At 47.6% G+C, this 144,179-nt stretch overlaps 4 protein-coding genes across 5 annotated transcripts; 1 reads left to right on the forward strand and 3 right to left on the reverse strand.

Moving 5' to 3' along the window:
• Positions 1 to 40,700: 40,700 nt before the first annotated feature.
• On the reverse strand, positions 40,701 to 61,109 carry GPNMB (glycoprotein nmb). Its single transcript, XM_078594054.1, has 11 exons — positions 60,981 to 61,109; positions 57,802 to 57,960; positions 56,818 to 56,949; positions 54,288 to 54,467; positions 52,545 to 52,709; positions 51,377 to 51,706; positions 50,447 to 50,584; positions 46,622 to 46,718; positions 43,073 to 43,284; positions 42,651 to 42,735; positions 40,701 to 42,163 (listed from the first exon to the last, which is right to left on the reverse strand). Exons 1-11 carry the CDS (start codon positions 61,051 to 61,053, stop codon positions 42,007 to 42,009), a joined length of 1,728 nt encoding a protein of 575 aa, XP_078450180.1. The 5' UTR covers positions 61,054 to 61,109; the 3' UTR covers positions 40,701 to 42,006.
• Positions 61,110 to 65,002: 3,893 nt separating this feature from the next.
• On the forward strand, positions 65,003 to 77,299 carry LOC144718670 (cyclin-dependent kinase 2-like). The gene is made up of 7 exons (XM_078594103.1): positions 65,003 to 65,485; positions 66,349 to 66,426; positions 68,019 to 68,139; positions 69,228 to 69,398; positions 74,632 to 74,733; positions 76,260 to 76,463; positions 76,590 to 77,299. Exons 1-7 carry the CDS (start codon positions 65,322 to 65,324, stop codon positions 76,698 to 76,700), a joined length of 951 nt encoding a protein of 316 aa, XP_078450229.1. The 5' UTR covers positions 65,003 to 65,321; the 3' UTR covers positions 76,701 to 77,299.
• Positions 77,300 to 77,867: 568 nt separating this feature from the next.
• On the reverse strand, positions 77,868 to 84,986 carry NUP42 (nucleoporin 42). Its single transcript, XM_078594067.1, has 8 exons — positions 84,829 to 84,986; positions 82,175 to 82,568; positions 81,768 to 81,862; positions 81,562 to 81,635; positions 81,342 to 81,422; positions 80,176 to 80,254; positions 79,869 to 79,940; positions 77,868 to 79,535 (listed from the first exon to the last, which is right to left on the reverse strand). The coding sequence occupies exons 1-8, from the start codon at positions 84,914 to 84,916 to the stop codon at positions 79,120 to 79,122; spliced, it is 1,299 nt and encodes a 432-aa protein (XP_078450193.1). The 5' UTR covers positions 84,917 to 84,986; the 3' UTR covers positions 77,868 to 79,119.
• Positions 84,987 to 87,637: 2,651 nt separating this feature from the next.
• Positions 87,638 to 98,767, reverse strand: LOC144718657 (phytanoyl-CoA dioxygenase, peroxisomal-like). 2 transcript variants are annotated; one of them, XM_078594081.1, is made up of 9 exons: positions 98,604 to 98,767; positions 96,751 to 96,812; positions 95,717 to 95,827; positions 94,892 to 95,060; positions 93,724 to 93,805; positions 92,156 to 92,337; positions 90,884 to 91,033; positions 89,183 to 89,317; positions 87,638 to 88,258 (listed from the first exon to the last, which is right to left on the reverse strand). In XM_078594081.1, the coding sequence occupies exons 1-9, from the start codon at positions 98,646 to 98,648 to the stop codon at positions 88,205 to 88,207; spliced, it is 990 nt and encodes a 329-aa protein (XP_078450207.1). In that variant the 5' UTR covers positions 98,649 to 98,767; the 3' UTR covers positions 87,638 to 88,204. The 2 variants fall into 2 exon arrangements, with proteins under 2 accessions (XP_078450207.1, XP_078450217.1); XM_078594091.1 differs by having other exon boundaries at positions 98,127 to 98,657.
• Positions 98,768 to 144,179: the final 45,412 nt, after the last annotated feature.

The raw sequence follows: 144,179 nt of genomic DNA on the forward strand, positions 1-144,179 counted from the left end.
CCTCTCGCCGAGATGCTGGTGCCAGTGGCAACCCTCTCCACCGACCCAACCCACCGACCATCGGGCGAGGTAATGCTGACTCCTCACCCGGAGTTGGCATCGCGATACGGGGTGGTAGGGTCAGCCACACTGGTAAACGCAGATGGGGGCCGGCTGTTTATACGTGTGTTTAACCCACACAGTACCCCGGCAATGATACGACGACGCACCTCGGTAGCCACCGTACACCCCCTGCACGCTCGCCACTCGAAGGACTCGGTGTTCGCACTCTGGGCGGAGGACCCTGGCCGCCCCGAGGACAGCCAGGATCTGGCCTGGCGGGTCGGCCCGACCCCCCGAGCCGAGATTGTTCCACTGCAGGATGCGTTACATGTGCCTTGGGCAGCCTTACCTAAGGGGGAGGCCGATCAGCTGCGCGGGTTATTGCGGGAGTACGCCGACGTGTTCAGTGAGCACGATTCGGACGTGGGCCGGACCGACCTGGTCAAGCACCAAATTGACACAGGTGCAACCCGACCCATCAAACTCCCCGCGTACCGAGTGGGCGCACCCGAACGCGCCCAAATCAAAGAGGCAGTTGGGGACATGCTTCGCGATAACATAATTCAGCCCTCGGCGAGCCCCTGGTCAGCCCCAGTGGTACTAGTAACGAAAAAGGATGGGTCAACCCGGTTCTGCGTCGATTACCGTAAACTAAATGCAGTCACGCTCGGCGATGCCTTCCCCATACCCCGCATCGACGACACCTTCGACAGTCTCGCAGGAGCGCGGTATTTTTCCACCCTCGATCTGGCGTCCGGTTACTGGCAGGTGGAGATGACGGAGGAGGATCGGCCAAAAACAGCATTCACCACCCCGATGGGCCTGTTTGAGTTTCGAGTGTTGCCGTTCGGACTCACTAACGCGCCCGCGACGTTCCAGCGGTTGATGGAGTTGGTGATGCGGGGCTTGCAGTGGGAACAGTGCCTGATTTACTTGGACGATGTGATAGTGTTCAGTAGATCTTTGTCTGAGCATTGGTCCAGGCTTCGAGAGGTGTTCCAGCGACTGCGAGCGGCTCATCTCAAGCTCAAGCCGCGTAAGTGTTACCTCGCACAACGCGAGGTGGAGTACCTCGGGCATCGCGTCAGCGAGGCAGGTGTGCACACCGATCCGGAGAAGGTACGCACCGTAGTGGAGTGGCCACGGCCAAGGAATCTGACGGAGATCAGATCATTTTTGGGGCTCGCCACCTATTATCGTCGATTTGTAAAGGGATTCAGCGAGATTGCACGCCCCCTCACCCAACTCACCTCCCCTAAGCACCCCTACCAGTGGACGGGGGCCTGCCAGATGGCCTTCACCACTCTCAAAGACCACCTCACCCACGCCCCCACCCTCGCTTTCCCCGATGTTACCACCGATTTTATTTTGGACACCGACGCCTGCAGCAGCGGGCTGGGCGCGGTGTTGTCACAGGTACAGGATGGGACGGAACGAGTCATCGCGTACGCCAGCCGGACCTTGAGTGGGGCCGAGCTTAACTATTGCGTGACCCGCCAAGAGTTGTACGCCGTGATTTTCGCATGTAAGCAGTTCCGGCCGTATTTGTACGGCAGGAAATGTCGCGTACGCACTGACCATTATGCTCTGCAGTTCCTTCTTACATTCAAGGAGCCGCGGGGGCAGATGGCCCGGTGGTTGGCGCAGTTGCAGGAGTACAACCTGCAAATCGAGTATCGGGCTGGCCGGACGCATGCAAACGCGGACGCCTTGTCGAGGCGACCCACGGTGGACGCCGAGACAAGGGCGGAGGAGGCCTGCCCGTGCTTCACGGGGGGACGCTGCCGGCAGGCAACGGACCCCCGAGCGGCCGCGGCCACTGACCCCCCCCCCAGCGAGAGAGAGTGCAGTGTGCGCCACAGAGGCCCTCACAGGTGGCACCGAGGATCCCGTCGACCGCACGGCAAGCGTGGGACCCGCGGCTCGGGACCCGATCGGACGGATCCAGGAGGACGTCGGCTGCGCCTTCCCGGGCCTGAACGACGAGCAGCTGAGACAGACCCAGCAGCGAGATCCCGATCTGGCGGCAGTGGAGGCGGCACTGCGGGAGGAAAAGAGCGCCCTACCAGGACCCTGGAGTGGTTTGTATGCCCGGTTGTGTGTGCAGAACGGAGTGGTACGGGAGTTAACCGAGGCCGGCCAGCCGGGGTGCATCTGTGTTCCTGCCCAGGTGCGACCCCAGCTGCTTCGGCTGGTGCATGACCACCCACTCGGGGGCCACGATGGGGAACGACGCACTCGAGAGACCCTGCGTCGCCAGTATCTCTGGCCCAAATTGGCACAAGACGTGGCGGCCTGAGTACAGGGCTGCCGCGCCTGTCAGCAGTGCGGGCCGAAACCGGCACGATACCAGGTACCCCTAAGGCCGTTCCGCGTCAGCCGCACGAATCAGCTGGTCGGGATTGACCTACAGGGGCCATTCCCGCGATCCCATCGAGGCAACCGATATATCCTAGTCGCAGTAGAGTATTTCACCCGCTACCCCGTGGCAGTGGCCATCCCTGATAAAACGGCCTTGGTGGTGGCCCGGGCATTCGTGGAACACTACGTACTTAAGCACGGGATCCCAGAACGAGTCCTCACCGACCAGGGTAGCGAGTTCGAGGCCGAGTTGTTCCAGGCACTGTGCCGAGAGTTCGAAATCCAGAAGGACCGAACCACAGCGTACCACCCCCAAGCGAACGGTATGGTGGAGCGCATGAATCAGACCCTAGCGGGGAAACTCAAACGTATGGCGGCCGCAAATCAACGGGATTGGGACGAACACCTCCCCTACGCCCTTTTCGCCTACGCCACCACCGTACACACGTCGACGGGACAAACCCCGTTTTTAATGATGTTCGGCCGTGAGTCTCGTTTACCCGCAAATCTGCTATTCGGCGTCCCTTCCCCCCAGCCGGAGGAGGGAAGCCGCCCCGTGGAACACCTGTTGGAGACCCTGCGAGAAGCCCGAGGCCGAGCATACCCGCAAGGGGAAGCCGCGCATCGGCGGCAGGAACAGGGCACCCGACCCCGCATGGAACCCCCCTTATTCCTGACAGGCGCTAAGGTGTGGCTACACACCCCTCGCGTCGGGGCCGGGCAGGTGGGGAAACTGACGACCTACTGGCGGGGACCCTGGACCGTGGTGCGACAGATCTCCCCCTGGACGGTACTAATTTATGGCGGGAAGAGGGATCGAGAGACGGTGGTCAACGTCCGCCGCTTAAAACCGTGGAAAGCGGCCCCGGCGAGAGAGAACCCCGTCACTCGAAGGCCCCGTAATCCCGGAGTACCCGCACCCCTCGTGTTGGGGGGCCTCGCACCCTACATGGGCCCCGCCGGGCCCCCGAGACGCCCCGACCCCGCCAGGGGACGGCGCGGACGACGGCCCCTAAACCCCTCCGCTTCTGAGTTTGTACCCCAGCCCGCAGGTACCGAGGTACAGGGAGAGCCGCTGGAGTGGAGGAGGAGGCCGCCGCAGGAGCTGCAGAGGACGGAGCCACCCACCCCGAGACCAGCCACGAGGGCAAGACGGACCCCCCGGACCCCGCAGCGTTTCCTCGTGGGCGCGGCTCAAGCAAGGTGCTCCAGTCAACCCGGGACGGAGACCAGCACCTCGGGGGGCTATGTCATGCCGCCGCCACGAAGCCGTTCAGCAGGCGCCCCATCTAAGACCTCGCCACCACCAAGCGACGGAGCCGACCCCGCGTCCCCCTCACCTCACCTCACACGAACACACCCGCACGCATTCCCCCCCCCCCCCCCATAGAGCTTTGTGGGGAGGTCACCTGGCCGACCGGTTTTTATCCGAGAAGCCCCTTTCGGGATTAAACTTTCACGGTTTCCGGCGACCAGGGAATTGGACGACCTCCCCCGACGCTACTTTGCACCGCGGCGCTGCGACCGGCCTTAAGGTTGCAAGGTCGCAGCGAGGGGCCACTCGGCCACCGCGGGGGAAACGCATCTCACACACCCCACACACGCAAGTATCGACGGGGCAGGCAGAGGGAATAAGCATTGTGATGGAGGAGCATCATTAGAAAACACGCAGGCACCATTGTTAGGGGAGTTAAAGGATAAGGCTGTTAGTATGAGTAATCGGGAGAGCGGGGTCACGCGGGGAGCCGTGCACAAATTCCCACGGCGCACCTTTGTGACGGACGCCGCCGCATAAACTGCGATAATGGGGGGGGGCCTGCGTGAGAAAGGGATTGATTGGAATTTGCGCCGCGCAGGTTGAGCATTAATTAGCATATCAAAAGCGGATTGATTGGAATTTGCGCCGCGCAGGTTGAGCATTAAGTAGCATATCAAAAGCGCCCGGAACGGCGGTGCGCATGCGAGAGGGTCGCGAGCCTATTGTCCAGAGTCGCATTCCCTTTGAGGTAGGGAGGATAAATGGGGAGCGCAAAGGGGAAATCGCGCTCTTGCTCCGAGAAGCCAACGTGCAGGACTGCCCCAGCTCTGCCCTCCGGACGTCCGTGCGACGTGTCGAGGCAAGCAGCGAGGAAAACCCACGGAACGTCGAGTGCCTCAAACCGTGAGTAAGGAGGTAAAAGTGTTTCGTGAACGATAAATAGGGAATAGGTTCCGGGTTAGTAGAGTAGGCAGCCTCGTCGATTCATACTGACTCAACAACTAGTCCCACGTAGCAGACAATAAATCATTAATAGCTGATCGTGGCCTCGTGTGATCTCGTGTTATAAGTGTGAACGCGTGTGGTACTGTGTATGCGTAAGCTCGCGGCGTGCGTAATCACCGTACCCCAGGTGCGCGATCATAACGTGAGCGGCGAGCGCGGCGCAGAGCGGCGCAAGAGTGGGTATCGCGTGTGGAGCTGTATGTGTGTGTGCGCGCACGTTCACGACGTGTATAATACAGGTGCGCGATCCTAGCGTGAGTGGTCAGGGTTGAGTGAGTGCCGCGCAGAGCTGTGTGTGGGTGTGCGCGTACGTAATTAACCATGCCTACTACGCGGACCCGCGGGGGAGGGGAATCCTGGAGCGACGGCTCTCACCCCATGGGTGAAGAACGCAGCAGCGGTTCGCCTAGCAGCGAGGGGGCGAGTAATGAGGTTAACCCGGCCGTTAGGGGTACCGAGGGAGGGATCTCGGGGGCTAGCGACCCTCACACATGCAAGGGCTTTGCAACGGTTGTGAAACGCGGAACGAACCGTCGGTAATAGGACACAAACCCGACAAAACTGCGCACTTCACCCACAGGCTTTGTCGTCGGCCAATCTCGCACACACATTGTTTTGTCGGGGTCCGTAGCTATCCCGGAAGCGCTCATAATGTGGCCCAAATACCGTACTGAGGTTTGTAATAAATAACACTTAGCGGGTTTCAATATCAAATTAGCAGAACGTACCCTGGATAACACTGCCTGCAACAGTTGCAAATGTTCCTTGAATGTACAACCACACACAATTACATCGTCCAAATAAATGAAGCATGAGTCCCAATTGCAATCCAGCTAGAACCAACTCCATAAGCCTCTGGAAAGTGGCGGGCACCAAATTGAACTGATACAGTCCATGAAGTGTACGAAATGCAGTTTTCGGTTTAGATAACTCATCTAAGGGTAATTGCCAAAACCCTGACAATAAGTCCAATGTTGAAATAAAATGAGCATCCGACAACGCATCCAATGAATTGTCTATACGCGGAGGGTATGCATCCACCACCGAGACCTTGTTTAGTTTATGGAAATCGACGCAGAACCTGACTCCCGTCCGATTTTTTTCATCAGTACTACAGGGGCTCCCCAAGTGTTGGTTAATGGTGAAATTATATCAGCCACCAACATCTCAACCACCGCCTGTTGTACATGCTCCTTCTCCACAGGACTCGTACGATATGAATTCTGGCGAATAGGGGCTGCATCTCCCGTATCAATATGGTGCTGCAACAGCGAAGTACGGCCAATATCAAACTTGCCCTTACTGAAAACGTCCGAAAACTGCAGTAGCAACGACCGCAATTCGCCCCGTTGCGCCTCAGACAAATCAGGATTCTCGTTACACAGTGTTTCTGCCCACATCCCATCCAACTCGGCCCTGCTCCCGCAATATCCACTGCCACCGTGTCACCCACCTCGCAAAACGCAGCCGTCGCATGAGCCAACACAGTTCCGACCTGGACCATAGCCGTCCTTGCACCCATGTACAACACCTGCAGGAATGGCTCCTGGCTCGCCCGCAACATCGTCTGCGCGCCCACCAGCGTAAGCCCACGGGTCGCTGTACTGGACGGCGTAAGGAGGACTCCTACACCGGGGTCGGCTGAATGTAATTGCTTGCGGTATTGCAAGGGAACCAACATCTGCATGCCAGACAGAATCTCAACCGATTCCCTAACCAAGACCTGGACCGCAACATTTGAATCCGACTCCTTTTGAATAGAGTCCAAAAAAACCAACCGCTGCCCCGACGGCATTTCTATACATTTTTGGTCCGTCAAAATATTAAGGGGCATTTTGCTCAAAAAGTCGGTGCCCAACAGGCAGGGAACAGCCAGCGTTTTTGAAATCAGAACGGGCCCCGACATTGCAATTCCCCCAATCCTTACACATGCTTCAACCTGCCCCACGATCCCAATGCTCCCTCCATTAGGCGCCACATACGCGTTCACCACCAGTGTTACATAGCAACCATTCGACGGCAACATATCATATATAATTTCCGAGATAATGGTGGCCGAGGCACCAGTGTCGATGAAGATGCGCACCTCTACCCCATCAATGGAGCCAGCCACTGCCGATGTGCCTGCAGTAGCCGCCACCACCTGACAAGCGAAACTCCTCCATTGAATGCCCTACTGGGGCCACCCGCCTGGAGTCAGAACTCGCCGATCGCGCATGACAAAAAAAGGATGCGAGGTGATAATGGAGCTCGGAAAACAAGACAACCTAGATGCGTGAGGTGGTGTTTCGGCCTGGGTGTCTGGTGTGTTGCGACTTGCCTGGTGTGTTGCGACTAGCTGTGGAGTGGTCGTTGGCGGAAAGGTGGGTGCTGGTGACGTCGTCATTGGTCGGGTATCGCTCCGGCATTCCCGCGTGATGTGTCCCGGCTGACAGCATCGGAAGCAGGCGATGGCGGGTCCCCACTGCGGAGAGGTCACCTCCCCCCTTGGCCCCCAACCTCGAGGCCGTCGCGAAGTCTCCCCTTGTTGCCGAGCCCATCCTTGCACTGCCGCTGCCACCTACTCCCCCAGCTCCGGATCCTCCTCTGTCGGTGTCCCCGCGCGCTCCCCACTGACTGGGGTGTCGAGGCATTGCCCGACACGGGTTCACCTGCCTATGCCACCACCCAAGGCCGCCAGTTCATCCCCTCATGTGCCTGCAGGCACCTGGCCATCCACAGAGAGGCTGCGCCTCCTCCACAATGGGCAGCGCGACCCCAATCTCCTGCACCAACACCAGCATTTTTCCATCGCCAGCGAGACCAATGCCATCTCGTCCATCCGGGGAAACGCTACCTGCCCGAGCGCCATCAATGCACTATGATAAGTGAGGGGTGTCTCAGCCTCCCCTTCCTTCGCTAAAGGAATTTTCCTCCGCGTATTTGATGGAGGGTCGAAAACGGCCGCCATCTCACCATACACCTGTCATGGTGTGGCCCTTCGCTCCTCTGGCACAGCTTGGAACACCGTGAGCGCATCGTCATTAAGGGCAGTAGGCAGGACTCTCAGCGCTTACTCCTCCGTCCATTTTATCGCTTGATACGCCGCCTCGAACCTCCTGGTGAAAGCACCCCAGTCACCTCCTGCTGCCACGAACTCCTTGATGGGAGTCATCCATCATGGACGGTCCGCTGCTCTCTCTCATGCTGCCGGAGCTGCAGTCGACTTGGCCGTTACCTGGCCCGCCTGCAAAATGGCAGCCGTCGATCGTGCGGTTTCCACCACGGGAACGATGGCGGCTGTCGATTGCGCAGCTCCCCCCGCGGAAATCCCCTCCGCGCTCTCCGTGGCTCCCCCTCTCGCCACAGCCATGCCCATCTGCAAGGTGAGCTGTGCGACTGCTGCCAATAGTCGATCCAGCCTTCCCATCTACCTCGCTCCACCCCTCCATAATTTGAAGTTCCTGTCAGTTGGCCCCCTCCCTCCTCATTTCCGCCACTGCTTCCTTTTCACCAACGGGGTTGTTGACCGGGTCCCCGCCTTCCAGGGTTTGCTGAATAGGGGTTTCCTCCTCGTCCTCTCCTTTGTCAGAAGTCATCTCGGGTGGGTTCTTTCTTCGGTTATACTGTGACATGATGGTACCCCACTTCTGACACCAGTTGTAACGACCACTGGAGACACGTTTCTTGCGATGGTCTTTTATTGAAGGCATGAACACTCAAATAGAGCTGGCCCTGCAGTACTCCCTGCAAGTAGACCAGCCTTCCGGCCAGCTCTTACACTGGCTGGAAATACTGCAAGAGTACTCCTTCCAGGTAGTTTATCGTAAGGGCGTGAGACACTGTAATGCGGTCATGTTATCTCAGCTGCCTCACGGAGAACTGTGTGCTCGTGCGTCAGGCGCTGGACGGTGTAAACCACCCGTGTATGTGTTGCTGGTGGTCGTGGCTTCACTGGGTGATGCAGAAACCGCAGGGTGGTTGTACATAGAGACAGCACTTTTGGGCTCACGCATGCGGAATGGGGGCAACTGCAGATGGATGACGGTTCGTTGTTGGCTACTATATAGCTCAGTGGGCATTACCCGGTAAAATAATATATGTAGTCTTAAAAAGGAAGCTCCCTTCCTTTCCCCCTCAACCTCCTCCTCCACCCATGATATTCTCTAGCAGCAGACCTGGTGGGCAGGGTCAATCACGGGGATGCGAGAAGTCACATGCCTATCGTTCTGTAATCTGCATTCCTATATCAGACAGTCAATAAGCCTCATTATAGCTTCCTAGAGTAGCCTATGGTTACCCACAAAATCATTTCGGTAGCACCCCAAGATCCTGCGAGAATAAATTATGTGTTCCAAGTATGATTTTGGTGTCCAAGCATTATATAACTCCACCCCAAGTTTCTTTCCTGCTGCCAATTCTATAAATTTAGAAGAGCGAGGTCTTCGATAAATACTCTAGAAAACAATGATCGTTAATTAACAACTACCTCCACTAAATAACACTCTGCGACCCTGCCTTTGAGTTAAAAGGCTTCATCTTACTTTAGAAGTGAATGCACACGAGATTAAGAATACATTGCTATGTGTTAAGGGTCAGATTTGTGAACATCTATAGAAAATAATGGTTACGTCGTGCACAAATACAGCACTGGGTGTGGGCTGTTAATTGGTCAGGGTGGATATGTGATGGTCAGATTTTCAATGTTGTACTGTAATAAAAAAGCACATTGACATCATCCCAAATCTTTGTCACTCCAAATATCAGCTTTGTACCAAGGGCACAGCCTCAGTGTTTAGAGAATGCAGATCTTCATAGTCCCGGCAAGTGGCTGCCCTCAAGGAAGATCCACACATTGGCCCCCGCAGTGCACACGAACAACCATTTATCCAACTCGATTAGGAGTGCGCCTTGGAAATTAATAAGCAACAAACGAGGGAGAAACCCCGTGTCACTTTTCTGTTTCGTGAACTTTATGGGCCCCCTGTGGATTCAGAGCAAATGATCTTTCATGATGCAGTTTCTGAGAAATGTGCTGACCCAGCAGGCGAGGTGCTGGCTACATTTCACCAAGCGTAAGGACATTTTCAGCTCAAAAATGATTATTTTTCCAAAAAGTTTTAAACAGAAAAAACAAATTTATGAAGTCCCCTTAGACAATTGATTTCAATAGAGAACTTACATATCAAACAAACATCACTGGAACACATTAGGTCATGGCCTTTATAAATGGTTACACAATGTTGTGAATTTGTTATGGCTTAAGCTGTTGATAACATTTTTTCATTTTGGCACACACTTAACCGAGTGGTGCACTTTCAGTGGCAGCGGTCTTGTGTAATTATGTGTAAATCTGGCAGCAGCAAGGATTGGTAAATATAATATTTAACATCGCTATTGACCATGTTTTCTTTATTATTACCTTTGCTGTTAACAATAACTTAGAAAGGGTCATCATCATTATTGGTCATTTTTAGTCATGTAGCTTCTATAATGGACAGACGTGCAAGTGTGAGGGCTGACAGCGATAGTACAACGGAGTCAGCCTCTGATGGTGCAATAATTATTAAACACAGCGGCCAAGCAAGTTAAATGCTCACATCAGGTCGTAATCAACCTCTATAAATAATAATACAGTAATAATAATTCACAGACTCTTTGTCAATCCACTGTTGGATGGAAGTCTTCTTAAGTCATGTCGGTAATGGGTCTCTATCCTAGTTGGTGTGGGTTGGCCCCGGACTCATTCAGATATTACTCGCCACTAATGGTAGCCACGGCCGGAAATCAAAGTCAGGTTATGGCGTTCATCGTGCAGTGCGCGAACAACTGAGTCACAGGTGGTGCATTGGTTAGCAATGGGAATTAATGGTGACGGTAAAGGTGCAGCCCTGCAATTTTTTTATCGCGCCACTTCTGGAGAAGGAGGTCTAATAGAGAGAGTTATAGTGCCCCTCTAGAGGGTAATTGGACTAATCGTCCATTATGACATGATGCCTTACAAGAGGTGGGCATAACCACTAATTACTCTACCAAATGCAATCTGCCGATCGACCAACTGTGGCCTACATTCATTTTTATAGATAGACTTTGACGACCAATATTATTGATAATTAGTTTATTTTAGGTTAGGTCATCCAAAACTGTGTGTTGTAAGCCCTCCTCCATCTGATACAGTCCATTTATAAAAGTGTCAAACGTGCCAAATGTGATACTGCTTCAGCAGCACCGCTGGTGTTATTGGAGAGTGATCTCACGATATTTAAATGGGTGCGACGTTCAGCTGGAGATTACATACAGCACCATCCATTTATATTGCTAGGTTGACAGGGCAGGGAAATTTAAGAAATTTGCTCATTTCTTCAACCGCCGTGCCGAGAGATGGAGTGGAACCGCCGACCTCTGCATTGCAAGTGCTGGTGTGCTAACTGTTACACCAGGGCAGCATTCCTCATGGCCATCATAAGCATTGCTAAAACTTGACGGGAAATGTTTTGACGTACGTGGGACGAGGCCAAACATGCTCTTACACGCGTTAGTCTTCTGTGCAATCGTTCTGATTAACGAGGAATGAGTGGAAGCTCCTCGAGGCGTCCTAGGAGGTCAGGGTTTGCTGGTTTAGCGCGTCCTTAGCGTCCAATGGAGGATCCCAAAAGGATGGAGCCGTCCACGAACCAGAATTCTGGCAACCACTTGCTGCTCATCCAGACACCCCCCCCCCTCTTTATCTTATTACTGCATCTCCTGCTCCACTCCATTTCCCAGGCAACATTTTTCAATGTTTTGCATGCTCTCTTGGTTTGCAATTATTTAATTAGGCCAGATGCTGAGCGCTGCGAGCACGCGGGCCGTGGCCAGGAGTTACCTCAACGGGGCCGTGGACTTTATTTTGGGGTAACAGACCACTCTGTGTGCCATTCCTGCGCAGACGTCACAGATAACTACATTAAGAGTAATCATGTGAAAAGAGCATTTGAGCAATATCATGCATTATTATTAAGTGTGGGAAGAGATGCATCAAAAGCTACTGAAAACAATGCAGCAGCCACGACAAAAACGGGGAATTTATCCCACGATTGTGCATACCTGTTTTGGCTGCACATAATACAAATCACTTGCATGATTGGCCAGATAAGAATATTTTTGATTAACATGCAACATTCTTGATGGCCATATTCTTGGTTCTTTCGGTGAAGTCACGTAGATCGAAAAATAATAATAAAAAATGAAGTGAATACAAATTATATAAATAAAAAATAAACCACTAATGTAGACTGTAGCCTGGTTCTTAATCGGAGTGAGTGTACTGGCAATCTATAATGTGGACTGTATCTTGGTTATTAAGTTTGGTGAGTGTACTGGCAGTCTATAATGTAGACTGTAGCAATGGTTATTAAACTGAGTGAGCGCACTGGCAGTCTATAATGTCTACAACCAGGTTACGAACCAGGCTACATTCTGCATTATAGACTGCTAGTACGCTCACTCGGTTCAATAACCATTGCTACAGTCTACATTATAGACTGCCAATACGCTCACCAACTTAAAACCAGGCTACAGTCTACATTACATACTGCCAGTCCACTAACCAAACTTAATAACCAGGCTACAGTCCACATTATAGATTGCCAGTACACTCACTCCGATTAAGACCCAGGCTACAGTCTTCATTAGTGTTTTTTTAATCTTAAAATTTGTATTCACTTTCTTTTTTATTATTATTTTTCTATCTACGTGACTTTACCGAAAAAACCAAATAATATGAATTCCTGCAGTCACGAAAGCTTTAAGTCAAAATTATTGATTGCAGTTTGTCAATCCACTGCTGGATGAAGGCCTCCCCACACTCACAGTTGTTGGTCATAAGAGTTATCTTAATCATACCTCACTACGGTGGTCAGTGCGGGTTGGTGAAGCGGGGTAATCCAGGACCGGTTCAGATCCCACATGCAATTGATGGTAGCCCTGGCTAAAAAGAGATATCATGTCCTTGCAAAAAGGTTGTACAGTTTGCCCATGATGAACAGAGATATGAGCACACTTGCAAAATTAATCGTGGTATCTGTGCAGATGAGAGCACAATTACTTACTTCACCATTCGAACATGCACGAACCATTTCATGTAAGTTTCATAACCGCCACCAATAACAACCATCACGTAGGCACTCAATCACAAAGGAATTTGCATCTACAGCATTTATCTCTCTTAACACAGATATTAATCTCACGAAAAACTCGTGAGATTAATATATTTTAGCGACTGCTAAGAGATTAATTGCTCCAGAGGCGAGCTGGAGAAGCCTTACAAATAACATTCATTTTGCCCACTCTAAAAGGTCGAGGGCAGGCTGGACTTCCTGCAATTACCAGGGGGAACCCTCAGTGGCTCCAACACAGGCCCCAACCAGTAACCCAAGCCCGCCTGGTCCTAATAGCCTCATGCCCTACTGAGCTCCTGCAATCAAGCCAGTGGCTGCAATTTATCAGAATTTGTCAGGGGTCAGAGGTGAGCAACTCCTGTGGCCTCACCTTTCTAGGTTATTTACGTTGTAAGACCAACCGCTGTCCGGATGAACAGAGAGAACGAAAGAAGGAGCTGGACTCTACAGCGTAAAGAGAAATGGTGATTCAAAGCAAGCACGCAAGCTCAAACTGGCAGGAGCAAGTGCGCCTATTTGAATACCCATTTCGTGAGTAGTTTCCTAAAATGGCAATTTGGACACGAATATAACTTCACTAATCTTACAAATGTTCACAGATGGAAATTTTATTTGTGCTTTGATGAACACGAAATCCTTAAACCAGTCTTTGGCTATGTTTATTGAGCTGGTGAAACTACTTTTTAAAGATGATTTACGTCTCGAGAAATACATATATTTTTTAAAGTGAATCAGACCCTTAAAATCTGCAAGCGCAGCCAGGAAGCCTTGCTTACAATGTTATATGTACCATTATAAACAACGTCGAGCATATAAGTGTCAGTGTGCATCATATATAAATGATGAATCCACTGGAAATTCAGTTTTAAGCCTACCAAATTGACTCGTCTACATCTGCAACTTAGCGAGCTCAACGACACAATTTCCCTCGCTCTCCAAGCCTCCACATACTGCTCCCTGCTTAGATTTACCACCTCACCTTAATATTTATATCTTGACGTTATTTCACCACACACGATCAATTAACTCTTGGTGTACCATGGGGTGAAGTGTGGGGACTCCAAGACGTCCACCTAGTGTGGAAGAGTCAGTCAAAATACCCTTGAGAGACTCTAGAGCTTCCTGTGTGATCAAAATTGACTGTAGAACTGCATTGTCAGGGAAAAGAAAAACTGATACACTACCTGTTGTAATTTTCAATGAGCAGTTTGAACACTTAATAGATCCCATCCAACGTCATTTAAGTGAACAAATTGTAATTATTCACAACCTACAGACAGATACATCAATGACAGCAGCTTGAGAAAATATTCTCATGTTTTATTTATCTATAATAAACAATATCCTAGGAGGGACGATTAGGTCGTAAAATGCTTAGTGTGCTTCGATCTGAATCTGACGACCTGTGTTCGATTCCTGGCCAAGGCTAACATCAGTGGGAAATAATATCAGAACCGGTCCTGCCCCCCCACCACCCAACCCCTTCACCAACCTGCTGACCAGCATGGTGAAGTAGGATAATAATAAAATCCTTCACCGACATGGCAAGGGGAGCCTTCATCCATTGGTGGATTGAGAATGGCTGGAAAAAGAATGTCTGTAACTGTTTATCTTGCCTCGGTGCTCAATGGTGAGAGTGTTGGAGACACTGACAATACGTAAATTTACAAACTCGGTGCATACCGATGCAAAGAGCTGTTTATGCCGCTAACATACGTGGCATGGAAACAATTTGCATTCTACCAGTTTGAAGCGAGCAAGCAAGGTTGGAAGGGCAAAGTTCAGGGGTCATGACCCTTTGGCTCCTCACTAATAAAGCGACCTGGTGAGTAATTTGTCACTGTTGTGCTGTCACTGCTGAGTGGGGGTCTGTGCTTCTTTGTGTAACCTTGACCCCAAGCTTCAAAATTGAGGTGTGCTGAGGGCATTTGAGGGAGAGAAACACATTTTTCATAATTGTGTAGAAACTGCTAGGACGCTGCTACTACAGTGGTGTGATGGTTAGTAGCCTGATCGCCGGTTTGATTCCATCTCCCGCTACAGCGGTTGTCACAATGGGCGAGTTTCTACCCAGCAGTATAATTGGGGATACCACAGTTCGTCGATTGTCAGGTTGTGTACGGTGGGGCAGAGTGTAGATACTCCCACTTCTTACAAGTCGAAGAGTAGGCAAAATACAGTACCATCTAAAGGGGCTCTTTAGAGTTCCCATTAGTTGAGGTATTTCTAAAAACAGTGGTGTGACCAAGCAATTGCAGGGCTGCACATTTACTCTCATAAAGACTGCTGGAACTTAAAATAAATTCGAGCCACGATGCAAACTATAACACGGCCAGTTTTGACGATGCTTTATTTAGGACGATCACCGCTGTAGGTATTAAAGACAGTCACTGTTCTAGGTATATGCTCCATGGAATAAAAAAGGCAAAAAATACAATAATGGATCAAATATGACCCCCTTTTTCTGGAAGTGAAAAACTGTTCCACATTACAGTGACAACTGATGTTACGATCACTTGAGCATCGAGGCTCTGCCATAATAATAATAACCGCTGCAATTCGAGGGCTTCTCTAATCTGGCACAGGTGGCTTCTGGCTACTCGCAGTTGTGTTCATGCGTCTTGCTGAAATTTTAAGGAAATTTTGAGCCATTCCTGATACGGGCAGTGTGGCGTGGTGATTTATGGTTAAAACGGACACGCACGTGCACACACGGGTAACCACGTGCGCTACTGCTGTTGGTTTATTGAAGTGATCTGTCCATCCCACGTACAACAATTCAGTGTTAAAAATCGTGTTAAACCAGCGCACTGCGGTATAAAATCTTTAAAGCAATAAGTCACAGATGCAATAAATTTCACTTAAAAAAAATTAAACGTGACCTTTGCTATTAACCAGCAAAAAAATGGAAGATGTGCGTTATTGAAACAAACTGTTTATGAAGGAACGAGTAATACTTGTTTAATTGGCTGTTACGTTTTCATTGACAGTTGTGCGGAGTTCTTATTGCTGTACATAAAATTATGGGAACGCTGAATAATCTGTAATTCGTATCTCTCCGGTGTGTTTCTGATTTAATCAGTTCATGAAGAGGCTCCACATACGGTGGAGCAAAACGTCGCACATTAACTTTACATTAACTTGATGACACATCGCAGAGCTGTACGGCACAACTGCAAAAAACCTCCCCAGTAAATTGTAATTTATACAAAAGCTACAAAATTACGCTTGATTGATACATTTATATGAAAGTCAGCTGCTTTTATTGTTTTCTTAGCATTGCCAAAACACATTTCTGCAATCAAAATACGGTCCGAGTTAGGGTAGCGCCGACATGCACCTCACTCGCAGTGATGGATGTGTATTTTTAAGAACTCATAACATAAGAAAATATGCAAGTGCCACGAGTGGAGAGAAAAAAAACACTTCGAGTGTCATGTCAGCCGAGCATTGATTGGACAAAAAAAATTAACGGGAATCACGACCGGACACGACAAATGAGGATTTGATAGCGAGCCAAGCCAAGCCTGCTGCCTCATCACAATCACTCACGCGGTGGGGCCCTGCACTGCCACACAGTGCACACACGGACGTTGGGCACACATTTATTGTCAGTGAATCGCACGTCCAGAGAACTACACGGTGCTTCCACAACACATCCGCTCGCTAAGTAGATATCTGTAAGTGAGACACAACACCTCTGGCAGTTATTGAAGATGGACTTCAATAACTACCCGAGGCAGACGAGAGCAGGTGGGAGTGCTTTTGGAAGGCTGAACTTGATCATGAAAAAGCAACATGTAAAATTGTGTTTGTATACATATGCGTGTGTCTGTGTAACAGTGCCGACACAATACGTGAATTGAAGGCTATAATATGACGACAACAGCCTGACTACACCCTGCACACAACCACCCTACACCCAACAACAGGGAGCAATGACATCAGCTCATGTGCCAGAGCTAGATGGATCATTGGATTGCGAGACTCACAGATGGAGATGGCTTGGGAAAGCCTTCATCCAGAATTGAATAGACCGTGGCTGATGATGACAGGAGCCATATCTCACAGCGTTAATGTTGTGAAAAAAATATCAATATACCTGCACGAAAATGGTTCATTTTAGGAGAGCAATAGGCAATGAAATGTGTGTTTACAGCACGTCTATAAATGCCAAAGTGTTTACTGGATAAACCAACGAGGTATACAAGGGCAAATATCAATGTCGTCATGTATGGCATGTTCAATCCACCCCAAAAGCAGTATTTCCTGCATGTGTGAATAGTAATAATACAATTGTCCATTATCCAGAAAAGCCACACTTTATTAGGAGGATCCTGCATTGCAATGTTTAGCCAAATTCCATAAATGGATGTTTAGCTTCTTGTGGAAAAAACAGAACTTGGACCTGGAGAAACCCACACAGATGGGTTCACAAACCCACTTGTTATACCTCCAAGTTGGTGGGCCGCTACTCAGATGGGCGTTTTGTGTGAGCTCATCATCAATTAAGATTAACTATGCACGGCACTTTCTGTCAATTCACTCCTGTAAGAGGGCCTCAGCCCTAAAAAGCATTCAGCGATCCTAGCCCATTGGCAGCGGAGTCCAGGAGGGCACCTCCTGGCAGGCACCGACAGAAACGAAGCCACGAACGCTGCGCACTGATAACAACGCCGCAACATGCTACCTACACGTCGGGAAGTAGGAAGCGATGTCTGGTTGGATTTTCTAATTGGAAGGTTGGCGAAGTTTAATTGCTGCCTTTTCGAATATTTTCTCTTTCACTCCATATATGGAATGTTTTTTGGTGTTTCAGGGATGAGGTACACATTATACACATACAGTATTACGCGTGTCCCATCTACATTTGTTGCAGTGATGCGTGATAGTTTGGGCGAATTGAAATAACCATGAGGAACATTTGCAGTAACAATTTCCTCTCCCACCCCACTCCATTGGATTTGTGCCCAAGATGTTTGGGTTAAAATAATTGTGTTCTCTTTGCTAGCATTAATAAAAGCAAATGTACTTGGGCAGGACACATCACTAGAAAGGTTGTTGGCCATTGGTTGAGAATGACGAGAGAGTGGCCACCAAGGAGATGGAATGATGGAATCAACCGGTGTGCAGATACTAGGTAGATTGTTACGTCTCAGAACCACGAGAGATGGCAACGTCCTGGGGAGACATTTTCATGTAGCAGTGGATTGATCATGGATAATGATGCTTAAGAATATTTCATAGAGTACTCTGCCCACACCATTCTGCCAGTAACATTCGCACCAGCAATGATTATTCAGCTAATTATTGGGTGCCAATATTTATTATAATACTTTAGCTTAACAAGGTGGAATGGTTATGAGGGGTCTAACTATTTGCAGATGAAAGGAATTTGGGCTGTGTTTAAACTAATTGTGCTAAATTACTTTAAATCAGACACTCGCGCATGTTGGGACAACAGACCTCTTACATTAGTTGGCACATTACGGCAATTTCAAAAATAAAGTCGATAAAAAGTGGCGATATCATTACCAAGTCCATTATAATCACCACATCTACATTTATCCCTACCTGGGAAAATAGCAGCAAGCTTTAAGGTGATATAATTAAAAATAAAAGTTGACCCAAAAGATAATGTTGTTTCTGAGATTTTTTTTGCTTTAGATTTGGCTGGCATGACATTACAAAAAAACATGTGCATATAAGGAAGATAAACTATGTCTGCAAAGGCTGATATTATATACAGAAGTACGTTTTTATTTTGGTAGGAATTTAAACTAATAGTTGCAAGTGCTGATAAAAAAGTAACACGTCATGAACCAATTTTTGCTCTCTGCAATATGAATTCCTTGCCTTTTTAGAAACATTAAAAATATATTAATTGGTTAGGTCAGCCCTATAATTTTTACTGAAGCCAAAAACCATATTGCCTTTAAAGAAACATTCATTTAAGTCTAAAATGTTAAATATTTACAGATATTTTCCATTCCAGTGGTCACCACCCCTTTAAACTTTTGCTTATGTCCACAAGCAAAAGTTATATGGTCAAAATAATAGTCCTTGTATTTGCTAACTAAAATGACCCATTCAACCTAACTGATGCAACTTTTAAAACTGCATGGTCCAATCACATTCACTAAAACTGTAACGATACACAAACTAAACAATGGTTGAAGAACGCCAAAGTACAAACACTGATATATTAAGTTTGAATAATCGTAATAATAATAATCCTTTAGCTGCAACCGTGCGTGGTGGTTATCAAACGGCGCCATTAACCCAGGAACCCGAGCTCACTGTGTGTATACAGTGAGGGGGAAAAAGTATTTGATCCCCTGCTGATTTTGTACGTTTGCCCACTGACAAAGAAATGATCAGTCTATAATTTTAATGGTAGGTTTATTTGAACAGTGAGAGACAGAATAACAACAACAAAATCCAGAAAAACGCATGTCAAAAATGTTATAAAATGATTTGCATTTTAATGAGGGAAATAAGTATTTGACCCCTCTGCAAAACATGACTTAGTACTTGGTGGCAATCACAGAGGTCAGACGTTTCTTGTAGTTGGCCACCAGGTTTGCACACATCTCAGGAGGGATTTTGTCCCACTCTTCTTTGCAGATCTTCTCCAAGTCATTAAGGTTTCGAGGCTGATGTTTGGCAACTCGAACCTTCAGCTCCCTCCACAGATTTTCTATGGGATAAAGGTCTGGAGACTGGCTCGGCGACTCCAGGACCTTAATGTGCTTCTTCTTGAGCCACTCCTTTGTTGCCTTGGCCGTGTGTTTTGGGTCATTGTCATGCCTGAATACCCATCCACGACCCATTTTCAATGCCCTGGCTGAGGGAAGGAGGTTCTCACCCAAGATTTGACGGTACATGGCCCCGTCCATCGTCCCTTTGATGCGGTGAAGTTGTCCTGTCCCCTTAGCAGAAAAACACCCCCAAAGCATAATGTTTCCACCTCCATGTTTGACGGTGGGGATGGTGTTCTTGGGGTCATAGGCAGTATTCCTCCTCCTCCAAGCACGGCGAGTTGAGTTGATGCCAAAAAGCTCCATTTTGGTCTCATCGGACCACAACACTTTCACCCAGTTGTCCTCTGAATCATTCAGATGTTCATTGGCAAACTTCAGACGGGTATGTATATGTGCTTTCTTGAGCAGGGGGACCTTGCGGTCGCTGCAGGATTTCAGCCCTTCACGGTGTAGTGTGTTACCAACTGTTTTCTTGGTGACTATGGTCCCAGCTGCCTTGAGATCATTGACAAGATCCTCCCGTGTAGTTCTGGGCTGATTCCTCACCATTCTCATGATCATTGCAACTCCACGAGGTGAGATCTTGCATGGAGCCCCAGGCCGAGGGAGATTGACAGTTCTTTTGTGTTTCTTCCGTTTGCGAATAATCGCACCAACTGTTGTCACCTTCTCACCAAGCTGCTTGGCGATGGTCTTGTAGCCCATTCCAGCCTTGTGTAGGTCTACATTATTGTCCCTGACATCCTTGGAGAGCTCTTTGGTCTTGGCCATGGTGGAGAGTTTGGAATCTGATTGATTGATTGCTTCTGTGAACAGGTGTCTTTTATACAGGTAACAAGCTGAGATTAGGAGCACTCCCTTTAAGAGTGTGCTCCTAATCTCAGCTCGTTTCTTGTATAAAAGACGCCTGGGAGCCAGAAATCTTTCTAATTGAGAGGGAGTCAAATACTTATTTTCCTCATTAAAATGCAAATAAATGTATAACATTTTTGACATGCGTTTTTCTGGATTTTGTTGTTATTCTGTCTCTCACTTTTCAAATAAACCTAACATTAAAATTATAGACTGATCGTTTCTTTGTCAGTGGGCAAACGTACAAAATCAGCAGGGGATCAAATACTTTTTCCCTCACTGTACACGCACGGACACAGCGCACAACGCAGATGTGTCTTGAAATGGCCCACTTTTAAATGCCCTGCTTTTATCTGCGGTGATTTCCAGAAAGGTTTACAGTATTACTCATCTTAGTACACCCTTTGGTTCTTTCAGTAAAGTCACGGAGATAGAAAATGAATAGATCACGATGTATCGATCGCAACACAAGCAACCGTCATCAAGTGAGACAAACAGAGCACGAGAACTGCTGACGCAGGAGAAAGAGCTGCTGCAGCACTTTTAAAACTGCATGGTCCAATCACATTCACTAAAACTGTAACGATACACAAACTAACCAATGGTTGAAGAACGCCAAAGTACAAACAGCAGCAGCTCTTTCTCCTGCATCAGCAGTTCACCTGCTGTGTTTGTCTCACCTGATGACGGTTGCTTGTGTTGCGATCGAAACGTCGTGATCTATTAATTTTCTATCAACGTGACTTTACCGAAAGAACCAAAGAGTATGGATTCCTGCAGTCACGAAAGCTTCAAATCATCTTAGTATGTTTTTATTATATTTTTGTATTATTATTAAACAGATTTGTATTGCCCTTGTATGCCTCACTGTAATAAAATATGCATTACAATTACTCTCACGCTTCCTCTGCACTTGCCACAAAATGTCCATTAGCTGTTCCAGTGTATTCCTCTGTAACGTTGCATTGTAATCCATGCTGCTGTACAAGGAATAATACGGGGTGATCCATTTGTAGTGACGCAGATCAGAAACAGTCATACTTGGAGGCACTTCTTTTATTTAACAAGCACCATCCGGATAATACACACCCTACGTGGGTGCACACTATTATTTTATTAAGACCGTCTATTGTCAGTGGGACGACATCGGAACACAATTGACATGACGGGAAGGGAGCGGTTCACCGGAAAGAAGCACTCTTGGAGCGAGTCCTCGAAGCCGGTCCTCCATCTCGGGCAGGAACTTGCGCGCTGGGAACCCCTGGGACATCACACAAAGGGCCTAAAGGGCGCGGCCCCTCCCTGGGAGAAGAAGATGGCGACTGGGCTTCCACACACGGTCCTTCACACGGAGGCACTGTTGGGGATCTCTGGACTTCAGGTGCTGAGATCCAGTGGGCGTCACAACGTAATCCTTCTGAAGCGCAACGTCCGGGCTCATTCTCCCCGGCTCATCGGACACATCAGACCCCAGCCGCTTGGGAGAGGGAGATGAGCTATATACACGGGGTTGAACAAATGGCTTCAACCGCGATGGGTGTACAAACCAGCGACGGCGACTGACATGAATGCGCGCACACACTGCGGCCTCTTAACCTCCACCATGTCAACAGGGCCCTGCCATGACTGGTATAATTTAGGGGTTATACCTAGGGATACCTGTGGACAGTGCAGCCATGCTCTGTCCCTAGATGTCCATGGGACCCCGAACACACGTTGCCCCACGAGTTTCTCATTCACGGCCTGCCATTTGGCCAAATTTCCCTTGGCCGCTTCCCGCGCCTCTGTCACTCACTTGAACGTGACTTACATGGGCGAGAGCATGACAGCTCTCTTTTTACCTGAGGCCAAGCGCAATGGAGCTTCCACAGGGGGATCACTCTGCCTCCCATACATGAGAAAAAATGGGAAAAAACCCCGTTGAGGCATGAGGGGCCATTCTATATGCAGCAAGAACACCGGGGATGTGCAAATCCCAATCCGACTGCACCTCATTGACCCCCTAGCACAGCATCGATGTTAGAGTCCTGTGCAGGCGTTCAACCATCCCGTCTGTCTGAGGATGGTAGGGCGAAGTCCGAATTTTTTTTTGTACCTAGGGAGTCCCACCCCTCCCGTAAAAATTTAGAAGAGAAATTCCGTCCCTGATCTGTGAGAATTTGTTCAAGGGCTCCCTTATCCCTGACATAGTCGTGCAAAAATGCGTCTGAAATGGATGCAGCCAACTGGTCAAGCAGAGGCCAAGCCATCGGCCACTGGGAAAGATATTCCACGCCGACCAAGATAAATTTATTTCCCCTCTGGGTAACCGGGAATGGCCCCAAAATATCCAGTATGACTAGCTCGTTAATTCGAGACACCGTGATAGACTGTAACGGAGGCTGAGCCTGCCTCGATGGTGTTTTGCGGCATGCGCAAGCAGTGCAACTTTTAACCAGGTGGTATACGCCGACCGTCATACCTGGCCAATAGAAGTCTCGCTTCAACTTTAACAAAGTTTTACGGACTCTGAGGTGCATTCGTTTTTTCGTGCACCACATATGTGACTTTGCCTGGTAGGGCAGTGGGCACCACCATACAATAGCGCCTCATTAAAAGACCTTTGTGAAGGACTATAAGGTACACCCCCACTGGGACAGTCTTACTGCCTCTAGTCCCAACACGGCGCCGCAAATTTAATAGTGAGACATCCTCTCTCTGCAGCCGTACCCACTCCGCGTGTGTAAGGCCCAACATGCCGACCCTAGGTGCAGCCACCCCGGCTGATGCTGCATCGCCTAATGCTGCCACCACCTGTGGCGATACAGCCGCAGATGGCTTACACCTGCCAGCACCTGTTGAACATGCACACTGCTCGCTCGGTGGCAGGCGGGACAGCGTATCTGCATTTCAGTGCCTCAAGCCCTTCCTGTAGGTTACTGTAAAGGAATGTGTGGAGGCTGACGCCCACCTCCTCATCTCCCCCAACCTCCTCCTCGGTCACTTCCAGCCGGGCCTCCGCCGATCGGATGATCGGACCCCCGCCCCGCACCAACGCCCTCTCTGGAGGGACATGGCTAAGTGGCTGGCTCACCACCGCCCGGAGTTATCCCACACTCTCCCCACGTACACCCCTAATGCGGAGGTGGCTGCGTGCACGCGCGTGCCCGTGCAGGAGCACGCCGCCCACCACGGCTAGCGCTAAAAATAGCTGTATGAATATACACACGCCCCTCCTGTGGGTCAGCCTTTTCCTCCCTTGTGCAAACACGCACGCGAGCACGAGCATGCATAAACAATGACGGCGAACGGGTTTTAACTCACTCCTCCCTCGCCCTATTAATAGCACGGCACCGCTGCACGGACGCAGGCGCAGTTAATGAGTTACTACCCGTGTGCCTCACACACACGCTCGAATTACACACCACGCCGACACTCTCCCCACACACACAGAAATCATGCTGCGCCAGTGCTCTGTGCTAAAGTTTATTAATGGCACGTCTATAGCAAGCCCTGTGCGGCCCGGAGTAAATACTCAATGAGCAGCGCCTAACCTATCCCTATTCAATCCCTGAGTGTACCCTCCCTCTACTTCTCACCTCGCAGACGCACTCACGGTGTCGCACGGACGCGGTGGGAGTCGGAGGGACGAGGGTACGAGAGGTCTCTGCCTGGGGTTGAGTCGTAGCAGCGGCTGGGAGTTGGACCGAGCAGCTGAACGGCTGGAGGAGGACTACTCAACGTTTTTCCGCTCCCTCCTTTTATGCCCTCAAAATCCAAAGATCCAGGATCACGTGGTGTTATCCTGCACGGCCAATCGGGTGCCTACCTTTCGATTTTAAACTGATGCCCCGCCCTTACCTGGAGCGGTCCCTCCGGAGCGCCTTCACCCATTGTTTACGCACCCGTCCTCCCCACCCCGGCCACAACCGGTTTGGTCGGGGTGGCCGTCCTGTGGAATACACAGCTGCAGTCGGTCCAGGAATTTCCCTATCACCTCCTCTTATGCGCTGCTCGCTGAGTGTTTGCCCTCGAGGCCCTATCACCCTGCGCTGTGAGTGTCCCATTGCGGTTAGCCCAGTGAGCTTCGTCGCGCCCATACAATTTTAAGCCAATTCACGGGGCTGCAATGCAATTTGGCCTGGGGGGGGGTCGGCCAATCTCCTGGCAATGAGAAACCATGGGACATCCCCGCTAGCGGCCCCTCGGGTAAAAACCCATGGTACCAGGTGATCCCCCCCCCCCCACGAGACCCTACGTCGGTGCGTGTGTGTGTTTAGTGGGGGTGTGCGTGTGTGTGTTTAGTGGGGGTGTGCGTGCGTTCGTGTGGAGGGGTGCAAGGGGATGGCAGCGCCGGCGGAGTTGCTCCGTTGCTGTGGCACCACAAATACTCCTGCAGTATTTCCAGCCAGCGAGAAAGATGGCCGGATGGCTAGTCAACACGCAAGGAGTATTTGAGGGCCACGTGGTCTGTGCACACAACAAAGTCCCTCCCATAAAGATATGGCCTATACAGTTGGATAAAATGGACCATGGCCAACATTTCTCTGCACGTCACACAGTAGCGCTGTTCCGCAGGGGATAAGATGTGGCTACCATACGCAACAACTCTTTCCACGCCGTTCACGAACTGGGACAGCACAGCTCCTATACCCCCGTGTCGCTGGCATCCGTGTCCACAATGAACGGCAGAGATTAATCCAGGTATAGAGGAGGCACATTAGCGAGGCCGTCATGCAACGCAACAAACGCAGCCTCCTCCCCCCACCGAAACCTCTGGCCGCAGTCAGTGCGTGGAGCGGCTTGGCGATCATGGCAAACCTCGGGACAAACCAGCGATAGTACGATGCGAACCCGACAAAGCTGCGCACCTCACCCACCGACTTGGGGGTTGCCCATTTGCGCACACACACAATTTTGTCGAGGTCCGTGGCTATCCTGGATGCACAAAAAATACGGCCCAAATTCCGCACAGATGTTTGCAAAAGGTGGCACTTTTAAGATTGGCCGCCTGCACTCTGATAAACACCGACCATAATCGCAGAAAGTGCCCTTTAGACGTGCGTCCAAACACGATGACATTGTACAGATAAATGAGACACGAATCCCATTGCAGACCTGCCAAGACCAATTCCATCAGCCGTTGAAACGTGGCTGGAGCCCAATGCAGCCCCATAGGGAGGCAGTAAGATTGAAACAACAAACCTTGGGGCGTCTGGAACGCGGTCTTAGGTTTGGATTCCTCGTCCAGGGGCAGCTGCCAGAACCCTGATAATAAATCGAGGGTCGAGAAGAACTGGGCACTAGACAACGCATCCAGGGAATTGTCCATCCAAGGGAGTGGATATGCGTCTGCCAAGGAAATTTGATTCAGTTTCCAGCAATCTACGCAAAAGCGCAGGCTCCCATCCCGCTTTTCAACCAATACAATGGGAGCCCCCCACGGGCTGGTAGAGATAATGTCCGCGGCCAACATCTCGTCAATTGCCTGCTGGACATGGTCCTTCTCCTTGGGGCTCATCCTATATGAATTCTGTCTTATTGGGGCTGCATCCCCCGTGTCGATGCGGTGCTGCAGTAACGAAGTGCGGCCAATGTCAAAATTTCTGTGGCTAAAAACATCCGCAAATCAGAATTTTTTGGAACATAATTTGTGAATCCATGTCTCGTCCGACTTGCCTCCCCCTTCCACCGCGCCGACGACTTCTGTTGCAGATGTGTCAGTCTCCTCACAATGTTCAGCAGATACATGGGCCAAAACTGTGCCGGCTTGGACCACAGCTACCCCCAGCCCAATATTTAGCACCTGTAAAAAGGGCTCTTGGTCTGCTCTGACAATGGTCTAAGAGCCCACCAACGCGAGACCCCGAGTCGCTGTATTCGACGGGGTTAAGAGGATCCCATCCTCGGAATTATCTAAATCCTGATGTTTGCGAAACCGCAAGTGCACCAGCATCTGTAACCGATTCCCTCGCCAAGCCTTGCACTGTAGCGTTAGCCGCTGCCAGCCGAGTAGGGGACGTCAAGAAGGCCAAACGATGCCCCAACGGCATTTTCACACACCCTTGATCGACAAGGATCTTGGGTGGCATCCTCACCATAAAACTGGTGCCCAGAAGACAGGGCACAGCCAACGTCTTGGAGAACAACACCGGCCCTGTTAACTCGATTTCCCCAATCTGAACCATCGCCACTATCTGTCCCACAATACCCAAACTCCCACCGTTCACGGCAACACAAGCACTCACAACTGGGCTAAGGCAACACGTCCTCGCCGGCAACAGATAAAAAATGAACTCGAAAATTATGGTGGCCGACGCTCCCGTGTCGACCAGAACCCCTACCCTATATCCCCGGATGACCCCGCCGCAGCTGCCACAAGACGATGTGCCAACTCACTCCACTGCTTTATGCAACGCGGCCACCCATCCGATGCCGGAGTCCGTTGCTCACACGCAGCAACAAGATGAGGGATGGCGACGTGCGAATCGGACTTGCTCAACAACCGAGATGCGTGAGGTGACATTTGCAGCCGAGTGTCTGATACGTCACAACTTGTTGCGAGGCCGGGGAAGTGGATGTCGGTGGGGCGGAGGATGTTGAAGGCGAGGTGGATGATCCGGCGCTGTTGCAGCATCCCCTGGCGATGTGGCCCAGCTAGCCACAATTGAAGCAGGCGGTCGCGGACTTCCATGCTGGAAGGGGGTCCCTCTCTCGCCACTCCGGCTGCCGCCCCTTGACTCCCCTCCCACGTGGGCCCCGGACGAAGGAAGCGCAGGCCCGCTCAAGTTCACGTGGCGCAGGACCCTCTGGATCCTCAGGCACCCCCATGCAAGCAGCCACCTTGGGCCACTGCCGCAGGTTGACATGCACCTGGATACAGCGGTTTTCCTTCAGGGACTTCAGGTCGTGTTCCGCCGTGATGGAGAAAGCGACGCCCAACTCCTGAGCCAGCAACAGCAACCTCTCCAGTGCCAGATAATCGAGCGCCGTCTGTTCCATGTGCGAATAAGCTGCGTGGCCCAAGGCCAGCAGCGCGCTGCGGAAGGCGAGAGGCATCTCGGCCTCCCCCCGCCTCCTCAGCAAAAACCTTCTGCGGGCATTGGACTGTGGGTCGAAGATGGCGGCCAATTGGGGGGCATGCAGAGTCGCTCAGTCCGCCTCTGGGATGGCCTCAAACGCCGCAAGGAGTCGTTATCTAGGGCCATCGGCAGAGCCCGCAGATCCTCCTCCTCCCACCACCCGATTGAAGTGCAGGCCGCTTTGAAGCGGCGTTGAAACACCGTCCAGTCGCCCCCCGCCGCTACAAACTCGCGGACGGGAGGCAGCCGCCCCCGTGAAAGCTGCCGATGGTGGCTGGAATTTGGCAGGAAACAGCTCCCGCTCCAGTGACAAGATGGTGGCGGGCAAAATGGCGGCTGGCTCTTGCACGGACGAGACGGCTGCCGGTTCCTGCATGGGCGTGACGGCGGGAGACGACCCGATCTCCTACGGCCCCTGTGTTGCGGCTCCTCCGGCGGGTGCAGCCGCCCCAAGTTGGACGACCAGCTGCGCAGCGGAGGAGAGCAGTTGTCCGAGGCGCCCGGTGAGTTGCCGCCATCCCTCCTCGACAGGCAGTTACGAGGAGCCAAAGCACTGCTCCCGCTGCTCCGAAGGCGCCGCTTAAGCGGGACACATGACCAGGGTCCCGGATCCCGGGGCTGTTGAGGGGATAACGTCCTCGCCATCCTCGTCCTCCAAGGACACTACAGGTGGGTTCTTCCTCTTCACTGTTTTCGACATGAAGAATTTTTCCTTGCCACTTATAGAACCAAATGTAGTGCCACAGATCGGAGACAGTAATACATGTGTAGTGGGTACAACTGAGTCGCAGACGTTGTTCCTTTTAGAGTTCCTATGATCACTGTTTCATTGCTTTCATGGCTTTATTTTGGTGATTTCGAAAAGTTTTTGGGTTGGGCCATGTTTGTTTGTTGTAGTACGGAGTAAGACTGATGGCCTGAATCTAAGTTGTGTTGTGGTTGTTGTTGTTTGACTTGCATCTCACTGGGATTTTTGCACACAGCGTTGGTGTACGGTGTTTTTTCTGCAATATTTTGCTGTCTTTTCTTGGATTTTCTGTTTGCACTTAGTCACATATTCACTTTAAGATGTTTTCTTGTTAATGTTTTTGTTTGTTTCGGTTGCACCAGATTCAAGAGCCGAATGGCTCACAGAACTATACCTAATAAATGACCTTGAACTTGTAACACTGTAACACTGTAACACAAAGGGGTAACTGCCCCTTTGTCAGACTACAGTGAGTTACTGCTACGAAGGGTCGATCCCTCACTCGGGTCTCTGACCACGTTGTTGCCTCGTAAGACGGAAAGCTTCAGCTTGAGACGTTCCCGCTTGTAGATGTTCCAGCTTGTAGAATGCAGCGAGCCCGGTCCCTCTCAGGGACCTGCCTTATATCCCTCTCTGGTCGGGGCCGCTCTGCCCTCGACCCCGCCCACCTTCCCGAACATTCTCGTTCCCTCTCGATCCTTCTCAAGAGCTCTCTCTGGATACGTGATCACCCCTGAGTCCCCCCACCTGGGGCCCCCTGCATGGACATTCCGGATCACGTGTCTACGGGGTCAACCAGAGTGCCATGTCCCGAGGCAACCCTACCCCTGGGCTGACACTCACCCCTTTCCCCTCGGGGGAGCCCCCACCACACGCTGTGCGTGGTGCCCGCACTATCCCAGTGCTCGCCAAGCCCTGCTAGGGCTGGTATCACACAGCCACCCACACGGTGCTGTCCACGATATAAGAACATCGAACGGCACGACCCTTCCCGGCCAGCACAATACAGTGACATCCCTGATGTCGCTACACATGGAGGCACTTATTTTATTTCACAAGCACCATTGGGATAATACACACCCTACATGGCTGCATACTATTATGATTAAGACCGTCTATTGCCGGCGGCATTACTTAGTTAGAACAGTTGGTAGGCTATCTGACTAACAGCACCCCGGGATGGTGAATACGGAGACGACGACAAGGAGATGGTGACGACGACGAGATGGTGATGACGACGATCTTGAACAGCACGACAGGGATCCCACTTCCAGCAAAAGCCACGAGCTCCCCCTCAGGGCCCCCTCTTATACTCCCAGCATGGCCTTGCTCCGCCTAGGCCATGCCCCCTTTCTGGAACCTACTAGTGGGTTCCCGGGGCTTCCCGATGGGCCTCTTCTGTGACCTTTTCCCTAGATGTCCCCCTCTCATATATATCGTGGCCTACTGACGCGAGTACTACCGTACACCGCAGTTACCCTTTTCCGCCAGCAGCCAGCGCTATACCACTACACATTTATAGATACAGCATTCATTTCTACTGGCCCTCGTACTTTCTTCTCAGCAGCTGATTGAATACAGTGCTGTGAAACTGATGGCTCTTACAGAAGAGATTGTTAAGATGTATAAGGTGCATTCCAATTTGTAGGAGATGCATTGAGGCTTTGAAATAACGTTGTTTTTTCTACAATTAGTCCATAATGATTTTAGTTTGGTACCTATAAACGGATCACCTTGTATTATCATTAATTTTAATGATCGTTAGATAATACAACAACACATCAGATAGAAGATAAATAAGTGCTGAACATATAGAAATATGGCCAAAGTGTAAGAGTGAAGCCATTAGTAAATAAGGTCAATAAGGCAACAGCTAATTTGATATTTTTTTTGTATTTGCACAAACTTGCACTTATGATGTATACAGAATTATAGTTGGCTATATTAATTCAAATATAATACAATTTGTCACTGCATTATAAATATTTATTTTAGTCCAACAGCCTCTGGGTTTTCAAAACTATATATATTTTTTATAACCTTTTGAATGTATGTTGAACTTATTTCGCCCTGTACATAGCCAACCGTGCTAATCAGAGGTGCAGATAGATTTCACCTTCTGGATCTCATCAGCAGTCAGGCCTATTTATATTTATTCCCCATATTGATCTGCAACAGCACATTGAGTATTTATCATAATTTATAGCCCCTTTATCAAACCATTGCAGGTTTATGGTCTCTGTATGAAGCTGGTGGCCCAGGGCCAATTCAGATATCCCTCGCGACCGATGTTAGTCATGGTCGGGAATTGAACTAGCGTCACCGGGTTCGTATCGCGGTGCGCTGACCATTATGCCACTTCTTCCCCGAGTTTTACATCATTTGTTATGAAGAAATGAACGTGAATTCCCCCAAAACCCAGACCTGTGTTACCTACATGCAGTTTCACAATACTCAGAAGATGTCGGCTTTCGAAGGTGCTCGCTAACAGCATTTGCACCAACAATATGTTAAGGCTATATGGGGGATCTTTGTTTTTGCCTTTGCACCCTTTATTAGGTGACTAGCGGTAAGTACCCGGTGTTGGCCGGGCGAAAAAGGCAGACACACACAGACATCTACCCACACACATAGAAACACATCAACTTACACGCACACACACACACATCCACTCACACACACAGACATCGACATTAGACACACACATATGTAGTTACACACACAAATGGACTCACACATACATAGACTCAACAACAACCGCTATTCGCCAGTAAGTGGCGGTGACGTAACCACAACGCTTGTGGCAGGTTATGTGCACCTTGAGGCCACGTGAAGTGTCGAACGCCCGCTGGCAGGAGGTCACGGGGCAGAGCCAGATGGCACAGGTCGACTGACTGAGACGACTGGCTGATGCAGCTCCTATGCCCCCTCCTGTGCCAACTTGCTGTGCTTTAGCCACCCACTCGTAGTTGTGAGCGTCGCGTGGAGTGTCCGATGGTACATAGACTCAAACACACATATGGACTTAGAAAGACACACACACAGGGACCCACGCACACACATCGACTTACAGACACACATCGACTCACACACACATACATAGACTGACACACACACATATGAACTTACACACACATATCGACGCACACACACATGGACTCTCACACACATACACACATTGCCGTACACACATCGACTGACACACATAGACTCCCACACAAACATACATATACTCACACACGCACATAGAGGCACACACACATGGACTGACACACACACATGGACTTACGCACACACATACACATGTACGTACAGACACACACACATGGATTCACACGCACACGTGGAGCAAAAACACACACAGAAAGAAATGGACTTACACTGACTCACATGGAGCGATGCACACACAGCGACTAACACACACGCACATCGACTGACACAAACACACAGACATATCGACTCGCACACACAAACACATCGACTCACACACAGACGCAGGCATTATTATTGTAAAAAGAAGTAACTGAATTCAAAAATAGTAGTTGTCTACACACGCACACCACACACACACATTGACTAACACACACACACATGGACTTACGCACACACACATCGACGGTATGCACTATCACTACAGCAGTGCATACTGTGGTGGTACCTGCTTTCCCTACAGCAGTGCATGCATACTGTGGTGTAAGCTGCTATGATTAGAGCGGGGCAAGCGACAGTGGTGGTACCTGCTATGATGACAGCAGTGTAAAGTGACTGTGGTGGTACTTGCTAGCACTACAGTAGTACATGCTGACTGTATAGCAGTATATATGGAATGTATAGCACAAAGTAGTAAGCAGACCGTGCCGTGGTGAGGCCTAGTTCCGTGCAGAGCCCCCGGGCTCGCCTAGATTTCCCAGCCCGCCGAGGTGTGACCTTGGCAGGCTGGGGGCTAGGCAGGTCCCCCCGGCAACGCGACAATAATGTGATGTAAGCGCTATAATAATGATATGTAGGGGTTCTATTGTAGTTGCAGGATGCATTGGGGTATAATTGGGGTGTGGTGAGGAGAAGAGGACATGGCACAGTGAAGAATGTACGTGTTTGGTGTGTTTTAGCTGCATGTGTAAGGCGAAATAAAATGTGTGGCGATCGTGTCTGCGTTGCTAGGGGAAACCCATGTGGGCAGTGCAAAGTGTAATGAGATAAAAGCTTATAATACAAAATTGTGCGACTTACCTTGAGCAATGGCGCGTGTGGATTGCTGGGGGTTACCTCGTGGGCGCTGTGCGCAAGTGCAGCTGGCTACGTTGTGACCCAGTGCGTGGCGAAGGGAAATAAAAAAAAATAGGCAAACGAACTTTCAAGTTTAATAAATATCTCCAAAAAAAACGCTATAAACAAATGTAAAGGTGACATACGTGAAAAGGGAATAGCCTATTCCCACCGCGGGGCTTAGGGCGTGCTGGCAGGCAATTTTATTTGGACGTTTAGGCCACCATTCGAGAGGCAAATATTTTGCAAGAGCACGCCCGCAGAGACTTTTATAGATAAGAGAAAGAAAGGGAAGAGACTGTAGGGGGCAAGTGCTGTTAGCGAGCACCTATGAAGGCCAGCACAGCACACGAGGGGGTGGGTGGCCAGCACCACGCCCGGCCACCTTTGTCTCCCCAGTGGTGATGTTCACACCACACCAGTTCATTGTTTGAGGCTGAGTAGAACTCGGGGAGGGTTTAAATAATCGTCACTGGTGGTGGCCGTGAGCGGGAATCGAACTCGGGTCGCCAGGTTCGTAGCGCAGCGCGCTAACCGCTACGCTACAATGCGTTACGCTTCCACGTGCGCGGGTCACGTGACAGATTTGACGTCACAACTCACTTGCCATGCAAAAAATATATGCATTATTGAGCTCCCCCCCCCCCCAAAAAGGGCATTTTTGCATGGTGCACAGTCTGGAAAGTACCCACATGGCAAATTTCCATTTTGTTGCATGTCGTGAAGTACGTTAAACATTTTGAACAGACACACATTCACAACTTTGCCTTTTATATATATGGACATATATATGGAGATGACCTAGATTTGAAGCTTTCGTGACTGCAAGGATTCATACTCTTAGGTTTTTTCGGTAAAGTCACGTAGGTAAAAAAATAATAAAATTAAAATTAATATAAAAATAAAATAAAAGTAATAATACAAATTAAATTTTTTTTATTTTTTTTATTACTTTTATTATTATTATTTTTCCTACGTGACTTTACCGAAAAAAAACCTAAGAGTATGGAGATGACCCCCAGGTGCTGTCATATCTACCAAGTGCCAGCATCTCCAATGTCCTGGCTTTATCTCATCACAACTATAAAATCACAAAAACATGACCTAATCATTTCGCCTCCAACCAACCAGCCTGCTATCAATCCAGTTACAGCGAATGCCAACGTAAGCATAGACTGAGCCCTGAATGACCTGAACTAAACCACTTTAACCACGGATAAGAACTGCGCAGGAAAAATGTAAGATCAGCACAAGTTTGGCTTCATAACGTGGAGTCTTCACCAACATTATCACCCCAGCCGATCTGAGTAAGTGTGCCTCGGGACATTGTTGTAAGGACATGTTTTGGCTCTATTCTGAGAATGTACAATTTCTCTGTGGAGCGCTGCAGTTAGTTCAACAGGAAATGCAAATCCGTGGTGCTTGAAACCCGACCGGTCCAAAAGAAAAAAACGCTGTCAAAACGATTAAGGCAGCGTAAGTAAATTCTAAACAAACATAAGATCCAAGTCCGATTCAGTACAGTGCATAAAATCCGTGATCTGATTCCATCAGTGAAGGATGTCGTTCCTGACTTACAGCATCCTGGAGTCTACAAATTGAGTTGCAGTTGTGGTGATTGCTACATTGGAGAAACGAAACGTCATGTTTCTGATCGTGTCCGCGAGCACAAGTCAGATCTGAAACACGGCAGAACTGATTCTTCGGCTGTTGCCGATCATTGCTACAACTCTGTGGGCTCTCATGAAATTGTATTTTCCGAGACCAAGGTGCTCTGCAAACCTACTGGCTACCATCAAAGGTTTGTACACGAAACCATACAAATATACAAACACAGACATAATTTCAACCGTGATGAGGGTTACAAACTGAGTAATCATTGGAAAGATGTGATTAACCATGCAAAAAAGATGTAACAACACTTATTTGGACCATCTTATTTGACAGACAACTATTACAGGTCATTGATAGACAGCCAGTTAGTTGTTTTACCAGTTTTAGTTTTTTTTACTTGCTTTTCTTTCTTAACTTTGGAGCTTTCGTGACTGCAGGAATTATTATTTGGTTCTTTCGGTAAAGTCACGTATAAAGAAGAAAATAATAAATTAAATAATAACATACGACGTTTCTATTGCAACACAAGCAATCATCATCAGGTATAATGAAATAGCGACATAAAATCTATCCAGAAAAAATTATAGACAGACATATAAGCAGACAGATATCACCAAGATACACACAGCGGGCAACACAAGTACAGAGAGGGGTGATAGTCTCTGTGGGGTGGCCTTAAATAGACAGAGGGGGGGGGGCGGAGGCAGCGAGAGGGAGGGGTTAGAGACAAAATTTACATGTCAATGAGTCTCCGTTCCTCTTGTTCCTCTTGTTTTTATGTTTTGTCTTTCTTTGAAATTTCACACTTAAATTCTAACTTAGCAATCTTTGAAATACGTAATCGACCAGGCTATGCGTTAATTGTGTGTTGACCGACTCTCTGTGTCGTTTTACATAACATTTCGATACTTTGCTGGGTTATTTAATTTTAGTGTGTCTCTTTCTCCCCCTTCTTATTTGTTGTACTCATTGACATGTAAATTTTGTCTCTAACCCCTCCCTCTCGCTGCCTCCGCCCCCCTTCTGTCTATTTAAGGCCACCCCACAGAGACGATCACCCCTCTCTGTACTTGTGTTGCCCGCTGTGTATCTTGGTGATATCTGTCTGCTTATATGTCTGTCTATAATTTTTTCTGGATAGATTTTATGTCGCTATTTCATTATACCTGATGATGATTGCTTGTGTTGCAATAGAAACGTCGTATGTTATTATTTAATTTATTATTTTCTTCTTTATACGTGACTTTAACGAAAGAACCAAATAATAATTCCTGCAGTCACGAAAGCTCCAAAGTTAAGATTGAACCACTTCTACGGGGAAGTTCCAAGTTTACTTTTTTCTCTCTCTCTGGGTTTTTTTTTATTCTCTCTCTCTGCCTGTTTATTTAGTGTAATTTTTTCTGTCCACTCGTTTTTTGTCGTTCTTAGGTTCTGCTTTGTCTCCGTTCCTCTTGTTTTTATGTTTTGTCTTTCTTTGAAATTTTCACACTTAAATTCTAACTTAGCAATCTTTGAAATACCTAATCGACCAGGCTATGCGTTAATTGTGTGTTGACCGACTCTCTGTGTCGTTTTACATAACATTTCGATACTTTGCTGGGTTATTTAATTTTAGTGTGTCTCTTTCTCCCCCTTCTTATTTGTTGTACTCATTGACATGTAAATTTGGTCTCTAACCCCTCCCTCTCGCTGCCTCCGCCCCCCCTCTGTCTATTTAAGGCCACCCCACAGAGACGATCACCCCTCTCTGTACTTGTGTTGCCCGCTGTGTGTATCTTGGTGATATCTGTCTGCTTATATGTCTGTCTATAATTTTTTCTGGATAGATTGTATGTCGCTATTTCATTATACCTGATGATGATTGCTTGTGTTGCAATAGAAACGTCGTATGTTATTATTTAATTTATTATTTTCTTCTTTATACGTGACTTTACCGAAAGAACCAAATAATAATTGCTTTTCTATTTTCACACTTTTGTCATGTTTGCCATGTGTTAGTTACAAACCGCACCTCTCCATAACAAAGGCTCAGTCCTTTGTTATGCAGTCTACTCTTGGTCTTAAGCCTCACCTTACCATATTAATAAAAAAGTGTGCCGTTCCTGGCCCTTCCCCCCTCAACCATTATATATACGGGGTAGTATTTCTTGTGATCTCTCATTTACTTGATACAGCTGTCGTGGCTGTGACGGTTCCACCTGAAGACGGAGGCTTGTGTTGCTTCCGAAACGTCGTGAATTTTTTCATTTGTTTTATTTTACTTTTATTAATTTAAAATTTTTACCTACGTGACTTTACCGAAAAAACCTAAGAGTATGAATCCTTGCAGTCACGAAAGCTTCAAATCTAGATTATAATGATGTTATAGAATGGATGGACATCTGGCATTTTGCCCGAATGTGGAATCTATTCTTCGAAATAGAAATCTGCTAAAATATATTGTTTTCAATTTGGGCTACCAAAAGTTACGGCCCAGTATAGTTGATTGGTTTAACTTACTGAGGGGAAGGTCAGCTTCAGGTTCCATCTTGCGTTAAGTCTGGCGCTTTGAGTGGCAGATTTGTGCCAGAAAGGCACCTTGTATTTATATTAAAATAAAATTGACTTTACTTTACTAAACACCTCAAATATATGATCCACATCACCAGTGAACCAAGTAATTTGCCTCATGTAGAGTATTGCACTTAACATCCATAGAAAGCAGCTAAAATTCGGTCACGATTATGAGTAAATGAACACAGTAATTTAAATATTGTATTTGTATTTCATGGGCGCTTAAATGCCTCAGCATCTCAAGTGCCTTAAAACAAATCTCATCTCAATGATTACAAAATGTATACATTGTAGCCCAGGGGACCCCCTGATGGCAACTGTCCCTGTGTGACACAAAGTGACGCAGCCTTGGCCTAAAATAAACCTCTCGACTACGCTGTGGAAAAGTATGCGTCCGGTTATTTCCAGTGCCATTGGCACATTGGAACCCGTGACCCGTAGCGACCTCTAGTGGCAGAAATGGCGCAATGTTCTTTAACATGGAGGGGCAGGGGTGAAGGTGCTGGAGTGGGAAGTTCAAGGCGAGCACCAGGCAGTGTTTTATGTGGTTGTTATAAAAGAGGCCTGTGCCCTCCCCCGTATGAACATCAGCGCCAACCATCTGTATGCCCCCCCCCCCAATCATAGACAGATCATCAAAACAACTTTCCAAGGATCTGGGTTTTGACGGACACAGCACGCGTTCTGGAAAAAACAAATAAGGCATTAATTGTGAAACCAAGTGGGCAGTATGGGCAGTGTTTCCTGTGTTAAACAAAACACTCCCAAAAGACCTGTAGATATCCCCATTGTTTAATACACAGGTGATCACACCACGGTGTCGCCCACGCGTGTGTGTGTGAAGCGATGAGTCATGTGCAAGGCAACAGTGACTATATACTCATAAATTTAAAGAAAAATAATTAGGAACGCCTGTGAATTGGTTGTGCAATTAATGTTTTGGCCAACCAACTTTACCCTATTATCTTCAATTATAGTACCGTATACAAATGAGCCGATCACTATTTACAGATCCTTAATCAATGCACAATCATGAACAGAGCCTAACTCTTCGAATGCAACCGAGCCATAAAAACGATGCTGATCTCCCGCCGGCGTGTGTATTTGTCGTTGTATTGTGAATGTGAGGTGGTGGCGCATTGCGTGGTTAATAGACTGCGTTAAAAATTCGGCCATCTGAGTTCAATTCCCAGCCACAGTTAACATCAATGGCGAGTGATATCTGAACCGGTCCTGGGCTTACACGTATAAGTCAATGCAGCTTCATTTGCATACCTGGCGTGGCGTGTAAATATCTGCACCGGAGAGACAAAGGCGGCCAGGAGCGGTTATGGGCGTACCACCTCTTCTTACACCGTGTTGGCCTTCATAGGTGCTCGCGAACAGAACTCACTCCGAGCAGCCAGCTGTGTTAGTGTGGGCTATGCGAGTGCTGCTGCTGTGAATGTGCAGAGCACGTGTCACTGCCGGGGATGATTTGAGTGTGGTGCGCGGGCTGTGTGCGTTTCAGCTCGCAAGTCAAAGCAGCTCGACTCTCATCACTCAGATTCAACGTTCTCGTTCCAAATTCTTCTCCATTGCGGCCCAGACCTCCACCTTGTGTCGCCACGGAGTCACATTTGTGATATTCAGCCCCATACACATGTCAGCCCCATACACACACGCACAGCTCCCTTCTTCGCTCTCTCCTTACCATTGGACTTCTAATGCGCCAACTTGAAATTCTGATGCAGCTCCCGTCTAACTATATTGATGTCTCCTATAATGACCCCGAACCAGTGAAACTAGTCTGACAGGGACTACACAAATGTTCAGCATTCACAACCGGTGATGTGCCAAGATAGTGTGTTTTATCAAATCCCGTGCTCGATGTTTCATTTCAACAATTAAACACTTGCATCGTCTATCTTTTTTATCCCTATTATTTCGTAACATATATTTCACACTTTCTACTATTTTATAATTTATCTTCAGTTAAGATTCATGTCATGGCCTTTTCTTAATAAATGTTTTGCTCACTTAACTTGTATTAAGTAAAACCGTTACAAAGTTTTCATATCGTCAGAGCTGCAAAAATATATATTTAATATTTAAATGTTTATTCATTCGTATGAGTGGAGTATCTTCGCTTACTTCTCAATGCAACCCCACTGTCATTTAAGGGACGCAAGAACACGTTGAGATGAGTGTTTTTTTTTGGGAAGTCAGACCTTGGTGAAGGAAACTGCATGGTGGATGATGTCTCAAACATTATCATGCAATATACATACTTTTTAAAAGTTATATAATTTACCAAAACAAAGATCCCCTGTGAAGCCATGCAAGCCGCTAGGGGACGTGCTGTTAAGCGAGCACCAATAAGGCTTGAACGGCGCGGTTAGGAACCACGCATGGCCGCCTTTGTCTCCACAACGCGTATGTTTACAAATCGCACCAGGTACTCATTTAAGACTGAGTCAACCTATATAGGAGACCCAAGACCGGTTCATATATTAGTCACTGCTGATGTTATCCGTGATCCGTGACTGGAAATCGAACTCTGGTGGTCACGTTCATAGCGCAGTCTGCTAACCACTGCGCCACCGCTGCTCATGTTAAGGCCACATACGTCACATGCTCAGGACCACTGCACAGCACTTGAATCTGTCACTGAGTACGTGACGAGTGACGACCCTGTAGGTCTACAGCACGTGCCTCGGCTGTAGTAACTATATAGCTTGCAGCTTTGGTTATCTGACCGACTGTTTTCCCATAGGTTACACGCGGAGACAGAGAAGACATTTACTCGTTTGGAGATGTTGGTTGGGTTGTTGCCTTGATGGACCGTTAAGGATGGTGACGGCTGAGGAATGTACTCATCCAGCAGTGAATCGATCATGGCTGATTGATGATGATGGTTGTTGGTGTTGTGACTGGCAGTCTGTTACAACTAAAAAAGTACTTTGAATGAAGAAAGAAAACGCACTCACATCACATGAGTCCGATCCAACCAGGGTTGATGAGTCACACTGTCTCACGGTCACGATGCTGGGCTCATGACCACGCTCGCGGTGAGCGCGGTCTGTCTCGCGGATTCTCACAGAGCAGCTCGGGCAAGCGAGACAAAAGCAAAACGCCGACGGCTCACACACATTCTGCTCCAAGGCCGTAGCCATGGAGTCAACATTGGGGGGAACCACATCTTCCAGGGGGTCTGGGGGTCCCCCTCCAGAAAAAATAAATCTCATTTTGAAAACGAATTTCCTGCCTAAAATATGAAAAAATTCACTAACACATAGGATGGACTTTTTATTTATTTTTTACAATAATGTCTAATAGTGTATTGTATTACATTGCTCTGTTTTTTCTTTGTTACCTTTTCTTGTTTCATTATATGTAATGGCAGAGATTATGGATTAATAAAGTACAACCATAACTACAATCATATAAACCGAAATCTATTTTATAGCAATATATTGTGCGGGGGGGGGGGGGGACATTTTGAGCATATTTGGATATTGGGGTGAATGTGTCCCCCCCAATATATATTATAATTATGGTCTTGTTCTGCTCACATCCTCTCGGACGCCTTTCATTCCTTGGCTGCCACCCTGTTATTTATTTTGACCAGCGGCCATCATCACTTTTAGCCATGACGTGTTCTGCCCGTGTTATTTAATCCATATCGCACTGCATAAATAGAAATGGCTTAAATAGTAACTGCAATGTGCATACTGGATGGATGCCTCCCAACGTGCTATCGGTCGTAGTGAGTGGTTGTTTAACCATGCTTCACCATGGTTAGACAACCACTCACTACGAATTGGGGAGGGGGGACTGGTCAGGTTAAGATATCACCACTGACATATTGTGCTTTAAGCACTGCGCCACTCAATTACGCTGCGTTAATATAACGTGGATCATATTGTTCTCAGTTTATATAAAACTACTTTTAGTGACTTTAAAGTCTGATGAAAACACAGTCATTCATTCAGAAGATGCAAATTAAGGCCCTTAATGGACTCACGTAGAGTTAAATTACGAAAGCAACTTGTTAAATATGTATGTATTCGCATCAATAGCTTTATTCTGAAATCATGCAAAATAATCATTAAGCTTACTTAATAGGCTTTACACCCAGCGGTAATTGATAATTACATAGATAACCTGCGCAAATGTGACGGCAAAACCACACGCATCCCACGTAATCACTATACAAGTTAACATAAGTGGATAATGAATTGAAAATGTATCTCAGATGTCCTCAACAAGCTAAATATAGGCATATGGAAAGCATGTTTAAATTGAAAACAGTGGGTGTGATTCATATGTTGGTGGAAAGCCAATTACAGTTGGCCAATTGCTGTCTGCACCTTTTTCACTCTTGGCTCCACCGAGGTGGAGCGATTATCCAGGGTTTAAACGGTCCCCACTGACAACATGACTTAAACCCGATTTGTGTAAATAATAAAAACTATACATTAAATTGAATACTAAATTCATTAATGGCGAATCATGCTAGTCTTGATCGACTGAATCATGTTTGTAATTTATAATTCAGTAACGGAAAATAGGATGAACCCTTTCCAAAATGCAAGTTCGCTTTGTGAGAGGGCGTGTCCTGTTCTGGAGAGCAAGCAAAACTAGTCAAGTGGAAGTGATTAGCTGGTTGTGATTGCTCGCTAGAGACACCTATTGATGAAAGACTAAATCATTTTTTGGAAATTACTATATTACTGAATAGATTTATCAAAATATTTTCATAATCATTCCAATATTTATGATGTACTATGAAGAGACATTACTCAAAACGTCATCTATTATATATTTAGTTAATGTAATGCAGGGTTATTGAATGTGTTAAGTTTTATGTACTTACATATTTATCGTTCCACTTTATTTGGGAAACAAAAGTAGCATGAAGACAAACCAATCGTACACAACGAACTCTAAGCAATGGCGAGACGATGGAAAAAGCTGCCAAAGCTAGCAGAGTATAGCACGCACCATCCGTGCACAGCAGGAGAAGGGAACGTTTTTTATCATGAGGGTCAAATAGCAGTTACAAATAGCTTTTGGCTGGCCACACATGACAACACACTGTCACGTTATCTGATAATAAAACAAAATATAATTGAGGATCACCTTTACAGGTGAATGTGTATTCTAAAATGATGAACAGAGTGTTGTTAGGTCAAACATATTCCTTTCTAGTACCGGATTAGTGTGGATATGATCCATGCAGTGATACATAATTATAATTCATGAAGTTGCAGGCTAAATAGTGTAGGTTCCCAAAGAGAGTTCGCCTAACTTGTGCAGGGGCTGGTGGCTGTGTGTATGTATGTGCCTTTGGTGCGGTGGCTCAGACCAGGTGAGCAGCAATTGGCTGCTTCTGAGCATCGAGCAAAGGGTTCTTCTCGCCAGACTTGTTCCTGATGAATTTCACCCAGTAGAGAGTCCATGGGCCGTGGCTTAGCTCCATTCCCGGTGGGGCCACGGGAGTGTACTGGCGATACTTCCTGTTTCCAGCAATAAAGGAGAGAGGGCCGACAATTGACGCAAAGGGAACAACCCTCGGAAATGGATATCAGAGAGCTACCTCTGAAATCCCTTGAAATACCCTCTTGTCCACACAGCAGGGGGCAGCCCTTTAATGTACCTCGCATGATAATCACACCGATTAGTTACATTTTCATGGCTGGAATTAACATTAAGCGCATAACCAAATTTGTAGAGAATTGTGTGCTGTCATTGGCGACTGAGCTGAGACCATCAACTCACTACATTTGAGAATCCAGTTAAATCACAGGCAGCTGCGTGTATTTGAAACCCACCAAGATCTCAGCGATGCCAGCGATGGGCTCTGACCTCTGAGCCATCTGATTCATTAAAAGTTGTATCTGTTACAAAAAATGGGGTTTTGACTCTATCTGTGTGTACCTTAAAAGTGTGTTTTTTAAAAACTTTTAATCTTTAGTAAATTATTGGAGGTGTAGAAGCACTTACTTGTGAAAGAGCAGTCCTAGGAGGATAAGAGGAACGATGCCTCCAAAAAAAATGGCTGGTCCCAAAAGCTTTGCTGATGTAGACTCTGAAAGCATCAGTAAATACGTTCAAGGTTAATTTAATTGTCTGCAACATGAGCTTCTGGTCACAATTATATGTTTAGTAAAGATGGCAAATTGCTTAATTTTATAGCTCGACATGCTATTTATATAATAAGACGTTTCATTTGTTTGTATGTATGTATGTGGGTCAATCTTTCAGTCACAGCACTTACTTGAGTGATTTACATTGTAGAGAGGCGAATAATGGATACGTTTTACCAAAAGGAACCAGGGACCCACGGTATTGATACTAAACTATGTATGAGGTATGACTTTTGACTTATTTAAATATATATATAAATCACGGCCGGATATGTTCACCTGCGTTGAAGTCCACGCGGGTACTAACGACGGCCAGGCTCACTGCATCAGCCAGTGAGACGTTGAGGCAGAAAATGCCCGACCCGTTGAACTGCTCGCGCAGGGTCAGGGAGCACGGGTCTCCTGCACCCAGCGCCAGTGGGCGGCACGACGCACTGACGGGCCCCACGCACGTCTCGTCCGATACCACGGTGCACACTTCGCTCGGCAAACTGCGTGCGTCACGACACAGGGGACATGGGCGAGGGTTACGATAACGAAATTAAATGGGGGTTACGTTAATGAGATGAGAATTATACACTTACGAGATGAGTCGTGGATTACGCAAACGAGGTGGGACGAGGGTTACCTCACTAGCAAGATGAGATGAGGATTACGTAAAAGAGACGAGTGTTATAGTAAAAGAGATTATTCATGGGTTATGCTAAGGAGATGAGACAAGGGTTGATGCTAATAACACAAGCTCAGGGTTACCCTAATGAGACAAGAGTTATTGCCAACAAGATGATCTTGTGATTGTCAACAGTTATAACAATTGGCAAAAAAGAACCATATATTATGGTATTTTTGTCGGCATACATCTCCATATATATAAAAGGCAAAGTTGTGATTATGTGTGTCTGTTCAAAATGTTTCGCGTACTTCCCGACATGCAACAAACTTGAAATTTGCCATGTGGGTACTTTCCAGACTGTACACCATGCAAAAATTATTAAAATATACTTTTGTGTTTTTTTTGGGGGGGGGTAGCTCAATAATGCATATATGTTTTGCACGGCAAGTGAGCTGTGACGTCAAATCTGTCACGTGACCCGCGCACGTGGTAGCGTAACGCATTGTAGTGTCGTGGTTAGCGCGCTGCGCGACGAACCCGGCGACCCGAGTTTGATTCCCGCTCACGGCCACCACCGATGACGATTATTTGAACCGCTCCTGGGCCTCCCTAGGTCGACTCAGCTTCAAACGAGTAACTGGTGTGGTGTGTGAACATCGGCCATAGGGAGACAAAGGCGTCGTGAATCCAAGTCCCGGGTGAAGCCGGATAGTAAAGCTAGTTTTTATATAAAAATGTTTTTTATCTGAAAAAAGCATGTATCAATTCGTGCGTGTGAGAATTGATTGTTTAAAATTTATGCAAATGGTATCCCAATGTTATTTTAGGCAAATTGAGAGAAAAAACGTATAAACGCGACAGAAGAAACAGAAAAACAATACCAAGAAGGTGGTAAAGCATGACATAAAACAAATTCGATTCTTCAATCGCATCGTGACCCTACCATTTTGACGATTCATTGAGTTATTCGTGTGGTGAATTGTTACAAGTTTAGTTTTTTCCTCCAATTTGCTTTCAAACAAAAAAAGATTGGAGGAAATTACCTTCTGCCAGCACATGACTCACGTCCCTGGTCGAACTAGCTGCATAAAACACTGCGCGCAAGATGCTCATGTCTAAGCGGCAATGATCTCTGATGATGAGGAGAATAAATCAATAAACAACTCCAGTAATTTCATTCAATATTTCAAAACAACAACAGTTATTTAATTCATATAAACACACACATAAGTATTACAAAGTATTTTCTGATGTGTTTTAACTGCGTGTCGGTGCTGCTATTTACTTAAGTAGAAATTAAGCGAATATATATGTAAACTAGCGGTAAGTACCCGGCGTTGCCTGGGCGAAGAAGGCAGACACACACATGGACTTGCACACAGCCATCGACCCACACACACAGAAACACATGGACTTACACGCACACACACAAATCGACTCACACACACATAGACTTACACACACATATCGACTCACACATATATACATAGACTGAACAACAACCGCCATTCGCCACTAAGTGATGGTGACGTCACGACAACGCTTGCGCCAGGCTATGTGCAACTTGAGGCCACGTGAAGTGTCGAACGCCCGCTGGCAGGAGGTCACGGGGCAGACCCAGATGGCACAGGTCGACTGACTGAGACGACTGGCTGATGCACCACCTGTGCCCCCTACTGTGGCAACTTGCTGTGCTTCAGCCACCCGGCTCTCCACTCGTTGTTGTGAGCGTCGCTCCTCCGCCCTCCGTTGTTGTTGGAGGGTGACTGCCTCCAACTGCCCAGTAGCGTCCTTTATGAGCCTCCTCCACTGAGGCCGATCTTGACATGGCTGGTACCAGTCGTCGGCAAGTCCACTCAGCTCCACGTCCTCCTGTACCACATCACTCCATCTCTTCTCTAGCTCGTGCCGCGCCCGTTTAGCCCCCTCGATCCAGCCGAACAAAAGCTGTTTAGGCATGCAGTGGCTGGGCATGCGGGCTACATGACTCAGCCAACGCACCCTTGCCTGCCGGAGAAGCTCACCGATGGGACTTTGTCCACATCTTTCAAGGATTTGAGCTCCTCACACAATCCAGCGTGGTTAAACCCAGGATGGATCGTAGGCAGACCATCCTAAATGTTTCTAACCGGCGAAGATGTTCCATTAGGGGGGTCCAAGTTTCGCAAGCGCAGAGAAGGGAAGGAATGACCGTGGCGGAGAAGACCTGAAGCTTCGTGCGGAGTGATAGACCAGGTAGCTTCCACACAGCTTTACGCAACCGATGAAAAGATAATGCGGCTCGACTGATTCGGAGTGAGACCTCTGCTGTTAAACCGGAGCCAGTCATGAGCACACTGCCAAGGTATGGGAAACTCTCCACTCTCTCCACAACTGCCCCATCACAAATTGGGAGTTGTGGGGGTGGAGTGTCCGATGGTACATAGACTCACACACACATTAACCTACACAAACACACATATGGACTTACAAAGACACACATATCGACTAAGACACGCACAGGGACTTACACACACACATGGACCCACGCACACACATAGACTCACACACACACACATATGAACTTACACACACATATCGACACACACATGGACTCTCACACACATACACACATTGCCGTACACACATCGACTGACACACATAGACTCCCACACAAACATACATGGACTCACACACACACATGGATTGACACACACATGGACTTACGCGCACACACACACACGTACGTACAGACACACACACATGGACCAAAACACACACAAAGAAATGAACTTACACTGACTCACATGGAGCCACGCACACACAGCAATTAACACACACGCACACACACACAGACATATCGGCTCTGACACAGACACACGGACTCACACACACACACATTGACTCACACACAGACACATCGACTTACACACACACATCGCCGCAGACACGCACATTCTAATAAAGCAGGCTGTTTCAGGCTGAATTGGGATGACGTCGCCTTCACCAAACCACACTGACCAGGGTGATGAGGTATATTCAAATAACCCCCACGACCCACACGGTATGAGGAGACCCTCATCCAACAGTGGATTTACAATGAGCTATACATATACTTTTTTTTAAAACACACGAATGGTAAAAGAAAGAGCAATTACATCCACCTTCATATTGTAGGCTGTGTTTACACTGCATGACCACACCATGTATGTCCATCTCTGGACCGCTGGGCTCACCTGCCACTGCAAGTGACCATAAAATCCACGGCACCACCGCCCTGCATCATGATCGCCGACGGCATCAGCGCCACGACGGCGACGCTCGATATCCCCTCTGGTGCAGAGCACATGAATCCACAAGAAATGAGCACAAAAAGCCGTAGCTTGCACAATAGCATTAAGAAACACTAACTACCAAACCCATGAAGCAAAAATTTACCCAAGCTTCACGAGGATTTATATATTCATTCCTTTATATCGAGGACCACTTTTGGTCACATTTGAGTCAGCAGGAAAAGATGAATGAACAAGTAACACGAAACACCATTTGAAAAGCATAAATGTATCATAGTAGAGTATACACAGACACATATATTGAGAAAAATATAGAAAACAGAAATGAGATTGAAAAAGAGTATATGCATACTCGTGAAATACATCATACAGTTTTGAAAAGGGAAAATGTCAAAACTGGGTGGTTTTTAACTTTTGCCGACAAAACTGGATCCCAAATGTCAAAACTCGGTGCACCCTGGGTGGCCAAAAACTTGAGTTTTGGACACTCAGGGTGCACCCAGTTTTGACATTTGTCAAATACACTTGATAATTGTATACTAGCACAGTGTGCCAGCACCCCATTCATCCAAACACTTGGTATTTGTATACTGGCACACTGTGCCAGCACCCCATTCATCTAAACACGTGGTATTAGTATGCTGGCACAGTGTGCCAGCACCATATAACTACACACACTTGATATTTGTACGCTGGCACAGTGTGCCAGCACCCCAACGACCAACATTTCAAGCTACGACTCGGACTCGGAAGTGAGCTCGGGGCGGGCTTGCGACCAGGCGGGCGCACTGCCACCTTGCTCACATTCGAATGGCAACCCTCCACCCCAAGAAGACTTTTACCACGCGCCGCGAGGCCATCCACGGCATCCAAGACTTTGCTTTGCAACAAGGCAAGCGCGCGGTCCTTGACCTCAAGCGAAGCGGCGGACGGCACGTTGCCATCGTCTGCTCTAGTTCAACACCTTGTTCCTTCAAGGTGAAGCTGACGAAGCTCACGGGGGAACGACGCGGCTTCCGCGTCTCGGCGCTGTGCACGGATCACCACGGCTGCACGGGCACTACCAAGATCACGCAGCGCCAAGTGGAGGCGAACACGACAGCCCGTTCGGCCTTTCGCGCCAACCCCCGTACCTCCGCACCGACTGTCATTGCCCAGGTCGCCGATGTTGCTCGCGTCATTGTCCCAACCCGGATGATGTACCGCGCCAAGGACACGTGCATCGCGGCGAACGAGAGTGCGGGCCATGCAGGCTTCGAGTTCATCAACTCGCTGGTGGAGACGTTCGGCAAGCTCAACGCGACGACCTGCAGTGTGCGAGAAGACGCGGGCATCTTCTGGGGGGCGTTCATCTGCAACCCGATCGCACGCTCGTTGCAGCCAAGTCTTCAACGCGTCGTCGGCATCGACGGGTCGCACATGAAGGCGCGCGCCTACAATGGAACCATGCTCGTCCTCGTTGGGCACGACGGCAACAACCGCAACGTCCTTCTCGCCGTGGCGCTGGTGCCGTCCGAGACGGCAGCGGCCTACGACTGGTTTCTCAACTGCTGCACGACCAACGACATCGAGCTCGATGGCACGCCGGTCTTCTGCGATCGTGGCACGGGCATCCTAGCCTCCGACTGGAAGGACCTCATGCTCATCCACTGCACGCGGCATTTGATCTGCAACGGCGTGGACAACATCGGCTCCGCGTTCACGCCCGACCTCCAAGGCATCATCCACGATGCCCAAGGGTGCGCCTCCGAGGCCGCGTTCCGCAGCTCCTTGGGCTGCTTGGACGTAGCTCTGCCTGCGGCGGCCACGTACTACAACAAGATCGACCCCCACACGTGGGCGCTCTACCCGCACCTGCACACGACGCCATTGTACGGCTGGCGCACGACGAACTTTGTGGAGTCCACGAACAGCGAGGCCCTGCCGGCTCGCGAGATGGACCCCTTCCACTTCCTCATGCACCACATGGAAGACATGATGACGACGGCCTTTGCCCACCGCAGCGACGCCGAGAAGTGGGCCGCTCAAGGGCGTGTCATTACGCCGTACGCTCAAGGACTCATCAACGCTCAGCAGGCGTTGGCCCCGAGGTACAAGGTCTACGAGAGTACCTCGACGCGTGCATACGTCAAGGATCCAGACGCCTACGCCTCTGCCAAGCGCCGAGTCGATCTCAGCTCTCGGTCGTGCACGTGCGGGTACATGAAGCAGATGGGCTTGCCGTGTCGGCACTACATTCGTGCCCTCATGGCGTTTGGGCGGATGCCCGAGCTCTACGACGCATGTGCGGTGTGTTACCAAGTCTCTGCCATCAACACGACATGGACCTCGGTTGCCGGTATCGAGCTGCCCATTGCCGAGGAGCTGCAACGCGACAACACCATGATGCCACCTTCTCGCCAGAAGAAGGCTGGCCGCCCGAAGAAGCGTCGGATTCGCAACCGTGGCGAAGGTGGCCCATTGGGCCTCACGCGGTGCTCCTTCTGTCGCGCCAAGGGCCACAACAAGCGCTCTTGCCCGTCGAAGTAGTTATATATATGTAACAAACATGTTTTGTTCTAAGTGTGCAGCACCATACTTCTCGACGCAAACACTATCTACCGTTGTTCTACTGTAGTAGGTGTAGCATGCAAGCTGGCACACTGTACCAGTATACAAATGGCAAGTTCGTGTATGTTCGCGAGCTGAAAGTGTTACTGTAGTTGCAAGCTGGCACACTGTGCCAGTATACATATGGCAAGTAAGTGTTACTGTAGTAGCGAGCTGGCACACTGTGCCAGTATGCAAACGGGAAGTTTGTGGTGCAAGGTATGGAACATGAGCCACGAGAAACATCATTTGGAACGCTCTAAATCTGTGGCGACATATGGATGAATAACGCAAGGACCTAAACGTGTACAAAATGATACATTAAATCGTACACCTTCTTCACCCAGTTTTGACATTTGTCCACATTGAACATCACCCAGTTTTGTCATATCAAAAAGCACCACCCTGTTTTGCCTGTCGTTTTCCAAGACCACCCAGTTTTGACATTTGGGATCCAGTTTTGTCGGCAAAAGTTAAAAACCACCCAGTTTTGACATTTTCCCGTTTTGAAAAATGTAAGTAAATAAAAAGCACAAACAAAATCACGTAGGTAAAAGTGATAATGATCGTGCCGCCGAGTGATCGTGGTTGTGCTGTTGTGAACGCCAGACTGAGTTTGGAACAGAGTCCAGATCAAGCAAAGAGGATTCAAGAACAGCCAACTGGTTCCGGGACCAATACCTACCCTACCCAGCGACTATGGAAGATGCATTATGAAAAATACAATGCAACATGCATATATAGTAGGCTATAAAACCATATTTAGTTACCGATGTTGATTTTTGGGCGCAGAAGTAGAATGTCGTCAGTTTTTATTGTTTTATTAAAGTAATCCGTTTAATTACCAAAGTGTTTGCAGTCACCTGAGCACTAAATAATTGACCTTCAACATGTGACGATCAGCTTATAATAGAAACGGCATGTGTGTAAAGATATTTTGTGAATTGTTTTTCGCAAGCACAGTCAATCCACAACCAGGATAATCTGGCCACGAATAATACATCATTCAACATATTACCAAATGCATGAAAAGAGTGTCATCCTTGCATTGAGTAGGAACACGTCGGGCAGAGAAGGGTCTCTTCGTTTTAATTTAACTCCGCACCTGCAGTTCACCATAGATAATTGTGCGTGTCCGCACCCCGCTGAAGGCCAGTGATGCGTGACGGAGAGACTGACCCACGATGGTGACGTTGGTGCTGAAGCTGCCATAGCGCACGAGCTGGCAGGTTGGGGACGGGGTAGGGGGTGATTTCGTAGATGACTGTTGCAGGTCAGCTCCATCTGGCACGGTCGCCCCTGCACCACCCGGCTGGGCTGTGGGGTTAATCACAGAGAAGCTTAACGCGCCATGCGTATTATGTTCTGTCGTGTGCATATGACCAAATCAACCAAAATGCCCCTGATCTTGACAGATCTCACAAGCTAAGTATATTTGAGCCTGAATAGTGTTTCTATGGGTGACCACCATATATATAAATAAGTAAATCAAATTCATTGTTGTTCTGTTCCGTGCTCAGTCTGTGGACTACACCTTCACCAACCCATACGTGACTTTACTGAAAGAACCAAAGAGTAATTCCTGCAGTCACGAAAGCTCCAAATTAAGTTTTTTTCCACACTGACCAGCATGGCAAAGTAATGTCCAATAACCCACATCACCTGTATGGTGTGGGGAGGCCTTCCATCAGTGGAATAACAAAAAGATTGTACACGTACCGTAGTATGAATGAGATGTTTTGTTGTGCCACTTATTTTTTTTACAATGTTTTACCTCCAAACAAAGTTAAATCACATGCACATCAATTACATGTATGAATTAAAGTTCTACCCCCCTCTCTCCACCTATCTCTCCCCCCTCACTCTCCTCCTATCTCTACCCCCTCTCTCTCCCTCTATCTATCTCTACCCCTCTCTCTCCCACTATCTCTCCCCTCTATCTCCCCCTATCTCTACCCCCTCTCTCAGCGAGAAACACTCCCATGCACGTGTTTGAGATTGACTGTACAATCCCTTCTTAGTACTGCAGATTATTCTTAAGTGGGGGGAATATACTGAAGGGAAAATACCATGAAGGATTAAACTACAAAAACAAGAAATTGCAGCTACCAGTGGGTCTGTCCCAGGGGCCCGTCTCGTCAGGCGGTAGCACAGTGGCGTTGAGGGTCCCGCATGGTGTCGGTATGACGGCCCTCAGCCACAGAGACACGCTGAATGAGCCTATAGCTGAGTATGTGTGGTTGACGGAGGCATTAGGTCCCACCACCACCTCCGTGCCATCGCCAAAGTTCCAGGCGTAGGTTAGGGTGGCGTTGCTCAAGTAGCCGCTGGGGTCGTGGGGTGTGGCGGTGAAGGACACTGGTGCGTTCTCCAGGAAGATCAGGTCTGAGCTGTTGCGATCGCCCGTCTGGGAGATCTTCACACTGAGCGGCACGGAGTCTGCGGTGAAGTCAGAGGGGGAACAACATCTGGTACTGGCGATTGGACTGTCTGGAATTAAACTTTAAGAGTGGGTGGTGTCTAGTCTCCTGGCACGGCAGTTTAAAACATGGGTATATTTATTAAATCGCCCTGCAGTATAAATGGGTACACCAAAGTTAATTGGCAGGTCACGTGTGATGGGGAAACGTGTGGGTACCCACACCTCTTCTAAGACGTCTAGCCAGTGTGGAAGTTTAGAGGCCCTTCCTTAATCATTGGTGTGAGCAAGCATTTGCAGAGTTGTGCCTTTGCCTCTTTCTGAGTGAATCTGGAATTACACAATACGGGGATTGTGGTGTGGGCTGGCAGTCGAGCGACATTGAGAAGGGGTCAGTGGATCGTGCAGGAATGATGGACGTGAGAGGCCCACCTGCTTGGACAAAGTTTGAGTGTTATTCATGGTTTACTCCACACAATTCTGTTTCCTTCTATTACAACAGAAATTGACCAAACATCACAATCGCTCCAAACGTATAAAGAACACCTCCCAGTGAGTTGTAGAGCTGGGTGACCATGGACTGGGTATATTTCAATTACACCAATGTCGTGCAACGACTCGATCTTGAGCACCGATTCAGCTGATGTCCGGACGACTCTTCGTCAGTCTAATAGATGGGGTCAGCTTAAGTCATCGACAAGGTGAGCCCTATCAAGCTCCCAGCCCAATCATGGTACATGGAACACACACACACCCTAATGCTCATGGTCGTTCAACACATACCACCTGTACGCCGGAATCAACGTCGTATGGTTAATGTTGCCATGCACTAGTGAGCCAGAGCCACGGTAAACCCACCAGTCACGGTGTAGTTGTCAGTAACGTTGGCGATGGCGCACAGCTGCGTTGCGCTCTGCCTGCCGCAGTACAGGAGCAGGCTGATGTTGTGGGTGCCGACGGGGATGTCCGTGGTGTCAATTGTCACATTAGAGCTGTTCCCGTTCACCATTGTATAGTACTTGCCTGGGGGAAAAAAAAACACTCCTCCGCTTCACTTTCTTAGTGGGGGTTTGGGGGGTGGTGTCTATCACCAAACCACTCGGACCTCATCAGATGTCAGAAGCCAAGCACAACTGAGCTTAGAGAATGCCTGGATGGGTACCAACATGCATAAAACAGGATGTTTTAGGTTGTGGTGCTACTTGGTAGTCAACTGAAGGCATACTCATTGGTTCTCTCGGTAAGTCACGTATGTAGAAATAAAATAAAATTAAAATAAATCACGACGTTTCGAACGCAACACAAGGGCTCATCATCAGGTGAAAATGGGGCAAAACACATAGCAAGGGAACACACAGAGGGACATCACACACAGAGCACACTGAGAACGGAAAACTGCACGGAGGCAAATACAGCAAGAAGATGGGAGACGTGAACGCAACAAACCTTAGAAACATAATGCGATGCAAACCAGTCGGCCAACAACACAGTTAGACACTTAGCTGGTTGACCACGTATTTCAAAAGACTGCTAAATTTTGTGTTCATATTCTGGGCTGAACACACCAACGTAAACAGAGGACAAGGACTCGTGAAAAGACACGAGGTACAAGGTAGCAGAGATACATACATAGAGAAGACACACGAGGAAATATGTTTTGGGCAGCACAGAGGGACAACCAGAGCAAAACCACACCCAAGAGACATACACACATGGAGAGGCACACACAGAAAGACGCCCGGAGGCGTAACGTACAGGGACTTATATAGGCTGTAGAGGTGGGGGAAGAGAAGGGGCGGAGAGAAGGACCAATGCAGGCAACAAATCGTGGGAAACAATGGGGAAACGAAAACGGAGACACCAACCACGGTAAACGAAAACGAAACCAAATTACAACAAGCAGAGATACAAACACAGAGAAGACAACACAATGAAAGATGTTTTGGACAGAATTGTAAGGACAACCTCCTTGTAGAAGTGTATTAATTTAGAATTGAAGCTTTCGTGACTGTAGGAATTACTATACACAATTGTTGGCCGACTGCTTTGCATCACATTATGTTTCTAAGGTTTGTTGAGTTCGCGTCTCCCATCTTCTTGCTGTATTTGCCTCCGTGCAGTTTGCCGTTCTCTGTGTGATGTCCGTCTGTGTGCTCTCTCACTATGTGTTTTGCCCCATTTTCACCTGATGATGAGCGCTTGTGTTGTGTTCGAAACGTCGTGATCTATTTAAATTTTATTTTATTTGTGATTTATTTTAATTTGATTTTATTTCTACATACGTGACTTTAGCGAAAGAACCAATGAGTATAGTAATTTCTGCAGTCTAGATTTTTCAACATGAAGGCACTTCAGCAAAATCTATTGTTGTACTGTATTATATGTTCCTTTGTCTTTGCTCCCCGCTTGCATAAACTCATACTGAGCAACGTGATTAAGTCTGATGAAATAACCCCCATGGTCCGTACGGTGTGGGGAGGCCATCATCCAGCAGTTGATAGACAAGAAGGGCTGTGCGAATACTCGAAAAAATGTCGATGTCATGGGGAATAGGCAATGGCTGACAAGGATAATGATAATAATGTTAACGGTCGTAGGCACCTTCCGTAGACCAGATGTACACGTAAAGCCTAGACAGGTATCTCCGACGATGTCGATCACGATGGAATAGCTTTCCGTTAGGGAATGTGTTGTTCTGCTCATCGTCGTGAGACCAATTCTCTTCACCGTGGTCCTCCTCCCCCTCCTGCAGAGGCCATTCCCCGGGCGCCGGCGCCTGTCCTGTAGGCGCACACCGAATGGGAGGATGAGCTGTGCGATCAGTGGCTCGATGAGACCTGCACGATCATTTCTTCACTGAAGGACATGACTGCATGTTTCTCTATGCAAGCACGACACAAAATTCTGTGTGTTGTGAACTCACAAAGCAGGAGTCAAAAGGATTAGACAGCAATATCTGAATAATACACATACTGTATAGTTATATTAATAAACATTGTTTTTCAAAAATTATTTGATTGCATACAATGTTTTGCCAATATAGTTATTGGATCATGTACCAATATGTACACAAAAATGAGGGTTAAAAATAAAGGAAACAATTGGTCAGTGAAATGTTATAAATTTCGCATCTCAATTGCTAATCTTTTTCACCAACCCATGTATATCTTACATATATTCATATTTCAGCCCAAATTAAAAACAAGTCATAAAAAATGTTGACGAGCTTGTATGTTCTTCCCTTGCATGCGGTTCATAGTAACCATACAAGCAGGACTTAAGTTGATATTTTCCAGGCTGCCGACTAAGACAGACCTGGATGATATTAAGCTTCCCATCGCAAGAGTCCGTTGGATGAGTAGTGGGTGGGGTTGTCAGAGGAATGGGTAAGACCTACAGTGAAGGAAAAAAGTATTTGATCCCCTGCTGATTTTGTACGTTTGCCCACTGACAAAAAAATTATCAGTCTATAATTTTAATGGTAGGTTTATTTGAACAGTGAGAGACAGAATAAAAAAAAAATCCAGAAAAACGCATGTCAAAAATGTTATACATTGATTTGCATTTTAATGAGGGAAATAAGTATTTGACCCCCTCTCAATCAGAAAGATTTCTGGCTCCCAGGTGTTTTTTTTTATACAGGTAACAAGCTGAGATTAGAAGCACACTCTTAAAGGGAGTGCTTTGTTACCTGTATAAAAGACACTTGTTCACAGAAGCAATCAATCAATCAGATTCCAAACTCTCCACCATGGCTAAGACCAAAGAGCTCTCTAAGTGTGTCAGAGACAAGATTGTAGACCTACACAAGGCTGGAATGGGCTACAAGACCATCGCCAAGCAGCTTGGTGAGAAGGTGACAACAGTTGGTGCGATTATTTGCAAATGGAAGAAACACAAAAGAACTGTCAATCTCCCTCGGGCTGGGGCTCCATGCAAGATCTCACCTCGTGGAGTTGCAATGATCATGAGAACGGTGAGGAATCAGCCCAAAACTACACGGGAGGATCTTGTCAATGATCTCAAGGCAGCTGGGACCATAGTCACCAAGAAAACAGTTGGTAACACACTACGCCGTGAAGGACTGAAATGCTGCAGCGCCCGCAAGGTCCCCCTGCTCAAGAAAGCACATATACATGCCCGTCTGAAGTTTTCCAATGAACATCTGAATGATTCAGAGGACAACTGGGTGAAAGTGTTGTGGTCAGATCTTTGGCATCAACTCAACTCGCCGTGTTTGGAGGAGGAGGAATGCTGCCTATGACCCCAAGAACACCATCCCCACCGTCAAATATGGAGGTGGAAACATTATGCTTTGGGCGTGTTTTTCTGCTAAGGGGACAGGACAACTTTACCGCATCAAAGGGATGATGGACGGGGCCATGTACCGTCAAATCTTGGGTGAGAACCTACTTCCCTCAGCCAGGGCATTGAAAATGGGTCGTGGATGGGTATTCCAGCATGACAATGACCCAAAACACACGGCCAAGGCAACAAAGGAGTGGCTCAAGAAGAAGCACATTAAGGTCCTGCAATGGCCTAGCCAGTCTCTAGACCTTAATCCCATAGAAAATCTGTAGAGGGAGCTGAAGGTTCGAGTTGCCAAACGTCAGCCTCGAAACCTTAATGACTTGGAGAAGATCTGCAAAGAGGAGTGGGACAAAATCCCTCCTGAGATGTGTGCAAACGTGGTGGCCAACTACAAGAAACGTCTGACCTCTGTGATTGCCAACAAGGGTTTTTCCACCAAGTACTAAGTCATGTTTTGCAGAGGGGTCAAATACTTATTTCCCTCATTAAAATGCAAATCAATGTATAACATTTTTGACATGCATTTTTCTGGATTTTGTTGTTGTTATTCTGTCTCTCACTGTTCAAATACACCTACCATTAAAATGATAGACTGATCATTTCTTTGCCAGTGGGAAAACGTACAAAATCGGCAGGGGATCAAATACTTTTTTCCCTCACTGTATGAGCAGTAGGCAGGAGCAATGTCAAAAGGAGTAACAGAGATAGCGATATAAGGACGTGGCTATGTATAAAAAGGTGGGGCTGATGGATGGAGGGGTTGTCATTTCACACTGCGTCCCAGATGAGCCTCCCAGAAATACTGGTAGCTTTATCGTACCGTCGTATGTGTGGTTCCATGCTGCAGTCCCGTTGGCGCCGTGCCAGGGGGAGATTATTGACACGCTGACGGTCAGCTTGGAGCCCACAAGAGTCGGCCCATCGTTTGTCACATTCACGGTTACGTTCCTCACTGCGGGGAAAAGAGAGGCAACTCAAACGAGCGGGCTGATTTCCACCCAGACAATTTTTGAGAATCAACATTTACGCATAAAATGTTGAGACCAAAAGAAGCCAAGGTGACCTCCACTGTAACGTGATTTTCAGATGAAAAATTTCCACAGGGTTGCATTGAGTGAGCTGTATGCAGCTCAATTGTGATTCATGATAATAATCACCACCAGCAGAACAGAAATAAGAATAAAACATCGATGCCAGATATTAAGCAGCATCCATTTTTTACCAACAGGCACTGGCAAGTGTGGCGAAGTTATAGTTAAACAACCACCATGATCGACAAGGTGTTGGGACGCCTGCATCTAGCTGTTGATTAACAAAGGACTGTAAACAGTAACATGTGATGAAGCAAGCAAGGTTGCAAACTATTTCTGCAGTAGACACATTACATTCTTACTATTATCCTCTAAATATGTAGTCACCTTGTAATTAAGAGCACTACCCGGCGACCTGAATTTGATTCTCTGCCACGGCTACCTTCAGTGGCGAGTGGTATCAGAAGCGGTGGCACCCCCCACTTCACCAACCCGCGCTGACCAGAGTAGTGAGATATGTAAAGAAAAATCCCCATTACTGAAACAGCATGGGAAAGCAATCATCCAGCAGCGGACTGAAAAAGGCTAGAATTTCTTTGTTGAACACAGTCACCTTGTAAATAAATAAATTACAGATAAATTACAGAATAAAAGCTCACATCATTGTTGCAATGCATTCTGAATTTCAATACGAGTTCTTGAGACTAAACACTTTTTATTTTATTTTGCAGCTCTGCATTTGGATGCGGTGGGAAGCTGTGAAAGAGATTAACTCGGCCAGCAGCGACGCCAGTCTCGGCCGTTATCCGAGCGGATTGGGTATCGATCCTCGTCCCAGTAGCTCGAGTCGGTTGACATCCAGCCGTCCCCGAGTGAAGCATGGGCGGGCAGATCGCGCCATCGCCCATGATGGCCCACCACCTCGGAAAAACCTGAGCGCGCAGGTCACACGATTGGGAAATAAATCAGAATTCATCAGCCAGGGGGATTGAGCCGCAGAGGGGTAAGACGTCATTTTTCTTTTGTCTGCAACTGCAACTGTTCACAAAACGCGAGCATCTTTATAAAAATCGTGACAAAAGTTTGTCAGCCTTTGTTCGCGCTTGTTGAATGTCATTTTGCTTAATAGATGGGAATGTCAGAAGTCAAGACCACAATTTTTATGGATTATCACAGCCTTTTCACTTTCTATTTGGCAGGATGAATTGAAGGTTTCAAGGATAGTCTAACAGAAAATAACGTACTTCACAAATCATACCGTAGAAACTTTATATTTACAATAAAACCTTGAATTGCAAGTAACTTGGTCTGCGAGTGTGTTGCAAGACGAGCAACATTTTTAAATAACTATTAATTTGATAAACGAGCAAGGTCTTGCAATACGAGTACTGTAGTACGTACAGCATATGCTTTGTCTGCCGAGCGTCACGTGATCACAACTGAGCTGATGGTTCCTCTCTGCGGGATTGTGGGTAATCATCTCCCATGCTCGGTCTCAGTCGGCGTGCCTCACTCGTATAGTCAACATTCGTGCGAGCATATACTGTTTACTATAGTGTTGTGACCACGAGTGTGTGCGTAAAGCATTTTTTTTTATTTTGTGTCCAAGTGTAGTGACTGTTCTTTAGTAACTGTACTGCAAGTGAAAGTCGTCCTACACAATAACCCTCCTCTCCTCTCTCTCGTCTCCCTCACACCAGCCACGATAACATTTAATTAATAAATTTGATTACTTTATATTAAAATTAAATAATAATAAATAAAAAGGTATTTTGTATTAATCATTTTTAGATGAATACAGTATTTTTGGATTGTGGAACGAATCATCTAAGTTTCCATTTTTTCTTATGGGGGAATTCGCTTTGATATACGAGTGCTTTGGATTACGAACATGTTTCCGGAACGAATTATGCTCGCAATCCAAGGTTTTACTGTATGTAGTGAGTTCAACTGAGTCGCAGACGTTATTCTTTAGAGGCAACACATTTATTATATCAACACGTAATACACAAAGGGGTAACTGCCCCTTTACCAGATACAGCCTAGGGTGGTGACCACCCAGCTAACTACACTATACGGAGGAGTTACAGCTATGAAGAGTCGGCCTCTCACTCGTGTCCCGGCCACGTGTTGATGCCTTGTAGGATGTAGAGCTTCCAGCTTGTAGGACGTGGAGCTTCCAGCTTGTAGAACGAAGCGATCCCGGTCTCTCTCAGGGACCCACCTTATATCCTCCCGGGTCGGGGCTGGCTCCACCCAGGCCCCACCCGCCTTCTCGAGCGTTCTAGCTCCCTCTCCATCCCTCTCGAGAGCTCTCCCCGGACACGTGATCACCCCCTAGCCCCCCCACCTGGGGCCCTCTCTGTGGACACTCCGGATCACGTGTCTACGGGGTCAACTAGAGTGCCATGGCCCGGGGCAACCCGGTCCCTGGGCTGACATTGTCCCGCTCCCCCTTGTGGTAGCCCGCACTACATGCTATGCGCGGGGCACACGCTATCCCAGCGTTCACTAAACCCCGCTAGGGCTGGTACTACACCCATCTATGGGGTGTACGTGATGATGGTGCATCGCACGCCGTGCTATAGTAAAGCCGGCATCACAGAGCAATCCACCCAGTGCTGTCCGCGACGTAGGAACATCGCACGCCACGACTCTCCCGGGCCGGCACCATACAGTGACATCCCCGATGTCACTACATATACATGAGATGTTATATAAAAATTATGAATGTTTTTACATTAATGGGGGTCAAAAAGATTTTAGTCGAATTAATGATTTTCCTTTTGCTCAAGGCCACTCACTAAAGAATGTGACTGCATGAGTTGTATGTGCGTACACACATCCGTATGCACTACATGTGATCATGTGCACATATGTATGCACCTTTGTATTTTTATGTATGTGTAGTGTTGTAAGGACGGACTTCTGGACTTCTTTATGGCACACACTGTTTATTATCTTAATACACAGTCCCTATCACACTAAGGGGTATATGGTCCCCTCACCCGTTACCCTCAGAAGGTACAAGCCTCCGGATCCTGCAGGCTATCTAATCTCCCTGCTCTCCCAGCGTCCTCTGGCTGGACCTAGGGGATCTCTCCCCGACCACTGGTTACTCTGAGCCCGATCCCTGATAAAGGCTGGAGGGCTTGTTCCAGGGTCCTAGACATCTTCGGCCAACTTGGGTCTTCGTGTAGCAGAACTCCTCCAGAGCTCTCAGCGCTCTGGCTTTTATACCTGTTCGTGGCCGGGTTGTCCAATCCCCGGCCACCTTGTGGGACCCTCTGATTTGTCCTTCCCAATCTGGGTTTGGATCCTACCTCACCCCATTTGACCCTGACCGTTTGATTGAGCGGGAAACCCTTGTTTACGATCTGCTCTCACAGTTTGCGAACAGCGAGTAGTTAACACCACTACATATGTGTAAGTTCTTGTTTGCTATACTATTAGTACACTTCGTTGTTGGTCACTCAGTGCTACACTCATTCAGGCCTTTGCTCAGAAATTGCGGTTAGATAAACGAATGTAACCTTTATATATATTTTATGTGTAAACAAGTACAGTAATTGCCCACATGTGATATAACCTGAGCACACACGTACCCATTGTAGACGGGCTCAACGCATGGCCACATTCAACAGGAGAGATTTCCTCCAGTGACACGACATCAATTATAATCAAGCCCTTTAAAAACCAAAACATCCTCACTGAGGCTCAAGAGTATTTTACTGCATTGGGATGTTTCGCCAATTCCATGCATGGTTGGCATGTATGAGAAAACTGTAGTATCAGGAGAAAATCCACCACTCATAAAAGGGTGTAATACCAAGTCCCACCAGAGATATATTCAAGAATCTGTGGCTGCACTGCCATTCCTGGCCACCTTGCAACTCAAGCCTACAACACATGGTTTGGTATTCTAACATACTGTATTGTGATGACCACTTACGTCTTCCAGAGTGCGCTCCAACCACTCCGAGACACAGGAGCAGCGAAGCGAGGTAGAGGACTGGCGGTTCCATCTCCACCTCGGGAGGACCCTGCGCCACAGCTGTAAGCCCCTGTTCCTGCTGGGACAATCAAGCCGCTCGTTTATATCCCTGATCCCTCCCCCACACGCTGAACCCATGAGCTCACACACTGTGTGGTTTGTCATGTGGCCGTTTTGGCGGACTGCCCACGTGGCTTCAAGGGAGCAAAAGAATTAATAAAATAAAACACTAAACCCATCAATGCACGTCCACTTGGCAAACAGTTGAGATGGTCATGTAATGTGCATGCACATAAACTCGTGGCCATCACATGATGCGCCCTTGAGTCAGACAGGAGCTGCAATAATTGTCCTTTTGTCCAAGTTGTACAGAATGCATTCCAACAATAATACCGAACGACCAGTGGTATAGTTATTGAGTTTACAGATAGTGCAACTGCACCGCGGTCCCCGGGCCACAGGGACCCAGAACTCTCCGATTTATGGATATTCTGCTCTGGGGCGGCCGAATGGTAAAATAACACACAGCGTTTACCGACAGAAAATGCTGACTGACTTCTATCTGAATGCAGTCACACCATACCCCCGCACAGAAATCCTCTCATCAAGATGCTCATACATCGGGATAAGAAAGTGTCAGATGGTAAACATGTTAAAGCGCTGCAATTGAACAGTTGCAATGATGCACAAATCAACAGGGCACTGAATGCCAAAACTAAATCAAATAGCTAAAGCGTTGAAACTGACCAAGCAATTAAAACTATTAAAATACCGTACTGCGGGAGTAACTGATAAACTAGCCAGATTTTTGGAGATTTGGCATGGTACATAAAATACAGAAACTAATTTCTGGTACTAAAGATGTATTACCGAAGCTATCAACAGAAGGTGTGTACCGGAATAACTGCTCTTGTGGCCAATACTATCTATGTTGCTCAGACAGGACGAATGCTCAGCATGAGACTAAAATAACACCACAAGAATATTAAATACTCCCAAATCTAACTGTCGACAGTGGCGGAACACGCGTGCCAACAAGGTACTGCGATTTTCGTGCACACAAAAAACGTCTGGATGTACAAGCACAATGTGCATGCATAATGTGCATCCATAAGAATAACCGAACCGGTAATGGATAGCCATTGTCATTTATATACATACATTAACCCCCCCACCCTCTCTGGCCTTCGCACCTGATTGGCGAACAGGTGATGTTTCTGCTTATTAAACTTTAAGTTCAATTAACAAATGATTCTTCAAATGTATTTATGTTATTTTTATGCTGAGCGTCTGCTGCTGCTGTCATGTTCAGAACTTCGAGATCCTAGATGAAAAGCGCTATATAAATGTAATTATTATAAGCATTTATCCTTCTATTTAAGAAAAAAACAGAATGATTTCTCCACAAATCTGGCTGTCGCCTGATTATGTTAGTTGTAATTACTGGTGAAACGTCATACTCGAATTATTAATGTTGTGGGTTTACTCTCCAAGACACCAGTGTGACGTATTAGTAAAGACATTACATGTTTTGTTTATGTGACAAACCTTACTAATTGGCTGTGTCGAGTGGTGGCGGGTATAACGACACATTTATACGTACGCGGTCTAACCCAAAAAAACCTATATTTTTGATAATACTAATTAAACTTGGAATTCTGAATCTTTATTTATCCTGAAGAAATCCGATGAGCGATGAAGCTCTTTTTCACAGATGTCCAGTCGAGACAGGAATTGAATTGTAATAATTGAATCTATACAGACACCAGAGGTATCCTGAATGCTTTAATGAATGCAAGTTGATTGGATTCATGGTGACATTATTTCATTTCTGAGTATAAACATTACTTTAATAGCCAATTAACTTTTGATCAGATTCTTAATGAGGTCCAATCTAGCATTTTTATATAATTTTCATCAAATAATTTTTTATTTACATAACCAGTAGCCAATAGACAGGAAATGAATAGTAATCTATATATATAAAATCGCAAATCTGTCTGTCTGTGTGTGTGTCTGTGTGTCGCCGGACCATACGCAGTTTCATTGGACGAAATGTGAGGGATTTGCGAGACACGATTGGTCCGTTTGGTTTTCCTAGCGCTGCGATTGGCCCGTTGGCCGACCGGCGCGGCCCACGGCGGTTGCCCCTGGCAACGGCCAGCGACGCCTTCGCTGCGGGGTGGACGCCATTTTGAATTCCCGTTAAAAATATGCGCACGCATTAACACGCGACTCTGAGGTAAATTCATCAAAGTTTCACGTCCTCTTCACTTCCCCCCCCCCCACCCCAATGTGTGCAATTACTATTATAGGGTCGGTAGATAATAAAATTATAGCGCTACGCACGGGAAATATCCGGCGTTGACCAGGGCAAAAATGTAATTAAAAACTCCTGAAAACATTAAAACATAACATACCAATGAAAATGAAACTCTATCATTCAAAATGTAAACCCCCAACATGCCAGGAATCGATTTTTTGAATCGCACAAAGGACTAATCGAAGGTTGTAAATTACTTTAGGATCGCGCTTCCTGTTTAATATAAGTTGGTTATAGAGTTGATATAAACTGCTACGAATGGGAAATATCCGGCGTTGACTGGGGCAAAAATATAATGGTGAGGGCGGTTGTGAGTGGCGATTGTGAGTGGTGATTAGTGAGTGGTGAGGGTGAATGGTGAGGGTGAGTGGTGAGGGTGAGTGTTGAGGGTGAGTGGTGAGTGGTGATTGGTGAGGGTGTGATTGGTGAGGATGAGTGGTGAGGGAGAGTGGTGAGGGAGAGTGGTGAGGGTGTGATTGGTGAGGATGAGTGGTGAGGGAGAGTGGTGAGGGTGAATGGTGAGGGTGAGTGGTGAGGGTGAGTGTTGAGGGTGAGTGGTGAGTGGTGATTGGTGAGGGTGTGATTGGTGAGGATGAGTGGTGAGGGAGAGTGGTGAGGGAGAGTGGTGAGGGTGAATGGTGAGGGTGAGTTGTGAGTGGTGAGGGTGTGTATATATGTAAGGTTATTAAGAAATATATTTTTCACCCGGGCAACGCCGGGTACTTCTGCTAGTAATTTATATAATTACTGCAGAGATTTATCATATTTTTCTCCAATTATAAATTGTTTTCACTTAAAATACAGTATTGACGAAATAAAAACATTGTTCCACCAAACTCCTGGCACCTTAGGCAGTGCCCATTTATATCCTAGCCGATGGACTATGGGGCTGAACCAGGACTGTTGAGTTCTGTTTGCCCCGACGATGAACGTTGAGATGTTTAGGGGCACGGGGTAACCAATAAGGTCTAAATTGGTCTGTAATATGGTAGGCACTGATAAGGGGTTGACAGGAATGCGTGTTGTTTGAAACACACGGGTGGCAGACACTGTACTTTTTTTTACAACTTAATCATTATTACACGCGCAACAGTAATCACGACAGTGTGGGCACCCACGGTGGTGAGATGTTGACTACCTCGCCTGGTATACAGGTGGTAGTGGGTTCGATCATCGACCCTGACGCCTGCTGTAATATTTGTAGGAGTTTGCAGTGTCTCTATCCCCCCGTAGTCGCGTGGATTTGTCTCCGAGTCCTCTGTGGGTTTCCCCTCCACATTTAGAATCAACATCAATCATTTAAGAGTATGTGGCTGCTATACATTTCCACATGGCGACGACGATTAGCCTCTTCGTTGAGATATCATTCGTGGCCAGGTCGCTTCTGGGAAATAAAAAGCAATATTGCTCAATATTACAATATTACCTGGTAAAAAACTAAAAATACAGGAGTTTACTTTTAGTTTAAACAAACTGACGATACGATTATCGTGGATGTCGATGTCGCACGATATATCGCGATATATTCTCGCGGCGACCCCATGAACTCTGTGACAACAACCAGTGGCGGTGACGTCACCACGACGCTTGTGCCAAGGCCCCTCCCCCCCACCACCGCCGTGTCATCAACCCCTCCAACCAATCCGGCAACACCGTCGCGATGACGTCGGCAGAGTGCGCCCGTGAGAATTTGGCGGGAAATCGCAGAGCGCGGGAAAGTCGACGTTGGCGCGCGTAAAGCGGCGCGCCGCTTGCTGTAATGCGCTGAACAACGACAATAACGGCCTTTAACTTCGCGTTCCGTAAAGCACAGCCTTGCCCGAACACGGGAGAGACCGCGAAGCAACGGGCGGTATTTAAGCTGTTTGTTTCGTAAATTTTTTCGTTTTGTTTACGAGTAAAATTGCATAAGAGACTAGCGTTGCATTCAACACCGCTCGGTAAATCAAGTGCGCGCCTGCTGTACAGAGCTTACCATGGCGAAGTCTCTTTCGGGAGGACTCGGGAAACCCGAGCAGGGCATCATGGACCTGTTCCAGAAGGTGGAGAAGATAGGCGAGGGCACCTACGGGGTGGTCTACAAGGCGCGCCACAAGATGACGGGAGAGACGGTGGCGCTGAAGAAGATTCGCCTTGACACGTAAGACGGTCTGGTTCCAGCGAAACGATCGGTGATGTGATACAGTACCGCCACCGAGTAACAGCAGCTACTGCTATTATAACTCCAGTTACTGCATTAGACCCGAAGCAACCGTTCTAACCACGGCTACTGCACAGTCTTAACAACGTCATGTTTGTTGTCCTTTCCCCGCACTTACGATTATCACGGTTGGCTAGTACGGTGCGCAAGAAGTTCGACATACATACAGTACATACATTAATAACAGCTACCAAGTTAAACCCACAGTTACTACAATTACAAATACGTACTGCATTACAACACCTTGTTCATACACTACTGGACGCAGTCTTCCCAATTCCGTTCCGGTTGTTTGGCGATACTTGACGCTGTTCATTGAGTTTTGGTGAAGCAGGTCGGCCCCAAGATTGGTTCAGATGTAACTCGCCGTGCATGAGAATCGGACTTAGATGGTCAGGTTCATTGCACAGTGCGCTAACAACCTCGGCCAATACATACTTGAAAATGCATTCCATTATAACCACAGCAACTGCATAATACGACAATATACCACAGCAGCTGCTGCATTATGTATTCTACTAGTGTTATATGGACGCGTCCGTGTTGAATAAATGGAGACTGGAATCTGCCCACGAGCGAGACGAGGACAAGGAACTCATGGAAGATACAAGCGCCTGTTTATGGGTTCATATTTCTGTCGCATTTTACAGGACTTATTTTTTTGGCCGCATGTGCCAATTTTGAATTGCAAAACGTTAACTTTAAACATTTCAAGTTTTTTTAACCAGGTGAGAACTCAAGAGACCAGCTAGGATGAATTAAGTTGCAAAAGTGACGGTGCATCGTTGGTGATCCCCGTGCAGGGAGACGGAGGGAGTTCCCAGCACGGCCATCAGGGAGATCGCCCTGCTGAGAGAGCTCAACCACCCGAACATTGTCAGGTAACGCGCCTCTGTGACCACAGCCGTTAGCTGTCCAGGCCCAGTTTGTTCATAGATGGTGCTGTTGATGGCAATGTGAGTTCTAGATTTGAAGCTTTTGTGACTGCAAGGATTCATACTCTTAGTTTCACCTGAAGACGGAAGCTTGTGTTGCCTCCGAAACGTCGTGATTTTTATTGTTTTATTTCTATTCATTTTAATTTCATTTTTTTACCTACGTGATTTTACCGAAAGAACTAAGAGTATGTGGCAATGTGAGTGTACTAAACCCAGAGATTTGAAAAGTCAGTCAAGTACATCCTTATTGGCTACTTGTGTTCAACATAAACATCGCCGCAATCTTGCCTCTTATGTGATACCCAGCTTCTGAAGTTCTTTGGTCATTGATCGCTGTCATTTAATGCACAGCCCTCCACTTATCGTTTTTTCAGGTGGCCATTGTATACTCCATGTGATATATGGCCAATTTATATGGTAAACATGGCCAAGCCGTATTAACCTGCTCTTCATGGGAATGTTTGGAGGCAACTGTCCCTTGCCCCTCCACTTTTGGAGAGGAAGACAAAAATTGATGCTGTAAAATAACAGGTTACTTAAAATTGACCATCAGGCTTCCTGAACAAAATCATTTGTAGAATCATAGTTATATCAATCCGGTTATATTGTGCACAAGGTAACTGAAGCAGCTTTATGATGTGTATGCTGTGTCAGCAGCTCTCGTGTTTAGTTGGCTTTGGTCAGATTGTTGAGGTGGCACGGTCAAGATCCTGGATTTTAATTTGGACTCAGCCACCCAAATATATATATATTTTTTGACAGGACGTGGATAGCACTAATTGAAATACATTGGAAATAGGACCAAATATGTATATTGTTTTGAACAACCTCATACCATGACAATTCAATAGTGTAATTAAGTGTAATTTTGTATTAGCACATCACACAAACAACAAGTGTGTAATGTTTAAAGGCTTTTCTGTTCTATTATGCATGTACAATTGTGGCATTAGTGGCTTTGCTGTGTTATTAAACAAGGATGGGCCCACCCAGCTTTCGAGTTTTGACATGTTAGCTGCCCTCAATCTCTTGTAGTCTATAAAAATATCACCATGGAGAGCTGAATTCACAGTGGCATTAAATGTCACGGGTGCACAAATATGGGCAAACAGCAATGCACCGCTTCAGCCTACAAAGCTTTAGCAATACAGCAAATACACAAAGATGCCCCTGTGGTGCCTCACCAATGCTTGACAACAAACGTATGTATATGGTATGTATTGTTTCAAATACTCTACAACATCTGTGATTGATAAATTACGTCAAGTTATTTATTACCTGGTAATTTCAGATTAGTACAATATGAAATTGTACAAAATCTTGCATGTTATGCATATAGCGATGGTCAACCTCAGCCATTCTATGAATTGTCACAATTCAAGAATTTATCTTTTACATTGTCGTGAGTGTGGTGGCCACGAGTGGCTGTGGGGGGTCATACACACGATCCCAATACACACAACTTTAGAATTGATATCAATCAATGCATCGCTGTACCCTGCTGTGGGGGCCGAATTGTATCTATCCATTTGCAGGCTCCTGGATGTTATTCACAGTGAGACCAAGCTTTACTTGGTGTTTGAGTTCCTTGACCAGGACCTCAAGAAGTATATGGACAATGCACCCCCATTAGGGATTTCCCTGCCACTGGTCAAGGTAAAGTTTCTCTTATTGTGGCACTAAATTGTTACGTTACATACAGCTTCACCATGGCTTCAGCATCCACATTGTCCACTTAGACCACCCTAGGCTTCCTCTTATGCACAGCACTCTCCTTCCCTCGTTTGCTCTCTCTCTTTTAAATGTACACATCACGACACCAAGCAACTGACTTTACTCTGATGTACTGGACACAGATCTCTCTTGGTTTTATTATAAATATAATTTAAAGAGACCAGGTGAACTGTTTCCCATGGAGGTGTTTCCAGTATCCAAATCCCTGGTGTCATGAGGGTGGTTGTAGTAGACGTTTGTTAAGTTATCCATGCCTACCAGTAATGATTACATTCGCTGACATTTGCAAAATAATCCTTTAAAAATGTATTTGTAAATGAAGGGAAATGTTGGATTAATGCAAATGAAGGGAAATGTTGGAATAATGCGCCTTGAGGAGTACTCATTTATTTGTAAATACTTGTAGCAAGTAAATAATAACTCCTATCCACGTTGATATGGGGCCACTATTGGCAGATCCTATTATTATCAGAGTAATTATTTTTTTAATCTATGCAGACACCAGAGGCATCCTGTATGCTTTAATGAATGCAAGTTGATTGCATTCATGTCGACATTATTTCATTTCTGAGTATAAACATTACTTTAATCGCCAACTAACTTTTGATCAGATTCTTAATGAGGTCCAATCTAGCATTTGATCAAATATTTTTTTATTTACATAACTAGTAGCCAATATATTTGTGTCTGGGCCCAAAAAAAAACATGCACGTCGATTATCATAACAATAGTTACTTAAAATGTTTCTGATTAACTGGGTAACCAGTTTGATGCAGATATGGGGTAATTTATGCTTATCTTCAAGTCGTGAGTTGTATTTTGAGGCAATGCTGATGCTAAATTACATCTAAAATACGCATTTAAGTATTCACAGTCCCAGGAACACAGTTAATTCTCTCTAGTTGTTAAATGCTTGAAATTAAGGCATTGCACAAAATGCATGTAATAATTTCTCAATAATGTTACGCTTGGGACCTGTTTTGTTGCGAACGTGCTGCCATTGTTGGTAGAGCTACATGCACCAGCTGCTGCAGGGCATCGCCTTCTGCCATGCGCAGCGCACCCTGCACCGTGACCTCAAGCCGCAGAACCTGCTCATCAACGCCGACGGCGCCATCAAGCTGGCAGACTTTGGGCTGGCGCGCGCCTTCGGAGTGCCACTCCGCACGTACACACACGAGGCAAGGGGGAGGGGCTGCGCTCTTCAGTGTACAGCTTTAGACCCAAATACGTTCCAAAATCTGATCTTCACTGAGGCACGATAAACAGATCCAACTGCATTGCAAAAACATTACCTAAGCTCTGAAATAGTGAATAATTTATTTGTATACAGTGTTATGTTTTGTGCTGATCAAGTTTAAATGTGTAGTGGGTAATACACTGGAGGAAGCTTGCTTTGAGGCAACACGTTTATTACAACTTAACAAACTACAATACAAAGGGGTAACGGCCCCTTTCACCCGATGTCCTACATAGCCGGCTAGCTTGCCTCTTTCTGGAAATCACTATGCCTACACTGCCAGGGGCTTGAGTCTTCTCTGGAGTCTTCACTGGTTATAAGCTCGGAGCTTCACTGGTACAGCTCAAGCCTCACCCTAGCCAGGGGTTCGGCTTTGCCCACAGGGCTCTTCTCTCTTCAGGGCTCCAGGTTGATCTTCAGTCTTCAGCCGGATGATACTGAGCTGAGCTGTTTATGGACCTTGCTTATATACAGGGTCCCGGCTCACTCCGGCCCTGGCCACGCCTCCCTTCCAGAACCTTCTCCAAGGCCCTGGTGAATGACCTCATCCCCCAGGCCCCCGTTGGTCCCAATGCTCCCCCCAGGGATTGCCTAGGGCCAACTGCCCATCATTACTGTTGAGCTGGTCCGGCCTCCCTTATACTCTTTACTGGCTTGAGCGAGTACTGCCGGCTATGAGTAGTGGCGATCGTGGCCAACCATGCCACGACATTACCCCCCCCCCCCCCCTCCATAGCACCCAGCCGTCCCGGTTGGCAACAATTCCTCGAAACCGTGAAAAACAGAACAATTACGCGTGCCTCAAGAAAAACACAACAAGAACAACCCGACATAAATACCCCAGCCCACCTGTACAAAAATTATACTATTTACAAATGTACAATTAGACAAGAACGCGCAAAGAGGGTATCCGCACGAATCCGTCACGGCGCCGCACCCACGACCCACGCAATTAAAACAACAACATGACGACCGAATGCAAGTCACAGGCAAGGAGGGCCACCAACCGTGGCAGCCCGGCCGACACGAAGGTAGGTGTGCGTCGTGGTGCGTGTGAGGGTGTGGGAAGGGTCATGAAAATCTTGGGGCCCTTGAACGGGTCCGTGTTGCAGGGCCGTCGTATGGTAATGGGGGTTTCACAGGGGGGACAAGAGGCCGGCGCCCCCTGGGTGACATTCGGGTCGGCGGCAGAGCCCATGTCGACGGAAGCGGCCGTTGACGACGGCCGTGGGGGGCTCATTCCCTCGGCATCTGAGGGCGCAACAACATGGCTGCGCTGAGGGTTATGTTCTGCAGACACCGACCTGGCTCGTCGGACACACCACACGTTCTGCCCCGGTAATGTGAAACAGACAATCGCGGCGCGACAAAGGGTTTCAGGTGCGACGGATGGACATACCAACATCTGCGGCTCCATTGAACTTTGACACGGGACGCAACACCTGCACAATATTGACAGGACCCCGCCAGGGCCGAAGCAATTTAGGTGACGTTGCCAACGGCAACTGGGGGCAGTGGAGCCAGGCCTTGTCCCCTACCTTCCAGACATGAGTGGACACCCGAGGGTTCCGCAACCGTTCGTTGGCACGTTGTCGCCCGACCGAATTTTCCTGTGCGGCCTCCCTGGCCTCGAACAACTTTTGGAGGTTAAATCGCATATGGTCAGACAATTTAGTTTTTCGTGAAGCCGGTTTTACACGCAACTGCACCTCCACAGGTGGGTCAACCTCTCTGCCATACATGAGGTAAAAAGGTGAGTAGCCCGTGGCCGAATGAGGCGCCATTCTGTAAGCGGTCAGGACACCAGGGATGTGCAGATCCCAGTCAAGCTGCGATTGGCTCACCTGGTGACAAAGCATGGAGGTGAGCGTTCGGTTCAATCGCTCAACCATACCATCAGTCTGCGGGTGGTATGGGGAGGTACGAATTTTCTGCGTGCCCAGCATGTCGCAAATGTCCCGCAGCAAGGTGGACGAGAAATTTTTTCCCTGGTCGGTCAGCAACCGTTCGGGAGCACCCTTGTCCAGGACATAGCCCTGGACAAAGGCCTCTATGATGGCTGCTGCTGACTGGTTTGGGAGCAGCCATGTCATTGGCCAACGTGTGAAATATTATAACCAAACCAACAGGTACTTATTACCTCGGGAGTGGCTGGAAAGGGACCGAGGACTGCAGAGGAGGACAAGTTGGTCGGGCAGGCGGCTTCCGTCACGTGCAATGAGTGCAGCCCTGCAGCAAATCTGCCATGTCTTTGGCCATGCCGGGCCAAAAAAATGAAATGCGAGTGTGTCCAAGGTCTTGTGCATCCCTAAATGCAAGAGACATTCGTGCACGGCCCAAATGGCTTTACCCCACAGCACGGTGGGCATAACGATTGTGTATTGTCACAGGCTGTCATCCCATGCCATTAGGAGGCCGTCGCGCGAAACAAAAGACGCGAGACCATTGCAGTCATCCCCTTTCGCAGGCTTACTAGCCCGACTGCGAAACCTAAGGAGCGAAGCATCCTCCATCTGGAGGCGACCCCAATCGTCCCGGGTCAGGCCGAGCAACAAATCCTGAGTGAGTGTACCCTCAGGGCCCACCCTAGGACCTGTCTCGGCCGTAGCAGCGAGGTGCTGAGGCAAATTGTCAACCGGCTGCTTACAGCGACCCGATCCCAGGAAGCATGCACACTTGTTTGTCGTTGGCAGGCAAGACAAAGCATCGGCATTACAGTGCTGTTTGCACTTGTGATATTTGACTCTGAATGCGTAATCTTGCAAGATTTCCAGCTAGCGTGAGAGTTGACCAGATGGCTGGTCGACTCGCAACGCGTATTGAAGGGCGGTGTGATCGGAACGAACAGTGAAGTGCCTCCCGTACAAGTAAGGTCGGTAATGTTGAATGAAAAAAACGATTGCTAACAGTTTGCGACGTGTCACAATACCGTTGCTCCGCTGGAGACAATACCCGGCTCCCATATGCAATCACTCGCTCGACCCCGTCAACGATTTGCGACAAAACGTCCCCGATGCCAGTGTTACTCGCTTCCGTGTCAAGAATGAAGTGCAACGTGAAATCTGGGTAGCTCAGTGGAGGGGCATTCACCAACCCATCGCGCAGTGAATTAAATACATCCTCCTCGCCCCAGTGGAACCTGATGCACTTGGCCGTCGGCGCATGGAGGGGCTTGGCGATGGAAGCAAACCCCGCCGCAAATCGTCGGTAATAGGACTCAAAACCGATAAAGCTCCTCACCTCCCCCACCGACGTCGGGGTTGGCCATGAGCGGACACAATCGTTTTTTTCGGGGTCTGGCAATACCCGACCGGCTGACGATGTGGCCAAGGTAGCGCACCGATTCACGCAAGAGGTGGCATTTTTATAGCTTAAATTCAAGGTTCGGCCGCACGCATTTTATTTTAACAAAAACTGCCCTCAACCATTGCAGGTGTTCATCAAAAGTACGGCTGAAGACAATGACGTCTAATGGGCAATCTGTTAAACTCGAACAGACCCTGCGGCGTGCGAAGGCTGTTTTCGGTTTAGAATCCGCGTCAAGTGGCAGCTGCCAGAAGCCAGACGAGGTCCGGGGTTGAAAAGTAACGTGCCCCTACCAAGGCATCAAGGGATTCCTCCATACGGGGGAGGGGGTACGCGTCTGCTATTGAAATTTAGTTTAGCCTGCGAAAGTTGATACAAAATCGCAAACTACCATCGTGCTTCTTCACGAGCACGATGGGGGCTCCCCACGGGCTGGTGGATGGAGGGATGATGTCGGCAGCTAACATGTTATTGACAGCCAACCTTACATGTTCTTTCTCAGCAGGGCTTAAACGGAACTGATTCTGGCGGATGGGCGCAGCATCACCTGTATCAATATGATGTTTCAACAATTTAGTGCATCCAATGTCAAATTTAGATTTACTAAAAACATAAAATTCCAGTAGCAGAGCGCATAATTTATCCCTCTGGGAATTTGACAAATTGACAGCCGATGGACAGAGCGAATCCAACCATTGTTCATCGAGGCTGGAGCGTGGTTGTGACCGAGGCATGGTTCCGACATGGCCTACCGTCGAATCGGCCTGGAGCGACGGCGTTGCATGAGCGAGCACGGTGTCCTGCGGTATAACGGTCGTGTGTAGCCCAGCATTCAAAACTTGGATAAACGGGTCTCGATCCCCAGATAGCAGCGTCTGCGCACCGACCAATTCCAAACCTCGAGCCGCAGTATTCCAAGGCCCTATGAGAACACCGCCCGCCGTTGAACCCGGAATGAGAGGTTTCCGAAGGCGGAGAGGTTTCCGAAGGCGGAGAGGAACTAACATCTGTGCACCTGGTGGGATGCGCACCGTTCGGGACGCCAGCGCCTGAACGGTGGTGCATGCCGTGCGCAACCTCGTGGGGGATGGTAGGAATGCCATACGCCGACCCGAGGGCAATTCGATGCATCCCTGGTCAATTAGGATTTTGATGGGCATCTTTCCCAGAAAATCCGTACCCAACAGGCACGGAACAGTGAGGGATGAAGAGACCAAGATCGGTCCAGCCAATTTCACATCACCAATTCAAATTTGGGCTCTAATTTGGCCAATCAGTCCCAGCGACCCCCCGTTAGCCACTCTCTGTGTTGTCTTGCATTATATTTCCAAGTTTACTATGTTTTTTTCTCTTTCATTTGTACCTGATGATGGTTGCTTGTGTTGCAATCGGTATTCTATTTAATTTAATTTCTTTCTACCTGACTTTACCAAAAGAACCAAAGTAATTCCTGCAGTCACGAAAGCTTCGAATCAAGTTTTTGTTTGTTTAGACAAAATTTGAGTGCCTGGATAAACCTTTATGCACGATGGATAAAACATAAGTATTCATATACGTAGGTCAGCTTGCTGTACTGCCCTATACTGGTACACGATTCATAGTAACGAAGATCAATGTAGTGGTTACCAAGAAAGTGACGAGTTTTTTTTGTAGGACAGCCGTTTACACACTGGTAACTAATTTATCTACCCCGGAGGGTATGATGGGCAGAGTCGACCTTCATTTTAATATGCAAATTTGTGCACTCGTAATGATTGCACCACCCGGCCTGACACACAGGCCGGGTGGTGCAAAAAGTAAAGTAAGGTGCACCAAAAATAGCGGCATGGAGCATGGGCCTCTCATACCGCTGCTTCTGCTGCCTGCAGGTGGTGACACTGTGGTACCGCGCGCCAGAGATCTTGCTGGGATGCAAATACTACTCGACCGCTGTCGACGTCTGGAGCCTCGGCTGCATCTTTGCTGAGATGGTACTGGAGTCAACACTGGACAGAAAGTCACGCTCGCATCCCCGCATCGTGGCTGTGAACCCAGTAGGCCTGGTTCGATTCCGAGCTACGGCTAACATCAGTGGCGAGTAATTAAACCGGCGGTCCTGCATGGCCCATGCTGCTCACTCTACCCACTAATATTGAAGGGTAGATACCCTTCAAATAAATTCCAGGCACCTGCAAGCACTGGTTCTTCACGTGTAGTGTTTCATTTGTGTTATTACTTTTTTTATTATAATTAGTATTTATCACATTAAAAAGGTTGTTCAAGAGCAGAACATAATGGGGCTGAAACGTAATTTAACTTTTAACATGCATGGGGGTCAATGGGAAAACGATCGTTTAACGAGTTTTCGTTTAGCATTTTAAGCAAGACACGCCTGTACATGGACAAATAAACCCCACATTGCAGTACGTAACTAAGCTGTGGTATTATTTAAAATGGTCACTTTCAAGTAATTTGGAGAATATTAGTCTAATGGAGAAGATGCAGATTCATATGTTCAGATGGTCTAACGAGAAAATGATGCTCAATTGGTTGCACTTATTGCGTAATGTCGTTTTATTAAATATATTCTAATTGTATTATCAGTGTCATGTCATGAAACAAAGTAATGTATTAAATCAGAACTTTTGTGTAGTGCATCGTTTAAAAAATGTTTTTAAAAGTTGGCCTGTGAAAACAGATAACCACTTCTCAGATCCTGTCAAGTAATCTCTTGTCCTGGTGGCACTGGTCTTTCCCACATTCTCATACAGAGAAAGTGGCATTGCAGTCAAACCTATATATCCTCACAGCTGGAACTTAGCAAAATGAAGTGAAAAACTAATGTAATGGGGTTTTTTGCGTGACCAGAGTGAGACTGTTTCACTGGCAGAGCCAGTGGGGGGGAGGGGGGGTGGCACGTGATCCGATTAGAATCCCTAATTTCGATCGGATCATTGGGGTTTATTAGTAATAAATCGGCATTTTGCGACCCCCACTGCCACTGTGTAGCATATTGTGCCAGGGACTCTTGAGATGATAGGACAAGTCCGAGTCCATAATTGGCAATACGTAATGGCAAAGCAGTTATAAGTGACTCAGAATTGTGCGCAGTTTGCTTGATAGTACACCACTTCCCTGAAGGCATACCTTAAGGGAGCGTGATGCCGATTACACACGGTTCCAATTCGACCCTCGCCATCGCCGCACACGCGTCGAATAAAAAGCAAGGGACAAGTCCTTACTATAATTTTTCATTGCTGGAGGGGTTGCCCCCCCCCCACCTGAAATTCCTGGCTCCGCCATTGGACCATTGATTATACTTAAACAACCAAATTACGGGTGGATACCCAGATTCGAAGGCTGGAATCTCTGGAGCCAGCTCACAAAAAAGCGCACTTCCTCGATTGCACTTATGGTGGAAATGAAATGGCACGGCTTATTTGGAAACTCTCTAAGTGCATTGTCGATGCTGTTGCATTGCTTGCGTATTTGTTCCTTCTCCCTTCGACAAACCCAGCTGACGCGGCGGGCTCTGTTTCCTGGTGACTCGGAGATCGATCAGCTGTTCCGCATCTTCCGCACACTGGGCACACCGGATGAGACCGTGTGGCGGGGCATCACGCAGCTGCCGGATTACAAACCCTCCTTTCCACGCTGGTGTGCCCAGGACCTCACCAAGGTGGTGCCTCTCCTGGACGCCGCTGGGCACGATCTACTCATGGTAAGGAAAATAATATCAATGTGTTTAAACTGGTTGAAATTCTGTCTGAAAATGCAATCTAAAAAAAAAATCACATGCTTTGGACATTTATATTGTTGCAATGTACCTTGTCTGTTTTTGTGACAGCAAATGCTGCAATACGACCCAACCAGGAGAGTTTCGGCCAAGGCTGCCCTCAACCATCACTTCTTTCACAATTTGGAACATCATGTGCCAACTTTAAAGGCAAAACCGTAGGGCAGCAAGCAGGGGATACAAACATTTATGCCAGTGTTTTTTCTTAGCTGGCTTGCTGTAGTCATAGACTGTATTATATAAGGAATGTTTGTGTTAATAACTTTTGAGGCACACTTATTGGAGATATGTTTTATATGTGTAGCAACCATTTGAAAGAAACTGCAGGATATTTTATTCCAGTTACTTTTGGTATGTTATTCTTTACCTTTTAAAAATTGTACTTATTCTTAAATATTTTTTAGGAACAATATTTAGTATTTAATACAGAAAATGGCCAGTGGACCTTTCTGAAATTAAATTTATATAACTTAATAAGTAAATGGTCGGAGGTTCTCATCCTCTACAGAAAGTACTAAAATGTGTTTGTTTTCCTTAGTGCAAAACTTTCTCCAGTGATTTGGTAGGGCTTGTTCAAAAAGCCCTTCAGGAAAAAGCAGTAGGCATTTTGAATAAAAAGCATTTCAATATTTGGTGTAAAACAGATTCTGTAGTATACATGGGTTATTATGATTTTAAAATACAGAAAGATGTTCTTAAATGTTGCTTAGGTGTTCTAATACTTGTTTTTTTGTCCAAAATAAAAATGAAGCTGAAATTTACACTTTGAAATGTGTCCTTTCCAGGGTTTCCAGTACTCTTATCCACTGATCTAAAGGGATCACGAAATAAAAAAAAATGCAAGTGTAAAGAATGTATACTTTCTCCCATGCCCAAGGATGATTTAATCCAGGTATGTCCTATGGGCCTCTGGCATTACATTTCTATAAGTAAATAAAGTAAAACAGATGGTGTATGTTTTGCACCACAAGTCATCCTCTTGAATGGGAGAATATGGCAATAGCAGAATTAACATTTATGTACTCAGGAAAGCCTCAGTATCAGTTCTTTCAGGATGGACCTGACAGGTTTGTGCAGTCGGCAAGGATTGCTCTATCTTTGAGAAACTTGGGGGTACATTTTCAAATCTAGACAATGACGTAGCACAATGGCTTTCTCTTGCAAATTACATCATAGACTCCCTAATGTTCAGTGAGGCAGATGTGCATTTCCATGGTTAATACATGAGCGTTATTAATTGGGGAGGTTGCTGGATTCGGACTGAACCATCTGCAATAATCAATGAACACACTACCGCGAGGCCATATCACCGACAGCACAAGCAACATGTACTTTCCAAAATGTTTTAATGGTTCTGATATATATAAAACTTAAGATCCTTATACCAAACTTTCCTCTACTGAATTCTGTTGCCATCTATTAGAATCTGAATTTAAACAGATTTGAAACAAGTGCTTATTAGAAAATAAGACTCACAACTTCAACAATTCGGCATATATTAACGATTTAAAAGTTAGGAATTCAATAATAAACTTAAGTGTACAACAATTCCAACAACTGTTGAACACAAACATGACAAAATGTACAGCCCACATGCTCCCAGTCAATCCACCAGTCAAACATGAAAACTTGGGTCATGAAACCTTAACATCATTGTTCATAATACCACCTTGGAACAAAAAAAATTCACAGGTTTCCCTCAAATTTACAAAAGGGATGCATTCTTCAAAGAACAAACCAAAACGAAATTTAATTTAAAAAGTAGGTACGTTTCAGTCATTTCAACTAACCTAAAAATACACAACTTTTTACAAAACATAAATAATAAAGATTGAGTAATAATTAATTGGAAACCAAAATTAACCTTTTCAGAGACTCGCCAAAAGATCTGCATGTTGGAATGACTGGAAACATGGTGTGGAGGCATTACTGTTGCACTGTAGGGATACCGTGACACTGTCGCTGATGGATTACAGCCTCCCGGATGGTTCCTGTTTGATCTCATGTTGCATTAAATATGAAATTTTGGTAACACGGAAATTTTATTTTGTTAAATTATGTAAATTATAAAGTGTCCCTAATTTGTCAATTGTTTCAACATGAAATGTCAAACGTTCGTAAAGCGAAAGATACCTGTATAACATTTCTGGAAAAGGCCAATCTGCTTTACATTGGCCACTTCCTGAATGTTAAGTCTCATTTTGCTAAAAGGCGGTGATGATAATGAGTTACCGGTTGTTTATGTACTTGTATCAAACTGGATGGCTGTCAAAGTGCCTGGCTCACAATGACAAGGCTGAGTTAAAATATCCGGTTGAGGGATAGGCTTAGCCCATCTTCCTTCCTAGGTATCAAATTAAATCGCTAAAAAAATATTTGGAGGTGGCTGTAGAATGCCCATCACTGGCTTGGACTGACAATGAAGATGAGTTGTACCACAGGATTCATTGAGTTATGGGGACATACTCCTAGCTTCTGGTACAATGACTAAAGCTCCAATTTCTATAATTTGTAAAATTCACAGCAGAGTGGGGAAAAATATCCATGCCAATGCAATTACTCATGGAGTCTTGACTTCAATTTAAATGGAAATCCTGAGAAGCCCCGGGGTGGGCGGCTTGAGTGGGATCTTGGTGAACGTGAACTTCTTTGCCTGGAACTGCTGCAGATCTCTCTGTGTCAGCTCCTCATTGGGTGTGTGCAGCTCCCCCACTTTGAAGGCCACAGAACTGGTAGGGGTTGTTGCCAATGACAATCCTGCTCCTTTGTCTCCAGCAGCTGGCAGTGAAAAGCTAAAATTCGCAGCCTGGATTGCTGGTTGGCTGGCCACCATGGGTGAGGGCTGTGTGTTGGAGGGCAATGAAAAGTTAAAGCTGCTTGCGGATGTGGAGGATCGGGCAACTTCAAAACCTTGACTTGATCCTGCGATTGCTGGCATCCCAAATGCAGGTGCTGCACCAGTGGCAAACCCGCTGTCTGTGCCGCTTTCTCCAAAACCTACACACGGTCAACATGATTAGTAGTATATTTTTTGACATTTAATTCTGGTTTGATTGGATTATTTTGGGGGCGAGTCACCAAAATGCTGGTGGGCATGCAGATATTTTAAGCAGTTTCATTCCAAAGACATTACCGAAATCGAATGTGAAGATCACTTTAAAATAATTTTAACATTTTTTAACCAGCTCTCTGGGCCACTTGGCGATGCATTCCATCCCAATGTTATGGAGTGCCCGGTTGTCAACAGGATGTTACACATTTGACCAGAAATTAGAAAGTAGCTTTCCAATGATTAATATTTCGAGAAAATATAGAAAAACACGAACTCACCTAAAGACTGCGAATTGCTTGTGAAAGTTGGCCGAGAAGATGCAGGCTGTGAAAACCCTACCAATGCTAACCCTACAAATGCACAAATATAAAGTTTAAGCATGAAATAAAAACAGCTAAAGTTTATGTTTTTATGCCAAAGACTACAATTTTGATGTAACAAAAAAAAAGTTTGATTATATACGAATAAATATTAACATCACTGCCATATGCAACTTCAGTCAAAAAGTGAAATGGTAACTTTACACACATGCTTAAAGATAACAAAAATATATATATAATTAAGTGGCCCTATTTCATTCCTTACCCATTGGTTGGTTGAAGCAAGGCTGCGCAGAAATCCCAAATGCTGGCAATGCCTGGGGTTTTTTAATTAATTCAGCAATCTGAAAAGAGCATGCATCAAAAGAGATGTCCATGAATGCTAGAATTGAATAAAACTAACGTTTTTAATATAATTTGTATGACATCACAAGTCAGTTAAATAAGAAACTTGTGCTTTAACAAATTTAATCAACTCAAAAAGTTGTAGAGTTACAAGTAAACTGATTTTATAAAGTATAAAATTAAATTTGTATCGTGAAACACTTGTGCAAAAATGGCTGTAAATGTCCATTCCATGTATCCTCACTTTACCTCAAAGCTACATTTGCTGTCATGACACTACCATAACTTGACAGCACCTACAATTAGCACGGTTGGCTACGTACGGTGCGAAAGGACAACATAAATCCATTTGGGTAAAAGCTTTTGTTTTATGTAAAAAATTATTGCATAATCCAGTCATGTTATTGTACAATACGTCATGGTATTGAAGTGGTTGCTTTGTGGTTTGTGTACTGCACTATGAATCTAACAACCTAGGTTCGATTCCCAACCCTGGCTAACTTCAATGGCGAGTAATATCTGAAACGGTGCTGGGCTATTCACAAACCCACATTGACCAGTGTTGGAAGCATGGTCAACCAATCCTCATGACTGACACAGCGCAGATATATTCATCCAGCAGCAGACTGACAGAGCTGTGTTATACAGTGCATCATACAGTCATGTAAGTGAAGACAGGTTATAATTGAACTGAAAATGCAAATACGGTACATGCACCGTATATCACTTTTGTCAAACTATTGTTGGATGAGAGCTCCCAACACCATGCAGATTGTGGGCGTCATTTGACCATACATTATCACGCTGGACAGTGCATGTTGGTGCAAGTGGGTAGAATATACATGGGAAGATAGTGAAGTAACAATGGATTGTGCTGCTCCCCACAACATAACTACAACAGCCTATAATGTGTTTTAGACATGGTTATCCATGCAAGTACTGTCCAGGCTCGACCCAGCTTAGCTTTCTGAGATGTATCGAGATTGGGTGCATTCCAGGCCGATTTAATCAGACCAACACAATACTTGGGTACATTGAAGATAGAAGTCAAGAATACAGGCTGTATATGCAACTCAAAACACGCACCAGAATATCCCGGGAGTTGGGGTTGGCTAGCTCAGACTTGCGTTGTCGCCACCTCTCCTTTAGCTGTGAGACCATATCCAACTACATGGCAAAAATGTGAAAATTGCATGAGTATTAAAAAAATACAAAACATGACTTCGTAAATATTAGTCCCGACACTGGCACTTATATAAAATTTTGTAACAACATTAATGAACACCATGACATTTACATTACGTACATATTCCTGTAAGTTTGACATTCGATGTTTGTAGTACTCCAAGCGAATCTCTTCAGGTGACAGGTCAATAAAACCTTCAACAGAAACAGCATAAAACAAATTTACAGCCTTAATACCACATCACTTTCTTGTAAAATTATTTGTAAGTCCTCAAACTATTAAATCTACTTTCAAATACGATACTTCAAGTGCCATCATGAACAGACCTGTTATGCAAGCTCTTTCTTTTGTGGGTGCATAGCACGAGAGGTACCATAGCCCTGAGCTCTCCCAATGTTCCATGTCTTTTTTTATGTTAATGCTGTTCACACAACACACAAAACGTAACAGAACCAAAAGCTTGTGATACTGTTCAATTTCAAATGGTAGCCAATGAAATGGTTTTTCCTGTTGATCTTTCAAAATGTTGACAAAATATTCGAAAGTTTTCTAGCAAAATTTACCCTCCAAAATTGCTAATTTTATGTAATCTTTAATAAAAAGACAAAATAATGTCAAATTACAAAGCCAGTTTTAATATGAAATTCCAAAAAACGTTACGCAAGCGATGAAATGCACGAATAACCAATTAAATCAATCCAGCTTTAAATAAGTATGTATGTATCATACATACACAAGTTGAGCGATCTCGTCCACCTCGTCCATTTCACTGTTGGCATTGCTCAGCGCAGAGAATTTGTTTTCAGTGTGTATTCCTCCTGATGAACCACCACTTTTCCAAGTGCTTCCCTGCCAACCACCTCGTTGGCTCTGAAATCCACCGGCACCTCTCCCACCTCGGCCTCCAAAGTCTTCCTCGTAGGCTCCCCTACCGCTGCGACCTCTTTCTCCACCTCCAAACCCACCAACTTGGTTCCTCCCATAACTTGTGCCGTCACTCTCATCATATCTGCCACCGTGGTAGTCGCTCCTGCCTCCTCTGTTATAATTAGGGGTGGGGAGAAGGCCACCACCTCGACCCTGGTGCTGCTGGGGGTTTTGGAACCCGTCTTCTCGGTTACTATATCCTGAAATAATGCATGGGACACAGATGGTGCATTAGTAGATGAGGAACGCATGTTTGGGCAAAAAACAAAGGCTGAACATGTATCCAATTCTGTGAAAACTCCAAACGAAATTTACCTCGTTTATAACATTACATTATGCATAAAGAACAACACAGGACTACAACATGGAATTTGGTCTCTTACAGCATTAAAATATAAACTTTATTGCACTTTGTAAATGTACAAGCCTGGATGAGGGCTTCCCCTCGCCGTGCAGGTCGTTGGACTTTATTTGACAATCTTTAACACCTGTTAGTGGGTTGGTTGGTGAAGGCTGGGAACAAAAACGTGGGAGCAGATAAATACAGGACAGAAAATTGATATTGCTGCACTGCCCTCTGCTGTCCACAAAACGGCCAGCAATAGCTGAACCTGTCGCCTATCCAAGTTGAACACTTTAGCTTTCTAGATTTGACAAGATCTAACGTATTACGGGCGATTTGGTCATAGGTTAATACACTTTGTAGTGGTGCCAAAGTTTGCCGTTCAATCAGTTTCATTGTATGAATTAAAACATTTCACCTGTAAAAATCCCTGGATCGTCAAATGGCATACAAAGCAAACACGTAATGTGGTGTGTATGCTGTACAAACATTACAAGTGTATACTGTGCCAATACATTGTAGTGAAATGCCATTTATATATACGGGGATCAGTATCTCAACAACGCGGACTTCCAACGAGGCGATGAAAATGTATCTACAATCGACGAACGTTGGTTTAGATACAACAGGCACAGTTCAATTGTAAGGTGTTGAGGAAAGCGTAGATTGTGGCGTTACGTGTAATGTTTTTGCTGTGACCTCGTGTAAAGTAGCAACGTCCCTTGTTTAAACGTTTTATTTTCAAATGTTCAATAAGACCAGTGTGCAATATTTTTTTTCTTCCAGATGGGTAACTACGGAGGTGTTAAGTAATGAGAGACTGTGCCAATTAGATGCAAGACGTTAGCAATTATAACAATTGCCAGTTATTCAGTTGCAATGTGCGCTGGTGATGTCAGTGGCGATAAAGGTCGGGCAGTGTCTTTACAATTTAATGAACTTCATAGGGGGGTGGGAAAGGAAAACAAACACTTGAATTACATACTCTGGTTCTTTCGGTAAAGTCACGTAGGTAGGGTGGGAGCGACCAGAAACGTTTAATTATTCACAATAAAGGTTTGTTTTGGGTTAATTCGCGCGAGTAGAAATGTGTCGTAACCCTCCACCACCCGACACGAAAACAAAACGTGGCTCCAATTAGTTTACTACTCCAGCCCACCGGTTGTGTGTTTGGAGACACAAACCCATGTTTCGCGGGCGATTACAAACCAGCTTTGCCAGGCGATTTGTCAGAAACTGTCCCGATTTCCCAGTGGTTTAAACCAAACTATAAATAATGACATCAATTCTACATTTGAAGCTTTCGTGACTGCAAGGATTCATACTCTTAGGTTTTTTCGGTAAAGTCACGTAGGTAAAAAAAAATCACTTTTATTTATATTAATATTATTTTAATTTATTATTATTTATTTTTACCTACGTGACTTTACCGAAAAAACCTAATAAATAATAGTAATAGATATAAAAGTTATTTATTATTTTATTTCTATTATTTGATTTTATTATTAATTTTTACCTACGTGACTTTACCGAAAAAACCTAATAAAAATAATAGTAGAAATAAAAGTGATTTATTATTTTATTTCTATTATTTTAATTCATTATTATTTATTTTAACCTACGTGACTTTACCGAAAAAACCCAAGAGTATAATGACATCAACCAACAGCGGCATTGACGGGCCCCAACAAGTTCTCTTTCATCTTCTTGGTTCTTTCGGTAGTCACGTAGAAGGCAAATAATAATCACATGAGGACGGCTACTTGCGTTGTGGCCGAAACGTCGTGAGAATTTTATTATGTTTCATTTTTATCATTTTCCTTTTACGTGACTTTACCGAAAGAACCAAGAAGATGAATCCCTGCAGTCACGAAAGCTTTAAATCGAAATTTAAGTTCTCTTTCGCCATCTTGCTATCTTCCCGACAACGCGATTGGTCCGCGAGGGTCCACGTGATCCTAACCGACGCGCCTGATTGGTCACACGATTAAAACAATCCTCAGGTCAACCCAAGCGACGGCCCCATGAACGAAACAGCGAAAAAGAAAGAAAAAACTCCGCCGCTGGCTTCGTTCGCTCGCCTGCCCGTTCGCCACGGCGGCGCGACCCTTTACAACCTGATTGCTGCGGCGAAGCCGGGTGCTCGTTCCAGCAGCGATCGCCGAAGCGGCAGAAGCCCTGCAGGAAGAAGCGGCAGATCACCATCGCGGCCGCAGCGTGCGCGTGGATCGATTACTCGATTCCTATTGAATGGAAGTTTGGCGTCGATTCATCGTCTCGCTAGCAATGCACGAATCGAGTCGTGCGGTTTGAATCGATTACCGGAATCATAATATATGGCTAGAGTATTTATTTGATTGAGAACCTGCTTTATTCTAGATTTGAAGCTTTCGTGACTGCAATGATTCATACTCTTAGGTTTTTTTTGGTAAAGTCACGTAGGTAAAAATAAATAAAATTTTTAAAAATAATAATAGAAAAATAATAGAAATAATAATAACTAGCTTTATTACTACCCGGCATCGCCCGGGACTTGGATTCTTGTTTTGGATTAATTCACGGCCTACGCGGAGGGTCGGGGGGATGCGTGAGGTCAGCAGGCACCACACCGCATGCGGGTGACATCACCGCTCACTTGTGACGTCACCGCTCACTTGCCGTGCAAAATATATCCATTAATGCGCCCCCCCCCCCCCCCAAATACAAAAGTCTATTTTTATACTTTTTGCATTGTGTACAGTATGGAAGCTACCCACATGCCAAATTTCAAGTTTGTTGCATATGCTAAACATTTCGAACAGACACACATTCACATATTTCCCTTTTATATATATACTGTACTGGAGGAATCCGATGAGCTATGAATCACTTTTTAATAGATGTCCAGTTATGTGGTGATGGGAATGATGAATGTAACGAATCCCATACACAGTAACATCGATCTAGGCGCACACACGTTGCCAGTATCGAATCGCGTGTGTTGAATACGTTGCCCCAGACTGTGCGTGTCCCCCATATGGCTTAATTTGACCATACTTCACCACGCTGGTCAGTGTGCGTTGGCGGGGACGGGGGGCACACACGTGAGAGAAACTACAGGATAACGATAGATTATGCTGTATAGTAGTCATCTGCATACCTCCATAATAAGAGGTGTTTGGGTTAGATCGCGTAAATGTGTCGTTAAAACCCGCCACCACCCGACACAGCCAATCAGTAAGGGGTTGTCCTGTAAGCAGAACGTGCCAATTCGTCACTAGTACAGCACACCGGTGTGTTGGAGAGCCAAGCCACAACATTTACAATCTGAGAACGACGTTTCGCCAGTTATTACAACTAGCTTCATCAGGCGACAGCCAGATTTGTGGAGAAGTCCACCTGTTTCGTTCCTTAATGTAGAGGCGCAGATGTGTTGATCACGCTCCTGCGCTCTTGCACAATGTGGGGGGGGGGGGGGGTATTACTGAGGCAACGTACATTAAGCATGTGCATTATGCGAGTCTATTGTTGATTCAAATATCCGTACCAACGGTAATGCCCTTTGTAGGCATGCATTTAAATAATATATTATTTGATGATTCGCTTCCACGCAGCACTAAGGCGGTAGCTATCCGAACGGTTCAAGTTATTTTGATTTCTTTCAATTCCGATAGATTCTCTAATTAGTCTTGGCCAGTAGTTGATAGTTTTGCACAAAACTTCAACATTATCAAAATCAATTGAGTGTCCTTGTTGGCACGCGTGTTCTGCTACTGCTGACAGTTGTATTTGGGATAATTTAATATTTCTCTGTTCTTTTAGTCTCGTGATCATTCGTCCTGTTTACCCAACATAACATTTACCACACGTACACACCTTCTGTTGATAGCTTCGGTAATACATCTTTTGTACCAGATATTAATCTGCATACCTCTTGACTTAAAGCTTTCGTGACTGCAGGAATTCATGTTCCAAAGAATATCTGTATACCTGTCAACCCCTTATCAGTGCCTACCTTATTACACACCAATTCAGACCTTATTGGTCACCCCATGCCCTGATAAATCTCAACGTTCATCCTACAATGTCTCATCACAAGGGAGAAACAAAAACAAATAGGCAACTCTTTGTGCCCGTACTGAAACGGCTGTACGCCTCATGGACTTTAAAACTCAATTTCCCTGTACAAGAATACGGGTAATCCGTATGGGTTGTCAGGTATGCATCTGCACTGGCTACAACGCGCCCAATCTCTCGTCAGATGTGGAAAGCCAAGCGGGGCTTTTTGGAGCCGTGGTTTAGCGCTTGGATGCAGATACCACCACCCATTCTAGGTAATGGCCAGCAGAGAGCAGTGCGGGAGAATGCATTGTTTGGAACAGCGGTGGGCCGATTACACGAAGCAATGTGTGATCCATTCTTGGTGAATCTCAACGGGCTCCGCGATTCACCCACCAGCAAGCTATGACCAACAATTACCTGGATGGATTGAACCCTGTAATTTACCGCGTCCTTGTACCATATATTTGGAGTAGAATTTCCTTTATTTTTAGTTTAGGGGAATTTCAATTTGCCAACAGCCGCAACAAAAATTGTGCGCTTATGTCGGGGTCTGTTCCGATTTGTCCTAAAATACACAAAAACCACCCCGATATTTTGTGATCCACCCGTGTATCGAGTAATTGAATTGCGTAGGGGAATCGTTATGCCCAATCGACGTCTGGTAAGGGAAGTTTCTGCATGTGAATGAGTGTACAGTTTTGTAAATTCAAGCAGAGTTGCGAGTTCGTACTGGACCTGCTATAAATGCTTTATTTGGCCTGTTATAATCTGTACTTTAAATAAAATAATTACACAATGTATCATGCAAACCCGCGTTCTCGTGTTTTATGTTACATTTTCTCTTCATTATTTGAATCGAATTTCACATTGTAAAATAACTGCAACTTCACGTTTGAATTTTTATTTATTTCAATCACAGCAGCCAAAAACTGTTCAAAAACGTCCAGCAGCATTGCTGCTGGCAGTGTAATAGATACGACCATGAGAGTTAATGCCATTGTTGAATTTCAAATACAGTATATACTTGGAAAAATAGAAGTGCATTGGACGAAGCAGTAAGAGAAGTGTTGTCACCTGCAGGATTGTGGTTGAACAGTGTGGATTAGACAAAACAGTTCAGCAGAGCGAGTTCTCAGCATTGGTGGATAATTCAATGAGCGAAAAGTTAATGGGAACAGCAACCATGGTAAATTGTAAAATAAAAGGTGGTGTCGCTATACTCACTGGTTCACATACACCCTTCACTATAATGGCCTTTTTTTATTGTGACAAGTTATCGAATTGCTAAAGGGGGTGAATCGTGATATTCCTACGAACAATATGATGCTCAGAAAGCTATGCAATGCTCGTGGCTGTCTTGATGGGCTGTGGGCTGTGGTGGGGTTTTTGAGAGCAGTTTTAAGAGAAAGCACGAAGCATAAGCCACAGCAAACCCAGGGGCTGTTGGCAGCATCACAGTTGCAGTCTCTTTCCCTTCACCACCTTTGCCTTTAAGTTCCATATGTCCTGCAAAATCAGTGCATACGTACAGTTAAATTTCCAGGGTTAAACATGCTATCAAACTGATATACGATTACAGTGGTAACAAATTTAATTAATAAAATGCATAAGCATACACGTGAAATATCTAGCTCAGATTAACAATCATGGATATTTGTATACTTTTTGGTTTCATCAGTACCCCTCAGTTGAAGAGATATCACTACTTTCTGCTCTCTTGTGGGTGCACATTGATGACATCACACCACCTATTAAAGTCACAAGACTGAAGGACAGTTTCACAATTCTAGCAACTGCCTGACGATGCTGGTTGTAGTTATTAGCAAAACGTCATGCCCACTTGTTGTACGTCATGAGACTGCTCTCCAATACACCAGTGTGCTGAAGCAGTAATAAATTGCCACATTTGCTCACATGACAACTTTGTTAATTGGCTGTGCCAGGTGGTGGAGGGTTTATGACACACATTTTACTTAAGCACTCTGACACAAACATTTCTTATGAATCATATTGATCACAAAAGCCTAGGTGTTAAAAGATATTGCAGGTTTGATAATAACCGACTGTGGTGACTGATATCGTTGTACACTGTAGCAGTAACAACTACTATGACCCAGGATTCTCTTTAATATGAAACTACTGGTTTCTGGAATCTTACCTGGTTATAAAGGCAATCCATATCTCCTTAACCTCTACTGCCCTGATAGTCTGGAACTGCCTTCTCAAACTTAACTTGTGAAACTGCCTTCCACTCAGCCATCCATGCTGTCAATTCCTGGCCCTGTTCAATTCCATGCTCAATAATAATGCCTGTTAATGTACATAATCTTAAGGACCGGTCACATTTAGATGCTATATATATATTCACATTGTATTGTATTTAATCTGCAACGAGTAATAGCGATATAAAACGTATAAAAGAAAACTTACTCGAAGGGAGATCTTTACATCTTTGCCCATGACACGCCGAGCCATCTCAACGAGCTCCTCCTCGATGTTCTCCTGACTTGTGCCCTTTACATCAATGTAATGACACTGGCTGCTTGCAAAGTGGCAGGAGATGGACTGTGATGGCAGAGGACAACATGCCATGCAGGATATTAGTCATTAGAAAATGCAATTTCATGTTATATTCAGCCCTTTGTCAATCCACTGACAGGTGAAGGCCTCCTCATGCCATGTTAATCATGGGGATTGTTTGACCAGACTTCACCACGCTGGTCAGCGCAGGTTGGTGAAGGGAAACGAGACGACCAGGTAATATTTCACTCACCACTTATGTTAGCCGTGGTTAGGAATCAAACTGAAGTTGCCGGGTTCATAGCATAGTGTGATAACCACTGCACAAATGGTCTACGCCAAGAAAACATCCTCCGTTAAATACACAATGGGCTTTCAAGAAAATGCTTTCAAACTACTTTACTTCCATACCATCTAAAACTGCTTCTTCTTCTGAGCGTTTGACCCACTCGGTGGGGTCTGCTTCCCAAGTCCTCTCTCTCCCGTCTTTGATCCATCGCCACCTCTACGGTAATACCGCACGCTCTCAAGTCCTTGTTGACAACTTCTCGCCATGTCTTCTTCAGTTTCTCCCTCCTTATCTTTCTCTCAACTTTTATGGTCTGCAATTTTTTTCTAAATGTAGTCTTCCAACCTTCTGGCCACAAGCCGGAACAATATCTGAGTCTATTCTCACTCTACCTCTCCTCTACTACCTTAACACGGTGTCTCACTTCTTCATTTCCCACATCTTCTTCACCAACAACCCGAAGAACCCCGAGCCCCTCACGGGGCCCCCGTTATATCCGCCCGGGCTGGGGCTGGCTCCGCCCCTCGCCCCGCCCACCTTCTAGATCTCTCGAGCTCTTTCCTGAAGGCTCCCGAGAGCTCCTTTATACCACGTGATCACCCAGCGGCCCCCGTCCACCGGTGGCCCCCCTCCAATATCATCCGGTCACGTGTCGGCAGGTCAACCAGCGTATCATGCCCCAACGTAACACTGGCTGGCTGACACTCTCTCTCGCTCCCTCACCGGGAGCCCGCACTGCACACTGTACGTGGTGCCTCTGCGCTAACCAGCGCTCACCCAAGCCCCGCTAGGGCTGGTACTACGCCCAGTAACCGGGCTGCACATAACGACAACATATTATCTGCCGTGGCCTCGCAAGCCCGGCACCGCAGTGACATTCAGTCACTACACATGCACACTTGCCTAATTATCATCCTGTACACATTCATTTACCACAAACAACTACATTCATAATAAATAAAAAGTGCAAAAAGACTAAAAACTTAACGTTTTGTCCAAGTATAACCTTCAGTGAATCGCATCAATTACTCAATTTTTTTCCATTAGCTTTTATTGGTTTGAGTTCCATTTCTGGCCACAATTAACATCAGTGATGATATCTGAACCAACTCAGGGCATGGCCTCTTTACCAACCTCCACTGACCAGTGATGCTAAGTTTGGTCAAACAACCCCCACAACCCACATGGAATGGAGTGGCCTTCATTCAGCAGTGGATAGACAAAGGTCTGAAAAATGCAAAATAAATATTTATCATATTGCAGCCAGAACTGGGACATTACTATTGCCAGCTGATTAATCTCATACACACACTCACACAAACCTTGCGGAAACCGTTAGTGCGATTCATGCCAGAGCCATGGATCAGTAGAGGGTGAAAGAACACGGTGTCACCCTTTTCCATCGACAGGTGAAAGCGCGGGGCTGTTGGATCAAAGTCTCGCAACCCAAGGTACAGCTTATTCACACCTCCCTGTGCATACACACAAACACACACAAAAACAAATACATGAATGCTTATGTCATTGGAATTGATCAATTGTTTGATCTCTCAGTTCTACTAGTGAGTAGTGATAACATAGCAATGTGCTGTGGAGTGTTATACTTGCCTGGGGATAGTTTCAATAAAACCTGAGGGTTTTTGGAGGCAACTTTCCAGTAGATACCATTTGTATGGCACAATGTACCATTTGTACTTGCTAAGGTCAGGAAAGCAAACTGATATCATGCGTAGCTGGCAAATTGGTTGTCAACACCAAGCAGTATTCTGTGTAGAAGGGCCAATGAGCTTCATTACAAAACCGTAAAATGGCATCAACATTTCACAATGAGGCCAAAATACTAAGAGAACTACCCGTTTGCTTCTCCACATTTTTACGTATTATTAGGTTTTGGCTGCGAGGTGGCAAGAAATGGTAGTATGGCAATAGACTCTTGAATCTAATCGTGCGGAGTTTTGATTATTACCTGCCTGGAAGAGAGCCTTAATAATTAGTGAAGCTTTGCTTGGTTAATAAAGGATATTCACTAATGAATAATTAAGAAAAAATAAGTGCACATTAAAACATGGCCACTGATGAAGAAAATGAAAGAAAATCTTAAAAGTGTGCAAAGAAGCAGAGGTGGAGTTCCTATGAGAGATAGAAAGAGAAACATAAAAAAAAACATGCACAGGTTAAATAAATCGTATTGACGTGTTAATAATATACTTTTGAAAAAACAAAAATCGTATTGACTATTTTAAAAAAGAGTGGGCTTGGGCAGGACACATCACTCAAAGAGATGATGGCCAAAGTGGTGGCCAAAGTGGTGGTCAAAGTGGTAGCCAAAGGAAGGTACGCACCCGAGAGGACGTCCACCAACAGAGATAGAGCGATCAAATCGGCTCGTGTTCAGTGGCAAGATGGATTGTTGTATGGAAAGACCACAATGGATGGCAATGGATTGTGTTGACTTTTATTCAGCAGCGGATAGATTATGGCTGACTGCAATGCATTAGCAATAACGAAATAAACCTGTATTAATCATTTGCTTCCTGGAGAAATTGAGTTGCTCGAGCAAAACGGCCACTGTGGACGCAACAAACACATCCCACCTCCCACTCTGGGTACGCGTGAGGCTTGAGGTCTCCCTTGTGTGTGCCGGGGAGGACCACCAGGGTGCCGTTCTCTCGGTCGATGTGCTGCATGGCAGTCCAGGAGCACACGATGCGCTCTGCAGGCCGGAACGGGAAGAAGTGGAGATCCTGGTGCAGTGGATGTCGCGAAGACTTCTGGCCTGCGGAGATAGAGATAACCTCAAGGTCAAACTAACAAAGCTGTGCCACGGAGATTGTTATCACTCGGTGTGTACTTATTCTATGACCACATCACCTAAAAATCAAATCACTCGAAATAACTAATTGGCCACAAGATCCAACCACCCAAAGTACATCTGACCTCATCATATCTCACAAGATACGTAGGGTTGAGCCTGGATAGTGCATGAAAGGACGAGCACCACGCATAAAACAGGTGTTGTAGGCTGTTGCGGGATTATGTTGTCAGTGCAGAGGATTTGCAGAAAAATATTCCATTGTTGTACTGTACTATTCTCCAACATCTATGTGCCCTGGTTTCACCAACATACACTTGCTAGCCTGGTGAGGTATGGTCAAATAATCCCCACGACCCAGCAGTGGTTTGACAAAATGGTTGTACATGTACACATGTAATGATAACCCTCCTTCAGTGATCCGATACATTCTCCCAATTCAGGCTAATATAATTTGAAGGAATCATCTTTTCACATCACATTTTTGGGAATCTTGTGTATCATGTTTCTCCTGATTTTTTGCCTCATTTGCAATTGTGTTTACTCTAATACCTCAAGTATAACATTTGTAAACAATTGGCATATAATTTGCATTGAATCTCCAATCAAAACGTAAACGTATTTGTATTGTATGTGTAGTGACATATAATGGGTCACTACGGGACCTAGCGCCAGTTACTGATAGAGGGGAAATGGGAGTGGAGAAGCCCTCTCTGCCAGTAGGACATGCAAATCCATGAAACGGGTCCCTCGGGGGCGTAGTTCTGGTGGCTGGCAGAGAGGGGACATCTGAGGACGTAGCAGCCCGGTTGGCTGGCAAGGGCACGTGATAGGCCAGGGTGAGGATTGGGCCAAAGATGACAGGGACATGTGGGGTATGGCCCAGACCCTTCTGGTAGGTTCCAGAAGGGTGCGTGGCTGAGGACGGAGCCAGGCCACGCTGGGGAGCATAAAAGGGAGGTCCCGAGGCTGGGTCGGGGCTGTCTGCTGAAATGGAGTCCTCCGTATTACGTCTTCCCCTGGGTCTTCGGTCTTCGTGCTCGGCAAAGTGGGTCAGTCAGGTAGTGTGCCGACTGTCCTGACCCGGTTTATGTAGTTATCCCGTTGTGGTCCATAGAATAAACGTGTTGCCTCCTGAGTTAGTGTGTGTCTCTCAGTGAACCCATCACATATGTAATTTGTTTCTGTGATCGCTGCAGCCACTAGGGGTGCTACATTCACCACAATAAAAAAATGCTTTTTTAATCAAATCGCGACGCCAAATTATGTCAGTTCACCAAATAGCATTTGCAGAAAATGGTAACATTAAGGAATGAATCATGATGGGTAAAACATATTTTAGCCTTATACCAGGATCGGGCGGCTTGTTGATGAGCATGCTGTGAACAGCCATGATGTCCGGCCCTGTGAAGGACTCCACATACTGCAGCATCTGCACATAGACGGATATTGGATGTCAGGGGCTGGTGGTGTGAAACGACTCGGGTTGTTACTGCATAGGTTTTGGAGTTTGTGCTATACAGCTCTCCGATGCGTTTTCAGGTTGTAACCAGGGGTGGAAATGGGTCAGAACGAAAAGGTTCCTGCGATCCAGAATCAACCAGGAGCAAGTGTGGCGGCGGGTAGTCTATGCATATATATAATTTGTAAGTGTCTGTCCATCACTCTCTGGATCTCCAGAACGTTACATGGGACAAAAACATGAATGCAAATTAACATGTTGCTAAAACAGGCAAAGCATTTTAAGTTATTAGTCAATCTCACGTCCCCAACCCCCCTTGCGCTCAGGCTCAGTTGATACGATCCAGATTTGACGTTTTGCTCCACGTGCTTCTTCAGGAAGTGATGAAATTGAAGAATCTCTCAGCACGTGGAGCAACATGAAACCCGGAAACACATCCAACAATTCAAGTTGTTATCTCTCAAGAATGAAAGCTTTTCATGCATGGAATATTATATCTACGTTACATTTAAAAATCTATATCATTATCAGTGTTTTAATGTGATATTGGATTCACTAGTCAGACAATATGGATTTAAATGCAATAAAAGGGAAATATTGGCATGAGCTTCTAATATAAATGTAAAAAAAGGGAACGTTTTATTTGTTAGAGAACAAAACCAGATATCACAAAACATATTTTTAGATCCCTTAAAGTGATCTCTAACAGACTATGGGGCAGAACATGCCCACTCACCTTGTGATAAGAGTAATGTTCATTGCATGACAGTCAACTTTACAGAATCGAGCCAAATTAATTGCAGAAACAAATTTCATATGGTAATTTTTAAGACCACCACTAAACTTGAGAACCCGATTTATTCCCAGGTGGTTGCTTGGATGAGAACCCAGGATCTCAGGGAGGCCACCTCAGTACTCTGACCTCTGAGCCACCTGGCCACCTCATATTAAGGGAATATTTTGCCAAGATGTTTTTATAAGCAGCCACACATATTTTTGCTAGTTTTTTTTCCCAGTGCAACAATCACATTTGGAAATGAAAAGGTGTCAGTCTACCTCTGGAAGCTGGCAGTACTGAAAGAGAATGGGGTCCTCTTGAAAGTCCTGGACCTTGGTGACGGAAGTCTGATCTTGAGCGACCTTGGACTTGGCGATGGCTATGTCTCGCATGATCGTTATTGCTGGGACGGTGACCTCCCGCCGGCAAATCCTCTCAAAACGATCCCTTTCAACGCACACCGTTACAACCAGTGTATAATTTCAGCCGGAAGATTCCGAACAACTGCACGGTAATTATTCTGACACTCCACATACATTTCGTCTTTTGTACTGTAATTTGTGCATAGGATTACAGCAAATTGTTTTAACTTGACATGCGTTTACATTAGCCATGCAACCAGGGACAGATTTAGGTATGTTTTCCCCTGGCACATTAGAGCAGAAAAACCCACCCAATCTTCATTGCCCCAACCATACATACACACACACAAAATCCACAGCTTCGTCTACTACGATGCACTCCAATTAATAAATCCATAACGTGAATGAACAGTGCCACTTTTCTTCATAAGAAATGAAATGCATATTTTTTTCGTGGGCCCCTCTGAAGGTTTGGCCAGTGAACAAATGTGCCATTTACCCCCAATGTTGATGCATTGTCTCGATTGGTGATGCGATGCTATTAAATAATCTTCATACCTACAAAATATTTGAAACACAAATAATAAATATTTACATGCACGATTTGATTTGTTAAATGCCTAATTTACAGCATGACAAGTGACTTTAGATATACTCTCGTTCAATGTGGCTTAATATCACGTCTAGCAAGTTTTAATTCATGTTTTATGTTAAAAAGCATATTCACAGAATTGTAATAACCTGTATCTCTCCAGGTCTTCATCTGTCACCAGCCCCTTGATGACAATAAATCCATTGTCTTCATAGAAGGCTCTCTGCTCTGGTGTCAGAATCCCATTGTCCAAAGTGTACCTTGCCAGAATCATTGTGAAAAAAAAATTCAGTGTGTGCATTTTCTTAGCAATAATCATGTCTGTACATATACCGCACTTTGTCAAGCCACTGTTGGTGCAGCAGATCTCCACAGCATGTGGATCATGGGGGTTAGATGACCAAATTGACCATGCCAGTCAGTGAGGGAATGTAATTTTAGAATCTTATACGGGAGCATAGACATGCAGTACATCAACTGATTTTTCTGCACTGTCTTCTGCTGCTCATCAGATAGACCCAAAAGCCTGTGACAACCTGTTTGCACATGTTGAGCCATCCAAAACACTCCAGGCTCAACTGTCTTCCGAGATCTGATGAGATTCGGTACATTCCATGTAATTTCGTCATTTGCAGCAATAATTACTTATTTAATATCAAGGGTGTGATTCAGTTTTTGGAGGCCTATTAATTCAGGCATAGCATCATGATGTGTTTTTCATTCGCCCTGAAAATATGGTGTGCCCCACTAAAATCAACAGGCCCTGTGCAAATATGTAAATTACAACCCAACATGTGATTATTTTAGGTGTTTATCCAAGTCAATGCCAACTTGCCCATCCACGAAAATCTATGAAAATGACAAAACCACCACGTCAACTTTCACAAATCATTCTTACACACAGCCAGAGCCCATGTAAATTTGGGCTTTGGCACCTCTAATAAAAAATGGCAATTGCTATAAACATAACTTCAGCATTTTCTTGCTGTGGTTGTTCCACCTGATGAAGATTGCTTGTGTTGCGATCGAAACGTTGTGATGTTTTATTTTATTTCTACCTACGTGACTTTACCGAAATAACCAAAGAGTATAACTTATTACGTAAATATATTACTTTTAAGGCAATGTTATTGACATAGATTTATAAGTTGGTATTCATCTGCCATATGTGAGAGATGCCAACCTGAACTTGGATGAGGGGCCGTGTTGGGATGTCACCGCACCTTGTGAAACAGGATTTGGGCTCTGAGGACCGTGTTAAGGAAAATGAACAAATGTAAACAATGTTAAACGTAAACAATTTTGAGGCAGGCCTCAGCAGATTTCCCCTTTTTCACCTGAAGATGGTTGCTTGTATTGTGATCGAAACGTCGATATATATTATTTTTTCTACTTACGTGACTTTACCGAAAGAACCAAAGAGTATGAATTCCTGCAGTCACGAAAGCTTAAAATCAAGAGTAAACAATTTTGATAAATACACCGACACGAAGGTTGCCAGCAACACAGAATGGTTTTAGATCTGTACTTTGTAAACTTTGCATTTTAAACCATATCTGAAAAATGATATCAAGTTGGTTATTTCAAGATCTTACGGAGCACCAATTCTTGGTATGGTGTACAGTAAAACCTTGGATTGCGAGCATAATTCGTTCCGGAAACGTGTTTGTAATCCAAAGCACTCGTATATCAATGCACTCGTATATCAGTTGTGATCACGTGACGCTCGGCAGACAAAGCATATACGTACTACTCGTATTGCAAGACCTCGCTCGTTTATCAAATTAATATTTATTTAAAAATTTTGCTCGTCTTGCAAAACACTCGCAGACCAAGTTACTCGCAATCCAAGGTTTTACTGTACTAAGGTAAAGGTTTAGGGTAAGGGTTGAGGGTTTATGCTCAGGGATAGCAGTACCTAAGACTGATTATCTTGCCACAGACAAACACATTCCTGTGGAGGGGGAGCTGGTAGGAACGTTGGGTTGCTCGGTCAAAGGCCAGGGTCAACGGCGGCGTGGTGTATTCCGCAAATATAGCCGACTGTGAGGGCAGGCACAAGCCAGCGTGAGTAGGTTAAACGTTGAGTTTTATAAGGGCACCACAGGGTGACCACCCCCTCCCCACCCAGCCCCCCCACCCAGCCCCTCCCCACCCTCCTCACCCATTTTTTGATGCACGACGGATGGACACAATAATCCCGTGGGCTGGTGTAACCAAGAGGTTCCTACCAATATTAACGACGTATACCGAGGTACCACTGTACTTATTTTTATAGACCGCGCTGCGATGATTGGGCTAAAATCAACCTACCGGGATTCATCACAAAAGCAACGTTTACATTTCGTATCGTCGTCCGAGCACAGCGCCACCCGGTCGGACTTGTTTTTAATCGTGGTCTGGCTCAACTTTGGCTATACAAGTACATTTAACAGGACGGTTCAACCTTATAGAATGTGTGTATGTAACGTATGAATACAATGCAGTTACAACAAGACAGGCGTCCCTGTTGCAACCCGACCAGTGTTGTCAAATCAAAAAGTCAGTGGCATCGTTTACTTGGCATGGGCCCTGGCGCAAGCGATGAAACGAGGGGCCCCCCTCTCCAATTTCCCCCCTCTCCTTGTCGCTTGTACAATTCCTTAGGTCCCTCCGGTCCGGGAGTCCCGGCGCAGTAGCAACGCCTGCACACTCGACAACTACGCCACTGCCACAAGAACAGTCACTGCACAATGAACATTCCGTAAAAAGCACCGCACATCTCAACAACAACCACCGCGCAGAGCTTTGAATTCCACCGATTAAATGAGCCAATTTAAGCACACACCATCGCTCAAGAGAGCAGCGTGGCTATGAAGTGCGCAAGCGATGGCCAGCGTGCCCTTTGCTCTAGTCACGCCATGCCCGAAGAGCCACCACCAGCACAGTAAACAAGGCTGGAATGTTGGGCCAACTTTGGCCCCAACGGTTCAGTGTCTCCTGGGGCTGCTTGTCGCCACAACGTTGGCCAGCGTAGCAGCGTCTGCAAAAGGATACGGGGCGGAGATGGCCCAGGAACAGGCGAAGTCGCTGCTCCGCCATCGTCGGCGAGAACGAACACGGGCGGGTGCTGCGTTCCAAGTCCAAAATCCCGTGGCGTCAACTTCCTCCCTGGCAGGGACGTATCGGCAGCTGCGCAGCACGCAGTGGGTGGGATCCCACCAGCCAATCGGTGAATAACCCGACCCCCTCCCCCCCCAAAAGGGCAACTTAAGTTTGAGTAAATTTTTGTTTGCTGCAATGATGACCCCGTTTGGCAGATTTCCGGCTTTATTACAAGGGAGATATACGTGGTGCGTGCGCACAGCGGTAACAAAACAAAGACAAAAAACATAAATACATACCTGTCAATAGCTTGTGTTGCAGTCGAAACGTTCTGAGAATTGTATTGGTTTATATATGTACTAGCAGAAGTAACCGGCGTTGCCCGGGTGAAAAATATATTTCTTAATAACCTTACATATATACACAGATACTAAGGTATTGTCAAAGCCCGGTGGGCTTTGACAATACCTTTCACCACTCACCACTCACAACTCACCCTCACCACTCATCCTCACCACTCCCACTCACTACTCACCCTCACCATTCACCATCACAACTCACCACTCACCAATCTCCCTCACCAATCTCCCTCACCCTCACCACTCACCCTCACCACTCACCCTCACCACTCACCCTCACCACTCACCAATCACCACACACCCTCACCACTCACTCTCGCCACTAACCCTCACCACTCACTCTCACCATTCACCCTGACCATTCAGCCTCACCACTCACCACTCACCCTCACCACTCACCCTCTGCCTCACCACTAACGCTTACCACACACCCTCACCACCACCACTCAGCCTCACCACTCACGCTCACCACTCACTCTCTCCCTCTCCACTCACCCTCAGCCTCCCCACTCACCCTCACTGCACACTAATCACCCTCACCCTCACCACTCACTACTCACTACTTACTACTCACCTTCATCACTCACCTTCACCACTGCCCCTCACCACTCACCCTCACCACTCATCCCCACCACTCACCCATAACCACTCACCCTCACTACTCACCATCACCACTTATCCTCACCACTCACCATTCACCACTCACCCTCACCACTTACCCTCACCACTCATCCTCACCACTCACCATCACCATAAACCCTAACCATTCACCCTCACCACTAACCCTCACCACTCACCCTCACCACTAACCCTCACCCTCACCACTCACCCTTACTACTCACCACTCAAAGTCACCACTCTTCGTCACCACTCACCCTCACCACTCACCCCTCACCATCACCACTCACCCTCACCACTCACCATCACCACTCACCCTCACTACTCACCCTCACCACTCACCCTCACCACTCACGCTCACCACTCACCCTCACCACTCACCCTCACCACTCACCCTCACCACCAGCAATCACCCCTCACCACTAACCCTCACCACTCACCCTCACCACTAACCCTGACCCCTCACCACTGACCACTCACCCTCCCCACTCACCCTTCCTACTCACCACTCAACCTCACCACTAACCCTCACCCCTGACCACTCACCCTCCCCACTCACCACTCACCACTCATCCTCACCACTCACCATCACCATAAACCCTAACCACTCACCCTCACCACTAACCCTCACCACTCACCCTCACCACTAACCCTCACCCTCACCACTCACCCTTACTACTCACCACTCAACGTCACCACTCTTCGTCACCACTCACCCTCACCACTCACCCCTCACCATCACCACTCACCCTCACCACTCACCATCACCACTCACCCTCACCACTCACGCTCACCACTCACCCTCACCACTCACCCTCACCACTCACCCTCACCACCAGCAATCACCCCTCACCACTAACCCTCACCACTCACCCTCACCACTAACCCTGACCCCTCACCACTGACCACTCACCCTCCCCACTCACCCTTCCTACTCACCACTCAACCTCACCACTAACCCTCAACCCCTGACCACTCACCCTCCCCACTCACCACTCACCACTCACCCTTCCTACTCACCACTCAACCTCACCACTCACCCTCACCACCCACCACTGACCCTCACCACTCACCCTTCCTACTCACCACTCAACCTCACCACTGACCACTCACCACTCACCCTTACCCTCACCACTCACTCTCACCACTCACCCTTACTATTCACCACACACCCTCACCACTCACCCTCAACATCAACACTCACCCTCACCACTCACCATCATCACAAATCCTAACCACTCACCCTCACCACTCACCCTCACCACTCACTCTCACCACACCCTCAGCACTTACCCTCCCCACTCACCCTCACCACACACCCTCACCACTTAACCTCACCACTCAACCTCACCACTCACCCTCACCACTCACCCTCACCATTCACCCTCAACACTCACCCTCACCCCTCTCCCTCACCACTCTCCCTCACCACTCACCGTCACGACTCACCCTCACCACTCACCACTCACCCCTCACCATCACCACTCACCCTCACCACTAACCCTGACCCCTCACCACTGACCACTCACCACTCACCCTCACCACTAACCCTCACCATCACCACTCACCCTTACTACTCACCACTCAACCTCACCACTCTTCGTCATCACTCACCCTCACCACTCACCCCTCACCACTCACCCCTCACCCTCACCACTCACCCCTCACCATCACCACTCACCCTCACCACTCTCCCTCACCACTCACCACTCACCGTCACAACCACCACTCACCCTCACCACTCACCCTCACCACTCAACCTCACCACTCAACCTCACCCTCACTACTCACCATTCATCCTGACCAATCACCACTGACCAATCACCACTCACCACTCTCCACTAACCCTCACCACTCAACCTCACCACTCACCCTCAAAACCAACGATTCTCTCACCACTCACCCTCACCACTCAGCACTCACCCTCAACACTCACCCTCACCACTCACGCTCACCACTTACCACTCACCCATCACCACTCACAACTGCCACTCACCCTCACAACAACCACTCACCCTCACCGCTCACCACTCACCCTCACCACTCACCCTCACCACTCACCCTGACCACTCACCCTCACCACTAACCCTCACCACTCACCCTTACCACTCACCCTCACCACTAACCCTCACCATCACCACTCACCCTTACTACTCACCACTCAACCTCACCACTCTTCGTCACCACTCACCCTCACCACTCACTCTCACCATTCACCCTCACCATTCAGCCTCACCACTCACCCTCACGACTCACCCTCACCACTCAACCTCACCACTCAACCTCACCCTCACTACTCACCATTCATCCTGACCAATCACCACTGACCAATCACCACTCACCACTCTCCACTAACCCTCACCACTCAACCTCACCACTCACCCTAAAAACTAACGACTCTCTCACCACTCACCCTCACCACTCAGCACTCACCCTCACCACTCACCCTCACAACTCACGCTCACCACTCACCCATCACCACTCACAACTGCCACTCACCCTCACAACAACCACTCACTCTCACCAATCACCACTCACCCTCACCACTCACCCTCACCACTCACCCTGACCACTCACCCTCACCACTAACCCTCACCACTCACCCTCACCACTAACCCTCACCACTCACCCTTACCACTCACCCTCACCACTAACCCTCACCATCACCACTCACCCTTACTACTCACCACTCAACCTCACCACTCTTCGTCACCACTCACCCTCACCACTCACCCCTCACCCTCACCACTCTCCCTCACCACTCACCACTCACTCTCACCATTCACCCTCACCATTCAGCCTAACCACTCACCCTCACGACTCACCTTCACCACTCACCACTCACCGTCACAACCACCACTCACCCTCACCACTCACCTTTGCCACTCAACTTCACCACTCAACCTCACCCTCACTACTCACCATTCATCCTGACCAATCACCACTGACCAATCACCACTCACCACTCTCCACTAACCCTTACCACTCAACCTCACCACTCACCCTCAACACTCACCCTTAAAACTAACCACTCTCTCACCCTCACCACTCAGCACTCACCGTCACCACTCACCCTCACCACTCACCCTCACCACTCACGCTCACCACTCACCACTCACCCCTCACCGCTCACCTATCACCACTCACAACTGCCACTCACCCTCACCACTCACCCTCACCACTCACCCTCACAACAACCACTCACCCTCACCGCTAACCACTCACACTCACCCTCACCACTCATCCTCACCAATCACACCCTCACCAATCACCACTCACCCTCACTGCTCACCCTCACCACTCACCACTCACGCTCACCCTCACCCCTCACCAATCACCACTCACAACTGCCACTCACCCTCACCACTCACCCTCACCACTCACCCTCACTACTCACCACTCATCCTCACCAATCACACCCTCAACAATCACCACTGACCCTCACCACTTACCACTCACCCTCGCCACTCACTACTCACCCTCACCACTCACCCTCACCATTCACCCTCACCACTCACCCTCACCACTCTCCCTCACCACTCTCCCTCACCACTCACCCTCACCACTCACCAATCACGCTCACCACTGACGCTCACCACTCACCCTTACTACTCACCCTGCCCACTCACCACTCACCCTCACTCACCTCATCGCTCACCACTCACCCTCACCCTGACCACTCACCACTCATCCTCACCAATCACACCCTCACCAATCACCAATCACCATTCACCCTCACCTTCACCACTCACCCTAACCACTCACCCTCACCACCACCACTCACCTTATTCCCGTTTTAAAAAAAACTTGCTTACGTGTCGCCAAGTATGCTTAACATTTCTTACAGATGTAGTGGTGATAGGCGCTGGGGTAGGGATCGTGTGCCAGCGCGTAGTGATTGGCTGTGTGTGTTGGTGACGCGCGCTGACAGTGAAGGATCAGGGGTCAGCGCGGGGTCGGGGGTTATGAGGCAGTGATTGGTTGGGCATCAGTGACGCGCGCTGACAGCGATGGGATCCTGGGGCAAGCGCGTGGGGATTGGTCAACTAAGGGGGATGCTCACGTCGAGGTCCGCATACGCTCCGTCTCCCGTGAGCGGGGGCTATATAAGGTGGTGCGCACAGGCGCACGGAGAGCGAGTGACCAGCGAAGACTGAAGACGGAGGAGGAAGAGATAGGGCCCTGCGGTACCTAGTCCCGCTGTCCTGTAGGGGCCGGGGCTCTGTGTGACCCAGAGGCGGAACCCTGGGACCCGGGGCCGAGCGTCCGTGAGAGGGCCGGCCCTTGGGACTCAGAGGTTGTGGCCCACGCCCAAGCTGGGGTGGGCCTGTAGGCTCCACGGACGTTACGGGGCGGAGTGCAGTGTGAGCATGCAGTGTGAGCCATAGTAACTACACGTGTCAAGTGAAGTGTGTGTAGTCAGAGGCATAGTAACTACACGTGTCAAGTGAAGTGTGTGTAGTCAGAGGCATAGTAACTACACGTGTCAAGTGAAGTGTGTGTAGTCAGAGGAATAGTGACCACACGTGTCAAGTGAAGTGTGTGTAGTCAGAGGAATAGTGACCACACGTTGTATCGTGACAAGTCAAGGTTTAATAAAAAGTGTGCTACCCGTCAAGTGGTTTCCTGCTGTCATTCCAATACTTCAACTGGCGTCAGAAGTGAAACAGTCTTCCAGGCATGGATACAAGGAAGACCCGTCGGACTCACGGGATTGACCGCGAGGATAACCTTGACGACTCGGGCCAGCTGGCATCGGGGGGAGAGGACGAAGAAATGCCGACGCCGCAGGATCCGCCGAGGGCGCCGGACGAGCGACTGGGGACCGATGCTGTACTCCGCGAGGCGCACTCCCGTCTGGCAGAGCTGCTGCTCGCCGCCGCGTCCATCCTGGCAGAAATCAGCACGTCGGGAGGAGCGGGGACGTCGGCGGACATTCAACAGGGTCGCCCCGCAGATTCCCGCCAAAATGACTGGGCGATTCCCGCCATTTCAACTGCGCGGACATCTTTTGGCGGGAACGGCGAGCACCACGTGGCGGCGGTTCTCCAAGCGCGCCCGCTTACGTCATCAACGCGCGCTGCGGACCGCCATCAGCCACCCGCCATTGGGGCCGCCATCTCGCACACCGACGGTGCGGCGGAGAGGAACCACGAGGCAGAGGACGACTTCATCTTTCAACAGCGCCTTCCCACATTGTCAGCCTTCAAGGCGGAAGGCGGGGACTGGGGCGCATTCCAGCGCAGGTTTCTGGCGCATCAGGAAATGTCCGCCTGGTCCGACGCTACGGCGCTGCGGGCACTGCCTGCCATGTTGGACGACAACGCGCTCGCGGCCTTCACGTCCGCACAGAGGTTGGACCGCTCCACGCTTAAAGCTGCGCTGGGTCTCATGGCCAAGGTCTACGGACCTCCCTCGGCGTGTCGCCATCACTTTTACGCCCGGCGGAAGGCGGACATGGAGACCGCGCTCGCCTACCGCACGGCGTTGTTGGCTCTCGCCGACGCCGCGTTCCCTCGTATGGACGAGGAGGGCCAGGACGCGATGGTCTTGGAGCAACTGCTCAAGTTGGCGCAGGACCTGGGGGTCCCCATCAACACGGCCGACGAGGTCGATATTTCTTCTTTGCGGGTCGCAACAAGTATACAGGCGCACGAGGTCCTCCAGCGTAAACAGGGGGTCGTCTGCAATGCTGCGGTGGCCTCAGCTCCGGGCCCGGTGGTCACCGAGCCCCAAGTCGTCAGCCCACGAGAGGAGGCGTTCACCGCGGGACGACCGGGGGACTGGAGGTTGTGGGGTCGTTCGCCTCTGCGATCGGCCTGCAAGCTGGAGCAACCGAGATCTCCAACGACCCTCATCATGTGTTACAACTGTGGCCTCCGGGGCCACGTGGCGTCCGGTTGCCGCGCTCCACGTCAGCGCGCCATGGGACCTCGGCTGGACGACGACCAAGGCCCCAAGTCATCCCTACTAACCCCGGCAAGTCGCGGCGCTTCACATGCTCGGCCTACATGCACGACACACATGGGCCGTCGCGTTGCGGCGGAGGAGAGCCGGTTAGGGATCGGGGATTCGGTTCGGCGAGGGGGGTTCGTGCGGGACTGAGGGGACATTAAATGGTCGGAGTTGGGGCACAGGATAGTGGCTGCGTCGGCGGGATCATCGGTCGTTACGGGATTCATTGACGGGGTCGAGGTCAGGGTGTTAGTGGACACGGGGGCGTCGGCGACTATTATATCGGACCTCATTTACAACATTCTCCCCGTCCAATGTCGACCTCTGCTCCCAGTGGACGTGCCATTTTACGCGGCTAATGGGGGCTCGTTGGGCATTGTCGGTCAGATTAGAGCGTCCATTTGCATTGGAGATATCAAATTGTCGGGACCCGTTTTCGTTTCTTCTTCCTTGGCGGTTCCTTGTCTGTTGGGCACAGATTTTTTGGCTAAAATGCCCATTAAAATTCTCATCGATCAGCGTTGCATTGAACTACCATCGGGTCGCCGTATTTCATTTTTGACGAACCCTACCGAAATTCGGACGGCGTGCGCTACGATACAAGCGCTGGCGACACAGACCGTGCACGTGCCCCCGGGTTCACAGATGTTAATTCCCCTCAGGTTGAGGAAACCATGGGTGGGGGAGACCTCGGAACAGAGCATGCTTTTGGGTCCTTCAAATAGGGCTGTCGGAGGTCTCGATTTGTCGGTGGCTCACACTTTGGTTCGGGCTGACAAGGACCCGTTCGTGATGGTTTTAAACGCTGGGTCGCGGCCGGCCGTTATTCAGCAGGGCACTGTGCTAGCTCACGCGGCACGGGTCCCTGCGGAAGAGCGGCTGGTTGCGCATGTTGATCCAAGCCCGACGCAGAACAATCCAGTGAGGGAGGACCTTGAATGGGTCGATTCGCTGTGTGCGGACTCGAACGATTTGTCAACGATACAGTTGGGTGCGCTGCGTGCGTTGCTGATATAATTTTCTGATGTGTTCAGTAAGCATAAATATGACATTGGGTGCACGGACCTGTTGCGCCACCATATTGAAACAGGCGATGCGGCACCGGTCAGGCTAAATCCCTTCCGGCTGAGTCCTGCTGAGAAGGAACACGTTCAGTCGGCCGTCAACGATATGCTGGCGGCCGACATTATTTCGCCTTCTTCCAGTCCTTGGGGAGCACCTATTGTGCTGGTTAAAAAGCAAGACAGGTCCTTGCGATTTTGCGTAGATTTCCGTCGCCTGAATAAAATCTCCGTGGCTGACGCGTATCCGCTCCCCAGAATGGACGAGTCCCTCGATGCATTGTCTGGTGCGCGATATTTTTCTACTCTTGATTTATTATCGGGATTCTGGCAGCTGCCACTCGACGACGAGTCTAAACCTAAGACAGCATTTCGGACTCCAGGGGGCCTATTCCAGTTTAACCGGTTACCCATGGGAATTCACTCCGCTCCCGCGATGTTTCAGCGCCTTATGGAATTGGTTTTGTCGGGCTTGCAATGGGATACTTGCTTGATTTACCTTGACGATGTCATTGTTTTCAGTAAAATGTTTGAGGAACACCTCCAGCGATTGAGAGGGGTGTTCTTGCGAATGCGATCGGCTAAATTAAAGTTTAAACCGGCCAAATGCCACCTTCTTCGTAAGTCCGTGAGATACTTGGGCCACATTGTCGATTCTTCGGGGATCTCTACCGATCCCGCGAAGACGGACTGTGTCAGTTCATGGCCAACGCCCACGTCGGTTTCGGACGTGCGCAGTTTCATCGGTTTTGCTTCTTACTACCGCCGATTCGTTGAGCATTTCGCCACCATTGCAAAACCCTTGCACGCTCTAACGGCAAAAGGAGTCAAGTTCCGATGGGGACCAGAGGAGGAGGCCGCGTTCTGCTCCCTCCGGGACGCCTTGGTGGGTGCCCCGCCCTTGCGTTTCCTGACTTTACAAGTCCCTTCTTGCTAGACACGGATGTTAGCAACACGGGCATTGGGGGGGTGCTCTCACAGGTCGTTGGGGGAGTCGAAAGGGTGGTCGCCTATGGTAGCAGGGTCTTGTCGCCGGCGGAGCAGCGCTACTGCGTCACCCGTCGCGAGTTGCTTGCTATTGTTTTTTTTGTGCAGCAATTTAGACCGTATCTCTATGGCCGTCACTTTGCGGTCTGGACGGACCACGCGGCGCTTCAGTATTCATTGAGGGTCGCCCAACCCTCGGGCCAATTGTCACGGTGGTTGGAAGTCCTCCAGGACTATCAGTTCACGACCACATACCGTAAGGGGTTGCGCCACACTAACGCCGATGCCCTGTCGCGATTGTCGCCTTGTCACAAATGTGCGTGCTTAATGGGATCGGCGTGCTGTAAACCGCCAGCTGCGACCGCGGATGCACCAATCGGGGATGTTCCCGCTACCCCTGAGGGAGAGGACTCGCTGCTCTCACTGTCGCTGATTGAGTGGGGCCGTCTCCAAATGGCTGACAGCTCCCTGCTAGCGTTGCGCCGCAGGGTGGGGGGTCCCGAGGAGGGCCGGGAGCGAACTGGCTCCTGGGTACTTAAGCAGGGCCTGTTAATGATATGGGACAATTTGTCCCGGCGGCACGCACTCGTGGTGCCTTCCGCTGTGCGGGGGAAAGTTGTCCTGGCCGCACATGAACGCCTCTTGCATTTGGGAGTAAACAAAACGCTTGCTCTGCTTCAGCGTGACTATTATTGGCCGGGGATGGGGAGTGATGTGGTGAATATTCTAAAGGGGTGTGTTGATTGCGCCAGACGGAAACCGCCGCCCATGGCATCAAATCCACCGCTGCAATCTATTCAGGTCTCGCGCACTAACGAGCTCGTTGCACTCGATATTTTGGGGCCTTTTTCAGTCACGCCTAGGGTTAATAAGTACCTGTTGGTTGGTGTCGAATACTTTACCCGGTGGCCTATGGCGTGGTCACTCGCCAACCAGTCGGCGGCGGCTGTGACGGACGCCTTTGTCCAGGGCTACGTCCTGGACAAGGGGGCTCCCGAACGCTTGCTGACCGACCAAGGGAAACATTTTTCAAGTAAATTGCTGCAAGAGGTGTGCGACCTATTGGGTACTAAGAAGGTGCGTACCTCCCCGTACCACCCACAAACAGACGGGATGGTGGAGCGACTCCACAGGACTTTGACTTCTATGCTGTGCCAGCAGGTGTGTGAGGCACATGTTGATTGGGACCTGCAGGTCCCGGGGGTCCTCGCCGCGTATAGAATGGCCCCCCCCATGCAGCAACGGGATTTTCCCCATTCTATCTGATGTATGGTCGGGAAGCCGATCCGCCCATGGAAACGCAGCTGGGACTGTCCGCACCACGAACAAATTCGAAATTGGCAGAACATATTAAATTTAACATTCATAAGCTGACCGAGGCACGGGAGGCCGCACGGCTTAATTCGCGGGCTCGCCAAATTGCCAACGAGCGGTTGCGTGCACGGAAGGTGTCCGTGCACGACTGGAAACCAGGCGATAGGGTCTGGCTGCACTGCCCTCAGGCACCTTTGGCTACGTCGCCTAAATTGTTGAAGCCATGGCGGGGACCCGTGGAGGTCGTGCGGGTTGCACGCCCCCAGTGTGTTCAAATAAAATGGGGAAAGCGCCGTTGGTACGTCCACCCCTCCCGACTGAAACCGTTCTCGCCTCCATATGGCCTCCCTTTGTGTCGTGAGGGCCGAGCATGTGACGTGACCGACGACCCAAGGGGGGAAATGTCTCCGCCTGATCCTCACATGTCTCCGCCTGATCCGCTCCCAGGTGTCTCGGAACTGACAGCTGCCGACCACCGGCGGCCGGATCCTCGCGGCGCGGCCGGTCCTTCCAGGCCCGATCCGCGCCGTCCAGGGCTGCCGGAGCCACCGGACGGTTGTCAGCGTCCCGTCCCATACGATGGACCGGCTAGGCGGACTCGCGCTAAGTCGCGCTACTTTTCATGACCAACCGAATGAGGAGCCGATGCGGCCGGAGCGCCTCGTCACTGCGTTCCTCATCCGCTCGACCGCGGTGGAGGAGCGAGCGGAGGGGGGAGGGATCAATAGTCACAGAGACACTGGACACGTTCATTTTCTGGGATTTGCTTTTAGTGTGTTGTTCGTCGGGCTGTACATAGCTTGTTGTCTAGGTGTTGTGTGTTGTTGTTGACTTTTATTGTGTTGGTTGTCGGTTTGTACATAGGTTGTTGTCGGGTGTTGTGTCGTTGTGTTGTTGTTGTTGCGTTACGGGGCACACTGGGGGGTGGGGTTTTTGTTGTGTTGACGTTGTGTTGTGTTGTTTAGCAGCTGGGCCGGCTGCGAGCTATGTGGGAGGGGGTGATGTAGTGGTGATACGCGCTGGGGTAGGGATCGTGTGCCAGCGTGTAGTGATTGGCTGTGTGTGTTGGTGACGCGCGCTGATGGTGAAGGATCAGGGGTCAGCGCGGGGTCGGGGGTTATGAGGCAGTGATTGGTTGGGTATCAGTGACGCGCGCTGACAGCGATGGGATCCTGGGGCAAGCGCGCGGGGATTGGTCAACTAAGGGGGATGCTCACGTCGAGGTCCGCATACGCTCCGTCTCCCGTGAGCGGGGGCTATATAAGGTGGTGCGCACAGGCGCACGGAGAGCGAGTGACCAGCGAAGACTGAAGACGGAGGAGGAAGAGATAGGGCCCTGCGGTACCTAGTCCCGCTGTCCTGTAGGGGCCGGGGCTCTGTGTGACCCAGAGGCGGAACCCTGGGACCCGGGGCCGAGCGTCCGTGAGAGGGCCGGCCCTTGGGACTCAGAGGTTGTGGCCCACGCCCAAGCTGGGGTGGGCCTGTAGGCTCCACGGACGTTACGGGCGGAGTGCAGTGTGAGCATGCAGTGTGAGCCATAGTAACTACACGTGTCAAGTGAAGTGTGTGTAGTCAGAGGCATAGTAACTACACGTGTCAAGTGAAGTGTGTGTAGTCAGAGGCATAGTAACTACACGTGTCAAGTGAAGTGTGTGTAGTCAGAGGAATAGTGACCACACGTTGTATCGTGACAAGTCAAGGTTTAATAAAAAGTGTGCTACCCGTCAAGTGGTTTCCTGCCGTCATTCCAATACTTCACAGACACACACATTCACTAATTTAGATTTTGACATTACACATACAAAACGTCAGCTTGTACTACTGTCATGATAGCAGGTACCACCACCAGAGTGATGGTGAGTGGTGAGGGTGAGTGGTGAGCGGTGAGGGTGAGTGGTGAGGGAGAGCGGTGAGTGGTGAGGGTGTATGGTGAGTGGTGAGGGTGAGTGTTCAGGGTGAGTGGTGAGGGTGAGTGGTGAATGGTGAGGGTGAGTGGTGAGTTGTGAGAGTGGTGAGTGGTGAAGGTGAGGGTGAGTGGTGAGTGCTGAGGGTGAGTGGAGAGGGTGAGTGGTTAAGGTAAGGGTGAGTGGTGAGGGAGAGTGGTGAGGGAGAGTGGTGGTGGTAAGGGTGAGGATGGTTGGTGATGGTGAGTGGTGAGCGTGAGTGGTAAGGGAAAGGGGTGAATGGTGAGGGTGAGTGGTGAGGGAGAGTGGTGAGGGTGAGTAGTGGTGGTGAGGGTGAGTAGTGAGTGATGAGGGTGAGTGGTGAGGGTGAGTGGTGAGGTTGAGTGGTGAAAGTGAGTGGTGAGAGTGAGTGGTGAGGATGAGTGGTGAGAGGTGAGTGGTGAGAGGTGAGTGGTGAGGGTGAGTGGTGAGGGTGAGAAGTGAGTGGTGAGAGGTGAGTGGTGAGAGGTGAGTGGTGAGGGTGAGTGGTGAGCGTGAGTGGTGAGGGTGAGAAGTGAGTGGTGAGAGGTGAGTGGTGAGCGTGAGTGGTGAGGAGTGAGGAAGAGTGGTGAGGAAGAGTGGTGAGGATGAGTGGTGAGCGTGAGTGGTGAGGGAGAGGGGTGAGCGTGAGTGGTGAGGGTGAGTGGTGAGGGTGAGTGGTGAAAGTGAGTGGTGAGAGTGAGTGGTGAGGGTGAGTGGTGAGAGGTGAGTGGTGAGAGGTGAGTGGTGAGGGTGAGTGGTGAGGGTGAGTGGTGAGGGTGAGAAGTGAGTGGTGAGAGGTGAGTGGTGAGAGGTGAGTGGTGAGGGTGAGTGAGTGGTGAGGGTGAGTGGTGGTGAGTGGTGGTGGTGAGGGTGAGTGTTGAGGGTGAGTGGTGGTGGCGAGGGTGAGTGGTGAGGATGAGTGGTGGTGGTGAGGGCGAGGATGATTGGTGAGGGTGAGCGTGAGTGTTGAGGGAGAAGGGTGAGGGTGAGTGGTGAGAGAGTGGTGAGAGAGAGTGGTGAGGGTGAGTAGTGGTGGTGAGGGTGAGTAGTGAGGGTAAGTGAGTGGTGAGGGTGAGTGGTGAGGGTGAGTGGTGAGGGTGAGTGGTGAGGGTGAGTGGTGAGGGTGAGTGATGGTGAGTGGTGAGTGTGAGTCAGAGCCGGCCCAGCCACTAAGCGACCCTTGCAATTGCAAAGGGCCCCGTGGCCAGCAGAGGGCCCCCTAGAGTCACTGCGAGCTAGTGGGTGAAAAAAATCATACATCAAAGGGGCCTCCAACCAAATTTTGATTAGGGCCCCCAAAGATCTAGGGCCGGTTCTGGTGTGAGTGGTGAGTGATAGTAAGTGGTGAGGGTGAGTGAGGGAGAGTGGTGAGGGAGAGTGGTGAGGGTGTATATATTTTTGCCTATGATGACAGCAGTACATGCTGACGTTTTGAATGTTAAATGTAAAAGCAAAATGTGTGTGTCTGCGACATGCAGTTTGTTAAAAAGGGAATAGGGCGATTCTAAAGTAATCTACAACCCTTGATTCCTTCGCAATGATTGCAAAGAATCGCTTCTTTTCGCGCTCGGGCTACATTTTTAATTACAGAGTTTTATTTGCATTGGTATGTTATGTTTGAAAGTTTTCAGGAGGGAAGTAATAAAATAATAAAAATAAAACATAATAAAATAAAATAATTCTCACGACGTTTCGGCTACAACGCAATCAGCCGTCTTCAGGTGAAGAATGAGACACTACCAAGCTAGGAGCTTATATATAAGCTGGGTTCGAGGTGGAAGAGCGCCTAAACAGAAAGAATGTGCATATGAAGAGGAATTTAGCATATTCATGGGAAATGCGTAGGAGGTGGGCGGGGGGGTTTCAAAGTCATATTATGCCCATAAATTATGCAGGATCAGCAGCACCAAGGGGGGGTGCAGGGAGTAGCATTAACAAAGGAAAGGAATGTTAATGATATGTAGCTGCACTTACTAAACAACCACGTAGAAAACTAAAGTATAAACTACATAAAAAAATAAAGTATAAACTGCATAGCACCATCAGTATACTTACTATACTCTACAATAAGCTGAGTTACTAACAGCAAGTAATACATTACAATTCTACGTCGTAAAAATTATATAATATGCTTCCATCTGTAATGTAGTAACTCGGCGGGAGACGACTTCACGGGTAGCACACTCTTTATTTCACCAACTTCGGTTCACAGGCGACTAACACCCACTGTAGTATCTCAGGTGACTAACACCCACTTGGTTACTCGGGTGACTAACACCCACTTGGTTACTCGGGTGACTAACACCCACTTAGCTACTCGGGTGACTAACACCCTCTTAGCTACCCTGGCGACTAACGCCCACTGAGCTACTCACTCGGGTGACTAACACCCACTTAGCTACCCTCTTAGCTACCCTGGCGACTAACGCCCACTGAGCTACTCGGGTGACTAACACCCACTTGGTTACTCGGGTGACTAACACCCACTTAGCTACTCGGGTGACTAACACCCTCTTAGCTACCCTGGCGACTAACGCCCACTGAGCTACTCTGGCGACTAACGCCCACTGAGCTACTCGGGACACACCCTGCCGGGGTGTCCGTCTCGACTGTGGGTCCCCCAGTCCCGACCCACGGGGGCGTCGAACCACGGGTCCCACAGTCTCGCCTCCGTGCCACACAGGGCCCCGGTCCCTACAAGGACAGCGGGACTAGGGGTCTCGGGGCACTATCTCTTCAACTCCGTCTTCGATCTTCAACTGGTTAACAACCCCGAGTGCTCTCGCGCGTCCCCCTTTATACCCCACCTGCGGACGTCGCTGAGAGCACCCATCCTATTTGACCAATCACTGGGCACTCGCTACGATCCTGTTTTCCCACATCTCAGCGTGCCTCACCACCCACGCCGCGCCGCCCCGTCATCCGTCACTCCCGGCGCGCGCGTCCATACCACGCCCACAACGCGTGCCCAACCCCGCACCCCGTGCCGCCCCGTGATCCATCACTGTCACAGTCGGCGCGCGTCAACACCACCACTACACATCTAAACTTTATTCTCTTACATCACACGAGCATATACCGTACTATATACTGCCATAGATAAACACAACATTAAATTATATACTGTATTGCTATAAACCACCCTATTCCTTATACATTTTAATATAACACTATGCATTATTCTACCCACCCTAATGTGTATCGAAATTGTTTATTACGTCCTTCCAATGATTGCTAAGCCAGAATCCATCTTCTCGGTTAAAATTGTCTCTGTGTTTGTATATGTGGATCGCCTCATTAACGAATCTCTCATGATAGCCAGATGGCTTGCAGAGAACCTCTGTCTTGGAGAAGTCAATGTCATATGAGCCCACTGAGTTGTAACAGTGATCTGCCACGGCTGAGGTGTTTGTCCTACCGTGTTTCAGGTCAGCTTTATGTTCACGGATGCGGTCCGAGACATGTCGTTTGGTTTCCCCAATGTAACTGCTACCACAGAGGCAACTTAGTTTGTAGACGCCAGGGTACTGTATGTCTGGAACCACATCATTTACAGACGGTACCAGATCACGGATTTTATGTACTGTGTTGAATCGGACCTGGATCTTGTGTTTAATCAGGATTTTGGAGATCTTTTTTGTGACCCCAGAAATGTAGGGTAAGGTGATGGTCTTGAAAGGCTCCTCAACAGGATCCTTCATGATGGTTGGAGTGATGGCTTTGCGGATTGTGTAGTCGGAGTAACCATTAGCCTTAAGAGCTTGGCGTACGTGTTTGAGTTCACTGGAAATGTGTTCATGGTCGGAGATGCATTGGGCTCTATGATATAGAGTCTTGATGAGGGAATTCTTCTTGGATGGATGGTGGTGGGAATCCGGTTTTAGGTAAGCATCCGTATGGGTGGCTTTCCTGTAGACAGAGTGGCTCATTGAACCATCAGGTCTCCTTTTGATTAGGACATCCAAAAAGGGTAGCTTGCCATCTTTTTCGACTTCCATGGTGAATCTGATGGCTGGGTGTATGGAATTGATGTGGTCGAGAAATTGGTCTAGAGCAGGCCGGCCATGTGGCCAGATGACAAAAGTGTCGTCTACGTACCTCTTCCATAAGGTCGGGCGTAGAGTGGCAGTCTGGATGGCGTCCGTCTCAAATTTCTCCATGAAGATGTTGGCTACAACCGGAGATAGGGGGGGGCCCATTGGGGTGCCCTCAATTTGCTTGTAGAAAGTTTCATTCCAGGTGAAGTATGTATTGGTTAAGCAGTGTCTCACCAGGGGGGGTACCCCAGCATTCAGTCCTTGATGAACCAAGTCTTCAATGATTGCGATGGTGTCAGGTACAGGAACCTTGGTGAATAAGGAAACCACATCAAAACTGACAAGCAGGTCGTCTGGGGACAGGGCAATCCCCTTGATTGTCGATACCAGGTCAGTAGAGTTTAGTACCGCAGAGGTGGTTTTTCCAGTGAAAGGCCGTAGGATTTCAGACAAAAAACGAGCCAATTTATAGGTGGGGGAGTTGATAGTAGAGACAATGGGACGAAGAGGTGTATCTTCTTTATGTATCTTTGGCAAGCCGTATAATCTTGGTGGCCTGGCTGCAGAAGGTTTCAACGAGAACTGTTTGGTCTGATCAAATAATGTGGTTGAATCAGAAATGATTTTGTTGGTTTTAGTGACGAGGCTGTTGGTGGGGTCTCTTTTTATTTTTGTATAGCTGCCATCGTTGAGTAGTTCTTGAATTTTGTTGTTGTATTCTATTTTGTCCATGATGACAGTGGCATTGCCTTTGTCGGCTGAGAGGATGACAATGTCATCCCTCTTTTTTAATTGAGCTAATTCAAAACGCTCATCTTTGCTGATGTTGCTAGCTGGCATCTTAGCGTTTTTGAGGGTTGCAGAGATTTTGGATCTTGCTACGTCTGCAGCGATGTGACTCAAGCCCTTGAGAGCTACATATACTCGAGCAATTATATCATTAACTGGTATGTGTCTAGGTGTGACTGCAAAGTTTAGTCCTTTAGCTAAAACGGATTTCAGATCTTCAGAAAGAGAACTGTTACTGCGATTAATTACGACTTTGTTAACATCTAGCTTTTCAATGTGTGGGTCCGGTTTCTTGTTTGAGAGGCGGTTGAATTTGGAAATCAAGTTGTCCTTACATTTAGTCGACATAGCGGCAGCTGAAGAGGCAGTCATTTTTTCTACATGTTCCCAATCCGATGTGGACATTGTTGCACTCAAAGAAAGTGTGATTTGTAGAGTGTCTTGTCTAACTGATCTAGTTCGGTGAGCGTAAGTCTGATTTTCTCTGAGATAAGAGCTAAGCTAGTTCTAGACAGAATTCGTTTCGCATTAGAAGAAGTTACAACAGCAGATGTTAGTGTAAATGCGTTTGGTATTACCTTAGAGTCGCGGCATCTCTTCAGAAAGGTGAGAGACTCGATTAGCTGAGCCTTCTTATCACGGAGCTTGTCAACAAGCTCCTTCAGAAAGGTGAGAGACTCGATTAGCTGAGCCTTCTTATCACGGAGCTTGTCAACAAGCTCCGTGATAAGAACATGTAGAAAAAATGACTGCCTCTTCAGCTGCCGCTATGTCGACTAAATGTAAGGACAACTTGATTTCCAAATTCAACCGCCTCTCAAACAAGAAACCGGACCCACACATTGAAAAGCTAGATGTTAACAAAGTCGTAATTTATCGCAGTAACAGTTCTCTTTCTGAAGATCTGAAATCCGTTTTAGCTAAAGGACTAAACTTTGCAGTCACACCTAGACACATACCAGTTAATGATATAATTGCTCGAGTAGATGTAGCTCTCAAGGGCTTGAGTCACATCGCTGCAGACGTAGCAAGATCCGAAATCTCTGCAACCCTCAAAAACGCTAAGATGCCAGCTAGCAACATCAGCAAAGATGAGCGTTTTGAATTAGCTCAATTAAAAAAGAGGGATGACATTGTCATCCTCTCAGCCGACAAAGGCAATGCCACTGTCATCATGGACAAAATATAATACAACAGCAAAATTCAAGAACTACTCAACGATGGCAGCTATACAAAAATAAAAAGAGACCCCACCAACAGCCTCGTCACTAAAACCAACAAAATCATTTCTGATTCAACCGCATTATTTGATCAGACCAAACAGTTCTCGTTGAAACCTTCTGCAGCCAGGCCACCAAGATTATACGGCTTGCCAAAGATACATAAAGAAGATACACCTCTTCGTCCCATTGTCTCTACTATCAACTCCCCCACCTATAAATTGGCTCGTTTTTTGTCTGAAATCCTACGGCCTTTCACTGGAAAAACCACCTCTGCGGTACTAAACTCTACTGACCTGGTATCGACAATCAAGGGGATTGCCCTGTCCCCAGACGACCTGCTTGTCAGTTTTGATGTGGTTTCCTTATTCACCAAGGTTCCTGTACCTGACACCATCGCAATCATTGAAGACTTGGTTCATCAAGGACTGAATGCTGGGGTACCCCCCCTGGTGAGACACTGCTTAACCAATACATACTTCACCTGGAATGAAACTTTCTACAAGCAAATTGAGGGCACCCCAATGGGCTCCCCCCTATCTCCGGTTGTAGCCAACATCTTCATGGAGAAATTTGAGACGGACGCCATCCAGACTGCCATTCTACGCCCGACCTTATGGAAGAGGTACGTAGACGACACTTTTGTCATCTGGCCACATGGCCGGCCTGCTCTAGACCAATTTCTCGACCACATCAATTCCATACACCCAGCCATCAGATTTACCATGGAAGTCGAAAAAGATGGCAAGCTACCCTTTTTGGATGTCCTAATCAAAAGGAGACCTGATGGTTCAATGAGCCACTCTGTCTACAGGAAAGCCACCCATACGGATGCTTACCTAAAACCGGATTCCCACCACCATCCATCCAAGAAGAATTCCCTCATCAAGACTCTATATCATAGAGCCCAATGCATCTCCGACCATGAACACATTTCCAGTGAACTCAAACACATACGCCAAGCTCTTAAGGCTAATGGTTACTCCGACTACACAATCCGCAAAGCCATCACTCCAACCATCAAGAAGGATCCTGTTGAGGAGCCTTTCAAGACCATCACCTTACCCTACATTGCTGGGGTCACAAAAAAGATCTCCAAAATCCTGATTAAACACAAGATCCAGGTCCGATTCAACACAGTACATAAAATCCGTGATCTGGTACCGTCTGTAAAAGATGTGGTTCCAGACATACAGTACCCTGGCATCTACAAACTAAGTTGCCTCTGTGGTAGCAGTTACATTGGGGAAACCAAACGACATGTCTCGGACCGCATCCGTGAACATAAAGCTGACCTGAAACACGGTAGGACAAACACCTCAGCCGTGGCAGATCACTGTTACAACTCAGTGGGCTCACATGACGTTGACTTCTCCAAGACAGAGGTTCTCTGCAAGCCATCTGGCTATCATGAGAGATTCGTTCATGAGGCGATCCACATATACAAACACAGAGACAATTTTAACCGAGAAGATGGATTCTGGCTTAGCAATCATTGGAAGGACGTAATAAACCATTTCGATACACATTAGGGTGGGTAGAATAATACATAGTGTTATATTAAAATGTATAAGGTATAGGGTGGTTTATAGCAATACAGTATATAATTTAATGTTGGGTTTATCTATGGCAGTATATAGTACGGTATATGCTCGTGTGATGTAAGAGAATAAAGTTTAGATGGAAGCATATTATATTATTTTTACGACGTAGAATTGTAATGTATTACTTGCTGTTAGTAACTCAGCTTATTGTAGAGTATAGTAAGTATACTGATGGTGCTATGCAGTTTATACTTTAGTTTTTTATGTAGTTTATACTTTAGTTTTGCACGTGGTTGTTTAGTAAGTGCAGCTACATATCATTAACATTCCTTTTCTTTGTTAATGCTACTCCCTGCACCCCCCCTTGGTGCTGCTGATCCTGCATAATGCATGGGCATAATATGACTTTGAAACCCCCCCGCCCACCTCCTACGCATTTCCCACGAATATGCTAAATTCCTCTTCATATGCACATTCTTTCTGTTAAGGTGCTCTTCCACCTCGAACCCAGCTTATATATAAGCTCCTAGCTTGGTAGTGTCTCATTCTTCACCTGAAGACGGCTGCTTGCGTTGTAGCCGAAACGTCGTGAGAATTATTTTCTTTTATTATGTTTTATTTTCATCATTTTATTACTTCCCTTCTACGTGACTTCACCGAAAGAACCAAGAAGATGAATCCCTGCAGTCACGAAAGCTTTAAATCGAAATAAAAGTTTTCAGGAGTTTTTAATTATATTTTTGCCCCGGTCAATGCCGGATATTTCCCATTCGTAGCAGTTTATATCGACTCTATAATCAACTTATTATAAACGGGAACAGGGCGATTCTAAATGAATCTAAAAGCATCGATTCAGAGAATCGATTATTGGCACGTCGGGTTTAAATGTAATTACACAGTTGTATTTTCATTGGTAAGTTATGTTTTATATTTTTCAGAAGTTTTTAAATGTATTTTTCACCCGGGCAACGCTGGGTATATCGAGTTTATAGCGCAAAGTGCTCGCCTGACACGTGTGGGGTGTCGAGGCCTAGTACCGTGCAGAGCCTCTGGCCTCGCCTAGATTGCCCAGCCGGCCGAGGATGGGTATTGGGGTCGCCTCCCCTCCCCCCGCGCTAGAATAATACTGTCTAATCGCTATAATTTTATTATCTGCAGACCCTATAATAGTAATTGCGCACACTGGAGTGGGGGGGGAGTGAAGAGGACGTGAAACTTTGATGTATTTACCTCAGCGTCGCGTGTTAATGCGTGTGCATATTTTTAACGGGAATTAAAAATGGCGTCCACCCCGCAGCGAAGGCGTCGCAGGCCGTTGCCAGGGGCAACCGCCGTGGTCCGCGCCGGTCGCAATAGTAAATAAATAATTAAAGAGAAATCGCACAAAATCGATAATCGGACCGATTTAAAGGCGACGGATGAAAAATCGGAAATGCCTACGTTCACCGCGGGGCCGGGGGCATGCCCACCTGCAAATTTTTTTCTTCCTAAACCCCACGGCCCGAGCGCCAAATCCCTCCAAAGCGAGCGTACGCAGAGGGACAGACGGACAGACGGACAGACGGACAGACGGACAGACAAAAAATGAATTATATAGGTTAGATTATTTTATTATTTCCCTTCTATGTGACTTTACCGAAAGAACCAAGAATATGTGAACCCTGTGTCAGTGCCCTACCTTATTGCAGACCAATTCAGACCTTATTGGACCTTATACATTTCAACGTTCATCCTGCAAAGTCCCATCACAAGGGAGAAACACAAACAAATAGACAATGTATTCATTTATTTTTGTTACCCTTATTGAAACGGCTGTACGCCGTATGGATCTAAAAACTAAATTTCCCTGAACAAGAATACGGGTAGACCGTTTGTGTTGACAGGTATGTAAACATTGCAGAGAACGAGTAACAGAGTCATTCAAAATATTGCACGACTGTCGCTGAACGATACATCCGTCAATAAGGGTGCGGTCTTAAAAGGAAAATATATAATAGGCGATGTTTCGGGCAATGGCCCTTATTATTTTTTTAAATTTCTATTATTACTTTTAGTAATTTTTAATTCGATTTTTTACCTACGTGACTTTACCGAAAAAAACCTAAGAGTATGTATACAATGGGGTCAGATAAGAATTCTTATCTGACATTATTCAGTAATTAAAACTTTTTAATTAAAATTTAACTCACAGCGGCCTAAAGCCTACAGCTAGGCCTAAAGCCTAGAACTAGGCCTCAAACTCTCCCTTCGTATCGTACCCCCGCGTGTGTGCAAGGGAGTTAATGTTTAACAATGTTACATTCCCTGATGTTTTTAAATAGAAACATTTAAATTTAAAGCTTTTACATAAATGATAAAAACATTTAAATTAAAAAATTAACTCACAGCGGCCTAAAGCCTACAGCAAGGCCTAAAGGCTAGAACTAGGCCTCAAACTCTCCCTTCATATCGTACCCCCGCGTGTGTGAAAGGGAGTTAATGTTTAACAATGTTACATTCCCTGATGTTTTTAAATAGAAACATTTACATTTAAAGCTTTTACATAAATAATTAAAACATTTAAATTAAAAATTAACTCACAGCGGCCTAAAACCTACAGCTAGGCCTAAAGCCTAGAACTAGGCCTCAAACTCTCCCTTTGTATCGTCCGATTAGGTGTAGCAACATCGCCCCCTACTGCAAACACTTGGCAGGACCCTACAAAAACCTTTAGACTCAGTGGGGCTTTCCTGGCTAAACAAGTGTAATAATGCATTATGTTTATATTCTTTGGTTATTTGTTCCTACCAGCCCACCCTGCAGGGTCCTGTTCCTCAATGCCACCGTGAATTTGGTCAGTGACGCGTGGTTCTATTTATAGCATCGCACACGGAACTGTTTTTCCCACCACGGTGGCCTGGTTCCCAACAGTGTAGTGTGTGTGGTGTCTGTGCATAGGGGAGCAAAGGGCGGCTGGGCGTGTTGGTCCCGCACTTCCTCGTATGTCGTGCCGACCTTGATAGGTGCTCGCTAACTGCACTTGCCCCAACAGTCTGTTAAAGGCAATACGGGGGATCTAACACGGAAGAATCGATGCATGTGTAGTGAGTTCCAGGGAGACTGACGACGGAGTCGAGGCACACTCTTTTATTTAACTCAAGGACAGTACAATACTTGAAGGGGTAACGGCCCCTTCACCCGTACTAGATGGGAAACCACCCCTAGCACTAATTCCCCTGTCCTGTTCCCAGTCCTCCTCTAATAGTGCTACGGGAGGCTGTCTGATCCGGCCCTGGTAAGCACGGATCCCAGCACCCAGCTAAGCCGGCCTTGCTCTTACAAGAGCAGAGGTCCGGAAGCTCTTGGGGCCGCGCCGCTGGCTTGCCCAGCTCGGCCCTGACAAGGGCAGCGAGACAGGGGAGTCCCAGGGTCTATTCTGCCGGTCTTCAGACTTCACTGGTAAGCTTCTTCCACACTGGCACCGAGCTCTCTGGCTCCCCGCCTTTTATAGGGATTCCCTCCGAGGGGCGGGGTTATGGGGGATCACAGAGCCCCCATGGCCCCCCAGTGGTTAACGGATGCGGACGTGGGTGTAGACACCCGTGTGTGGGTGCAGACACCCTTGTGTTTTCTGTCTGCCTTTCTCCCCGTAATAACCCCTACATCACCCCCCCCCCCCCCCCTGTACAGCCCGCAGCCGTCCCGGCTGCAACAAACCCCTCAAAAACCAACAATAAAGACTTAACACAGTCAACATGTGTGTGCCCCGTAACAATAACAAGAGTAACAACAACCGACGGTCCCCTATAAATACCCCAGCCCCAACATGCAACATATGTACAGTGTGTGGTTCCCCACCCCCACCCAACAAAAAAAAAAAAGGTGAGCGAGCCCTCCAGCAGCGGAACACGCGTGGGAAGCAACTCACAACAACCGGCGCGTCTTGACGCGTGTCCGTGCAGCGGGCCCGTCACAAGGGCCCGACCCGGTAGGGCCGGCGGCAGGTGTTGAAAATGCAGGTGCACGGCCCTCCGGCTTCTTGGACGAGCCAGCGCCGACCCCCTCGGGGGAGGCTGGCGGCCGAGAGGGCGTCAGTCCTTTGGCCCCTGAAGACGGAACAGTTAGCAGCGGATCAGAGGCTGGCGGCGACCACGCCCTCCAGGAGTTAGTGGACCCCCCACATGTTCGGCCATAGTCATGAGAGGAAGCATGCGGCGCAAAGAACGGCTTCAACCGTGAAGGGTGTACGAACCACCGACGCTTCCCCCATTTAATGCGAACACATTGGGGCCGCATAACCTGCACAATTTCCACGGGGCCCCTCCATGGTCGCAACAACTTAGACGAGGTAGCCAATGGCACCTGGGGGCAGTGTAGCCACGCTCTGTCGCCCGGGTGCCATTCGTGCGTGTGTGACCGGCGCGATCGCAACCTTTCATTCGCCTTCTGGCGAGAGTCAGAGTTTTGCATAGCCATCTTTGTTACATACAGCATTGTAGGGTACAGCTTGATCTACATCCAGATATATATCTACAGACGTCCCATTGTGGTTGGGTGCATGGGAAAGCGAGCCTCCCATGCAGGAATGCGACTGGTGGCTGACAGATCATAAGCAGAGTCTCCAAAGCGTCTGTGCGATGGTTCATTGCGACAGATCACAGCCGTTTGACGCATGGTTGTGTCACCCTGCAGGCAAGGTTTGGGAGAAAGAAAGCAGTGAGAAATTAACTCGTGAGACGTGCGGCTTCTCAACCGAGGAAAGAGTCTGAGCTTAAGGTGCTCGGTGCCTGTTCCTCGACTCTAATGGGCCAGCATGCGTCTCTGATGAGAAACGTCAAAGCGAGGCGTGCGTGCGCACACACACACATACGACCATGTGCGGACACATAGACATGCATGCACTCACAAAGATCCTCCCCTATAGCAGGCTGTTGGAGCAAGTGCTGTTAGCGAGCACCTATGAAGGCCGGCACGGCACACGAGGGGATGGGTGGCCAACACCACGCCCGGGCATGCACAGACTAGTAACGCACTGTTCCGATGCACCATGTTGACACAAAATATGTGTACCTTGCAAGGCCGTAATTATAATATATATTGGGGGGGACACATCCTGCTGCTGAGCAGCTGTTTTGCGGGAAGGAGCCGCAAGGAGAGGACGCCGATGCTGCTTCACCACCTTCAACGAGAGAGCGCCGGAGCCACGGGGGAAGCCGCCGTTGCTGCTGCTGCCTGGGCGGGAGCACCCCCGTCCTGGCTCGTGTGCGAGACACCGGAGCAGTCGCGGGAGGACGCCGCGCTCACCGTCCAAGTTCTTCGAGGCGTCTCAAGTCACCACCTTGCCGTCCTCTGCTCGCCGCAGCCCCGGGCGAGTCGTGACGATATGCACCCGGCCCTAACACACACCTCACCCATCTTGCGTGTGCCGGGGTGCGATTGTTTGTTATGGCTCGAGTTTGCGGAGCGCGGTTCGGGCTGTGTGTGTGTGTTGAGGATGGACGCGCTGTCTGCTTGTGTTTGCTCTGTGTCAAATAGTGTTTATGCGTTGTGGCATGGGGATGTTATCTTGATGGTGAAGTTAATTATTAATTTGGTTGCGTCGAGTGTCCCGCGCCGTTAACATCCCGTGGGTTGCCGTGTGCGACGTGTTTATTTTGATGATTTTTTTTGCTGCAAGGTACGACAGGGTTAACGGTGTGTTGTCTGCCTGCAGCTCTGCTTGCGATTGTGCATAATGTACGACCTGTGTGGAACTTTGCTGCTTGTAATCGCGATATGCTGACTGCACGTACTGTATAGACTGTCTTTCTGTACGGATACGGAGTGCGGTTCATTGCTCTGACCATTGGGTTCGGGATTGTTATTAGTTGTGCGTACCTGTTCGGAAATTGGTCAATTCGTTGGGGGACCCCAAGTTTTGGTTGTATGGGTGTTCGTGCACATGAGATTGCATGTGTGTTCATAGGAAATTGCGAGTGTTGAGGGATGAGGGCGTTGTTGGTGGTTCTGCCGTCAAGGGTAATGGGGTCGTAAATTGCCGCCAAGTGGCGTCGCTCTTTCCGTTGATTGTGTGCGGCCAGGGGTTGCATTGCGAGTTGGTGTGCATGAGCAATGTGTCTTGGTCAACTATAGGTAAAAAATTTCCCAGATACGACTGCTGTGCGCAGCGAGCTGCGGTGATGCGTTGTATCGTTGGGGATTGTTAAAACGTGACAGGGGATGTGTGTTGTGACCCCCAGCAAGGGGCAGCTGGGGTGCACGCACGGGAAAAACTTCCGAATTGGTCGCATGTTGGGCCGCCATTTTGGCTAGTGCGGGAAATCGCGGGGATGCGCTTGGCGCAGGGTGCCGCCATTTTGAGCGCGCGCAGGAAACCTCGGCGGGGCGCTTCGCGCGTGCTGCCGCCATTTTGAGCGTGCAGGGGCGTGCGTACCGCCGCCATTTTGAGCGCGGGAAATCTCGGTGGGGCGCTTCGCGCGTGCCGCCGCCATTTTGAGTATACACGTCGAGCCGCGGGGATGCGGTTATGGATCTCATCCCTTGACTCTCGTGTTGCGCTCTAACTTGTGTGCGTGCATTGCGTGTTGTGCGCAATGCTGGCGTGTTGGCGCCTATCGGGGTAACAGGAGCATAGAGGCCCGTGTCTGACTAAGGGGGGGCGTGTCATTGCACCAGCATTTTGGGACTGAGATGCTGGCTGGGTTCTATTCTGGGGCAAATATTTCACCAGTATACGCCTGCCATTGTTGAGGTGGTGATGCACGAGTTGTGGTCACATCGGCCTATGGCCGATGGCTGACCTGACAGCCCGGAGGCGAGACACTCCGTGGTATGTCTCAAATTAATGGGCCGTTCTGTCGTGCGGTGGCAGACTGTTAACCTGGTGGGCCGGGGGCTCACGGAATTCAGGAGTAGAGGTTCCGTTACGTTGCAGCGAACGGGGAGACCTGGCTAGCATGGGGCGGGGATTCCCCTTGCGGGTCCTCCTGTGGGAAGGGCCGTGGACTTGTTCCGCTCTGGGTTATGACGTTATTGAATGTATAGGGGAACTAGTCCTGCAGATCCTATTCGGGGATATGGATATTGTGGGGGTTCAAGCGAATGTAATATGGCCTAGGTTAGCGGAATGCGACGGGTCCGGGGTGATTGCTAGGACGGCAGTGAGGACACATGCTGGACAGCGGGTTCAGCCTATTGGTGATAGTAAGCCTAAGTTGTTCAGAATGCGTGTTGGGGAGTGCGACTCCATATCGTCAAGATATTGGCTAGGGAACATTGCCCCGTGGGGGTTCGATGGGGTCTGGCCTTGTCAAGGGATGAACCTTCCCTTGTCTGTAAAGCGTCAGACTATAAGATGCTGGGGTATGTCCATTGGTGATGGGATAGTACGGGATGGAGCGTGGCTGAGTCATTGCAATGTGCCATTGTCTCGTCCCCGAAATTGCACTGGCCGAGTGGATGGCCAGTGGACGTTGCCGTGGTTGGACGACCACGGTGCGGGCGAAGGCAAGTTAAATGTTGCCGCTGGGGAGCGTTGCTCTCTCCACGCGAGGGTGTGCGGCCGGGGGCTGTGTTGAGAGTGACAGTGGGTAGATGCTGTGTACGTGAGATGTCTGTGCTGGTGCTCAAGGGAGGACTGCTGATGGGCAAGAGCAGGAACATGTTTGTTGTCACGTGTAAATAATATTTTTTAGTTGAAATGTAGATACTGGGACATCCATCGCGTTTTTTTGTGTGTATTTATTGGGTTTCTCCTTACGCCGGACGGATTACGATCATCTCCACTATCCTGGGGCCGGGTGGCTGTCGTGTACGACATGCGGATGTGCGTTTTGTGGTGCTGTCCCTCAGGGGGTTGGGTTCTCCTTCTCGTCACAGATCTTCGGCGCCTGCCACACTGGGTGTAACCGGATGTGGACTTGAAGGGGAGTGGAGCACCTGTTCGTCACTCCTGCTCTACCAGTTGTTTTCTAAAGTTGGACTTGAGCCAGGCGGATGGACCGGCAACTCGGACACGCTCTAAGACACCGCATTCCTGATTTATGCGCGTCTGCCGTTCTTGCATGTCGGTTACCGTTGTTGTGCATTGCCTTCCACTCCTTAATTCTTCCTTGCTTGTTGCACGGAGGACGGGCCGGTGTTCCGTACTGGATCCTAATCCCTTCCCTTTCGTTAATTGTGTTGTTGTTATACCCTCCGTTGTGTCTGGTGATTCCTGATTGCGATGCTGTCGCTCGCATTATTTTGTCCTATTGAAGCCGGGATGGCTGGCTTTTTTTATCAGGGGGGGGGGGTCATGTAATGCGAGCGTAAATGGGGTTGCTGCTGGGCTCTGGCCCAATCACACGGTCCGGGGTATTGGGGGGCGGAGCCCGGTATGGGGGGCGTGTGGGAAGGGCCGCCGTTCACCTCGGCTCCAATGGGAAGCGAGTTGAATGGGGGTGGAGCCAGCAGGGCAGTATGGGAAGGCCGGATCTGACGATCCGGAAGGGGAGGTGTCAGGGTCACGTGGGGGAGAAGATATAAGTGGGAGCCCGGAAGAGATCGGGGCAGTTGTTGGAGTGAAGAACCGGGACCACGTTGGGTGGCCGCCGCGCCATCAGCCACGTGGCTGATGGGGCTTCGGCACACCGTCGACCAGAGGTGTGCGGAGCGGGGAGGAGCGGAGCGACGGACGGGAGAGCGCCGTTCGAGAAGGAGCTGACGGAAGAGCGTGCGCGGCACGCGAGAGGAGCGTGTGCGGCACGCGAGAGGAGACGCTGGTCGGAGCTAACGGAGGAGCATGCGCGGCACGCGAGAGGAGCGTGCGCGGCATGCGAGAGGAGACGCTGGTCCCTTGTTAGGACCAGCAGGGTGTGAGGAAGAGTGGAGGAGCTGAGGAGGAAGTGCGTGCGGGGCGCGCGCGAGACGACGCTGGTCCGCGGAGGAGACCAGTGGGGTGCGGAGAAAGAACTTGAATAAAAGACTAACGGAGACCAGCAGTGCCTGACGGAGTCTTTTATTACACTATGATGATTCCGCAGAGGGAAAACGGCAGTGTGAGAGAGGCTGTGTGTTGGCCTTCAACCGACACACTTCAGTGGGAAGCGGTTGTGTAGTGGTTAGCGCACTGCGCTACGACCCCGACGATCCGCGTTCGATTTCCGATCATGGCCAACACCTGTCACGGTTATCTGAACCGGTACCGGGCCTCCCCTAGGTCGACTCAGCCTCAATTGAGTACCGAGTGCGATGTGTAAAAACATCGCCACTGGGGAGACAAAAGCGACCGGTCGTGGTGCAGGCCATGCACCCTCTCGTGTGCCATTCCGGCCTTCATAGGTGCTCGCTAACAGCAATTGCCCTAAAAGTATGATAAGGCTACACGAGTGGTCTTTGTCTGTTTGAGTGAATATAGGCTGCATTCTGGTGTTTCGACCGCTGGCTTATACAAAGACATACACATGCATGTACACGCAGACATACATGCACAATTATGCTCACGCAAGCAGACTGACCTACACAAGTATGCACAAAGATCATCCGTACATACAGGCTAACAAATGCATGCACACACGGGCATAAACATATACTAACGTATGCAAGCATCCACAAATAGGCATACACATATAGCAGCATGGAAAACAAAGAGGCACAGGTACACTCACATAGGATTTATAAATACTTTAATGTAGCTCGTGCAAAGGAACACAGACAAAGATCCCCCATATAGACTTAACATACTGTTGGGGCAAGTGCTGTTAGCAAGCACCTATGAAGGCACAAACAAAAACGCACAATAGAATAGGTACACGTGTGTTTGCACGCCAACAAAGACAAAGATCCCCATATAACCTTTACCACTGTTAGGGAAAGTGCTGTTAGCGAGCACCCATTAAGGCCGGCAACGGTGGGTGGCCAGGACCACGGCCGGCCACCGTTGTCTCCCCAGTGCCAGAGGCGTAGCTAGGGGGGGCAGGGGGGTACATATGTCCCCGGGCGCCAAGGTAAAGGGGCGCCAAAATGAGGCTTACAACGTTACATTATAACTTATTGCGGCGGGCGCGGTAGCCTGAAACTACTGCACAAATCTACACCTCAACCTAAAAGTTTATATATCCCGCCACACACAGCCTACATGTCATGTAATTACATTTTGGTACGCGCGCCAATTAAGAACTTACATGGAAGAACGTCCCTAACAACAGACAGGCGCAGTCTTTCAGCCTTAGTCACTGGCCTGTTTTTTGGTGGCGGAAACTACGACGGCCTGAAACACGCTGGAGTGCACAATCAGAAGCTGTTAAAGCTATCTATGAAGGACTGGATGAACTAGTAGGGCTGCTAGACAAATTATCGGAGGACGTAACTATGACGCCTGAAACCAGAAGTGATGCAGAACATAGTAATAGGGTTTTACCCTTTCAACTGGTACAAAAACTGACACCTTTATACAAGGCATCATGTTTGCAATAACCACAACACAAGCAGTCAAAATGCTATTAAAAAGATACAACTCTGATGATGATAATGATATGCACTGTCCTTGAAGTTGATTGGTCCACACCCGAGACAGCTTTCCTTAGAGCCCAGTCTCCATTGGTGTTGGACCAGATGACGCCAAAAGGCGTACAACTCAAAGACAGCGCACTATCAGAGTATTGAGAGCTCGGGGTAGGCATTTACACTATGAGACCTCCTTTACCAGTGGCAAAATATAGTAATAGGGTTTTACCCTTTCAACTGGTATAAAAAACTGACACCTTTATACAAGGCATCATGTTTGCAATAACAACAACACAAGCAGTCAAAATGCAAACAAAAAGAAACAACTCTGATCATTCTAAATTTTAGAACTTTCGTGACTGCAGGAATTATTATTTGGTTCTTTCGGTTAAGTCACGTCTAAAGATAAAATAATATATTAAATTAAATAATAGAATACGACGTTTCGATTGCAACACAAGCAATCATCATCAGGTATAATGAAATAGCGACATAAAATCTAACCAGAAAACTATAGACAGACATATTAGCAGACAGATATCACCAAGATACATAGCGGGAGCAACACAGATAACAGAGAGGGGTGATCGTCTCTGTGGGGTGGCCTTAAATAGACAGAGGGGGGGGGGCGGAGGCAGAGAGAAGGAAGGGGGGTTAGAGAAAAAATTTGCATATCAATGAGTGGTCAACAGACGTGGTGCTGCACGGCAAGTAAGCCTGAAAATCAGGAGGACACACTAAAATTAAACAACCTAGTAAAATATCGAAATGTAATGTAATACAACACAGAGGGTCGGTCAACACACAATTAACACATAGCCTGGTTGATTACGTATTTCAAAGATTGCTAAGTTAGAATTTAAGTGTGAACATTCTAAAGAGGACACAGGCAGAGAAAACAAGTCGCCAGAGAGAGAGAAAAAAGATAAGCTTAAAACTTCCCCGTAGAAGTGGTTCAATCTTAATTTTAGAACTTTCGTGACTGCAGGAATGAGTATTTGGTTCTTTCGGTTAAGTCACGTCTAAAGATAAAATAATAAATTAAATTAAATAATAGAATACGACGTTTCGATTGTGTAGTAGGACCGAATTAGGTGCACACACACGCAGCTTGGAGGCAACACTATTTATTAAACGGTAAATAATATAATGCTGTACATGAGGTGGTGACCACCTTCCTCAACTCACTAACACTCTGGAACGCGACACAGACTGGACCAGGCAGGCAACGGCCTGCCTGGCCCAGGACGACGACTCGGGACTTGACGACCGATGATGTCTTCACTTCGGAGTACAGTACAACAGCCTCGCTCTGCGTTCACACCACGCTTATATCTGCTTTGGCGTGGCTGGCTCCGCCCCAGCGTGGCTGGCTCTCTTCAGGCCACGCCTCCCTTCCCAGGACACGCCTCACTTCCCCCACCTCTGGGAAGGTCCGGATCCCTCCAGCACGTGACCCCCCAGGCACCCCCTTGGGGCCCCCAGCCCTCGTACAGGCCGACACAGTAGTGACCATTCTATGTCACTACATCACCCCCCCCTGTATAAACACACAGCCGTCCCCAGCTGTAACACAACTGTGAAAAATCGAAAAGGTGTGCCTCCGAACCAGCAACATCAATAAATGACCGGCGACCGATAAGAAATACAATCACGTAATATATACAGAATCGACGAGGGTAAAAGGGAACCGCATAGAAAACGGGGAATAAACAACAAATATACATGAAAACTGGCTAACCCACTTACGCTCCAGCACAGCCCCCCCCCCGTTAGAATCACGCATGCAATGACAGTCACCCGTTAGCACCCCCCCGCCTTTCCGACGTGGCGTCACAACCAGTAGCACGCGTCGACCATATCGGGGGGGGAATTTCCATGTTACCACCCCACCGCCTTTCCGACGCGGTGTCACAACCAGTAGCACGCGTCGGCCATATCGGGGGGATTTTAACCCAGTCTCTCTCCAAGACTCGCATCGCAGTATATAGCTGTACCGACCAAGCTGAGACGACCCAGTCTCTCACTCACTGCACAACATGCACCCTAACAACTGAGGGATACAGTCTCAATGTAACAGGACAACTCCAACTGAACCTTACGAATCTCCAGCCCACTGTTTCAACGTGCCTCGGAGGGTCTCAACCTCCGAGCCGTCAGGTCAAGCTGTCAGCCATAGCATGACGGGACCACACTCCCCGAGCCATGTGAGTGCACAGCCCACAAGGCTAGACAAGCCACAGAGTGTCTCGATCTCCGGGCTGTCAGGTCAAGCCGTCAGACACAGCATGACGGGACCACACTCCCCGAGCCATGTGAGCGCACAGCCCACTAGGCTAGACAAGCCACGGAGTGTTTCAATCTCCGGGCTGTCAGGTCAAGCCGTCAGCCATTGCATGACGGGACCACACTCTCCGAGCCCTGTGAGCGCACAGCCCGCTAGGCTAGACATACCACGGAGTGTTTCAATCTCCGGCCTGTCAGGTCAAGCCGTCAGCCATAGCATGACGGGACCACAACGTTCATGTTAGACACGCAACACTCACTGGGCCATCCTGGTCAGGACCTGCGCCCCAAGATAGGTGACAGCCAGCAGCACAATTCCAAATCCCTGGCAGCATGTCACCATCGCAATTTAACACCATCACAACACATACAATTTGAATTATGATCCCCCACAGAACTGATCCAATGCCGAACAGGTACGCACAATTTGTGACGATCCCGAATATTCAATGGTCACAACAATACACCTCACATCCCGTATCCGTACACATCATCTTCGAGACTCGCATTGCAGCATGCAGGTGTACCAACCGAGTGGAGAGAGCAACGCAATTTGACGGCAATTAACGGAAACGCACCCCCGATCCACGTAGAACACAAGGAGCATTCCCGCACAAAAGACATCATCTGTGCAACAACGGACAGGAACCAACCAGTGAGTTTGAAACAAACCGAACCTGTCATTTCAAAATCCCCTTCAACATTAACCATGGGACTCAGGGCATTCGAATTTTGAGAGCAAAAAAAAAACTAGACACAAACGTCCAAAATCGCCGAATTGATTAATACAGTATATGCAATATACGAAGTTCGTACAGTCAATCATTTGGCGCAATGCTCCATCCAGTCCCCACATATAAACAACAACAATCCTAGACAACCGCAACAACAAACCAATCCTAAACCCCTACGCCAAGCATCAAAAACGCCACACAGCAACACACCACAACACCAAGCACCAAACTAACATCCCTATGAATAGCAAACCAAAAGCCCTAAGCCAATCTCTTCCTGGCCACAACATCACAACAACAATATAACACCAAATAACACTCGCACAAGCCAAAATGCAAAAAGAACAGAGGGAAAAACCGTCCGCGAGGAACACAAAACCGGAGAGTCAAACTGAAAAAGTCCCTCCCAGCAGTGTCTCCAACGTCGAAACCCTCTCTTCAATCACGGGCCCCTCTCGCTCTCACCACCGATGCCCTCCCCCGCTCTTCTTACTTCAATGTGGGGAGGGAGGCCCGTAATCACAGGGCTGCAGCGGCGCGCCGCCAGGCCGGCGCAGCACACAAGGCGCAAATGGCGGGAACGCGGCTGTGGGAAGTGCGGGAACGCCAACACGTTGAAATGGCGGGAACGCCGGCATGTTGAAGTGGCGGGAACCGCCGGCATGGTGCAAATGGCGGGAACGCCGGCGCTGTGAAACTGGCGGGAACGCCGCCGCAGTGAAATGGCAGGAACGCCGGCACCGCCGAAACGGCGCGAACGCCACAGCTGCGTCATCTAGCAATTTCGCCATCACTCACCAACACCCGGCCACTCCCTTGCCACCAGCAGCTGGTCGAGTTGACGAGCGACGTCGCTCCAACTCGCCGTCGATGGCGACCAGCCCGGGCCCGCAGCCTCCTCCCATGCAGGCTGCAGTCGCCCATCCCCCGGGGCACACCACCGGGGCCCCGGACTCTGGGGTCGTCGCAGGGAGAGGCCAGGTGCAACCCACACCGTCCATCCGCACCTCCGGTTGGGTCTTGCACTTCGCTGCCAGCTTTTACACCATGGCAGCGAAGGGTACAGCTTCTTCAAATTAATCAGCGAAAGTTCGATGACCACTTCTACACCAAATGTAGTAGGACCGAATTAGGTGCACACACACGCAGCTTGGAGGCAACACTATCTATTAAACGGTAAATAATATAACGCTGTACATGAGGTGGTGACCACCTTCCTCAACTCACTAACACTCTGGAACGCGACACAGACTGGACCAGGCAGGCAACGGCCTGCCTGGCCCAGGACGACGACTCGGGACTTGACGACCGATGATGTCTTCACTTCGGAGTACAGTACAACAGCCTCGCTCTGCGTTCACACCACGCTTATATCTGCTTTGGCGTGGCTGGCTCCGCCCAGGCGTGGCTGGCTCTCTTCAGGCCACGCCTCCCTTCCCAGGACACGCCTCACTTCCCCCACCTCTGGGAAGGTCAGGATCCCTCCAGCACGTGACCCCCCATGCACCCCCTTGGGGCCCCCAGCCCTCGTACAGGCCGACACAGTAGTGACCATTCTATGTCACTACAATTGCAACACAAGCAATCATCATCAGGTATAATGAAATAGCGACATAAAATCTAACCAGAAAACTATAGACAGACATATTAGCAGACAGATATCACCAAGATACATAGCGGGAGCAACACAGATAACAGAGAGGGGTGATCGTCTGCTAACATGTCTGTCTATAGTTTTCTGGTTAGATTTTATGTCGCTATTTCATTATACCTGATGATGATTGCTTGTGTTGCAATCGAAACGTCGTATTCTATTATTTAATTTAATTTATTATTTTATCTTTAGACGTGACTTAACCGAAAGAACCAAATAATAATTCCTGCAGTCACGAAAGTTCTAAAATTAAGATTGAACCACTTCTACGGGGAAGTTTTAAGCTTATCTTTTTCCTCTCTCTCTGGTGACTTGTTTTCTCTGCCTGTGTCCTCTTTAGAATGTTCACACTTAAATTCTAACTTAGCAATCTTTGAAATACGTAGTCAACTAGGCTATGCGTTAATTGTGTGTTGACCGACCCTCTGTGTTGTATTACATTACATTTCGATATTTTACTAGGTTATTTAATTTTAGTGTGTCCTCCTGATTTTCAGGCTTACTTGCCATGCAGCACCACGTCTGTTGACCACTCATTGATATGCAAAATTTTTCTCTAACCCCCCCTTCCTTCTCTCTGCCTCCGCCCCCCCTCTGTCTATTTAAGGCCACCCCACAGAGACGATCACCCCTCTCTGTTACCTGTGTTGCTCCCGCTATGTATCTTGGTGATATCTGTCTGCTAATATGTCTGTCTATAGTTTTCTGGTTAGATTTTATGTCGCTCTTTCATTATACCTGATGATGATTGCTTGTGTTGCAATCGAAACGTCGTATTCTATTATTTAAATTAATGTATTATTTTATCTTTAGACGTGACTTAACCGAAAGAACCAAATAATAACTCTGATCATGATAATGATATGCACTGTCATTGAAGTTGATTGTTCTTTTTGTTTGCATTTTGACTTCTTGTGTTGTGGTTATTGCAAACATGATGCCTTGTATAAAGGTGTCAGTTTGTTGTACCAGTGGAAAGAGTAAAAACCTATTACTATATTTTGCCACTGGTAGAGGTCTCATAGTGATGCAGAACAGTTATAGGCATGCGTATTAAATTTTAACTTCATAGTTTTATTAAATTTCTGGAATGTCATTCTTGGAAAAATTGATCGTGTTCAGAAACGCTTACAGGATCCTACTATGAATTTCAAGGAAGCAGCAACTGAACTTGAATCTTTGGAGCATGAATTTGTCAAGCTTCGTGATGATTTGAGCCAAGTTGCTGTAGAAAACGCCAAAACAAGATGCACAGCCTGGGGGATCGATGTGGACAGAATAATTAGGCGACGTCGGAAGATGCCAGGAGAACTGGCAAGAGATGCAGGACTTTCAGCAGCAGAAGAAATTGTGCGCGTTATGAAGAGCGTATTTGATCGACTTCAACAGGAGATGTCAACACGGTTTTTACGACTAAAAGACCTGAACACAAAATTTGGATTTCTGCTGGACGTCAAAACTCTTCTATCCGACACAGATGTCGATGCAATTCGTCGAAATTGCACAAATTTTGGAAATTTCTATGACACCGACATCAATGGCCACGAACTTTTCACAGTAATTGGAGATTGCAAAATGCTGCTCAGTAACCGGAATGCAGTTCTACCAGAAACTCCTTTGGATCTTCTTGGTTTTTTTGTGTTTTATAGAGACGACATATTTCCGAATTTCACTGCAAATTTGATTAACAATAGCAGTTTCAATTGCAAGCTGTGAGCGGTCGTTCAGCAAATTGAAATTTATTTTGTCGTATTTGCGTGCGTCAATGGGACAAGATCGTCTCAGCGATCTTGCTCTTCTTAGCGTTGAAAGATAAACATTGGAAAAAACTGATTTTGATTACGTGATTGACCAGTTTGCGACAGTGAAATCAAGAAAAATTAATCTTTTGTAGACTATGTCAACCAGTCTACGACAGTGACTGAGTGAGCCATGTAATATAATTTCTATAAATTTGCTTCTTTAAATACGTTTAATTAAAATTAAAATTGTTATTCCTTATTCGATGTAATAGGAAAATATGATTAAACGGGGGGGGGGGGGGGGGGGGGGGCGCCAATTTTATAGTTCGTCCCCGGGCGCAAAATATCCTAGCTACGCCTCTGCCCAGTGCCGGTCAAAATTTCGCAACTGATATTGGACGTGAGCGTACACAGACAGACACAGAAGCACAAACCCTCGCAAGTAGCTGTGCGCAGCATGCACTGATGTAAACAGAAATGCGACAGAAATTTGCTAACTAACATTCCTGAATAAACAATGCGCTGCGCACTCGCCCTTGTAAAGCAATTGCATTCAAATGAGCCTAATACATTTTGACTCACAGCGTGATGCACACACAAGCCCTGGTTACGACGCGAGTAAGGGCCGTCCATAAATGACGTCACGCACCTAGGGGGGGGGGGTCTGACATTTGTGACGATGTGACGAGGGGTTTGAGAAATGTGACGTCACATCAAAATGCGCAACTTTAAATAAATATAGACAACACGTTCTACTTAATTAAATAGACTTTTTATCTCGGCCTCGCTGTGCGCTGCGTTGCACCGCTAGTCGAGTAGATAACCTTGCGTTCAATAAATCCTCGGAGCCAGGATGAACGTCCAACTTCAATCGTCATTTATTGATTGTAACAAGGTAAAACTGGTGAGAAAACACAGATACAGCATTATTTGGTTCTTTCGGTTAAGTCACGTCTAAAGATAAAATAATAAATTAAATTAAATAATAGAATACGACGTTTCGATTGCAACACAAGCAATCATCATCAGGTATAATGAAATAGCGACATAATATCTAACCAGAAAACTATAGACAGACATATTAGCAGACAGATATCACAAGATACATACATAGCGAGAGCAACACAGGTGACAGAGAGGGGTGATCGTCTCTGTGGGGTGGCCTTAAATAGACAGAGGGGGGGCGGAGGCAGAGAGAGGGAGGGGGGTTAGAAAAAATTAGCATATCAATGAGTGGTCCAAAAGAAAACGTGGTGCTGCGAGTACGATGGCACAGCAAGCAAGCCTGTACCATCGTACTCGCAGCACCACGTTTTCTTTTGGACCACTCATTGATATGCTAATTTTTTCTAACCCCCCTCCCTCTCTCTGCCTCCGCCCCCCCTCTGTCTATTTAAGGCCACCCCACAGAGACGATCACCCCTCTCTGTCACCTGTGTTGCTCTCGCTATGTATGTATCTTGTGATATCTGTCTGCTAATATGTCTGTCTATAGTTTTCTGGTTAGATATTATGTCGCTATTTCATTATACCTGATGATGATTGCTTGTGTTGCAATCGAAACGTCGTATTCTATTATTTAATTTAATTTATTATTTTATCTTTAGACGTGACTTAACCGAAAGAACCAAATAATAATTCCTGCAGTCACGAAAGTTCTAAAATTAAGACAGATACAGCATCTGTTATAATCCGGAAACACCAACACAATGAACACCACAGCATCAGAACATTGCCTTAGATAACAATAGATCCTGGACGGACCAGGCCCCTACATTACCACTGAACAGCTAGACAAGAGCACAAGCCGGTGCGTTGCATACAGGTACATCGTGTATTCATCCCACTGCACCTCAAATGTACAGCATTATACATACAACTAAACTGTGGATGAGATGCTTCGTCATCTTTACTCTCAGGATCACAACATAGGCACAAGTCTGACTCGACCTACTAAATCACAAGTAACATCCACAATAAGGAAAGTCGCAGGCTTCGTTACTAACTAGGCCTCGTATTTACTACAACAACTTAACGGCACCATAAAGGCATTTACATCACTATAACGGTCATTCCAACATTACAACAGCATTGCCAATATTATAGGAATATAAACAAACTTACAGACAATGCTTCTTAAGCTCCCACAATGGACAAGTGCGGCTGTGGTCTCACTGAGATGCGATGCTTGCCGCCATCTTGACTTATCTGTGTAATGGCCGACGCCCGCGTGGTACAGTGGAAATCTAAAATCGTAACTTCCTGGTCACGTGACCAAAATTAGCATAAAAAAACAGGAACTTCCTGTGAACATACACTCCACATCTGCCGTGAGGCAAGACACTCCCCATCTGGTATCTAGGAGATACCACCATTTATTTCCTATCTCATAAACAAGTGTATAACAACTTCAACGGGTCGACTTATTTGTCCATATCTTTGCGAGAGAGAAGTAGTACTATCTCGACTATGGGCCTGATGAAAGTTCTTGCGACACCTTGCTTCGCAATCATAACCTCGACCTTTCGAACTTTTCCATCGGCACTTGGAATCGACTTGAGGATGCTGCCCATTGGCCACTCATTCCGTTTGGCTTGGTTGGCCTTCAATAGAACGAGGTCGCCTTCTTGGATGTCTGGTCTGTTAGGCTGCCACTTGTTGCGCACTTGGAGTGTCGTAAGGTACTCGTTTTTCCAGCGACGCCAGAACGTGTTCGCGAAGCTCTGCACTTGTCTCCATTGACGTCTGTAGAGGTCTGCAGTGCTGGCCTCCTCGGTAGGTGCTGTGAGCACATCTGTCTTCTGGGTAAGAAGTGTAGCAGGAGTCAAGATGAATGGTGACTCCGGGTCGGTTGAGACGGGGATCAGGGGTCTTGAGTTAATTATGGCTGAGACCTCGGCCATGAGAGTGGTCAAGACCTCGTGAGAGAGCCATGTGGATCCGACATCACATAGCATGGAGTCGAGAATGCGTCGAGCAATCCCGATCATGCGTTCCCAGGCTCCACCCATATGCGAAGAGTGGGGAGGATTGAAGATCCATGTGCAGCCTTGGTCACTAAGGTATTTCCTGACAGAATCATCTTCGACATTCTCCGTATAGATCTTAAGCTCTTTACATGTTCCTATGAAATTGGTTCCACAATCAGAACGGAGTTGCTTGGCTGGCCCTCTGATGGCGAAGAATCTCCGGAGTGCATTTATAAAGTTCGAAGAGTCCATGGACTCGATGACTTCGATGTGTACTGCTCGTGTACTCATACAGGTGAACAGCACTGCCCAACGTTTGCTGTTCGCGAGCCCTCCTCTGGTGTGGCGGGAGATGACTGTCCATGGTCTGAACAAGTCGATCCCTACAGAGGTGAAGGGAGGTTCCACACTGAGTTGATCGGCTGGGAGGTCTGCCATTTTCTGTTCTTCCTGTTTTCCACGTAGCTTACGACACCGGATACACTCGTGGATTGTGCTGGCGATGCACCTCTTTGCTCCAACGATCCACAGCCCTGCAGATCGGATTGCTCCTTCTGTGAAGTGCTGACCTTGGTGCTTGACCTTCTCGTGGTAGTGGCGCACAAGTAAAATTACGATGTGGCTCTGGCTTGGGATTATGAGGGGGTTTCGTTCATTCTCATCTAATTTGGCATTCCCTAGCCGACCACCAATCCTGAGCAAGTCGTCTTTGTGCATTCTGGGGTTTAGCTTCCTGAGGGTGCTGACCCTAGGAAGGTCTTCTCTCTTGTTGATGGCCTTGATCTCACTTGCATAAGCTGCCTGTTGCACACAGCGGAAGATTGATTTCCTTGCTCTGGAAAGCTCGTCTTCAGTGCGTGGCACTTTGCAGTGATGCCATCCATTGCAGCTACCAGTGGTGCCTCTCATCGGGCGATGGAAGCAGTCTGCGATATGCGTTATATGTGCTCTCACTCGCACGAGTGTCGTCCATTTCGAGAAATGTTCAAAATGGTGTGGACTCAGTGGACTTCTTGGTCGCACATTTGTTACGAAAGTTGTCACTTGAGGACGAATCTCCTTGTCGGACTCGGGCTCTATGAGTCCAAAGGTTTCCTTGGTAGTACATGGGCCACCGTCACGTCGTAACAGGAACGCTGGATCCGTCAGCCAGATGGTTTGATTCAGCAGAGATGCAGGGACGGACCTAGTTGCGAGATCTGCTGGATTCTGGTCAGTTGGAACGTAATTCCATTGCTCCGGCTGCGTCGATCTCCTGATGCGCTCCACCCGGTTGCTGATGTAGGTGTAGAACCTTCTGGTTTGGTTGTTTATGTAGCCTAGTACGACCTTACTGTCCGTGTAGAACTTGACCGCGCCCAGTTTGACGTCAAATTCGTCTAAGATCAGTTCCGCCACCTCTGTAGCAAGAACCGCTCCACACAGCTCAAGCCTTGGGATGGTATGGTCCAGTTGTGGGGCCAGTTTGGCTTTGCCCAATATGAACCCAACATGCTGGATCCCTTCTGCGCTTGTGGTTTTTAGGTAAGCTACGGCTGCTATGGCCATCCTAGAAGCATCTGCAAACACATGTAACTCCTTCCGTTGGGTTACAGAAAGGGATGTGGGCGTGTAGGAACGTGGAATCTGCAGCTGCTCAAGTGCCTGTAAGGAATTTCTCCAAGTTTCCCATTCTTGTCGCCGTTCCTCCGGCAACGGGCTATCCCAGTCTTGTGTATCAGCACAAAGGTCTCTGAGTATCCAAAGGCCTTGAATGGTAACCGGCACTACAAATCCCAGTGGATCGTACAGGCCGTTTACCATCGACAAGATGCCACGTCACGTGTAAGGTTTCTCTCCAATTGATACTCGGAACGTGAACGTATCCGCTTTCAGGTCCCAACTCAGTCCAAGGCTGCGTTGGATTGGTGGTGTGTCGACGTTAAGGTCCAAGTCTTTAAAGTCTTTTGAGCGATCGTCTGAAGGAAACGCTTTTATCACTTCTACGCTGCTGGACGCTATCTTGTGAAGTCTCAGGTTAGCGGTTGCTAACATTCCTTGCGTCCTTTGGAGCAGATCGATGGCTTCCGAGGCCGTGGCCATTGATTTAAGTGCATCGTCAACGTAGAAATCTCGCTCTACAAATCTCTTGGCGTCTTTCCCAAATTCCCCTTCTCCTGCCTGCGCGGTCCTCCTAAGTCCATAGGTGGCTACCGCTGGAGATGGGCTGTTGCCGAAGACATGCACCTTTATTCTGTATTCAACAATTCGATCATCGACGTTGTTATTGTGGTACCACAAAAACCTGAGGTAATTTCTGTCGTCTTCTCGGACAATGAAACAGTGGAACATTTGTTGAATGTCGGCTGTTACGGCGATTGACTCCTTTCTGAAACGGATGAGTAACCCTAGGAGACTGTTGTTCAAGTCAGGTCCAGTGAGCATTACGTTGTTCAAGGAAATGCCGTTAAATTGGGCACTGGAATCGAACACCACTCTGATCTGATCCGGCTTCTTTGGGTGATACACGCCAAAGATTGGTAAGTACCAGCATTCCTGTCCTTCTTCTAGAGGAGGGGCTGCTTCAGCGTGACCACTGTCAAATATGTTTTTCATGAAGGACACAAAATGATTCTTCATCTCTGGTTTCTTGTCCAAGGTGCGGTGCAATGAGTTGAGCCGTGAGAGGGCTTGCTCTCTATTGTTGGGTAGCCGGCATCTGGGATTACGAAATGGCAGAGGGGCAACCCAACTGTTTGACTCATCTTGGAAGAACTCTCTGTCCATTATTTTCAAGAATTCTTTATCCTCTAGCGATGGAGCAGGTTTGTCGTCGTCCTTCGTTGTCACGAACACCGTATGTCCAATATCATCTTTCAGCATAGAGGTTTCTTCGTTGGCCTGCATGGTACAGCCTTGACTTCTCTCGCCGAGTTTCTCTTTCAGCGTGAAGTGGTTGGGGCACGGTTTGAAGAGCGACGTGCGTCCATTCATGAGCACACTCGTCCTAAATGTGCTAATGTGGTCTGGTTTGTGTGTTCCATCGAGACAAACGTCACCCACGATGACCCATCCTAGATCGAGTCTCTGGGCGTAGGGAGCGTCGTGAGGTCCATTGCGTTGTTCGCGAACCTTGTGGACTCTCAGCATGTCCCTGCCGAGCAGAAGTAAAATCTGTGGCGTGTGATCCAATGGCGGGATGAACTCTGCAATGGGTTTCAGGTGTGGGTGGTGACGTGCAACTTCGGGCGTGGGAATCTCACTCCTGTCGTCCGGTATCTCGTTGAACTCTGTCACCGTAGGAAGGGCTAGCTTCATGGTGCTATCTATGGCTTAAACCATGAGGCCGCTCGCTCTTCTTCCCGCTGTCTCCATCAGTCCTGAGCATGTTCTGAGCGTGTATGGAAAGGAATTCCCACCTACACTTAGCTGATCAAAGAACTCTGCCCTTGCCAAAGACCTGTTGCTCTGGTCGTCCATTATGGCCTACATCCTTACTGCCCTTTCAGGATGTCCTTTGGGATAGACTCGGACGAGGCATATCTTTGAGCAAGATCTTCCTTTGAAGCCTTCTCCACAGACTTCTGTGCATTTGGTTGTGATTGACGAAGTGAGTGCGGCGGTCTCGCCTTGCTCCCCGCCGTGCTCTGCTTCTGGATTGGAAGCCTTAGTGCCACTGGGTTTCGAGTAAAATGTGTGCAGAGCAGTTGCGTGTTTGTCGCTGTCACATTCCTCGCCCTTGATATCTGCCTTGCAATTCCTTGCAATGTGGTTTGTAGAAGCACAGCATTTGAAGCACACTCCAAATTCTTTCAGCATGTTCTTCCGCTCTTCCAATGGCTTCCTCCTGAACTCACGGCATTTCTGGAGGGAGTGAGGTTTATCATGCAATGGGCATTGCTTCTCTGGATCCTCTATCTTCTTCTTTGTGGTGGTTGCCTGAACGGAGTTTGCGAATGTCGTAGGAGAGACCTCAGTCTTGTGTATGGAAATTGGCACTCTCGCTGTTCCTCGTTTCGCCATGCTCTTTCCATTTTTGGGAGATCTGGACTGGAAATCCCCGTGGTGCCAAACATGAAACTCGGGTCATTTCTAGTCTTAGCCAGGTTGCGGATAAACTTTGAGAAAAAAGAGAATTGGGGGAATGCAACCTGATGCTCTGACTTGTAACTTGAACCCGCTGTTCTCCATTTTTCCTGCACGTCAAATGGCAATTTCTCTACGATGGGGTTCACGCCATGGTAGGTATTCAATAAAATGAGACCTGGTAAGTAGGGATCAGCCTGGGCTGATTCAAGCTCCATCAAAAGATCTCCAAGCTCTCGTAACCTTTTGTTGTCCCTACCAGAGATTTTTGGAAAGTTCTGCAACTTCTTGAAGAGAGCCTTCTCAATAGTTTCTGGGCTACCATAGCACTCCTCGAGCCTCTCCCACACCGCATGCAGACTTGAGGCGGGGTCGTCAATGTTTGCTGACCGGATCCTCTTTGCGTACTCTGCAGATTTATTTCCTAACCATTTCACCAACAGGTCCAGTTCTTCACTTGCAGAGATGTCTGCATTTCGGATTGCATTCCTGAAGGTAGATCTCCAGGCTCGATAGTTATCAGAGTGGTCATCAAACTTAACGAGTCCTGTGTTGATTAGTTCGCGGTGAGCCAGGTACCTAGCAAAGTCCCCTAGTCCTGCTGATCCAGGGTGTGTCAATACTGGCGCTTGTGAGGCGGCATTATTGGCTGTATTACCTTGCATGCCGTCATTCGCGATGGCGTTGGACTGTGGGCCCAAAGGGTTTCGATCACGTTGGTTGGATCCCCTTATGTGACTGTCTGGAATGTGGGTCTGACTTGGTGCATCCACGTCTGACCCCACGTGCGCGACGCTGAGTCGGCGACTAACTCTCAGGTGTTGTATGTGTTGGAGTTATGAAATTTTGATGAAAATAATAAAAATTAATAATTTTCCGAAATGCGCAAATCGCATTAATTATGTTAATGTGTGTATTAACATGCATAAATTATGATAATGCGTGTAATGATATGCATAAATTATGATGGTGTGAGTAATTGTATGCATAAATTATGATAATCGCGGAGATAATCGTAGTAATTTATGCGGATGCTTGCGATGATGTTAATGTGAGCAGTTGTGGTAATTAGGCTCAGCTTCGTTTATCCAGAGTTATGTCAATCAGGATAACACGATGATCAATGATTAAACGTTTACCGATTATCCTAGTGTGTGTTATGATATTTAGGTCTCCATTTTCATATCTCATCACAGGATACAGTTATCAAGAATAAGATGGTTTTGCATGGACTTGGAAAGAAGCACTCGAACAGTTGGTGTTAAGCAATTTTATTCTAACAAGCATGTGACATTCTATCATGCAGGTCGAACATGCGTCAATAATTCATGAATAACCAAACTCTTATGCATTTGCGATATCATGCGTTCGATTAATATGAATAACTAAAATCCTTATGCAATTACGAGATTAAGCATTGACTAAAATGAATGAATAAACACTTATGCATTTACTAAATTGAATAACTCAAAACTCTTATGCATTTTCGATATTGTGCATTCGACTAATATGGATAACTAAAATCCTTATGCAATTACGAGATTAAGCATTGACTAAAATGAATGAATGAACACTTATGCATTTACTAAATTGAATAACTCAAAACTCTTATGCATTTTCGATATTGTGCATTTAACGAACTGAATGACCAAAAATTATTATGCAATCGTAACCTCTACCTCTCCACCAGGCATCTCATTAGTTCGTTTTTGTATCGATCACAATCGGCGACTGGCCGAGTTTGAAAACAAGCATGACACACTTCATTTTGCGGTAATAAACAGCACTTATTGTATCCCAGAGGC

The sequence above is a fragment of the Lampetra planeri genome, chromosome 1, assembly GCF_965212315.1.
Source record: "Lampetra planeri chromosome 1, kcLamPlan1.2.h2, whole genome shotgun sequence".
NCBI classification, from domain to species: Eukaryota; Metazoa; Chordata; class Hyperoartia; order Petromyzontiformes; family Petromyzontidae; genus Lampetra; species Lampetra planeri.

Bases quoted from the DNA above. Each gene is read 5' to 3' on its own strand.
- GPNMB (XM_078594054.1), bottom strand. From the start codon at position 61,053: ATGGAACCGCCAGTCCTCTACCTCGCTTCGCTGCTCCTGTGTCTCGGA. The intron at 46,719-50,446 runs GTCAGTCTCTCC...GCTCTGCACCAG, and splicing joins CACCAACGTCACCATCGTGG to AGGGGATATCGAGCGTCGCC. The intron at 43,285-46,621 runs GTGAGCCCAGCG...TGACGCACGCAG, and splicing joins ATGGTCACTTGCAGTGGCAG to TTTGCCGAGCGAAGTGTGCA.
- LOC144718670 (XM_078594103.1), top strand. From the start codon at position 65,322: ATGGCGAAGTCTCTTTCGGGAGGACTCGGGAAACCCGAGCAGGGCATC. The intron at 66,427-68,018 runs GTAACGCGCCTC...ATCCATTTGCAG, and splicing joins AACCACCCGAACATTGTCAG to GCTCCTGGATGTTATTCACA. The intron at 74,734-76,259 runs GTACTGGAGTCA...CGACAAACCCAG, and splicing joins GCTGCATCTTTGCTGAGATG to CTGACGCGGCGGGCTCTGTT.
- NUP42 (XM_078594067.1), bottom strand. From the start codon at position 84,916: ATGGTGATCTGCCGCTTCTTCCTGCAGGGCTTCTGCCGCTTCGGCGAT. The intron at 81,423-81,561 runs GTACGTAATGTA...TTTGCCATGTAG, and splicing joins TGTCAAACTTACAGGAATAT to TTGGATATGGTCTCACAGCT. The intron at 80,255-81,341 runs GTGCGTGTTTTG...TGCTCTTTTCAG, and splicing joins CCAACTCCCGGGATATTCTG to ATTGCTGAATTAATTAAAAA.
- LOC144718657 (XM_078594081.1), bottom strand. From the start codon at position 98,648: ATGGCGGAGCAGCGACTTCGCCTGTTCCTGGGCCATCTCCGCCCC. The intron at 96,813-98,603 runs GTATCCTTTTGC...CACGGTCCTCAG, and splicing joins TCCTGGGCCATCTCCGCCCC to AGCCCAAATCCTGTTTCACA. The intron at 95,828-96,750 runs GTTGGCATCTCT...GATTCTGGCAAG, and splicing joins GGCCCCTCATCCAAGTTCAG to GTACACTTTGGACAATGGGA.